At 33.0% G+C, this 106,256-nt stretch overlaps 4 protein-coding genes, 6 long non-coding RNA genes and 1 pseudogene across 14 annotated transcripts; 6 read left to right on the top strand and 5 right to left on the bottom strand.

Annotated features, from left to right (window-relative positions):
- Positions 1–3,819: 3,819 nt before the first annotated feature.
- Positions 3,820–4,462, bottom strand: LOC146900307 (uncharacterized). The gene is made up of 2 exons (XR_015023810.1): positions 4,353–4,462; positions 3,820–4,096 (listed from the first exon to the last, which is right to left on the bottom strand). It is a non-coding gene; the product is annotated as an uncharacterized LOC146900307 (long non-coding RNA).
- A 1,689-nt stretch (positions 4,463–6,151) lies between these two features.
- On the bottom strand, positions 6,152–6,762 carry LOC146900308 (uncharacterized). Its single transcript, XR_015024229.1, has 2 exons — positions 6,683–6,762; positions 6,152–6,428 (listed from the first exon to the last, which is right to left on the bottom strand). It is a non-coding gene; the product is annotated as an uncharacterized LOC146900308 (long non-coding RNA).
- Positions 6,763–8,483: 1,721 nt separating this feature from the next.
- LOC146900309 (uncharacterized) lies at positions 8,484–9,126 on the bottom strand. The gene is made up of 2 exons (XR_015023808.1): positions 9,017–9,126; positions 8,484–8,760 (listed from the first exon to the last, which is right to left on the bottom strand). It is a non-coding gene; the product is annotated as an uncharacterized LOC146900309 (long non-coding RNA).
- A 1,701-nt stretch (positions 9,127–10,827) lies between these two features.
- Positions 10,828–11,478, bottom strand: LOC146900310 (uncharacterized). The gene is made up of 2 exons (XR_015023812.1): positions 11,361–11,478; positions 10,828–11,104 (listed from the first exon to the last, which is right to left on the bottom strand). It is a non-coding gene; the product is annotated as an uncharacterized LOC146900310 (long non-coding RNA).
- Positions 11,479–14,856: 3,378 nt separating this feature from the next.
- On the top strand, positions 14,857–19,262 carry LOC146900311 (uncharacterized). Of its 5 annotated transcripts, XR_015022345.1 has the most exons (8): positions 15,585–15,720; positions 17,102–17,206; positions 17,585–17,625; positions 17,735–17,757; positions 17,961–18,074; positions 18,195–18,261; positions 18,379–18,472; positions 18,936–19,262. It is a non-coding gene; the product is annotated as an uncharacterized LOC146900311 (long non-coding RNA). The 5 variants fall into 5 exon arrangements; XR_015022343.1 differs by lacking the exon at positions 17,735–17,757 and having other exon boundaries at positions 14,857–15,720; XR_015022344.1 differs by lacking the exon at positions 17,102–17,206 and having other exon boundaries at positions 15,579–15,720.
- Positions 19,263–23,810: 4,548 nt separating this feature from the next.
- LOC146900312 (F-box/kelch-repeat protein At3g23880-like) lies at positions 23,811–25,336 on the top strand (annotated as a pseudogene).
- A 786-nt stretch (positions 25,337–26,122) lies between these two features.
- Positions 26,123–30,830, top strand: LOC146900313 (uncharacterized). The gene is made up of 2 exons (XM_085732425.1): positions 26,123–26,446; positions 30,222–30,830. The coding sequence occupies exons 1-2, from the start codon at positions 26,232–26,234 to the stop codon at positions 30,643–30,645; spliced, it is 639 nt and encodes a 212-aa protein (XP_085588551.1). The 5' UTR covers positions 26,123–26,231; the 3' UTR covers positions 30,646–30,830.
- Positions 30,831–31,088: 258 nt separating this feature from the next.
- On the bottom strand, positions 31,089–47,795 carry SEX1 (Pyruvate phosphate dikinase, PEP/pyruvate binding domain-containing protein). Its single transcript, XM_085732426.1, has 34 exons — positions 47,720–47,795; positions 47,336–47,620; positions 47,037–47,078; positions 46,822–46,931; positions 46,622–46,700; positions 46,416–46,507; positions 46,146–46,299; positions 45,180–45,434; positions 44,715–45,077; positions 44,500–44,610; positions 44,283–44,381; positions 44,053–44,190; positions 43,863–43,951; positions 41,678–41,812; positions 41,284–41,446; positions 41,096–41,185; positions 40,825–41,010; positions 40,264–40,326; positions 40,111–40,173; positions 39,958–40,017; positions 38,470–38,625; positions 38,255–38,338; positions 37,515–37,691; positions 37,333–37,439; positions 36,977–37,190; positions 36,122–36,225; positions 35,798–35,936; positions 35,516–35,641; positions 34,896–35,006; positions 34,202–34,300; positions 33,435–33,608; positions 33,222–33,314; positions 32,703–32,818; positions 31,089–31,612 (listed from the first exon to the last, which is right to left on the bottom strand). Exons 2-34 carry the CDS (start codon positions 47,585–47,587, stop codon positions 31,408–31,410), a joined length of 4,449 nt encoding a protein of 1,482 aa, XP_085588552.1. The 5' UTR covers positions 47,588–47,620; positions 47,720–47,795; the 3' UTR covers positions 31,089–31,407.
- Positions 47,796–52,614: 4,819 nt separating this feature from the next.
- Positions 52,615–53,719, top strand: LOC146900315 (uncharacterized). Its single transcript, XR_015022163.1, has 2 exons — positions 52,615–53,045; positions 53,397–53,719. It is a non-coding gene; the product is annotated as an uncharacterized LOC146900315 (long non-coding RNA).
- A 1,120-nt stretch (positions 53,720–54,839) lies between these two features.
- LOC146900316 (H/ACA ribonucleoprotein complex subunit 3-like protein) lies at positions 54,840–57,650 on the top strand. Its single transcript, XM_085733033.1, has 4 exons — positions 54,840–55,003; positions 55,096–55,162; positions 56,317–56,359; positions 57,306–57,650. Exons 2-4 carry the CDS (start codon positions 55,109–55,111, stop codon positions 57,401–57,403), a joined length of 195 nt encoding a protein of 64 aa, XP_085589159.1. The 5' UTR covers positions 54,840–55,003; positions 55,096–55,108; the 3' UTR covers positions 57,404–57,650.
- Positions 57,651–63,595: 5,945 nt separating this feature from the next.
- On the top strand, positions 63,596–66,858 carry NRT2.5 (nitrate transporter2.5). Its single transcript, XM_085733034.1, has 3 exons — positions 63,596–64,256; positions 64,666–65,308; positions 66,385–66,858. The coding sequence occupies exons 1-3, from the start codon at positions 63,740–63,742 to the stop codon at positions 66,758–66,760; spliced, it is 1,536 nt and encodes a 511-aa protein (XP_085589160.1). The 5' UTR covers positions 63,596–63,739; the 3' UTR covers positions 66,761–66,858.
- The last annotated feature ends 39,398 nt before the right edge of the window (positions 66,859–106,256 follow it).

Consider the following 106,256-nt stretch of genomic DNA (forward strand, 5'->3'; position numbering starts at 1 on the left):
GGATATCCGCGGGTGCAGATACCGTTAAATCTGCATCTGTATCCATTAATTAGCGGATAGTTAAAGTATATCCGTTTATTTTATTCATGGATATCCATTAAGGTATCCTCTCCGTGTTCGTGGTGGATTTTATCCACGGATATCCATGGATGCGGATTTTTTTTGCCATCCATAGTTATGGTGAGGTGCCACAGCTGCACCAAGAAGGCTCACTCGAGAAATGAAACTTTAGGTTACTTTTTGCAAGGACAAACCACCGCTTAGTTATAGAGAAGTACATAATCATATATGTGCATTTATTATTCCATGAACTTATAGCATTTTGTTACTAGCTTATATCATTTTTCTTATATTATTTTGAGTAGAGTTTAAGCTTATAATCATAGAATGTCTTTTTTTCTCTCGTTTTAATCCTTGCTTGACAATGTTATTTTTTTTATACTACTTTTAAAATATTTTCATATCTACAAAGTAAAAATTACACACACAATGTATGTTGGAAAATTAGGTCTAAATCAAATAACATATTTTATAGCACATGTTCAATACATGTCTGATTGGATCTACAACATGTCTATTTATCAAGATATCAAAAATAAGTATTGGAAATACTTAAACGAATTTTTGATAGCGGCTCTCTCAATAGTAATGACAGAGATAGGAGATGGTGATCTGAAATACACAACAAAGATTAGTAGCAACTTATCCGGTTCTTCCTACCTTTATGCCTCAAGTTATCTTCAGATGGGGAGAAGAGAGTGTATTGCCTTCTAAAGTGTATTGGGGATCATATCCTCTTATATAGTGTGATAACCATTAGGGTTTCCAATTATTCTGTTATGATCCAGACATTCACTCATTGAATCCATATCAATTAATTAACTATTTAATTAATTAACTAATTAAAACTCTAATAGCCTTATTGCTTAATTTGATTACTATTCAATTAAGTCTCACAATTGATAAATAACTAATATAACTATTATTATGATATTTGCCACATAATGATATTCGAATATAATTAAATAGTAAAATATTCCAACATTTTTCCACTTTGGCTGCATATCTTAATAATTATATCAGAATTTTGTAGGCGTGCGCCTGAATGTTATTTATCTTTAGATTTCAGCTTTACAATTTGGTCCACTTCATACATTAATAATGGGACCAATGTGGCTGTCGTCATTGACATATAACGTGACGAAACCCTGACGACCACCATATCAATGCACTTGATGACATAGATCGATATGGATAAGTGGCCTGGAAATTTCATGCAATCAGATCTCTAAACCATGTTTATTTCAAGTTAGTCCAATAGAAAGGTTTAGTGAGATCAAACTGAAGTTTGCAAATTCAATATTTGCACAAATGATATTTAGTGAGATCAAACTGAAGTTTGCAAATTCAATATTTGTACAAATGATATATAAATGGTTGTAACAATAATAACCTCATGAACTTTATTTCTGCAAAAAAAAAAAAAAAATCATATCATAATGTTTATATCGATACCAAAAACAAAAGTATAAAACATAAAGTAAGAGACTCCCACCAATCCAAGACATCCTTAATGAGAACAACCATATGAAAGACCTTACTTGTAAGTTCTTTGATTAATGGATCAGCTAACATAAAGTTTGTCTCTACATCTTCTGTCATTCGACAAGAATAATATATAAGGCAAAGAAATTTAAAAAAAATTTTGTTGAAAACTATACGACTGAATTATGTCACTATATAACTTGAGTGGTCTTTCAATACCTTTAACGATATGCAACCAACTGACATAACTACTTACAGTCATTTCATGAGTTAGGATGTGTATTATATACTGACATCCAAAAGTAAGAGTCTAACACATTAATGGTCTAAAAATTGTCAGATTTCTGATGTGAGCATATGCTCTCTTACTCTCTTTAATAATATTAATGGTTGCCTTTTCAACAATTTGAGCTTTGAATTTCTCAAGTATGTGCCAAAAAATCTTAGTAAACACGCTATTTCCAAATGTGTATAAATAAGATTCTACAAAGAACTTCTATAGCCAAAGTGTAGAAAAATACTTAATTTATAAATTTATAATTTTCTAATGGGTAATAATTGAGACTAAATAGTCTCTCTTGGTGATCAATTCTTTTTCAACTTTATTGATATCACTCTTTTGTGATATCTAAATGATACCTTGAGAATAATCTCTTAGTATCTAAAGTCTGATACAAAAAGATGTGTCCCCAAGATCTTTCATCGCTAAACTTTATTAAAGATTTCTTGGTTCCACATAACAAGTATATATCAGTGTTGACCATTTATGTCACTCATAAATTAAGTCAATTCATTTTCAACTTTGTTAATAATAATAATAATAATAATAATAATAATAATAATAATAATAATATAATGACAAGGAATGATAATGCAATAAATTAAAGTATAACAAACAAGTCAATTGATTAATATATTAATAATAATTATATAATGACAAGGAAATTTAATGCAATAAATTGAAGTATAACAAACAAGTCAATTGATTAATATCTTATTTGACTGGTATTTATTGAAAAAATAATAATAATATAATGGCAAAGAAAGGTAATGCAATAAATTAAAATATAACAAACAAATCAATTGATTAATATCTTATTTGACTGATATTTATTAAAATAATAATAACAAGGAAAGTTAATGCAATTGATGTGCAGATTAGGCAAGTGTACCAAATCATTACCAAGTAATAAAGTGATAAGTTGAGTATCGTATCCATAGGGATTGTAGTTTCATCCAAACAATTCGTGTTACTTATTTTTAGTTTGACGATAAAAAAAAAGAGTAAAGGGTTAGAGGTTTGCAATTTTTATCTGTTTGCAACAGAGCAAGTTTACCTGTTTTTGGTTGCTGAAAAGTAAGCAGCGTTAGGATTCTTCAAATCCCCCCTATTTATATTGTTGCATATTAAATAACAGTAATGTCGCGTTCATTTATCTTAGGTAGACTATACAATTGATGAGGCCACTGAGACGTTACTAACCTAGTCGGTCGTCAAGTTGCAACTACTGGTCACACGATGATCCTTACGTGTGGGGTCTATACTTCTCTGTTAACTAGGTTTATCCCTCCAATGTTAGGTTACACCTGCTGGTCACAAGGTAATCCTTACATGTGGGGTCATACCACCTCAAATGTAATTGAAAGCATATACTTTATTGTAATAGCTTTAACTTTTTGTAATTATTATGATTGTTCAAGCGTGTTTCCAATTAGTCAAAACATTTCAAATGGTTTTTGATAAAACTCCGTAAAAAATTTAAAACTGTTATTCACCCCGCTCTAGCGCGCACCTTATTAGCCATATAGACCAACAACAAATAATAATAATTTATCATAAATTCACCAAGATTTAGTAACGAGAAAATTGGGGTTAGAAGGTATGAGATAGTTTTACTACAAATCAAAGGAAAAAGGGCAAGAAAATTTAGGAAATTATTGTAAAAGCCCTTTTATCGGCCAAAAATCTCATTTTTGAAAGGTTTTATTATTGAAGACATGTAACTAGGAGCGTGGTTACTTATGCTTTGATTTTATTCACCACTTGATTATTTAGTTTACCTTTTTCACACACATAAAAAATGATTAAACCTCTATGCTCTCGTTATTAAAACAAAAATGTGTCAAGCAATGAGTAGGATGATATTTTCTATGAAGAGCAAAAAGAAAATATAACTTTTTGACTATATTTAGTACACTGCTGACATTTATTATCTGTCAATTTTATATTGTCATTTCTGTCATTATATCATTATTAGAAAATGACAACTACTATAATAAAATATAACTATTCATTTATGATAAAATATTATAATAATCTAGTTTTGATTGAAATTACAATCTTTATTTTGAAACTTATTTTATGAAAGCCATAATGACTATGTTTGCGGATATACTATTACAAGGATATTGAAAACTTGTAATCGTCAAACTTATCCACAACAACAGAGGTATCCGTTTGGGGCACACCTTCCAAATTTACGGCCCATTGAATTACAATATTTGGTGCAGATGTTCGAATTACAATCTCTGACAAAACCGCAAAAAGCATCTACTTTGCAGAAAATTAAAACATTGTTAGACACATCATCTAATATTCTAAACAAATATTTCATATTTCAAATATATTATAGATTTTTCTATAACATCCTACAACTTAAAGATTAAAATGTATAAGGAAGTTGGAAAATAAAGACTTAAAAATTACAATAAAAACATATTCATTTAAAACATAACTATCATATTCTACAAATGCAAATCATTTCGTTGAAAACACAAAAGGTTTCTCTGTGGAACTAGATTGTTACCTGCAATTACAACTGAAGCAATGCACATAATTGCAAAGGTAAACATGAAAAGAGTCATGCGGATTGCCATTATTTTTTTATAGTTTTTCAAGTAACACCTTACAATATGCTATTTATAATGACAAGGAAAGTTAATGCAATAAATTAAAATATAGTAATAAACAAATCAATTGATTAATATCATATTTAACTAATATTTATTGACATAATAATAACAATAATAATTATTATAAAATGACAAGGAAAGTTAATGCAATAAATGAAAATATAATAAACAAATCAATTGATTAATATCATATTTGACTGATATTTATTGAAATAATAATAACAATAATTATTATTATTATTTTATTATTATATAACGACAAGGAAAGTTAATGCAATATATTAAAATATAAAAATCAAGTCAATTGATTAACATCTTATTTGACTGATATTTATTGAAATAATAATAATAATAATATAATGACAAATAAAGTTAATGCAATAAATTAAAGTATAACACAAGTCAATTGATTAATATCTTATTTGACTGATATTTATAATAATAATAATAATAATGGCAAAGAAAGGTAATGCAATAAATTAAAATATAACAAACAAGGCAATTGATTAATATCTTATTTGACTGACATTTATTAAAATAATAATAACAAGGAAAGTTAATGCAATTGATGTGCAGGTTATGCAAGTGTACCAAATCGTTACCAAGTAATAAAGTGATAAGTTGAGTATCGTATCCATATGAATTGTAGTTTCATCCAAACAATTTGTGTTACTTATTTTTAGTTTGACGATAAAAAAAAAGAGTAAAGGGTTAGAGGTTTGCAATTTTTATCTGTTTGCAACAGAGCAAGTTTACCTGTTTTTGGTTGCTGAAAAGTAAGCAGCGTTAGGATTCTTCAAATCCCCCCTATTTATATTGTTGCATATTAAATAACAGTAATGTCGCGTTCATTTATCTTAGGTAGACTATACAATTGATGAGGCCACTGAGACGTTACTAACCTAGTCGGTCGTCAAGTTGCAACTACTGGTCACACGATGATCCTTACGTGTGGGGTCTATACTTCTCTGTTAACTAGGTTTATCCCTCCAATGTTAGGTTACACCTGCTGGTCACAAGGTAATCCTTACATGTGGGGTCTTACCACCTCAAATGTAATTGAAAGCATATACTTTATTGTAATAGCTTTAACTTTTTGTAATTATTATGATTGTTCAAGCGTGTTTCCAATTAGTCAAAACATTTCAAATGGTTTTTGATAAAACTCCGTAAAAAATTTAAAACTGTTATTCACCCCGCTCTAGCGCGCACCTTATTAGCCATATAGACCAACAACAAATAATAATAATTTATCATAAATTCACCAAGATTTAGTAACGAGAAAATTGGGGTTAGAAGGTATGAGATAGTTTTACTACAAATCAAAGGAAAAAGGGCAAGAAAATTTAGGAAATTATTGTAAAAGCCCTTTTATCGGCCAAAAATCTCATTTTTGAAAGGTTTTATTATTGAAGACATGTAACTAGGAGCGTGGTTACTTATGCTTTGATTTTATTCACCACTTGATTATTTAGTTTACCTTTTTCACACACATAAAAAATGATTAAACCTCTATGCTCTCGTTATTAAAACAAAAATGTGTCAAGCAATGAGTAGGATGATATTTTCTATGAAGAGCAAAAAGAAAATATAACTTTTTGACTATATTTAGTACACTGCTGACATTTATTATCTGTCAATTTTATATTGTCATTTCTGTCATTATATCATTATTAGAAAATGACAACTACTATAATAAAATATAACTATTCATTTATGATAAAATATTATAATAATCTAGTTTTGATTGAAATTACAATCTTTATTTTGAAACTTATTTTATGAAAGCCATAATGACTATGTTTGCGGATATACTATTACAAGGATATTGAAAACTTGTAATCGTCAAACTTATCCACAACAACAGAGGTATCCGTTTGGGGCACACCTTCCAAATTTACGGCCCATTGAATTACAATATTTGGTGCAGATGTTCGAATTACAATCTCTGACAAAACCACAAAAAGCATCTACTTTGCAGAAAATTAAAACAGTTAGACACATCATCTAATATTCTAAACAAATATTTCATATTTCAAATATATTATAGATTTTTCTATAACATCCTACAACTTAAAGATTAAAATGTATAAGGAAGTTGGAAAATAAAGACTTAAAAATTACAATAAAAACATATTCATTTAAAACATAACTATCATATTCTACAAATGCAAATCATTTCGTTGAAAACACAAAAGGTTTCGCTGTGGAACTAGATTGTTACCTGCAATTACAACTGAAGCAATGCACATAATTGCAAAGGTAAACATGAAAAGAGTCATGCGGATTGCCATTATTTTTTTATAGTTTTTCAAGTAACACCTTACAATATGCTATTTATAATGACAAGGAAAGTTAATGCAATAAATTAAAATATAGTAATAAACAAATCAATTGATTAATATCATATTTAACTAATATTTATTGACATAATAATAACAATAATAATTATTATAAAATGACAAGGAAAGTTAATGCAATAAATGAAAATATAATAAACAAATCAATTGATTAATATCATATTTGACTGATATTTATTGAAATAATAATAACAATAATTATTATTATTATTTTATTATTATATAACGACAAGGAAAGTTAATGCAATATATTAAAATATAAAAATCAAGTCAATTGATTAACATCTTATTTGACTGATATTTATTGAAATAATAATAATAATAATAATATAATGACAAATAAAGTTAATGCAATAAATTAAAGTATAACACAAGTCAATTGATTAATATCTTATTTGACTGATATTTATAATAATAATAATAATAATGGCAAAGAAAGGTAATGCAATAAATTAAAATATAACAAACAAGGCAATTGATTAATATCTTATTTGACTGACATTTATTAAAATAATAATAACAAGGAAAGTTAATGCAATTGATGTGCAGGTTATGCAAGTGTACCAAATCGTTACCAAGTAATAAAGTGATAAGTTGAGTATCGTATCCATATGAATTGTAGTTTCATCCAAACAATTTGTGTTACTTATTTTTAGTTTGACGATAAAAAAAAAGAGTAAAGGGTTAGAGGTTTGCAATTTTTATCTGTTTGCAACAGAGCAAGTTTACCTGTTTTTGGTTGCTGAAAAGTAAGCAGCGTTAGGATTCTTCAAATCCCCCTATTTATATTGTTGCATATTAAATAACAGTAATGTCGCGTTCATTTATCTTAGGTAGACTATACAATTGATGAGGCCACTGAGACGTTACTAACCTAGTCGGTCGTCAAGTTGCAACTACTGGTCACACGATGATCCTTACGTGTGGGGTCTATACTTCTCTGTTAACTAGGTTTATCCCTCCAATGTTAGGTTACACCTGCTGGTCACAAGGTAATCCTTACATGTGGGGTCTTACCACCTCAAATGTAATTGAAAGCATATACTTTATTGTAATAGCTTTAACTTTTTGTAATTATTATGATTGTTCAAGCGTGTTTCCAATTAGTCAAAACATTTCAAATGGTTTTTGATAAAACTCCGTAAAAAATTTAAAACTGTTATTCACCCCGCTCTAGCGCGCACCTTATTAGCCATATAGACCAACAACAAATAATAATAATTTATCATAAATTCACCAAGATTTAGTAACGAGAAAATTGGGGTTAGAAGGTATGAGATAGTTTTACTACAAATCAAAGGAAAAAGGGCAAGAAAATTTAGGAAATTATTGTAAAAGCCCTTTTATCGGCCAAAAATCTCATTTTTGAAAGGTTTTATTATTGAAGACATGTAACTAGGAGCGTGGTTACTTATGCTTTGATTTTATTCACCACTTGATTATTTAGTTTACCTTTTTCACACACATAAAAAATGATTAAACCTCTATGCTCTCGTTATTAAAACAAAAATGTGTCAAGCAATGAGTAGGATGATATTTTCTATGAAGAGCAAAAAGAAAATATAACTTTTTGACTATATTTAGTACACTGCTGACATTTATTATCTGTCAATTTTATATTGTCATTTCTGTCATTATATCATTATTAGAAAATGACAACTACTATAATAAAATATAACTATTCATTTATGATAAAATATTATAATAATCTAGTTTTGATTGAAATTACAATCTTTATTTTGAAACTTATTTTATGAAAGCCATAATGACTATGTTTGCGGATATACTATTACAAGGATATTGAAAACTTGTAATCGTCAAACTTATCCACAACAACAGAGGTATCCGTTTGGGGCACACCTTCCAAATTTACGGCCCATTGAATTACAATATTTGGTGCAGATGTTCGAATTACAATCTCTGACAAAACCGCAAAAAGCATCTACTTTGCAGAAAATTAAAACATTGTTAGACACATCATCTAATATTCTAAACAAATATTTCATATTTCAAATATATTATAGATTTTTCTATAACATCCTACAACTTAAAGATTAAAATGTATAAGGAAGTTGGAAAATAAAGACTTAAAAATTACAATAAAAACATATTCATTTAAAACATAACTATCATATTCTACAAATGCAAATCATTTCGTTGAAAACACAAAAGGTTTCGCTGTGGAACTAGATTGTTACCTGCAATTACAACTGAAGCAATGCACATAATTGCAAAGGTAAACATGAAAAGAGTCATGCGGATTGCCATTATTTTTTTATAGTTTTTCAAGTAACACCTTACAATATGCTATTTATAATGACAAGGAAAGTTAATGCAATAAATTAAAATATAGTAATAAACAAATCAATTGATTAATATCATATTTAACTAATATTTATTGACATAATAATAACAATAATAATTATTATAAAATGACAAGGAAAGTTAATGCAATAAATGAAAATATAATAAACAAATCAATTGATTAATATCATATTTGACTGATATTTATTGAAATAATAATAACAATAATTATTATTATTATTTTATTATTATATAACGACAAGGAAAGTTAATGCAATATATTAAAATATAAAAATCAAGTCAATTGATTAACATCTTATTTGACTGATATTTATTGAAATAATAATAATAATAATATAATGACAAATAAAGTTAATGCAATAAATTAAAGTATAACACAAGTCAATTGATTAATATCTTATTTGACTGATATTTATAATAATAATAATAAGAATAATAATAATAATGGCAAAGAAAGGTAATGCAATAAATTAAAATATAACAAACAAGGCAATTGATTAATATCTTATTTGACTGACATTTATTAAAATAATAATAACAAGGAAAGTTAATGCAATTGATGTGCAGGTTATGCAAGTGTACCAAATCGTTACCAAGTAATAAAGTGATAAGTTGAGTATCGTATCCATATGAATTGTAGTTTCATCCAAACAATTTGTGTTACTTATTTTTAGTTTGACGATAAAAAAAAAGAGTAAAGGGTTAGAGGTTTGCAATTTTTATCTGTTTGCAACAGAGCAAGTTTACCTGTTTTTGGTTGCTGAAAAGTAAGCAGCGTTAGGATTCTTCAAATCCCCCCTATTTATATTGTTGCATATTAAATAACAGTAATGTCGCGTTCATTTATCTTAGGTAGACTATACAATTGATGAGGCCACTGAGACGTTACTAACCTAGTCGGTCGTCAAGTTGCAACTACTGGTCACACGATGATCCTTACGTGTGGGGTCTATACTTCTCTGTTAACTAGGTTTATCCCTCCAATGTTAGGTTACACCTGCTGGTCACAAGGTAATCCTTACATGTGGGGTCTTACCACCTCAAATGTAATTGAAAGCATATACTTTATTGTAATAGCTTTAACTTTTTGTAATTATTATGATTGTTCAAGCGTGTTTCCAATTAGTCAAAACATTTCAAATGGTTTTTGATAAAACTCCGTAAAAAATTTAAAACTGTTATTCACCCCGCTCTAGCGCGCACCTTATTAGCCATATAGACCAACAACAAATAATAATAATTTATCATAAATTCACCAAGATTTAGTAACGAGAAAATTGGGGTTAGAAGGTATGAGATAGTTTTACTACAAATCAAAGGAAAAAGGGCAAGAAAATTTAGGAAATTATTGTAAAAGCCCTTTTATCGGCCAAAAATCTCATTTTTGAAAGGTTTTATTATTGAAGACATGTAACTAGAAGCGTGGTTACTTATGCTTTGATTTTATTCACCACTTGATTATTTAGTTTACCTTTTTCACACACATAAAAAATGATTAAAACTCTATGCTCTCGTTATTAAAACAAAAATGTGTCAAGCAATGAGTAGGATGATATTTTCTATGAAGAGCAAAAAGAAAATATAACTTTTTGACTATATTTAGTACACTGCTGACATTTATTATCTGTCAATTTTATATTGTCATTTCTGTCATTATATCATTATTAGAAAATGACAACTACTATAATAAAATATAACTATTCATTTATGATAAAATATTATAATAATCTAGTTTTGATTGAAATTACAATCTTTATTTTGAAACTTATTTTATGAAAGTCATAATGACTATGTTTGCGGATATACTATTACAAGGATATTGAAAACTTGTAATCGTCAAACTTATCCACAACAACAGAGGTATCCGTTTGGGGCACACCTTCCAAATTTACGGCCCATTGAATTACAATATTTGGTGCAGATGTTCGAATTACAATCTCTGACAAAACCGCAAAAAGCATCTACTTTGCAGAAAATTAAAACATTGTTAGACACATCATCTAATATTCTAAACAAATATTTCATATTTCAAATATATTATAGATTTTTCTATAACATCCTACAACTTAAAGATTAAAATGTATAAGGAAGTTGGAAAATAAAGACTTAAAAATTACAATAAAAACATATTCATTTAAAACATAACTATCATATTCTACAAATGCAAATCATTTCGTTGAAAACACAAAAGGTTTCTCTGTGGAACTAGATTGTTACCTGCAATTACAACTGAAGCAATGCACATAATTGCAAAGGTAAACATGAAAAGAGTCATGCGGATTGCCATTATTTTTTTATAGTTTTTCAAGTAACACCTTACAATATGCTATTTATAATGACAAGGAAAGTTAATGCAATAAATTAAAATATAGTAATAAACAAATCAATTGATTAATATCATATTTAACTAATATTTATTGACATAATAATAACAATAATAATTATTATAAAATGACAAGGAAAGTTAATGCAATAAATGAAAATATAATAAACAAATCAATTGATTAATATCATATTTGACTGATATTTATTGAAATAATAATAACAATAATTATTATTATTATTTTATTATTATATAACGACAAGGAAAGTTAATGCAATATATTAAAATATAAAAATCAAGTCAATTGATTAACATCTTATTTGACTGATATTTATTGAAATAATAATAATAATAATATAATGACAAATAAAGTTAATGCAATAAATTAAAGTATAACACAAGTCAATTGATTAATATCTTATTTGACTGATATTTATAATAATAATAATAATAATAATAATAATAATAATAATAATAATAATAATAATAATAATAATAATAATAATAATAATAATAATGGCAAAGAAAGGTAATGCAATAAATTAAAATATAACAAACAAGGCAATTGATTAATATCTTATTTGACTGACATTTATTAAAATAATAATAACAAGGAAAGTTAATGCAATTGATGTGCAGGTTATGCAAGTGTACCAAATCGTTACCAAGTAATAAAGTGATAAGTTGAGTATCGTATCCATATGAATTGTAGTTTCATCTAAACAATTTGTGTTACTTATTTTTAGTTTGATGATAAAATAAAAGAGTAAAGGGTTAGAGGTTTGCAATTTTTATCTGTTTGCAACAGAGCAAGTTTACCTGTTTTTGGTTGCTGAAAAGTAAGCAGCGGTTAGGATTCTTCAAATCCCCCTTATTTATATTGTTGGATATTAAATAACAGTAATGTCACGTTCATTTATCTTAGGTAGCCTATACAATTGATGAGGCTGCTGGGAAGTTACTAACCTAGTCGATCGTCAAGTTGCAACTACTGGTCACACGGTGATCCTTACGTGTGGGGTCTATACTTCACTGTTAACTAGGTCTCTCCCTCCAATGTTTGGTTACACCTGCTGGTCACAAGGTAATCCTTACGTGTGGGGTCTTACCACCTCAAATGTAATTGAAAACATATACTTTATATTGGCTTTCCAAGATTTTCCAAGGCAATGAAAGCCAAGGTACCTGTAGATTTACCCATATATGAATCTTAGGACACTCATAGAACTCTCTCTCTCTCTCTCTCTCTCTCTCTCTCGCACTTAGTAGTTCTACAAACGGACAACCCTATCAGCGTGTACCTTACCAAGGGTTTAAGAGAATGGTTCTACTAGGCAACTACTTATTTCCTTCAAGCAGTCACTTGTTTACTTAATTATTAACTAGTTACCTCTTAGATTCATCAAATTTTACTCAATATTAGTAACATCACCTCCTACGTACTTACTACTAGGGTCAACTCGCTTTCGGTATTTTTCGTTAGTTATAATAATCACTTCCTAGACAAATAGATATTAGTATCAAGATAATAATATTGATATTAGGCCCTGTCACAAACTAAGTATCTAATCTAGGGTTGCGCTACTACAGAAATAAACTAAATTCCTAATAAAACTTAATAGCAAACAAAAGATAAATAAAATATGTTTTGGACCACTCAAAAAATATGTGAGTCGTATCACAAAAACCTTCTGACTTGCCATGAATCATTTCAAACTATTTTGAATTGTATCAACCTTCTTTCTGGGTACGCTGAATTGATTCATACTTCACATGATACTATCAATCTTCAAACCATTCTTCTCCATTCCAGTTTTGTCTTTATTTGTCTGAATCTATTCAAACATTAAGTGAATCAATTCACTCAGTTGTTTTTGGATGAAAATTTGCACTTGCCATCCTTTTCTATATATACTGACTTCCTCACAACACTAAAATTATTGAATCATTTGCATCTATTCTCTCTAGGTCTCAAAAACTCGTTGTTCATAAATTCTTCAAGATTAAACACTTTTTCTTAGAATCACTTTGCACATTGAGTCACATTGATTTTCTAGGGAGCAAGTAGGCATTGTAAGTTGCTTCTTTCAAGGAAATTGGTTGGGCTTAATCAAGGTTCCAAAGTGAAGTGAATAATCTCATTCCACCTCCAAAGGTCTTGGGGTCTTTCTAATTGTTCTTGCAATCGAAGGGGATTCGTTTACCGAACGTAGCATCGAAGATTTGAGTGAAGAGTTCGAAGGGGTGCACGGGTAATCAAGGATTTGAAGATTCAAGGAGCACCAAATTCAAAGGTTATTTGAAGTTTGGGGGACTGATTACATAGGGGTTGAAGAACTAGGATTGTTCCAAGGAACTCTTGTAATCACATTTGTATTCAACATTGTTACTATTAGTGGATGACCTTGGTGGAGGCGTTTTTCACCAAGAAGAGTTGACGTAGTCCGAAGCAAGGACGAAAGGGTGAACAACTATAAAAATATCGGGGTCGTTCTCTTTTCCTTATCCTCTTTGATTTTCGTTAATTGAATATGTCAATTGATTAATTGATAGTGTACAAAATTGATAATTGATCATTGAGTTAGGTTTTACTATTGTGCTTGGATCAATTAGTTTCAATTCCTATACAATTCATCAATTGTATATACATTGTGTTTTTGATTGATAGCTTGTTATATTTCATTATAAGTTTGGATTCGAAATTGTCTAGTTTTGCAAATTGTCAAGATCTATTAATATTTGATTGTAATAAGATTTACATTGTGAACTTCTCAATTCTATTGTAAATCTCATTGACACATAGCTTTAACTTTTTGTAATTATTGGGATTGTTCAAGCGTGTTTCCAATTAGTCAAAACATATCAAATCGTTTTTTATAAAACTCCGTAAAAAATTTAAAACCGCTATTCACCCCCCTCTAGCGCGCACCTTATTAGCCATATAAACCAACAACAAATAATAATAATTTATCATAAATTCACCAAGATTTAGTAACAATAAAATTGGGGTTACAAGGTATGAGATAGTTTTACTACAAATCAAAGGAAAAAGGGCAAGAAAATTTAGGAAATTATTGTACAAGCCTTTTTCTCGGCCAAAAATCCCACTTTTGAAAGGTTTTATTATTGAAGACATGTAACTAGAAGCGTGGTTATTTATACTTTGATTTTATATTCACCACTTGATTATTTAGTTTACCTTTTTCACACACATAAAAAATGATTAAAACTCTATGTTCTCGTTGTTAAAACACTACAAGAAATTTGCCATATAGCAACGGACACCTTTAGTGACTGCAAAAAAAAGAGTTGGTATAGATTAAATATAGCAACCGGAATTGCACCCTGGCGTTGCTATAGGGTAGCAGAGAAAAAGGCGCACAAATTTTCATGAAATATCTCAAATTTTCAGTCTCATTCAATTTTTTTTTCTACCTTTTTCTTTCTCTCACACAATCAAAAAAGGTAAAACAAAAAATCACTCCACCTTCTTTCTCTCGCCAAAGTGTAGAATCCCAACCTTCCTCTCAGAATCCCAACCTTCAATCGTTCAATGGATCCTCTATCAATCACTCCAGTTCCTTCAATCGGCCCCATCCAGTTCCTTCAACCACTACAAGAAAATCAACAATTTGCGACACTTCATCTGCGACCCTTACCTTATAACAGCCTCAAAGTGCATCTTTGCGATAGTTGCTGCGACGGTTTTGGTCAACTGTCGCAGGCGTTTTGGTTAAATTAGAAAGCGCCTTGTAAATTGCTCATTCCCGCTTGGCCCAAATTTTTCATCTCACTCATGTTTCATATCCCGCTTTCTCCATCTCACTTTCCCAAAACTGGAAAACCCTAAAGCTCAAATTCATTCTCTAATCTTCAATTTCTAGTAATCAATCTCACCCTCAAATCTCCAATTTCTCAAAACCTAACCACCAATTTCATCCCACTTGTATTCAATCATCGTTCTCTGAACTTTTGTCAGAATCGTGTAGTTCCGAACCCCCCACTCTTTCTCAAACGTGTTGTTCCGTACCTCTTCACCTTATCTGCGAATCCTCCTCCATCTTGTCTTTCTCTCTCTCTCTCTCTCTCTCTCTCTCTCTCTCTCTCTCTCTCTCAATCGTGTTTTTCTCTACCTCTTACTCTCAATCGTTCCCTGAATCCTTCTCATTGTGACTCCCGCCCTCAATCTAACTCTCTCACTGCGACACAGCTGCAACCCAACTGCAACCCAGTTCTTTGAGCCAATCTTCGCAGGTTAATTTTTTGTTTTTTTTTTAAAGAATTCTGAGTATTTTGTTGATTCAGTGATTTTTTTTGTTAATCTCTTATATTTTTAGTTTTTTCAGTTGAGTGCAATTTGGTTTCGCCGCTGGGTTTCATTTGTTTTCCTCTAACCTTTATTCACGTCAAATTTGATTGATCTGGGCCATGAAATTAAGCTTAATTTCATTCTATGGACAATGGCAAAAACAATATATATTTAAGTGTAATGCTGCCTCCCTAGAGGATTTTAAGCTTATTTTCAGTTTATGGACAATAGCTTTGTGTATTGCTGGAAGTTATGAGTTTTTTGTTGTTGTGCTTTATGGTGTTAATGATTGTTGATTGAAATGGATACTCACTTAATATATGGTTGATGCAAGTTGTGAGGGATTTTTGTTAAGTTTTCTGAGATTTTTGTCACCGTAGAAGGAATATAAGGGGGAATTTTGTTATGTTTTCTGAGATTTGTCAACATTTTAATACAAATGTCATAATAATGTTATGGATTGAAATCCATAATCAACAGTTTAGACTATTCACAATGACTGCTAGTAAAGAATACGAAAGTATATCCAATAACCTCATGCTGGTTGGGACTCACATTAATAGAGAAAAAATAAAGGTTCTTATCATGTACTCTTTTTGACATCAGTAGTAGTATAAGTGATTAGTCTGAACTAAACATAATTTAGTACTCACAACAATCAATGGCAATGAACAAAGTTGTAGACTCCAATTATATCCTCAAGCTTTGTGGGATTGAAAAGACTGAAGATAGCCAAATTGTGATTGTCGTGTATTCTCTATTGATGTTGTTGGTATATATTATCTGTTCGGTGTGACTTCATTCTAATTTAATGATTTACACAATTCACATATTAAACATAATCCATTTGATCTTCTGGAATCCATTTGATTTTTTGTTTTTTGAGTGATTTTTCATGTTATTGTTTATGAATTTGTTGTTTTCTCTTTGACATTGCCCTTCAGATTGAGATTTGGACCTCTGATTAGTGATTTATTAGTAGATCAATGTTTGATTCATAACCTAAGATATTTTTAATTAAAAAATTGACTTTTTTTATACATAAATTGAAGATAAATGTTTGTAACTATGTAAGCCCTTTTGGAGGCAAATGTTTGTAACTAGGTAAGCTCTTTTTATGAAGATTTATGGAGTGTAACTATGTAAGCCATTTTGGAGATAAGTAACTAGGTTTGCAACTGAGTGTGTGTGTGGCTGCTATCTAATGCTCTAGTATACTTTAAAATGTGGTGTGTTGAAATATTGGCAAACTATTTGTAGGAATGCTCAGTCCTTTGATTCTTCTCTCTAATTCTTATTTTCAATTTACGTTATGAAACTCTTTAGAGACCTAAAGTTTTTGCATCAAGGATCATGTTTTTCCATCAAATATGTTCTCTATTCTGTGCACTTAGGTTCCAATTCAATTGACATCAACAAGTTTGAAAAGAGGTAAAAGTTGTGTTCTGCATTCAACACTTGTTTCTACTCTTTAGATTTGAAAAAGTTTTGTAATTGAATTGCAACAGGATATATGACTTTTTTCTTTTGTGAGAATTGTAGAGAGTATATCGTATATCACAGTATCTGTAAATATACTTAATAGCCTGTTTTTTCTACAATTTCTTGGGACAAAATATCTAGTGATATTTATAACAAAAAGTTGATGATATAAATGGTTAGTTAATGATAGTGTGTGTTGTGAGCAGAAGTAGTGCTTAGTTTGTACCTTTGTTGTTGATTATATAATCTATGAAGGTCTAATTACTCTATTAAAAGATGCTTTACTATAATATGTCAGTGGTCCTGAATCTAATCTATCTTGTGCAGGAGTTATGTGTGAATAATGGTTTTGGGGGAATTGCTTTAAGGTACTTGGTCATAAATTACGTTTCAGTTGCTAACCATCTTAATAAAGTTTTTAAGAAATAATTTTTTTAGTATGTGCGTTATTGATATGTGGTCTCTTTCTTATGATAGGTTATACTTCTAAAGCATATTAGGTATACAATTGTAATTTTTATTTTGTGGTTGTGTAAAAGTGTCAGCTAATTGGCTTAACTTTAGCTGTCATGAATATATGAGTTTAATAACTCACATTAGTTTAATAATTTTAGCTGTCATGAATATGAGTTTAATAACATTTTTATATGGTAATTGTTTTTCTGATGTTCATTGATGCGATGATAAACCATACTTTTTACAGGTTGTGGAAATCCTGAAGGATCGATTTTCGTGGTGTCGCGATAGTCGAGCTGTGCATATTTTGAATGTGCTTCACACAACAAATGGTAGAACCATAGAGCTGCTTTACATGTAGGTAAAACAACTCAAACTCAACTTGTATGAATATTGACTCTGTAACTTAACAGACTAAATCTGGTATTTGCATATACTTTCGTTTGCAAATAATATATAATTATACTTGCTTCTATGGCAGATCTTCTATGATCCACCACCATCACCGTCCAAAGAGAAGTTTTCACCTGAATATCAGTTCCAAAGAGGTATTTAAAATACAAATTGGTTTATGAATGATGTTGTTAACCGAGTCATTAGCAGGAAGGGAAATATGTGTTGAAGAAAACTTGTTTAATTCTTCTTTTTTGATTACATGACTGCAGTTTGAAAGTTCCTTTAAGAATGAAACTACTAAGTTTCAAGCACTACATGTGAATTTTTACAAAGAGAAAGCCACTTCTCTTCAGACCTTGCAAGGTACTTCCTATACCATTATCATCTGAGGCACTAATTAATTAGCATTATTTTTTGTGGAAGTTGAACTTTTAATACACTGAAGTTACTGGTAGGATGGTATTTTCCATGCCACTGAAATATCTATTTGTAATTGCTATGAAATTAGGTGCTAAGGATACAATAGACCAAGTTATTTTTCCTAATTCTCTTTTTAGCTTTTTAATAATTGTGATTTGGAGATTTTGATTTTTGTCATTCTGATTGTGATTTGTTGTGCTGAGTTAATATTGATATTAAAATATGACCGAGATGATAGTGAGAAAATTTTTAAACCTCCTTTTACATGGCATAGGCGTTTTTTTGTTAATGAGATTCCTTAGGATTGAGTGTATTTTCTCCTTGTTGTGTTTTGTTATCATAGGACGTAGGCTTTGTGTTGTGTTACCTGTTGGATTCTAATAATTCTCTCTCTCCCATGTTGCAGACGAGTGAATTTGTAATGTGAGAGGCAGTGGCACGTTTGATGTTTACTTCCTTGCAGCATCCGCTGAAGTCTGTGCCGGCTTCAAATATGATTCAACGATTATGTTTATAACCTTCTCCGTTCCAGTTTCTTAAGAGGAGATGCTTAAATCGTTAATAGAAATCCGAGCTGAAGTCATAAATATGTTGTAATAAGTTAATTCTACAAGGATAAGAGCTTGGTACCATGTAGCTTTGTTAGTTTGTAAGATGTTAGTTTCACATGTTTGTAAGACTTGTTAATTTGACAATTTAATATAATTGAAATTTTCTTTTATTTTGCTTTAAATATTGTGTGGTGCATATAAAAAAAACAGTGTAAAACTTTTGTTATTAAAAAACTATTTGGTTTAGACAAAAATATTTATTTGTAAAAAAAAAAAAAGACCTATAGCAACGAGCAGTCTAGTCCTATACCAACGGATATACAGGTTGGTTAAAGCAATTAAACAGGTGTAAAATGTCGTTGCTATAGCTCCGAAATCTTTAGCAACAAGCTAGTTATCCGTTGGTATAAGCTATTGGGACGACTTTCTGCCGTTGGTATAAGCATAGTATCCTAGACGGCAGCAGGTGGCCGTTGGTATAGGTTTTATGACCTATACCAACGGTTTTTTGAACCTTTACCAACGGTTTTTGCCGTTGCTAAATGGCAAATTTCTTGTAGTGAAACAAAAATGTTTCAAGCAAGGAGTAGGATGATATTTTCTATGAAGAGCAAAAAGAAAATACACCCTCCAATCACAATCATAAGCAAAATTTTGCATTTTAGATTCATTCAATGAATAATACATATGGTCATTATTATAGACCACATACATCATTTAATGAATGAATCTAAAATGCAAAGTTTTGCATATAATAGTGACCGGAGGGTGTATAACTTTTGTGATATCTAAATGATACCTTGATAATAATCTCTTAGTATCTAAAGTCTGATACAAAAAGATGTGTCCCCAAGATCTTTCATCGCTAAACTTTATTAGAGATTTCTTGGTTCCACATAACAAGTATATATCATTGTTGACCAAATAAAATAAAATTGACATATTAAATTAGAAATATAAATTTACTGCCATTATTGAGCTTATTAAATTCACAAATCTCCATAATATTATCTCAAAACCAAATGAGACTGTATGAGAATTTGTGTAAACACTATAGAGACAAATTTTTTAACTCATTAGTGGATTTCATGATTTTGTAAACCTTGTGTTTTCTATCTATTGATACACAAGTTTTCTTCGGTTACACCATATTGTATCATTAATGTCGCTATTAAGAAACATTGCATTGACATCCATCTTATGTAGCTCCAAAATTATAATAAACAGCTGGCATCATGACTGTCCTATTCAATTATACATTAAATAGAATTTCCCTTTTGAATCAATTCTTTATGACATCAGTTGCCCAACTTCTTGAGGGTGTTGAGTTTGATCTATACAGATTAATTTCTTAACTTGATTGAGAGAAAGAACAATAATGTCCTCATGAGGATCTAAATATCCTTCCTATAATAATATTAACTATATAAATTAGTTTAGAATCAATTATTCCTCATACAAATTTGTTCTATTACCATATGTCTCCCCCAAACTCAATATCCTCAAGAAAACTTAACCATTTATGTCTCAAACATTTCCTTAATTTGAGGGAGAAAATTTATAGTTTTCAAACGTAAGTTTTTCTTTTGTTTGTCAAAAAAAAACTTGTAAACAATTACAGTTTGCCACAAGTCATAATTGAATTTACTTTAATAATTTTTGAAGATAAAAGACACATTTAATCATCATTTAAAAATAAAACTCCTGGTTCGTTCTAAAAGAACTTAAAACAAAAACAAACCAAAAAAAATCAAGTAATGATTGATCAAATTGTCTTATAAATACAAAAATAAAAATAAAAAGATCTAGTAGCGACAAACTAAAATTAGTTCAAAAAAATAGAAGAGTTGATTTTAGTCACAAAACAACGAGCTTCAATCAAATAAAAAAAAACCATGATACGATTCAAACAGTGTAAAATGAGAGAATCTAGATAACATCAAGATTGATACGAATCACAAGAACAATGAATCGTATCGGACAATTTTTAGATGAAGTTTGAATCGATTCAATTATGTACAGGCGAGTGTTTGAATCGTATCATAAAACCCAAATGAAGTTTGATACGATTCCACGAACATTGATATGTATCAACTAAGCCAAAATGAGTCGATTCAAAAAATTTAAGAAAAACTCTAAATCGTATCAAATATCATCAAAGGACTAACGGAACCCTAGTCAAGGAATTATATGATTCAGAAATGTTTGGTAACACTCTGAATCGAATCAAACACTTACAAAAGCATAAATTGAGAAAAACTTAACTCCAAAGAAACTCCTAAACACGCTAAACTTGCAAGCATAGGACACTATTGTAGATGGCCATAGATAAAAAAAGGTGATGGATTGACTATGGTGTTTTCACAATTAAGCTAAAACATAAACATCAGCAAAACCTAAAATTAAATGGTTGAAGGAGCAACTACAATTATTCCTTATATAAAGTGACATATAAAAAAGAAGACAACATTTATTTAAGGTAAAAAAGACCAAGTTAACAAATGACAGCTTCTATAATGAATGAAATTTTTTTAAGAATTTTTTTACGCAATATTTTTTTGACACATGCCAAAAAATAGAAAGGGAGGAGTATTTTTGTTATTTACGTTTTCAAGTCTATAGTAGATAGATAGATGTGATTGTTTTTTAAATAATTTATATGATTGTTTTTAACTATATAAATTTCTATTTTATTTTACGTAATTATTTAATTTTATTTAATCATATGAATAAAAAAATATTTATACAAATGTATAAACATGACTTCAATTTAACTTTTAGTTTATTTTATATTTTTTTTATTAATTTAACCTTTATTTGCTACAAATTTTAAAATTTTACCTATGTTTCAGTCTAACCTCAAACTATCATGGCCCAAAAAAATTAAAAGCTTAACTCAAGAAAAATAAATATAAACACAATAGCTAATGCAAATAGACACATAACAACAATAGTCGATTAGCTAAGGTTCCGTCATGTCTTAAGGAGTTTAGGCTGATTTCTCTATTGGGAAGTTTGTATAAACTTCTTTCGAAGGTGTTAGCCGAGTGATTAGCTAAGGTGATGAATTCGGTAATTTCCATGTCACAATCAGCTTTCCTTAAAGGTAGGGATTTGGTGGATGGGGCGATGGTAGTAAATGAGGTGGTGGATTTGACTAAGAAGAGAAACCGGGAATGCTTAACTCTTAAAGTGGATTTTGAAAAAGTTTATGACTCGGTGGATTGGAGTTTCTTAGAGTATATGCTTAGGAGGGTGGGTTTTGTACAAAAGTGGATTTCTTGGATGAAGGCTTGGTGTGTGGAGGTAGTATGTCCATCCTTTTCAATGGTAGTCCAACCGAAGAGATTAATATTCAAAGAGGGCTAAAGCAAGGGGATCCGTTGGCACCCATTCTTTTTCTTCTAGTGGCGGAAGGTTTTAGTGGCCTAATGGAGAAGGCGGTAAACCCGAAATTTGTTTAAAGGTTTTTAGGTGACGGTGGGTGGGACGGTTGTCTCTCATCTTCAATATGCCGATGATACGCTTTGTATTGGTGAGGCAACGGTGGGTAATTTGTGGACTTTAAAGGCGATTCTTAGGGGCTTTGAAATGGTTTCGGGATTAAAGATGAATTTTCATAAGAGTTGTCTCATGGGGTGAATGTCTCTAAATGGAGGTGGAGATTATTATTGGAGGATAATTTGCAATGGAAAGTTGTCTTGGTTGATAAATATGGTGTGAAGATGGGTAGAAGGTTAGAGGAAGAGGAAGAGGGGTGGCCGAATTTTTTCTCTCGTTGGTGGTTAGATTTGATGTCCTTAGAGGAGGTGGAGGGGGTGAGGTGGTTTGATCAGAAATTGGTTAGGAAGGTGGGGAATGGTATGGGAACCCTCTTTTGGAAGGAACCTTGGCTAGCGAGCCTCTTTGTGTGCTTTATCCAAGATTATACTCAATTGCTAGTAACCAAGAGTGGAAGGTGGGGGAGATGTGGGATGGCAGTAGGGGTGGTTGGAGGTGGAATTTTGAGTGGCGTAGGGAGTTGTTTGTATGGGAAGGTGTTTTGTTTCATAATCTTATGGAAAGGTTGGAAGGAGTGGTTACAAGGGATGGTCCGGATTGTTGGGTGTGGAAATCGGAGGAGGGGGGAGGCTTCTCTGTCAAGTCAAGCTACTTAATTTTACAAAAGTTGTGTCTTGAAGAGGGAGTTTTGTCAATGGAGGAAGAGGGGATGTTTAGATCTTTGGAGGAGTAAGGCGCCGTCCAAGGTGTTGGCTTTCTCGTGGACTTTGATTCTTGGGAAGTGAAGACTCTAAACGGTGTGTTTTTTGTGGTTTGGAGGATGAAACAGTTACTCATTTGTTCCTTCATTGTAATGTTAGTGCTCGAGTTTGGATGGGGGTAATGAATTGGATGCAATTCAATTTGATAACTCCTCCCAACTTGTCCATTCACTTTTAAAATTGGTTGAGTGCTTCGAACTTGAAGAAAGTGAGAAAAGGGGAGTCGCTCATTTGGCATGCGGTTATTTGGATTATTTAGAGGATGCTGAATGATAGAATTTTTAATAATAAAGTTTGTGGGGTGGATGAGTGGGTGGAACAAGTCAAAGTGATATCTTGGTATTGGAGTTTGAATAAGCTTAAAATAGCCTCCTGTCTATTTTACGAATGGTGTTGGAACGCAAGAGAATGTTGTTGCGCTAATGTTGTGCTTAATGTTTCAGGATTGTTCTGTTTTTTATGCCAGCCACTGTACTGTTGGTGGCGTGGGGGTATTTATCCCTCCTTTGTATTTTTGAGTTCATCCCACTTTCTGTGGCTGGCTCTGTTTATATTACAATATGCTGTTAAAAAAAAACAATAGTCGAACCCTATATTATTTGCGTTTTGATTGAATTGGTTGTACGGCGTAAGGATTTCAACTCCACGGCTGTAATTCCTTCATCATAGTTAACATCACACAGCTTCGATGGGTAATTCCAACGCGCCTTTATCAAAATGTCGCACAGCTCCGATTAGTGAACCCAGCATGCCGTTGCCATTAACCCTCCCAGAAGAACTCCTTGCCGAAGTTCTATCGTTGCTTACTGTGAAATCGCTATCGTGTCTCAAGTGTGTGAGCAAGTATTGGTACTCGCTCATCTCCAATCCCTTCTTCGTCAAAAAGCACCTCCTTAAATCTTCAAAAAACCCATACTTCGCAATACTCCCGCCATATATTATGAGACTTGAATGTAGACTTCACCCCTGCGTACGCAATAATCAGTTAACCGTATGTCGTTTACTTGAGAATCGGTCTATCATTGTTGCCAACTACCCGTTGGTGGATACTAGCGAAGAATGCCACAGTGTCATTGGTTCATGCAATGGATTGATTTGCTTGCTCCAAGAGTTACACTTCAACGATGAATATCATGAGTTCTCTCTCCGTTTCTGGAACCCAACTGCGATGTCATTGTCTAAAAAACTTGGCTCTTTTCTCAATGCATTCAAGGGATCAAATCTTGATTTCCAGTTTGCATTTGGTTACGATGATTTAAGCGACAAATATAAGGTAGTGGCTTTCTGTCCCAAGGAGGCAAGAGTTTTCACTTCTGGCGATAATGTTTGGAAAAATATTCAAAGTTTTCCTATAGATCCTTATTCTACCCATGGTTATCGCGGTGTCTATTTGAGTAATAGTCTTAATTGGATTGCAGTTTGCAATAAAGTTCTTTCTGGTTATAAACCTTAGCAATCTCGTAGTCTTAATTTGGATCAATTTTTTATTATTTCACTTGATTTGGGGACGGAGACATACACGCTGCTGCACCTCCCTCAGAGTTTTGATGTAGTGTCACATGCTATGCCAATTGTTTCCATATTGATGAACTGTCTTTGTTTTACACATTTTACCGAGGGAGATGAATTTGTTATATGGCAGATGAAGGAATTTGGAGTTGAAGATTCTTGACTAAATTGTTTCAATTTAGTTATCAATGTGAACGTCGTGATGGGTATAGTAATTTGTTACCGTTACATGTTATTGAGAATGGCGATACTCTGATATTGGTCATCCGTGAAGGACAATGTGGTGAAGGACAATTAATTTGCTATAATCGGAGAGTTAATAGAGTAGAAAATATTGGAATTACCAATGACATATATTGGTTTTTTGCCATGCATTACGTTGAAAGCTTGGAGTCAATTTGTGTCAGTTTTTATGTTAATTCATTCTCTAACAGTTCTTGTTCATCAATCATTATTAGAATTTGAGATCTACTATTTCTCAGTCATTATTTGAGGTTTGTCACATATGTTCTATTTCTTGAATCTATTTTTCTTGTCATAACTACTGATGTTTAGATTAGGTTATTATTGAATCCGTTCAATATATTTGTATTTATCAGTTTTCAGTTAGAGAATTCAACTTTGATTATAACCAAATTCATTCAATATATTCCAACAATAATTTGGAGCTCGATGCGTCACGTAACATATATAATCGAGGACGCGTTACGTAGGATATATAATCAATGACTTTTTCGGGTGCGGTGACAGTGGTAGGTTTGTTTGGGTGGGGATTAGAATCCATAGAAGTAGAGACAGCTCCTCGCGTGGGCGATAATTTTGGTAAAATTCCCGAATCGGAGGATTGTTTCATAACAGTCCATGTAGTTAAAAGTTCATGTGGCAAAGCTCAAAACTTCATGTATTAGCATGAGCATTTTCTCCTTAAACATTCAAAATTTTTTATTCATTAGTAAAAGTTACTTCAATGTTGATTATGTTTACAAAGATAAGAGCCTGGTTTTATGAGTTTTATGCATGCAACTTGCATAGTCATGTTTAATTGTCAGTCACCTCATGAACATCGGAAATTTTCTTTCAAGTATTTATATATCCAACAATCCGAGAACTTTGACAATGTAAAACTCCAATACACCTTTAAAAATCTTCTTTTTTTAGACGAAAATTCTCCTTAATTTAAAGAAAATTGTTGTAATGTCTCATTTATTTTATTAATACTTTTTTTCCATGTGTTATACTTTTATTATTGAATAAATGGAAAGGAAAAAAGCATTTACTAGAAACCAGGAACCCCACTAACTATTGTCTAAATTTTTCTACATAAAGGGTTCTGTGCAGAATGCAAGTCATAAGAAAGCATTAAGGCAAATTAAGGTGAAGATGGAAACAACACTCATGTGCTTTCTTTATTATTTGTTCATAACAATTTGTTACTTCTTTGGTAATTCAGTGCATGCTATTGAAGCACCAAAGTATATAGTGATACAATCAGAATCAGATTTTCAGATCAGACTCTACAATGAATCCTCATGGATCTCTGCTCCTTCTTCTGGAACTAATTCCTTTGAGCAGTCCACCAAAACTGGATTTCACAGGTTTCATTTTATCACTATATATTTGTCATTAGTGTTGATGTGAGCATAAGACCAAATCAAATGTTATCAGATACTTCTCATTTCATAAACACCTTAGCACAACAATTACGTGGCCTTTTATCATTTAACTTTTTATAATTTTGTGACAAGGACAACATATGTAGCGTATTACAAAAAGAAGTTTTTTTTGAAAGATACAAAAAGAAGTTGAATGCAAAGTTATTTATGTTTGAATACATGTATGTAAAAGTTAGTAATAAATTTGAAATGTAAAAATCATGTTTAGGGTAAAAGTTACAAATTTTTTACTTCAATATAGAATTAATTATAGAGACAAAATCATTTCTAGGACAAAATATTTAAACATGTTAAAATCAAGGGTTAATAGTGTTTTACCCCCTGTAATATAGGACATTTCCGGTTTTTTCCCCTGTAAATTTTCTTTTTGGATTCTGTCCTTGTAATTTGAAGTTTTTTGGTTTTGGACCTTCATGAATTTTGACTGTACAAAATCGATGATATGGCAGGGGGGTTAAACCGAAATTAACAGGGGGTAAACCGAAATTTGCTCAAATTGCAGGGGGGTTAACCGAAATTTCCTCAAATTATAGCGGTAAAATTTTTCATGAAGGTCTAAAACCAAAAAATCTTCAAATTACAATGACGAAATCCAAAAAAAATATTTTACAGTCGGAAAAAACCGAAAATGATCTATATTACAGGAGGTAAAACACTATTAACCCTAAAATCAATTATAAACCTCTTAAAGATCAATTTTAACATCTTAAAAAGTGAAACCAAACATACACGTTAACCATATAAACTTCTTTTAGTAATCTAGTACAAGGCTTTATTCGGGATGGGTCAAGTCACCACATTATATTGTTTGTTTTTTATTATATTATATTTTATGCATAAAAAATAAAAGGTAACGTTAAAAATAAAAACATCCTTAAGTGAGTGCGTGTGTTCTGGTGAGGTGCTACAGCTGCACCAAGAAGAATCACATAAGAAATGAAATTTAGGTAATTTTTTTTTGCAAGGACAACCACCCACTAGCTTAATTATAGATAAGTTTATATGATTAAAATATGTAAGTTTGATAACATTTATTATTTCATGAACTTGTAGCATTCTTTTCACTAGCTTATATCATTTTTCATATATTATTTTAAATAGAGTTTAAGCTTAAAATCATAGCATGTCTCTTTTTCTCTGCTTCTAATTATATATATATATATATATATATATATATATATATATATATATAGGGGAGGGATATTTTGACTCCAACAGTAACTATTTTGAGTTACTCCAAATCACATCTTTTCATTTAGTTTTAATCTAACCATCCTAATTGATTATTAAATCATCTCTAATGATCAAGTAGTACTAAATCACTGCCTCGCCGTATACGTAGAAAAAGTCTCGTCTTCTTCCTTCCATACAGATCTTAAGAAATAATGATTTGAGTATGAATTAATTAAATTCATTGATAAGTTCAGTTTTTTTTCTGATAAATTTCACATCTTTGTTTTTATGCTGCGAAAATTATGAATTACAGTGTTTGCCACATTTATACAAAACCATCTCACCTCACCTCTCCAACCAGAATTTTGCAAAATAATTTAAATTTGAGAATTCTATCTATTTCTTCAAATTTGAGAATTCTATGTTATTCAAAGATAAGGAGGATAAAATTATTGGAATCTAAAAAATAATGTCGAAAGTCGCTAGATTTTTATGGAGTCCAAATTCTTTGTGGGAATCAAAGGGCATAAAATAGAGATCCTGTAGACATAGAATTGAAATCGAAAGCCAATTTTGTTCATGACTATTATTAATCTTTGAGAAAATTTGTGGAAGGATCGAGAAAAAAGACCCTAACTAAGTATTCATTTTTCTTAGTGACCCACGCAGCAACAAGGAAGTGATGTAGAGGATAACAGTGCGTGATCATGAAGATGATTTAATAATTAATTAAAGATCATTAGATTAAAACAAAATAGAGGGATGTGATTTGGAGTAACTCAAAAGAGTTACTCTTGGAGTCAAAATATCCCTCCTCATACAGGGGCGGTTTCACCCCCCAGCTAGGCTGGGCTAGTGCCCAGGCTCTGCTTCTGCTTTACTTGCAACAAGCCCAACCCATTAGTCGCGACTCCATGCTTCTGCTTCTGCTTTACTTGCTTTTGCCCAGGCTCTGCTTTTCTCTCTATACAAACATTCACTGTGAAATATAAGCTTAGATTCATGATCAGCGTGAAAATCCAAGCAAAATGGTATTTTAGTTTGTGAGATTTGGTGAAGAATTGAGATTTTAATTTTTGAAGCATGATGGTGTTTTCATGTTGTTGTTCAACGTGAAGAAAGGAAGAAGAAGGAGTTGACCTCCTTCCTTCCTTGTTGACCGCGGGTCCCACCTGCAGTTTTGTCCTATATGTTGTTGCTTTTGCACCCCTTTTTTCATATCTGCACCCTTGTTTTTTTAACTCTTTGATTTAGATCTTGTGGCTGTGATGAACCCTTTAGTGATTAAATTTGGACCCCTTGATACATCAATTGGTCCATATTTAATCCAGCTGAGCCAACTTTAATTTTATTTATTTCTTCACCATTTTTATTATTTTTTACACCATTTTTGGCACTTTAATGCCTCTTTTTTATTCGTAAAAATTTATGATGTGAACTAAATGTAGTTAATTGATCATGAACTTTGTTTAAAGATATGCTATGAATAGTTATTTATTAGTTAATTTCTTTTCAATCTGTCAAACATTCTATCTTTACTAAATGTAGTCTATTTTTATTATTATATTTACTTTAAACATGTTATAATTATGAAAAAAAGTATTAATCTAAGTTATTATACATTATATGATAATATAAATAGTTTTAATACATTTTGTGAAACGTTTTGATAAATTCACACCGCGAAGACCGTTTTGTTGAAGTACAAGGGCATTTACCTCCTAATTTTATTTAACACGTCATTGTCAGCTTATATTTCTTCTCTCTTATTTCAAATTGTACTTTTGTTAAAAAATAATGAACCTCTTTTATTTCTATTTATGACTATATATATATATATATATATATATATATATATATATATATATATATATATATATATATATATATATATATATTATGTCATATATGAATTCGGGATACAAATTTCGCCTAGGCTCTAGAAAAATCCTGGCTCCGCCACTGTCCTCATATATATATATATATATATATATATATATATATATATATATATATATATATATATATATATAGGGGTTTGCTAGGATACACCCACTAGTTTTTATTAAGGTGTGTTTTAGCAAAGATATAACTAAAAAGTTGTTAAATACACCTTAAGGTGAATGTTGCTAAAACACACCTTCTAAAAAATAAGTGGGTGTATGTTAGCAACTCTTATAGGCATTTGCTAGGATACACCCACTTATTTTTTAGAATGTGTGTTTTAGCAAGTTATAACTAAAAAGTAGTTAAATACACCTTAAGGTGTAGCTTGCTAAAACACTCCCACATAAAAACTAGTGGGTGTGTTCTAGCAAATCTCATATATATATATATATATATATATATATATATATATATATATATATATATATATATATATATATATATATATATGTCCAATCACACTTCAGTGTCATGTCATTTTATATACTACTTTCAAAATATTTTCATAAATATCTACAAAGTAAAAATTACACACTCACACATATATAATCATCTAAATCTTATTATGTTCTTGCAGGTTGTATCAGTATATCCATGGTGCAAATTTAAATTCTTCCAAACTTGCAATTACTGCTCCAATCTTAACAAGAATCCCTTCATCAAAATCTTCAGAGGTTGGCTATAGTGTAAGAATGTATGTATCACCTCACTTTCAAGGGAAACCTCCACAGCCAAATGCTGAGCTGAAGTTGCAACTTGAGAAATGGAAAACTCAATGCATAGCAGTTAGAAAATTCAGTGGATATGCAAAGGATGATAACATTAACAAAGAAATTGAAGCTCTTGTTAATAGCCTAAATAAACACTTGGATGAAACTTCAACAATAATACAACAAGATACAAGCTCATATACCATTGCTCAATACAATGCTTCGTTTCATAATGCTGAGCGGGTGAATGAAGTTTGGATAAAAGTGTCAGGATTCAGAACTGATTGCTGAACAGATTATCGATTGTTTCAGTGACATTGTTCTTAAAGTGTGTCTTGTTTCAATTTTCCACTGTCAGTTCAATGTAAAATAATGCTCCTACCTACTTGAAGGGGTAAACATTGTGTAGAGCTCTCTGTTTGAATTTAGTTGAGAATATGAACTGATTTTACTTTGTGAAACTTCACTTCAGTAAATGTTGGATTCGTATGAGTTTCAACTTAAAAGTGGTGATGCTAGTAAATCTAGCAGTGATCAACTTAAATCTGGATGTTTCTCACTTACAAATAAAATAGTTTAATTAGTGATAAGGAAAGAGGATATTAACAAATCTAATTACAATCAATAACAATATCTTAACAATTATTCTTAAACTATTTGAATTTTAAGAAATCGTTGCAGTAGACTAATGATTTTAAAAATGCAATTAAAAAAAGTACTCCAAATACAAATACTAAAATAATATATTTGTGTATTTTATTATCTAACCATTGACAGTAGACCTCAAGTAAAAATACAACATCACCGTGAAGAATAGAATTAAGATTTTACATATGGTAAGAGGGAAAAAAATAGAAACATTTGCATGTTTCCATATTATTCTATAGTTACACATAAATTATTCTTTATTTTCATATATATCAGTTACATTAAAAGTACAAACCAAAGCTCTCAATTTCGCAAGAAGCTACTCACATTTGATTTGAAGTTGCCATGTAATATGGTGACGAACTTAGTTGAGATGTGTGGCATAGTTGTTATGAGACTAGAGACCTACACTTGTGGTCTGGTCTGGACAACATAGATTTTTCCATCCTTGACAACACCTTCAATGTCCTGAGGAGTGCCATACAACTCTTCGATTGCATTTCCTGCACTGGCAATGCTTGACAAGATTGACTGGCGAAAACTGCCATCAGTCATCAATTTATCTGATGAGTAATCTAGCACCACTTTCTCTTCTTCATCCATTGGCACACTGTTCAGAAAGAAAACTTGGTTAACCATCCCAGATAACGTGATATAGATGATTGTTTCAAAGGGTTCACAGGATAAATCAATCTCTTGGTGTACACAATATATCGACAAACTGAAATTTCATACAGAAACTGATAACTGCTGGTGAGTCTATAAGCTCTCGGAGTGGTTTCGTATTTCCATTCTTAAAATATTTTAAAAAACTAGCCGAAGAAGGGGCAGTTCTGACTCCAACCTTCAGATAAACCAATATCCATGATCAGGATCCTTACAGAGAACAAAGATCACGAGACATGATGTATTTGTTGGAGGGTATTCAACGGAACACTAGGGTGAATCCAAAGGTTTTACTGAGGAAGATTATCACCCCTGAATTGGGAAAACATGTTTCTGGGAAAGAAAGGTAGCAACCCATCCTCATTGTTGAACATAAAGTGCTTCTGCAAAACCTTGTAACACTGTCAACCCAGATCATTGAACGTTAAGTGAATCTGTGAAACCTTGTTGCACAAAGAGTCAAATTCATCTTGTTACTGAAGCCCGCATCTCAGCACCCTGGCTTTCATCTTGGTCCCAGTACTAGCTCGGCACTAAGTTGGGGGCAACTATTCAGACATGTTCCTAAGGGCCAGTGTCATACTAAGCCCAACAAAAGGTCAACTAGTGGTGGCTATCTACAGTATCAGACAGCAAAGCAATCTGACCAAGAGGGCTAGTCCCCTCTACAACACACTGCCAAGGTAACAGTTCCCCAGGAGTGACCTCGTCCAAGCCACATCAGAAGGATTTGTTCCTACCCTATCCTTTATAAGGAGACCATCAATATGGTATGGGCATTGTGCTGGCCAACATTGTTAAGTGTTAAGCTACGGGTAAGTTCTGCTGGACCCATTCATGTTCAATTTAATTGGAATGACTAATGAGTCATCTTTGACATAATTTTTACCTCATCTTCATATTTTATTACTAGCGTAAAAAGAGCTACTGGAAGCCACTTCATTAATATAAATTAAACATGTGGTTGGATTAGTTTATCAAATTCCATTTGTTCTACAAAATATGCTCATCGAAGAATAGATATCGAAGTTTACCTGTCATATAGACCAGCACCAGCGTAACCTTCGAGATCTTCACCATTGGAATCAGATCGAAAAATTATTGACCGTCTTATAAATAGCCCAATAGGTTTGCTAGGATAACCCAAGACCTATAGAAGCCCAGAAACATTAGCAAAATAATGGCAAATTATAAAACAGACGCAGTACAGGTGAAGGTAATTTCATATGTTCACTATGGTGTTATAAAACTAGCCATAATTGTTACTATATCTAAAACTATCTCACCACATCATTATTATTTATGTAGTTCTTTATTTTCATGAGTTGTGTTCCTTATTTGATAGGGATTGAGAAACTATCTATAAGATAGATACGGATAAGTAACATCCAAAATGTCATGCTCATTACTGTCAACATAATGTTATTATTCTCGATATTGTTTTCGCCCTTCTTGTCCAAGACTGACCCTATAACTTCCAAAATAATCATTACAAGAATGATAACAAGCACCAAGCATAAACAACACTGAAAAAAATTCTATAACAAAATCACCTGAGGAGAGTTCAAATCTTGTTTTTTGCAGATAAAACTCAAAGCACGGCCGGGATAAGCTCCAACCAGTGTTTCACCCAGTCCCTTTACAACCTATATCAAAAGAGAGTCGCACAAAATGTCTACTTATTGCCACAATCTCTTCAAATGGTGAATATGTTTCTGCAAATGTGTGGAAGCATGAGCAAAGAATCATGAAATTATTAACCATACCTCAGTATATATTTCTGAAGAGTCTCCAGAGGTCGGGTTAGTTGTGTGGATGACAAAAGCATAGTCAGCATTAATCACTTCTTGTACAAGGACTGACATGGAAAGATAATCGTGGTCCAGCTTCACTTTTCTTGTGCTGAAGTACGCTCTTTCATTCCACTTTGATCCCCAGACCTTTTTTTGAGTCAAGCAAATCAATGAGCAATAAAATAAGTTTACTGGAGTACCACAAAGATTTTGATTTCACTAAAATTTGAAATAAGATGCCCCAGTGTAACAACTGAGGAAAACTTAACATCGACGAGGAATGAGAAAAATCAGTGGAGACTGGATTTTACATAAAACTGCATGGCGAAAGAAAACCACTGCCACAAACTTCAGTCTATTTACTTTAACCCATTCTGTGTGTCATATTAAGGGTCAATAATACATTATTGATCGTTGTGAAAGAGTAAATAAATTCGCAACTAAAAATCAATCCAGAGAAGTTATGTAAACATTACTTCAGGGCAATAAAGTCTGAAGAACATGTGATTTCCATAACACATTATTTGTACAAAGTATTTAATATGAACGATAACATGTAAAAATAAGCCTACAATAACACATTAATATTTTTTCTAAATCTATGTTGACCTGTGTTGAAAATGTAAGAGTAGTGAAATGTGGCCCAAATATACAAGAAAATGAACTTGTTTCATTTTGGAGCATGATATATACTTTTAATGACAAAGGCATCAAATAGAGTATATGGAGAGAAGTCTCACTTTTTTTATAGCCGTCCATGCCTGTCCCCAGCGTTTTTCACCTTCATCCCCCGGCCAAGGCATCCCAGAACCCTTCATCGTAGTTTTCAACTCCTCTATCTGAAATAATCAATTCAATGGTTTCATCTGTATGACCATAATACACCAATTTACAAGTAAATATGGAATACATGCTTGAAATGGGAACTCCATTAAAATGAAGTGACTAGAGAAAGATTCTTTAACCTTGTTAAAGTTGTTTTCTTAATTAGTTTTTAGGCTGATATGTAGCCTCTGTTCTTATTTGATTTCTTTCCTTACTATATCTCTTCTGTGCTATAAATCTGGACCAATATCTTGAACAGATTGATATACATGAAATGCACAAAGTAAGACCTTTTGTAATTTCGTTGCCGATCAGTTCCTGAATTTCTTCAAACATCTTTCTCTATGTACACCTAGGAGTGGATGCTATTTCTGGTGTTTATACGGATCTCCATATTTCTTTGTTTGTTACCATTAAGGAGGAGACTGTCTTCCTACTTTCTAGGTACGGCTTAATGTACAGATGTTTTGCTAATTCCCTAAATATTTTTCTAGTTTCAAGGAAAATAAAATAATTTTCTTCATTTTCATATGCAACTATAATAATCAAAGATAGAACTAAGAATGTCATATCATGCCAATGTTAAGATTAAGATTAAAAAGAACATACCAACTTGGGAGGTGCATTCAACTGTAAAACTGTTTCACGAATCTCCTTGAGGGCACCGAAGTCTCCTTCAGTTAACTTCTTTTTTAAAACATTAATCTTCTCAGCCACAGCCTGTTGATTAATATGCCGTTCGAGATTGTTAAACTACAGGAGAGACTTGTATAAAGTAAATGAAAAATAAAGAACTAGATGTCATTGGTGCATCTAAGTAATCTTTAAGATTGAATCCTAAGGACTAACAGGCTTTAATGTTCTCCTTTGCCAGAAGTAGGTTCTTGGCACGAACCTTATTCTAATACTCCCTGACTATAACACTCATACAGGGAAGCCCATTTTACAATAGGGTTACTCGAGACATAATACGAAAAGTTCACTTATCACAAAATTTATGATTAATGAATTATTACATTAAAGTTTATATTTAAAATTATGCTCCAATGGATGTATTTTTTAAAATTTATAATTTCCCTGGTTCAAATACAATAGATTAGCAACTCAACAGCCAGAATCAGAACCAATGTTAGTGTGACTATGTATTACTGAAATAATATCTCCCCTATGTATTACGGCCATTTATGCAGCATAATATCGTGTAGAAAATATGGGATAATAAGTAGAACCTGATTTGACTTGTCAGAGACAACATGTTCAAAAACTCCAAATGGTATGGCAACCGAGGTAGGAATTCCAACCCAAGAAGGCACCTTTCCTTTTAAGTACGAGATATTACGGGATTTTGCTCCAACCTGGGAAAACACAAGTTATATTGAAGGAACACAGAACTAGACCAGCGACAGTGTCATAACATAACAGGTGTTTGGCCAAATAATGGCTAGATAGACAGACATAAGTAGAAACAACTATAAATACTTAAATTTAACGACACATTTTTAAAATCTAACCATTTCACCAGTGAATTCTTCAGAAGAGATAGCATATCTACCACTGAACTGCTTTTTGACCAAAGATAAAGATGGAATAGAATCAACTTCTTTCAGGTCGGTTGATTTGTCATCAATATTCTCACCTTCCTTGACCTCACTGTAAGAACCCCAACAAAATAGTGTTAAGATGGTAATTAAACTGCAACTTAGGTTGTTCACCAAGGTGTAAATTGAACTTTTTAGCAAAAAGGCATTCAATCATCACGGAAAAGGATATGGTACCTAAAGTGTAAACTAATAAAACAGCAGCTTTAAGACTCGAAGCTGAAGTATAAATGTTACCTATAAACAACCTCAGCTGATGTAGGCTTTAACCGCAAGAGCTTTCCTTTATTTGCTTGGAGGTCAGCAAAGATATTGGGATCAAAACATGTCGCAAAACACACCTGGAAAACTTAAAATCTTAGTTCTTCCAATCAACACATAAGAAAATCTAATTAGAAATAAATAATATCTTGTCAATTATCACACAAAAGCTAGGCCTCTTTCCAGTCGATGGGCAGAGCAACATGAATCAGACAATGCTAGAGAGTCCTGACCATATCTTATCATTTATCATGCTAAGAAATAATTATCTTACTATTTACCATGCACATATAATTTTACATTAATAAAAGGAAAGGTGCATGCTCATACATTTTTTCTTTATGAACCTGATAAAATATGACCTATATTGTAATTAGTTGCATGCTTATTATATCCAATTTTTAAAAAATCACCATGCAATATGGATATGATAATTATTTTATAAATTGTTTTTTAGATTAATGAAAATCACAGTCAATAAAAGTTTAGCAAATGGTGCAAGTTTGTCAAGTATTACAAGTGACAACATTTTAAATTGGTCAAGTTTGAATTTGAACATCGTATCAATCCACAGAAGTTCACCGTAAGAGTGTTAAATTTAATGATAATCAAATTGCAAATCAGCCTAAATTGAAGCAATATTGTTTGTAACATAAATTTAAATAATTTCTTTGAAAACTTAGAAATTTTTGACAAAGTGCATAAATTTACATTTTAACGATAATATACTACAATGTCAATATCTCATTATATTCGAGGAGTGACAGTGACAGAGCCTTATTTGACTATACCCCACTAATCAAAAAGAACCTGTTATCGGAAGGACGATACCTTGCTATTTCTTGCCCGTACAGATACATGAGAAAGAACATCTGGCATATCAGGTGTCAGGACAGCAACTGTACCGTCTGGAATTTCCTCCTCTCCTCTCACGCTCTTGGCTATCAAAATTGTAGGTCGCTCATATGTTTTATTTTGAACAGCTAGCAACTCATCCACAACCTCAACATATCCAACGGTTTCAACTGGGCTAATAACCTGCCAACTGTTCCAGGAAACTAGAATTGTGTCATCAAGCCATCAATATCAAAGCAACCAAATAATGACTGACATGACAGTTTAAGTGTGCTATATTATACTGAAGGCGAAATCATTGACTCAAGTTGAACAAGCATGATCAATCCCACCTTCCAAGATTAGCAGTCTTTCGGAGTACTGGATCTAGTCGATTTACAAGAGTAGACAAAGAAGCAGCAGATCCAGCACGGATAATTTCTTCAGTAAATATTTCCACCTGCAAGAGGAGATATTCAGGAGAGAAACAAGAGCACAAAAACAGAAAAATTAAATAAAATTATAAAATACATACAGCCCAATTTTCCACGCCAAGTAATGATCCAAGATATTCTGCTGATGGCTGAAGAATTTTCTGGTATGACTCTGCTTTGTTTGTGAGTGCAAGACGTGTTCTGTCAAGAACTGACTTTGCATACAATGCCCAATGAGTGTCTTTACCTTTACACATGCTTAAGGCAAGATTCCATCCCTTTAAAAAGAAAAAAATAACAAATATTAAATTATGATCTTCATTTAGCTAGACAGATAGACCGTGAACATCTACAATCACTTAGACATTACTTCCATTTCTCTTCTAGTATTATCATGATCCCTTCAAAATCAGTTTTGAGGTGTTTGATTTTGCACAAATCAATTTCAAATTAATATGGAACAAGCATTAATAAAACTCCCACATCATTTGTTATTATATTATATAATCATAAACTGTGTAATTGACCAAGAAAAAAAAAAGAAAAGAATATTTGTGCATAATGAACAGCTGAAAACAAGAAGATGGAAAGGGTCATGGTTCTGTCCAGAATCAACCTCATAATGGATTTAAATGTTTAGGGTAATAACTGGAATCCTACTTTGCCACCGTCAATGAAGTTCAGCTTGCATTTAAAGCAAAACAGTATTAAAGAAATGCACCACCCAACTCTTTGCTAGTGTAGTGAATCTTTTTTCAGATGAGAGACCAGCCTAAGGGTCTTGAAATAATGATATGGCCACTGAGTATGAAATAAAAATAAACATATCACTATACTATACCTTCAAACAGTAGATAAGATCTTCATTGTCGTCTGATGAAAGTGCAAGGTTTTCAAGAACCAAACAGATAAAGTACATTATTTTCTGCATAGTCCACACATCAGCATATCAGGTGTCATATTTTTGCATATTTAAGTTCTATAAAATACTGATTTTAAAAATAAATACATATATCAACATTTAAGAACTATTACACCCCCAAAACAGGGAATCACCTCAGGTCCAGCATTGTTTAATTCCTCGTATCCCCTTTCCACTGCTGTTCTAACTGCAGAATCAAGGGCAATATCCAAAAATAAAAGATCTTTCAGGCGACCTTGGGACTTATTGAGGAGTAATGGTCGTAGATCCTGACGAGCCTCTAGCAAACCCTATTAAAAACAATCATGCATACATATCAATAGCGGAAGTGTAGGGGATATATGCAAACTGTTACGATTTATCTAGAGAACATCTTAATTCTACTTTATCAGAATGAGAAATATTGTTGAGTATATCAAATTATCCCCCAAGAGGAGGTTTTCCATATTTCAACATATTTTTTTATTTGTGTTGTGTGAAGAATTTAAGATAAAGGAGGGAACGAGATAAAAAAAAATATACAGTCTTAGAATTACGATTATGGTTTGATCCTGTGTTGAAAGTCCCACAATGGATAGTGATATAGTCTAAATAATGGTTATAAGTGGTGGACATCCCTCGCCTAACAAGTTGATTTTGTAGTTTTGAGTAAGGCCATAAGCCCAAGTTCTAAGATATTATCATTCTCTATCTTAAAATTTGTTCGGCTACTTGTTATCGAACAACTAGGGTCACATTGTAGATGTACAGTCTCAAAGTTAATCCAGGGAGAGGACTCTTGTTTTAAAGAGTAGAGCCTATGAAGATTACGAATCACATGGTCTCAACTACTTTCAGCATTCATCCTCGGATTTGGCTTATGCAGTTAGTGTGGTGAGTCAATTCATGCATGATCCAAGGGTGAGATATTTGCAAGTTTCAGATCGTGATCTACAATTTCTCAAAGTCCATCTAGGGAGAGGACTCTTGTTTAAAAGCGTGAAAGCCTAGCTATGTAGGCGTATACTAATGATGATTATGCAGGTTCAATGAATGACGAACATGAATATCAACTTCAGACTATTGTACCCTCCTATGTGGGAACTTTGTTGCTTGGAGGAGTAAGAAGCAAAGTGTAGTAGTTCGATCAAGCGTTGAGGAGAATTTAGAGAAATGGCACAAGGAATTTGTGAGCTATTATGGACGAAAATTATGCTACAAGATTTGGAAATACAGTGTGAAGGCCCTATTAAGTTGTTTTGCGACAATAAATTGACCATCAGTATTACTAGTAATCATGTTCAGCAATGACACAAGACAAAACATATTGAGATAGACCGAAATTTCATTGTAGAAAATCTAGATAATAGATTGATAACTACAATCTACGTTCCTTCGGGGCATCTTCAGGAAGATGTGTTAACAAAGAGATTACCAACAGAACATTTCAACCAACTTACTTGCAAGATGGGAATGATAGATATCCATTTACCAGCTTGAGGGGGTGCTATAAATAACGTATATTAGTAATAATTGTAATCAGACCGTTAATAGAATCGTCTCTTTAAGCATTTTTGTGTGTGTATTCTATTTACTATGAAATATATAGGAAATATTTACTACAGTATTAAAGTAGCATATACCTCAATCAGAGGTTCAACATTCTTTTCCTCAACATGTTCCATGACAAACTGAACCAATTCCTGCTTGAGATAGATCAGACAAATAATTGTTATAGTTCAGGAGGTATAACAGTATCACCAAAAAAAAAATTATAAAAAGTAAGGTGACATTACAGAAAAACCAGATGGCAAACCAGGCACTGGGTTTATCTGCACCCCAACCATGAAGCCCTGACCCTGAGGAATAGAAGAGTATAAATTCATAGCATGATCACTAAATATAAGAAAAACTATCCTGGGCAACAGATGTCTTAATAATCTTGTTACCTCAGACTTGTAGCCTAAGCAGTTGGTAATAGCAGATTCAAGATCTGCACCTGAATGAACTGCCTGCATATTATATAATCAAGCTAAAATCATCATATGGCAAAACATAATTGATAAGTTGGCCAAATATGTCAAGGGTGCTGGTAGTTAACCAAAGATTAATGTTTTCTTAGAAGAGCACCAAAAGGGGGAATGAGAGCATAAACAACTATTCAAATAATCTGTTGCAGTAGTTTGAGCTTATATAATGCAAGATAGTAATTCGATTGAACCTTGCCCCTCCCCTTGCAGCTTGTCATTAACAACAACAAACTTTATCCAGTACAAATTTAGCTCCAATTTGTTTTTTCTCTTACGGTATCAGGGGTACAGTGCAACATATCTATCGTGATCATATTCCAATGTATATGCAACCATTTTGGCAAAACAATAAGAATCATGACAAAGAGAAAGATGTTGAATAGAAACCAACAACATTTTAAACATATGCGAAATCACAAGTTGGAAAAGAAGAATAAGAAAGCAAAATCGAACTCAATTTAAGCCACATATGAATCCAACCTTCAATGTCCTCATGTAGTGTCCAAGATCTCGCAAAAGACTGTCCTTCTGATCTCTGCTAAAACTGGGTTCATTATGGATGGCACGGTCATAGCTCAGAAGACGTTCTTTTGTTATTCCATTGTCATTCAATGTTTTCCAGTAAACACCAATATCAAAGTCGCTACTTATATAATCAATTAGTGCCTGGGAAAATTTTCACCGAAATATCAAAGGTGATGATGACAAGGAAACCATAAGTATTACAAAGAGATCCACAACAGCATATTACCTGACAGATTACAACATCATCAGGACTAGTATTATTGTGTAACTTCTGGTGCCATTCCTCCATCATTCCACCTTTGCAATTATTTTTGCTCTACAAACCGATAGAAATTTTCCTTGTAATTCATGGTCAATGTAGAGCGGAGAGAAATATGCAGAAACTAAGGAAAAGAAAATAAAAATCATATCTACCTGGATGACAAGGATTTCATCTCGAATACGCTGTCCCACATCACCTTCACCTCCACGACCAACGGTAGAAAGGATCATCCTCACAACTTCCCTGTACTGTGGATAACTTGCATAAATATCCTGGAGCAACTCTGTAAGCCTGTCCTGGGCTTTACTTATCTCACTGTTCAATTCAGTAACCGATGCTTATGATCAGAAGAGATTAAGCACAGAAAAAGAGATATATTATAACAAATGAATTAGCCTGTTCACAAAAGAAAGGCAATAAACTGACCAAATCTTACGCAGAAAGCAGGATATTGTGATTCATAATTAATATTTTCCGGAAGGCTTAAAAAAATTAATGTCTGGAGTGCATAAACAAAGTGATACTAAACATTTATAGGAAGTTCACCGTGGCTTCACGTTGTAATTTTTGTTCCATATGAGCTGCCTTGTAGCCATAAATCTCATCCACACCAAAATACCCGCAAGACCCAATTGACCAGCATTTTTGGCTTGATCCATCAAATCCGCCGCAATATTAAATCTGCAAAAACAGATGTATAAGTGACTTACCCAGATTTTAATGAACAAAGTAAGATCCTATTAAGTATTTTGGTGAATGCATTGTATCAAAATGGGCTACTTCAGATCCAAGAGAATATATATATTGGTGAACTCAAAGCATGCAGTCAAGGAATACATAGATTAAGTTCAATGATAAACCATTTACCTCTAAATTGTTCTTAATAGTTGGGCTTATAGTTTTTCTTCGTCTGCCTCTTCATAACTATTGCATTATATTCCTTTTTTTTCAACCCTCCTTACACATGTTTTACGTGTCTTCTCCATACATACCCAAATTACTTAAGACAAGACTCAACCATTTTTTTACAATGGTAGCTACCACAATATTTTACCTAATGATTGTATTTCTAATCCCATATAATCATGCGTAACCACACATCCATCATAGAGCTCTCATTTCAGCAGCACTGAGTTTAATTCCTTGTTGGCATTAACATCCAACATTTAGAACCATTATCATTGTAATTTTTTTTTTAAAAGCCATTATCATTGTAATTGTGTGATAAAATTTTCCTATAAGTGATATTTTACTATTATAGATCACGCATGAACCATTTCTCATTCATATTTTGTCTACCTTTCTTCAATCTTATGGTTGGCACCATTTTGTATGATAGGAAGATGAGATTAAAATATATAATAATCAAAGGCCAGGATTTCAAATGTCTGTATGGGAACAGGTACTATTGTACTCTACTTAGACCTTACCCATTGTCATCCTTGAAAATTCAACCCCAAAAGCTAGCACATGGGGTCAGAGTTGTTCCCTTTCAATAATCATTGTTTTAAAGTTGACCATTGGTCCACAACCACAGTTATTTAGAGGAAATATTTGTATTTTGGAAACATAAAGCAACTTGATCGGAATAGTAGCATTTAATGCCTAGGTTCATGTATTTTCATACATTGCACTCGTATTTATTTTCCTCAAAAACATATAACATAATTAATTACAAAGTATGTAACAGAATATAAGGTTGGTTTAGTGGTTGGGGTGGGAGTGTTGCTTAAGGAGTTAAGTGAGAAGGAGGTTGAAGGTTCTATCCCTATCCACCACACATAACACTAACATCAGTCATTGAAAAAAATAAAAAATAAAATGTGTGTAAATAAATCCAATCTGCTGAGTGCTAATCACTCGAGCATTTCACATTTTTCCTAAGTCTACATTAAAATCCCTCTAGTCAACAAGGTATAAGAGCCGGTTCAATCCTCCTCTTAATTTTTTCACCTCTGTGTTGTCGTCATAGTAAGCCAAAACAAACTCGGTACCTGGTGTACAATGATTGAAGGCAGCTCAACTAAACCATTGACATATACAATACATGTAACATGGAGAAATAGTATTTGGCATAGGCGGCCCAATAAGACTACAATCATAAACCCAATTTGAATCCTAAAATCCTACGGTTTTGCCCTCAAAGATTATGAGTATAAGCAAAATCTTATTTTCGAGAAACTCTGTATAATCCAATTTTAGTTGCTTTTTGTATGAGACTTGTGAGTTTGATTTAACGTTTTAATTACATAAGTATTTCAAGTGTTATGCTGTTGATATATGAGTGTTAGTGTGAATTACATAAGTATTTTTAAGTTTTAATTGTGTAAGTTTTATGCAACTGTGCTATTATGTGAGTTATTCTTATGAATTTAAATTTAGACAAGTATTTAAAGTGTAATTTAAGGTTTTTTGTCTTATGCTAATTTATATGCATATATAATATGCATATATTTGAGTTTCATGAATTTTGTGTAATCCTACGACTAATGTAACAATTCTACATTTACGATTTTACCTCCCCTTACCGATTATGCGTAAAATCCCAAATTTGATTACCTTGACTACAATTATCGGTTGAAGACCATGGGCCAGTCTTCAAGCCACATGCTTCGCAATAAGGCAATAGCAGATCATGATTTTGCATGAAAACTTTATCTCTAATACTTAATGACAATGACAAATAGCAGCAATTAGAAAAAGCAGGAAAACTTTTTTAGGGATTACTTACCTATGCATAAAGGACTTTTGTGCCTCACTTTCCATATCTGCTATTTTATCCAGCAAGAACTTAGCTGTACCTTTGCCATCACCAACATCCTTCAATGGAAATAAATGCTTGTCAATCAAAATAACATTGTGATATCGACGAATATATGTCAAGTTAGGGGAACCAGTGATACAATTCCACGAAGTGTAACCTTTTGTATCTGCTTCTTCCCACCAAATTCAATAGAAAAATCTGATCCGCTGTTCTTTAACCACTTTCCGTCTGATAGAATGACAAAAGTTAATCCTCTAAATGTGTCATCACTGACCTCTATATCTAAGGACTGGACCTGAAAATTGTATTAATATTATCAGAATTTTTAAACCCGGATCTCAAAGACCTAAAAGATTTAAAACAACTTCAGATTGTTATTGTAGAAACCTCAGAAAAAGGATCAGATGAAGAACCAGCTTTAAAAGGTGTTTCTGCAGCCTTATCCATAATAACAGACCCAGGGGGCAGAGAACTTGCAGGTGGTGCCTAAGATTGACATTGCATTTCATGTAAATACAAACTCAATGAGATATACACGCAACAGATACGTCAATTAAAACATTCAACTCTCAAGTCAATTTTAGATTTAACATTATATACTTACCAACCATTCTCCAGGTGTTGTTTTAGATAAGGCCCAGTGAAGTATAGCAGGTGTTTTGTAGTCTGTAGCCAGGTGAACCTTAATCTTACCACCATCTTTGGTAATAAGGACCTTAAAGAATGATTGAATTAAAATTAGAATCATAACCAAAAGAAGACCTTCTGGCGAAAAGAGATGAAAAAAAAAAAAACAGCATGTTGATGAAAGTGTCTAACCAAAAGATTATTATCAGCAAGCTTGTAAGTTTTTTTATTCAAAACACTATCAGTATCATATTCTTCTTCCTTTGCGTTGGCATATCTTTCAATTATTGTCAAAGACTTTGGAGCATCTACAAATTGTTGGTCTGCATCTGCAAGTTGTTGGTCTATGTTTTTAGCAGCATTTCTGTTGATAAGCTGCATCAAATCTCTTTTTTTCCTTTGTATTCTATCAACGCGGAAGTATTGTTTGTTTTTCAATTGCTTGGAAACTTTTGTTTTTATCTCTCCTTTGGCAATCTTCTTTTGTATCTCATCCACAGAAGCACCCTTCTCAAGCTCAGCTTGCAATTCTTTTCTTGCTTCCTCAAATTCAATCTAAGTCAATTACGGAAAGAGAGCAAAAAAGCCTGATTAGGTGAAATGAACACTATAATGTCAGCAGAAAAGAAGATATGAGAAAGGATTTGATAAGGTTACAAGTTGTTGTTCTGGAGAATAATTAGGCTTCCCCGCTTTTTCCCAGCGTATAAAAGCTTGAATCTGTACAAGTTCATCAGGGATGGTCTTTGTTTTTGAAGCAGAAGACCCCTTTACTTCAGCAGCATTAGCTTTGTTAGGCTCCTTTACTTCAACATCGTTAGATTTGTTAGTCAACCTTGCACGAATGTCTTGTACAGAAGTACCCCTAGCTACTTCCTCCAATAACTCACGTCGAGCCGCTTCATATTCCTCCTAAAAGAAGGAAAAATCTAATAAAAACAATGCATTGGGAGACAAAATGCATTAGTTCTGACTTAAAAATTGAAATGTATTTAGCGAACACTTTGTTGAATTCAAAATCCCAAGTTCCAAGTTCCAACAACTACAAGAAAATGACAGCAATGTGATAAAATCCATTTCCCAGACTATGTCGCATTATCTACAGAACTGTATGGACTACACAGTACTAGTTGTGAACCTATTATATTAAAAAGAAGGACTGTTATCATTATTATTACTAACTAATATTTCATGGAAACTATACACTGAAACCAGTGAGTGAGCCTTAAAACCAATTACATACGGAGGATCATGAAATAATTGTAAATGAGGACCAGGACCAAGTAAAAATAAAGACATGGACCAGGAAGGTAGGGGTGATAGCAAAATTAGTTTGAGCATACATAAGTATAACATTAATAGTAGATTCAAGAGACTGGTCTTTTTCAGACGTTATGCTTGTTGGGTGTAATCAAGGATGTGTACCCTGGATAGATCAAAAAAACAGGTTCGATATATTCTCTAAAGACAAAGCATCAAAGCAACGTAGCAATGAAATTGGGAAGTAAACCAAACCAAATAGGAAACCATGAAAATCATAAAAAGAATAAGCTGAAAGGAACATTCTAGGAAGCAAAACTTTGCAGCTAAATGCAAACACATGAACATGACTTGATTACTGACCTTCTCTTGCTCCGGGCTGTATGACTGCTTACCCTTTCGCTCCCACCTAATATATGCTTGAATTTGTACAAGGTCTTCAGGAACTGAAACTTGCTGAGCTACCTTATCTTTTACTGGTAACTTGATGTGAAAGTTCCCACCATTGTTTTTATACCTTTACTTAGAAAAGGAAAAAAAAAAAAGAGCAGATAACTATATTGAATTTCACAATAACACTGTGGGTTATATATAATATAGGGTTAAAAAAAGGCTAGATTATGATAAGCGCACCACTTATTCTGAGCTTCGTCAACTATAAGGAACTCAATGGCTTGTGCAGCAGGATCATCAATTTCTATCCTAAGTAAGGATCCAGAGCTAGACTAATGAGAGAAGAATAAAAGAAAAAATAGTCAAACAACAAGAAAATCAATATTCGAACCAGTCAACTCAGTTTAAGAAACCTCTTTTCTTTCGTAGTTGTTGTTGGAACTTACTTTACCAAAATGGGTTCTGAGAGCTCTATTCTTATAAACTTGAGTTCCGTCTGGGCGACGAGAAGGAAGTACCCACTTCCTGGAAAACAGTAAACAAGGGAAAAAGATCTCCTTCAAGTAACAAGATATATTGCAATACAAAACAACTTAAACACTTGATAAATATCCAAATAAATTGAAAAATATGATACTGAACATACCCTTGACTTTCACATATAACTCCCCAATGTAAAACCATTGAGCCACTAGTATTTGAAAGCTGAATATCTACTTGCGTTGCGGCTCCTGATCCTGAAGAACCAACATTGACCTGCTCCATCGCGTAAAAGCAACCATTAGCTAATGAATTACTAATTTACTATGATTTCATTTCTTTTGGATAAAAACAATTTAATTCATCAGACCAGTTGAATACCTGCAATTCAATATTTCCTTCGAGGTTGAACTTCTCCGAAAGCTGCTCCAGCCCCAAAAAAATCAAGTCATTATACCATTCCAAGTTAACGTTAAGAAAAATAGACAAACAAAGACACTCTTTGATTCATCGATTAAACTACCATCAAACAAGTCTATTTTAGTCGTATAAGCTATAAGTTATAAGCTATTAGCTTGAAATTTGTCATTGACAAACAGAGCAATAGTAACAACTTCTGACAACACAATAATCACATACAACGAAATCAAAACGATGCAATGATGATGATCAACGCATACCTGCGAAGCTGCATTCGATGTTAACACGGCGCGCGGAACAGTTTGTTTACTTCCCATAGCTACTTTCCGTTTCCTAACAAACAAACTTGGATTCCCGCGGAAATTTGTAGAAAGGAAAAGCTTCTTTTCTTTATCAACACTCTGCTGCGATTGGAATAAAGTAGAATTACCAATTACTCCTCGCTTACTTTGATGCTCCGCAACCGTTGATGTTTGACAAAGAAGTGTTTGATGAAAGATGCTATGACTCATCTTTGATATGGATCCACTCACTCACTCTTTCTTCTGCATCAATTTGAAACTTATAATCAGAGAAATTAATGATTAAATTTAGATGATTGTGTAAAGGAATTAGTTGAAAATGTGATTATGATTATGATGAACCTTTGATGAATCGGTGAATCTTGAGAGAATGAGAGTGGAAAACGTTGGGAAAATGAAAATATCTAAGTTGATGAATGAAGAAAAGAAGAAAGTTTTGAAGTGTGTGACAGTGTATGATAGCGGTTGATTCGCTAGTCACTCGTGGAACCAAATATCAACGACGAAGGACACGTGGCGAGATGAGATTGGTTGGGGATTGTATAAATGAGGTAGTCACGTGCGGAATCGCATGGGGACACAAGAGCGTAGGGTCCGTGAATGACGATACTTTCTTTTTTCTTCTTTGATTGTCCATGGTTTTCTGTTTTATTTCAATCATACCCTGATTTGTAATGTTTTCTTTTTATACATTTACACTTTTTTTTTTAATTATTTTTGCAGCAGTTAATAAATTCTTTAAAAAATATTTAATAAATACATTTAAGGGGTCAACGAATATTGTTAGAAAAGGTTATAAGTGAGTATATAGTTTCAAGTGAAAATCGAACAATTGTTTGGGTGGACACAAAAATTTGATCACCTAATTTATGATAGGCATCGGCGTGTGTATTTGTGATGATTATGGAACCTTTGTGTTATTTAAAGTGCTGCAATTTGATCAAGTCTATCATGTAGTTGTCGTTGGGTCTATATGATGGCCTTCAATGGGATGCAAGATATGCAATTTGTTAATATAGACTTTGAGCTTGATTCAAAAATCACACGGGATGCTTTCCATTCCCGCACAGTCGATGTTACAGTCTAGACATATAATTGACGTGTGTCGAGATATATTTTCCACCTCCTTCACAAACTCCCAGGTCGAGTTTATTAGACGACAAGGTCTCATGCCCTAGCAAAAGAAGCCATATCCTTTAATGAAATGTTATAAGCATCTTTCTTTCAATAAAAACATGTGTTTTTTTTATGTGTGATCAAATAAAAAATCTAAATTATTTTTTGGGTTTTGTTAACTACAAAAAAGTAAATATTTGCATTGAAAACATCATTTTTTACACTTTTTAAACTTTGACTACACAAGTTCAAAGGTACTTATACTATATTTGGTTTCCCTAACTAGTGCCCCGGAAGCAATAGTTAACATTTTCCTTATTTTTTTTAAGAAAAAATCTAAATTATTGTGTCCCCAAAGAATTATTCCGAAAACATTAAGCTTGGAATCAAAATTGGTTAGGAGACGGTATCGCATGAGAGCTATGTCGGTAATTTGTCAATTCGTTCAAACTTCAAACCGTACCATTTTTGTAATTTCATTCATTTGGCCGTCACTTTTGGTAAACTCAACGGACCGCTTTTCTAGATTCTGAGTATATGGTGGATCTAAGATGCACTTTGAAGACATTTATTTGATGAAATACTGATAGTATATGATATTTATTTCATTAATTTCTGTTTATGATTAACACATTTACGGTTTTGAAATAATGTGTGGGACTTAAATATCTCATGTCCGTGTCCGTTGGATAAGTTTAATAATTTTTTTTTAAGATTCACTCATTCCTTATCGCCACGTTGTTTGTGTTGTATTATTTTTTGTTGCTTTCCTTTTTTTGGCTACAACAAAGACAAAAGAAAACATTAAAAATGAATGAGAAAAGCAAAAGTATAAGTGCATGCCCTTGATTAAAACCAAATTCTTAATTGATTAGTATCCGCATATTATTATGGACACAATGTGCAAGCAAATCGTGCTGATGAAGAAATGTAGCATCAATATGAAAATGCACAAGCTTTCACAAGTTACAAGTACAACACAAGATAGCAAGTTAAAGGGTAGAAATATACACAGAAATGATAAGTGAACACAAAAATACATAATACAAAGTGTGTGATGAAAATTGAGGTTAAACATCAAACCGTACGTAGAGACTTTTAAACTTGGCAAAGCCACACAAATTCAGAAAGATTTTGCAAATTTTCGCGGAGAACAAGCTCATATATGGGGCCAGTGGGGTCACCAAAGGTCCAAAAGATATCATAGGCATATTACCGACTTACTCCTTTGAATAAGGACATTGGCATTAACAACAAAGCAAGGTATCAAAAGTAGTATAGAGACAAGGAGAGTGACTGAAGATGAAACTAAGTTGTTTTTTTTTTTTGGTGGTGTAAAACTAAGTTGGTTTTAGATGAAACAAACTAGTTGGTTTTAGATCCCCTGCAGTTGAAATTTGTTGAAATTCATACAATAATACTTATCATGATTTAATTCAATGCTCAATTTTTTTTTTCCATTGATTGAATTAAATGTGTACTTTTCTTTGAGTATATTACAGTATTTTTCACGTACTTGATGTTGACTCGTATTCATCGTGGACGTGTCTGACATGATGACCTGCATTGCCTCAAACTCCATTTCCTCCTTTTTTTTTAAGATGTTTTCTTTCTCCGTAAGATATGCGGGTTTTTCTATAACTGCGACTCTTTTATCCATTGTATCATAGACGACCTTAGAAGACATTTCAGTTGCATTTGCACTTGCCTTTATCTTCCTTTTTGTCGCATTTTACCCCATGGGTCGCTTTATTGGAGATGTTGAATTAAATTCATAACTTGAGGGTGCCTCTGGATTAGGTGATTATGAGTATGCCCCACTGGTATAAGTCTTTGTTCTTTTTGAAGAAGTTGCAATCGATGCTCCCATCCATTTAGGTTCATCTTTCAACAATCGCCGTGCAGACTTAAGAGTGAATGGTACACCATCATCTTGAGAAGAAAAAAAAGCATGTGCATTATTCATGATATCATTCCCCGAGGTTCCACTTTTCATTTCATCAACATCTGAATTGTAGCACCCGAAAAAAAGTTGAATGAGACAACTTATTCGATGAAATCGAGATTTTAATTGACTAGGTTCCTTCTCTCACAACTTTGTCAACTTTTTTTTTTTATCATTTCCCACAATATGATCCTTTGAAATATTGAGCCATGTTTGAACTAGAAGTATATCATCATCCCTTGTGAATAGCTCTCGAGGCTTTTTGCTAGCAGAACATTTTTTCCCCTCCCAAACATAATATTTTCAAGACCAACTTGAGTAGAAAATTGTTGAACTTGACATTTCAACATCAACCCATTTGGTGTTTCAGGTTCATAATGAGTACACTCTACACTTTGGGGTATCCATTTGAAGTCAATAAAATATTTTAGGGTTAGTATGTGGCAACGGGAAAATGGTTGGGTTTGTCGGCAGTGACAAAAATTGAGAATTTTTAGAACTTTGGTGTTGGTAATTTTGCTTGTTGATAATTATATTGATTGGGATCCATTGACGAATATAAACAAATGAATAATGAAGAGTAAAGAGATAAAATTGTGAATGTGAAAATGATCACAATTTATAGGATCGTCAATTCTACAGGGTCTTGTATGCCTGCGTAAGGTTGTTAACATAAAGATTTGACATTCCTCGTCTGAAGGCTCTAACTTCGTCTATGAATCTTAGAAATGCATCATAACTCTTTCTTACCTTAGTAGTTCTACAAACAAGTAGTTCTATCTCGTATATCTTACCAAAGGAAAAGAATAGAATAAACGTTATAATGAAACATTCGAAAATGATGACCAGGGACAACGGCCCAATCAATATCTTTTGCACCACATGTTTTTATGTTCTATCAGATTCCCTAGGTATGTCACACCCCCTAGGGCTTCATTCGGGCACCAAGATTTTTGCATATAAAATTTAAGTAGATCTCATAAAATAACTAAATAAAAGACTCTAATTAAATTGATCTAACAAACAAATTGAGTTTCATCTTATAATCCTACCCAATTAGGGTTTAGCTACTCATAGTAATGATAAACAAATTACAAAAAAAATAAAATAAAACACACTCTAGAGAACAAGGTTGAGGAAAGATTGCTCCCTTAATGCTCCTAGTGTTTGCCTTTCAATTGAATCGCTTTGTTCTGAATGAGAATTTGTGAAATAAAGGAGTTGTATTTATAGGCTGATTTCCCAATGGGTTTGGGCTGAACAATTGAGTTTTTTTTCCTCAAACCCGCAACATAAGAAGAAAAAAAAATCCACAAACACGCGCGCGCCGCACATGGATCCATACACCTCGTGCGTGGTGCTTAAAACAATGCATTTTTAGCACTACTTTGCACACCTGGGGCGTATAACAGCATGCCTGGGGTGCACAACTCCTTCTTTCAACACATTCTTGCCTTTTTCTTCATCTTCTTTAGTATTTTTTTTCCTTGAAATTTATATTGGGACTTGAAATAGAATTTCTCCAACTTATAATATTTTTAGAGACCTCTTGAAATAACATAATAATATCATATCAAATTTGCCCAAAAACGTGACATACAACTAATAAATCGATACGTTCCTTCATAACCACATTCACTCGCAAACTTATTTCCAAGCAAGTTAATCAAATATCATAACTTATTTCCACTATGGAGAAAAGGTTATCATTGATCCCAATACAAACTTAGCCGGATCAAAAATAGAACAAAAACAAGTGTAAAAATTGTTAGTCCAATTTATTTGATTATTGTCAATTTCAGGAAGCATTTAACACATAAGTGTAAAATTTTAGAATATTTACTCATAAGTGTAAAATTTTAGTGTATTTGCTCATAGGTATGAATTTTACGTTACAAAAAATCTGATTGTTTTTCCAACAAATATCCGTATGACGTGGCATTATCTGGTAGACCACATGGCAATACCACATTGATCGTCAACGACCATCTCATGTTGACTAAGAGAGAAACTGACGGAGGAGATAAATTGATTAACCTTTAACAATTTAAGGGTTTTGTAGAGAAGTAATTTTTTTTTTTTGGTAGATGTAGAGAAGTATTTACAACAAGAATTTACATTTAGGAGTTTTTTTTTTTCTTCCTATCACTTACTCTTAAAGTTTATTAGGTCTTGCCATCACTTAACCTAATTTTTTCCCTCTAATTCTATTGCATTAATTGCTAATCACTTTAACCCTAATATTTTTCCCTCATTTTGCATTCATTGTTTGAATTTCGAATTTTCAAGAAAGAGGGTTTTGGTACATTTTCCCTCACAGCCGAAACTTATTAATAATGGTCTGCTTCTTTTATCATTTTCAATGCATTCATTTGGCTGATAATATTAGTGACCCTTGGTATACTCAATGGAGAATTAAACAGATACCAACACAGCCCACTCAATTATCTTTCCAATGCAGCCCACTAAACTGCAGTATATAAATGCCATTCATACTCTCAAAAAGTTCATATACTCATCTTGGAAATGCCATTTCGTTTTTCTTTATGGCAGAACCTTTCCAATCCTTCTTTCACACTCTTCCCTCTCATATACTAGCAACCTAAGGTTAGTTGAATTTATTTTTTTTTTGGTAATGAAAAGTTTAGGTGGGTTCGGCTCCGGTCACCACCAGGGTCAGGGCACGCCTCCGGGCCCAAAGGGCACTTATAGAGGTACTTACAGATCACCCACCAACACTGCCCTCACATCGGCAGAGGGAATCGAACACACAACCTTCTGCAAGGAAGTGGCCCGTTCCTTACCAACTGAGCCAACGTGTGTTGGTTAAGGTTAGTTGAATTGTATAAACTCTTTTTTTTTATTTTTATGCTTTTATATTTTTTATTTTGCATTAACAAATCATATTTCTTCACTTTTTTTATGTGTTTTCCACTGTGGCTATTCATATTCCTGAAGGAAGATGGCGCCATTTTTTATGTGCAGATTAAAGAGGAATAGTAGAAGAAAAAGAGATGGGATGAAGAATTAACCATCGTTGTTGTCACCATGCTTTTTCAATAGTTTTGTGTTGATATATATTATATCTCTTTGTTGAGAACATATGTAGAATTAGTGATGGCATTGGTTAAATGTACAGAAATAATGTCTTCTGTATTACTTTCCTTCATGGTAGGCACCTCAGAGATCTTGAGAATATTTTTAGGGGGAAGGCAGGGTTAAGTGTGATATAAGTTTAAAGAATTGTAAGCTAAATAAAACAATCCAAATATTGTTGTTAATTCTTCTTCTTTGCTCAGTGTGTTTAGCATTTCATTGCAGGAAAACAATTTACATAGATTTCCTTAAGGTGCCTAAAGCAAATATGAAGGTCTTCTATTTTGTTTGTGGATTGAGATAATGCAAAAGTTTCAGTTGTTTCTAAGCTTTACTGAAAGTTAAGGATATTTGAATTTTTTTCTCAACCTATAGAAAATTGGTGTTTTTGCCTGCTATTCAACCTATGGTGCTTTTGACACAAAAACAATACAACAAGAGGAATTGTGATTTTGAAGGCTAAAAATGTTTTTTTGGGTCCTTTGAGAATAATTGATTTTTGTTTTGAAGGTTTATTATTGTTATTTAGGCATGAGTGGTTTTCATGTAACATAGGTTTTTGGAATCAAGTAGTGACCAATTTGTATAATGTTGATTATATTTGCACTTGCAATTTTTTGAATAAGTTTAGATGATTACAAGGAAGAGAACCAATTGTAATTTTGATATGTGAAGGATTGGAAATAGAATGTTAGATCCCTGTCATTGTTTAATTTTTATTTTTTAATATTCGTTTGTTTCAACTAAATGATTTCATGTCATCGCCTACTTCTTTATTATTTGAACTTAAATAGTGTAATGACTGCAATAATTATGTTGAAGAATGTATATCAATTGTTGGATATGTAGGGCATATTTAGTTACATTTGATTTATTTCCTCACAGATTTAAAATTCAGGTGCAAAATTATGAAATAAAGAAACATTGAAATTATAAATGCAAGTATTTGCCATTTAAGCTAATTAAGATATAAAGAGAATTAAGACCTATACATTTTGGTTCCATTTTATTATATATAAATTATCAAAGACATTCTATGATGTTTAGGCACGAACACGTCAACACCAATAATAATTTAAGAAACATATGTGTTTCATAGAAAACACTAGACTTATGTGTCATGTCGGTGTTGGACACAATACATGTCTGACACCAGGACACACCTAATCTAAGAAGTGTTTGTGCTTCATAGAAAACACTTGAAGGATTTTTTAATTTATTTATTTTAGGATTTTTTTTACCATTACTTATTCTTATATATTATAGTCAAAATGATCCGTGCGTCGCACGGGTCGAAAGTCTAGTACTCTAAAAAAATTGTAAGCTTTCAGTTCAAACAAATGCATTCTAGGGTTTAGGGTTATATACTTGAGCTTGTCAGAAACAAACAAAAGTTTCTAGACTTCAAACTCCAAAGGAACAACCGAAGTACTATCTCCGTATTGCCGTTTTAAAGGAAGAGAGATCAGGTTCGCTGCAGCACCATTCATTTCACTTTGTTACTCACGAATTTGTTATTCGTAGCCCTGTTCTTCTAAAAAAATTATATTTTCTATTGCAGGGTTTTAGCAACAATGTATCTTCAGTGTTACATAAATGATAATGGTGACAAAGTTTACACTACCAAGGTAATAATTATCCCTATTTCTATTTTAAACACTACTCATGAAATGTGAATTTAAAGTTTGAAGCATTGAACAAATCATAGTGCTATGTTTTTCTTTATTTGAGCTTAAGGGCATGTTTGAACGGTGGGATTGGATCTATCGGATTAGTTGGTCCTTTGCAGTATACCGAGTTTTAGACAAAAAAAAAAAAAATTATGACAATTTCATAAGCTGTTTTCAGCTTATTCGTATAAGTTCTCAAGGATAGTTTATAAAAACATCTTATAGTTTATACGGAAATAGGTTGATTTTGTTTGATCTTTTATTACCAAAATAGCTTACGCAAAAGCACTTATAAGTGCTTGTGCTATAAGCTGCAAATGTGTATCCAAACAGGACCCAAGTTATTCTGGTTCATGAGAGAGGATGACAAGTTCAAAGAGCTTCTTACATATGCTAATAAGTGAATCTGTGATTAGGTCTAATTTTAAAGATGGGTTTGCACTGATAGGTTGCATTACATTTTAAATTGATAGTATATTGTGATGACCTACGTAGCACTGACACCTTAGAATGAAGGCGTATTCGCTGTCTAACACATGTTGGTATCAGGCACAAACACGTGGTTATATTAAATCACTTCTCTTTTCTAAATTTATTACCAATGTCCATGAGTCAATGTTGTGTCTGGTGTTTGTCCAATGCTACATATGTAACAACGCAAGAGAGCAAGTTGTGTTGCCACAATATGACTGTCGGAAGAAGTATATTTTTTCATGGAGATAAAGAGGGTTTTTGTGTGCATTACTGAATTCAGCTGCCCCTTTTTTGTAGTGAAATATATCACTATCCAAGAGACCATAAAATGCTATGTATATGGAAGACATTTTCATGCATATTAGTATAAGAATTTTGAGACATGGGCAGAATGTTGGACATTAGCATCAAAGATATTAATATTTTATCAACGAAACTTCCAAATTGACAAGCTTGTCTGAACTGCAATCATCTTCACATTTAGTGTGGTTTCAGAGTCTGCATTTTCGTTTGTTCTTTCCCCCTTTGTTTTAGCTTCCGCTTTATGATCACTTTCTGTCCCAAGAAAAGAAAACGCTTTATCATTATGTAAATGGTTATTTTAGGGGTCACTGATGTTAGTTGCTCTTTGTTTTCAGAAGGAATCACCACTGGGTTCGGCAACAGAGTCAGCTCACCCAGGTAAATTCAGGATAATAAAGTGGTCTTTGTAATTATCCATTTCAAAGCAAAAAAATGGGTACACTTAATTTTCTTTTGACTCACTGCATAATTGTTAGTTCTGATGTTGCTGTATGTGGTTAGCCATGATGTGTTTGCTTCATTTAGAGTTTTTGGTTTATTGAATTGTGGTGGGGGATGCCTAACTGTACACTCTGTATGTCTGAACCCACTTACCGTGTTCTTGGTAACACACTCGTTTTCTTTATGTTGCGTCCTGATATGATCCCAACCTGTATTTTTATCAAAGCTGCAAATGTGAGCTTTTGCATAGACTTTCGGTACCACTATCGCCGGTCTTTTGACTTTTCAAACATACACTTGTATATCTTAGAAATGAATTGTATTGTCCCATTAAGCTAACAGTTTGATCAATCCTGTTTAGGACTTACTTACATGTGATTATCATGTTAGAAGTTAGCACTGAACAAATGTGAGTGAAAGTGAAGATGCCCTGTTTCACTATCAGCTTACTGGTTTAGATTTATCTGCATTTGCCTTTGAAAGGAAGCAAGTACCCATACTGAGTGCAAAAGAATAAGCTCTAACTATTTTTAATTTGACTTAACCCTAAACCCTTCTACGACCGTAACTGCGGTTGCAATATAACAGATTCAGAGGTATTTGCAAGACTGCAACGACATCACAAATGCAATTGTGGCCACATTGGCCATGTTTCTCAATGGTATTGGAATTCATCAACAACTGATCTATGGTTTTGATTTCCACATGGGAGTCGATGCATATAGTTTAAATTTGAACCTTAGTTTTAAGTTTTAACTCATACTCTCAAATATCAGTCTATATATTTTACTTGGTTTCTCTTTATTCTTTCTGCTTCTAACACCATTACTTCACTGATTTTGGTTCATTAATATGCATACATTTTTTTTTTGTTTATATGCAGCACGCTTTTCACCCGATGATAAATTCTCAGACCATAGGGTGCGTCTGAAGAAGCGCTTTGGTCTTTTGCCAACTCAGCAGCCACCTCGGAAGTACTGAGATAGTGAACACTTATCATTTGGAGAATGTGCACAATCCTATCTAATAGTTGTGCTTTCTTCCTTGCTATATTTTTGTTCATTGATGGCTTGCATGACAGTTATGTAATGATGCAAGTATTGGTAATGGTTAAATGAGAGGATATAGACTCTTGGAACTGTATTTTACCACTCCTTGTTTTTGGGATGATGTTTATGCGACACAATCAGCTTTTTGGAATATCTATATGCTTATTACATTTTCAGCATTTTATGCATTTTAAGCTACATGTTAATTTTTCAGAACTATTAATTATGATGAAGATTATACTACTGCTGAAAAGGAAATCAAAGTTTTAAAGATTTGTCTAGAACTTAGGATTTCCATTTTCAATTGTTGTGGATGTATGAGGTTAAGTGGTTAGATCCAAGTTTTTTAAGAGGTTCGTGAGTATAGAAACCACCAGAGCAGTGTCCACGGATATTTCAAAACACACACCAAGTGCACCACAGGAGTAGGAAATCAAGACTCCTTTTCCCACTGAGTTTCTCGCATGACCTATGCAATTCGGGTTATAGAATCTGAATGGTATAAACACCCCATAAAAACCTCCAAAAACAAGTTAAAATATTTTGGATTTTAGAATCCGAGTAGGGTGCGCGAGAAACTCATAGGGTGGGAAAAGTAATAGTCAGAAATCAATGTATGCTGATATTTTGATCCATTGAGCTATTTTTGCAATCCTATTTGTAGTCATAGTTTAGTCAACTCAATTAACCACCTAAAATAGAAAGGAATTTTTCACACCTTTGATATCACTTTGGATGTAGATAGTATAAAAAAAAGGGTCAATTTTACATCATCTAGGAGTACACTTTCAAACAAAATATACCCTATACATATGTCAAATAAGATCCTCTCAATTTTTACCCACCTAACACCTTACAAAACATCCTTGGCCATTCAATTGCTGTTATAATGATCACAGGTCAGAATTCAAGTTAAGAAAGGAAGAAAACTAAAAGAATATATGTATATTATAATGTATTTGCACCATCATTTACATAGAAGTCAAGAAAAGTGAATATTTTCATCATGGAGTAAGCAAATTTGTTATGAATAAAACATGATTACTGGGTTACAGAGAAGATGATTTTGGCGTGCATCATTTGGATATGGTGTCTAAATACAGTTGTGATATCATTTGATTCATTCTTGAATTTTGAAAACGGTAGCAACTAACACATTTTTCATATTTAGCTTGTTTGGTGCTCTGTTTTAGCACCTTGACTTTGTAAATTACTGTAACTTTTGCAGGTGTCTTCCTTTTCACACCTTGTGCGAGGTGAGACACCGTTGTCTATAATATATCTCATTTTGATTTGTTAAAAAAAAACACATTTTTCATAATTTTATTAATCATTTAAAGGTTTATATAAATCTTATATGTAACAGTTATCAACGAGCAACTCGTTTTAAGACTAGCTAGCCACCACCTTTGATTTTTTATTTTTTCTACAAGAGTGTAACGTCAAAAATCACACACAAAAAGTTCAAGGAAGTTAGAAATTGCGAGTTCAAATCCACTTCTCAGCTTATTAAAGGTCTCTACATTTTTAAAGTCTTTACATTTTACCATATGAGTTATACATACGAGATTGTTATCAATATTGTATTATTTCTTTGATTGTTAATGAAATGAATTGATGATCTTCTTGCTTGAAAATAGAGAGAGAAAAAAACTAGCATCTTCTTCAATTTCCAAATCTGTTGTATTTTTTTGGTATTGTCTTCCTTGTTTTCTCTCTTTCAATTTTACGTTTGATTCTCAATAATACACTCCTTAATTCAGCTGCATATGATCTTCTATAATAAAACCATATTTAATTTAATAAGCCAAGGTTATCCTCATAAAAAATTAGCTAAGGTTGTGATTGTGAGAACAATCCCTAAGTAACTTTCCTCTCAGAAAAAAAAAAAATCCCTAAGTAACTTTCTATTAATGTACATCACTACCCTTAAAAAAATAAAAATAATGTACGTCACTAGCTAATTTATTATTTCATCGTTTTCTTGCTTACGTCTTATCAGCATCACGTTGAAGAGAAAAATACATTTTCTTTTTTGGCTGCTAAGGAGAATTTAGGAGGAATCTAACAAGTAACAACGGGGCAGCATCTTCCTTGATTCTAAATCGAATAAAAAATTCCCATCACAGGAATCAGAAGCAAATAAAAATTAATTAATAATAAAAAGGAAAACCTTGCTTAAAATAATACTTGAGCATTCGAATGTCAACTGTAATAGTAATACTTGAGCATCTTCCTTGATTCAAGACACTATATCATTGCGACTTTTGAACACACGTTACAAGTAATTATAGTGTGTTTAGCGTTTTTTTTTTCTTCTTAAATCTTATCATTGTCACGTTTAAAATAAAAAGGTACTAATACTTTGAATCGGTAACACTGCTACATTTTCTGTACCAAAGCTAGCATTTTTGTCTATTTGCATATGGATTTCCAAGCTTCAAATATAAGACTCACATGAAAACATAGATGAAAGACCATATATTTGAAAATTAAGAGGCAATAGGAAAAGAAAATCATGGATTTGAAAAGTTGAAAATTCAGATGCAAATGAACGAAAAGGACAAAATTGAAATAAAAAAAAAAGAACATAAATGACCAAATTGTTATCTGAAATTAATTTAAGGGACTAAAAGTGTAATTTTGGCATTTTTAATTTATACAAAACAACCTCTAGTTCTAGTTTCATCATTGATGGGTGGTTTTGGGTCAATTTTTGATTCGAAATCACCCATCTTCATCATTTTCTCTTTATTTCAATCTACATAAGTGATTTTCACATAAATTTAGGTTTTTTTTCTTTGTGATTTCGTCGACTGAGTGCGACGTTGTGTTGGTCGTCGTCTTGTGCAACATTGTTTGGTTTTCCATCTTGTTGCAATGTTCATTTGATTCACATGGAAAAATCAACTATTCAATCAATGATTTGAGCATAAACATTATATATCCAGAGACATGACTATTACAATCACATTAATTTTATCATATTATTTGTAGACATTTTGTCGTTATATGTTATTGACTTGAATGTTGTGAGTTTAATCGTATATTTATCATTTACGTTTTTAACGATATTTAGTAGTGTACTCTATCAATTTAAATAAATAAATATCTTAAAAAAATAAATAAAAAGTTAGAGCACTCCCTTTAAAGAAAAAAGAAAAGATAATTAGCTGAGGAGTACTAACTACTAATGAGAAGTTTCTTCAAAAAAAAAACTACTAATGAGAAGTATCACTCAGGACAAAATTGTCATTTCATTAATACCGTACAAAATAAGAAATGCTTAGGTCACAAGAAAGGGAATCTCATAGGAAGTCAACTTAATTAACTATGCAGTAATGGAATCATACAAAGTCAATAAATGCGATTCCAAGATTCCTGAATGACAAATGAAAAGCAATATAGTAGAATTTGTTTAGAAAAACAAAAAATTAAGAAATATTGGTAAAAGATGTTGGCAAAATTATACAATTCATCCCGTAATTTAATTTCAAATATCACTTTCGTTATTTACCTTTTTGTTTTTTGATTTCATAATTTATGTTATAATAAGGTAATACTCTCGTCCTTTATCTTTATCTTTTTTCGATTCAGTCTTTTCTGTTATAAAATGTTAACATTGCTATCTTTTTTGTGAGATTATTCAATAAAATTTGAGTTTTTATGTTTGCATGATGAAGATTTAAGTTTGTTTATGAGTCTGATGAATATTTTTATGAATTTTTTATTTTGTTTTGATAAAAAGGGATAATAATGTTGACGTTTTATAACGTAAATGACAAAATCGGGAAAAGAAAAAGATAAAGGCCGAAAGTGTTACCTAATTATAATATAAATAATTAAATTGGGAAAAATATAAGATAAAAGACCAAAATGCTATCTGAAATTAAGTTAAGAACGAATTGTGTAATTTTGCAAAAAAATTTACTACTAAAAGATACACATTTGTTTTAATAACATAAAAGGGTTTAAATTAAAAAAATTAATAAGATCTATAGTGGATTATCTATAATGTTGATCCACCTTAAACATTTAAAGTTAAAAACAGATGGAATTGACCACTATAAGTGATATAAGTGACATAAGTACATAATTTATGAGACCAAAATGAAATATAGAAATTAATTAAGTGATCTAGTTTCCAATTAAGCCTTCATAAGTGATGCGATATTGGATATAAAGTAAAGGATCTAAAATAAACTTCAATATAGTGAATGTTAAATATCACAGTAAATTTTTCAAAATCCCGTAAATCACCGTGATTTCGACAAACTCATCGTAATAATACCAAACATGCACACAAGAAGTCTTCCCAAGCTTCATTGTCAGGTAGAACTCTCCAAAGTCAATGCATGCTACTCAACTTGTTACTGTGAATCTCTCTTTAAACCAACTCCTTGTCATGAATGCATGTTGATCGATTGATAGATCCACAACTAGAAGTCAAAAATCAAAAGTTGAACATTTGCTTCATTCCAACAAGTCCCTATCTTTTTGGATTTGATATTTAACACCATTCATTCTTCCCACATCAAAAACAAAGTTAAAAGAATGAGACTCGGCGTTAGGAAGAGTGTTTTACCTTCCAAATGTGCCTTTCTTACCAATGAAAAGTCATATATTAGACACACTATTCTCCAAGTCTCATTTTCTAAACCAATAAATTTATGAACGTTTTGCATCTTGCCAACCTTGAAAATACAAATAACCATTTTTCTATCTTTTACTTAGCTATCTGCATGGTCCATCACTCTTTGTTTATTCCACAAGAGAATATTCAAGTATCTTATCACGCAATCATAGGAAAAAATAGTGTGAAATAACCTCGTAGAAAACGGCACTTAGACCTCTCCAATTGAGTTTTCTTAATAGTTAAATATTATTTTAATGTGTTAGCCATTATTTTGAACTTCATAAATTAGTTAGAATCTTATTAGAAGAATCTTAAAAGAGAGTTTTATAATATTAAAGGTTAAATATGTATTTATTCTTCATATTTTTTAAATTTTCGTTTCCTGTTTTTTTAAAACTTTTCCTCGACTTTTATTATCCACAAAATTTTTCATCAACTTTAGTCCTGTTACTAGATCAATTCATGTACATCCTAAACAATTTTGAACGATTTTTCCCGACAAATGTTTAGAACTTGTAAACATCTCTAAACAAAGTTTATAATTTTTTAGCAAGTGATTAATTAAACGAACAAAACTGAAAAAACTAAAGTAACATAAATTTAAACTTATAAAATGTATATGCAAAATAACATTAATTTAGACTTATAAATCAAATTTTAAGCTCATTTTTAAGAGACTTCCAACATATATAATACATAAAATACAATGTATATGCAAACTTCGGTAGCTTCAAAGTCTCAATTTATTTATGTATTTTATTTTGATTTTATTTGCATTAATGTTGGATCATGAGCGGAGTCTGATGGATCATCTTAATAATTTTTTTTTAAGACATTGTATTTATAGACCCTCTCACTTACTAACTCACCACATTCACCAAAACAAATAATACTACTTAAAAATTCCCACAATATTAAAATGATATTGGATCGATTCTTAAATTCAACTCGTATACTCACGTTATTGGGATATATACTTATGTATTACAATAAATGGGAGAATAATTCAAAATTTTAACTCAATTTTAAAATGAAAAAACTTAGATAAACAAAATATGACAAAAAAGATGGATAAAAAAATATTAACAAAAAAGCCTCTGTTAAAAATTCCTTGCAAAGTTATCCAAGTTTACCCGGTACACTAAAAGTTTAATAGAACAAACTTGGTTTAATTTTTTAGTTTAATAAATTTCAAATTCACGCAAATCAACTAAAAAGTGATACATAGACTCATATTCCATATATTAACTCGCGATTTTAACATCATTGTGTTGAATAAATCTTGCTTGGACACAAATCAAAATAAAATATATTAGGACACACAATAAAAATATTTAAAAGAAAAATAATTTAATTACATCATATAATTCTCTTCATTTTTTTTATTATTTTACTCGCGTTTTCAAATAAATTTGATTTGAGTTTATATCCAAACAAGTATTTCTCCATTGCCTTATATATACATCAAAGCAACGTGCTTCATTTCTCATTCACTTTTAAGCTAAAAGTCAAACAAAGTAGTTGGCTTTATGCACAAAATCTTGGATGTCAAAAACACATTAAAACTTCTTACACATTACCTCAACACAAATCAAAACTCCCATAGCCCTATCCAATCAAAGAAACACAATCATGAACATAGAACATCCAACACCATCAACCAATCAACCTCAACAACAACAACAAAAATTCTCTCTCCCCGTAGATTCAGAAAACAAATCAACCATATTCAAAATCCACTCAATAGCAAAACCTCACATGCTAGCATTTCATCTATCATGGTTCTCATTCTTTGCATGCTTTGTTTCTAGCTTTGCAGCAGCACCACTTGTTCCTATAATCCGTGACAACCTTAACCTAACAGCGACGGATATAGGAAATGCTGGTGTTGCTTCTGTTTCTGGTGCTGTTTTTGCAAGAATTGCAATGGGAACTGCTTGTGATTTGGTTGGTCCTCGTCTTGCTTCTGCTGCTTTGATTCTCTTGACTTCACCTGCTGTTTACTTCACTTCTATTATCAATTCTCCTACTGGTTTTCTTCTTGTGAGGTTCTTTACTGGCTTTTCTTTAGCTACTTTTGTTTCTACTCAGTTTTGGATGAGTTCTATGTTTTCTACTACTGTTGTTGGAAGAGCAAATGGTTTCTCAGGTATTTTTTTTAATAATTTTTTAATTTATGTAACTTTTTTAAAGTTTAAATAAGTTATTTTTACATTAAACTTTTAACTTTTTTTTCAGGTTTAAATATGGTTTTTCTTTTGGTTTTAGTCCTTGCAAATATATTAATTTTTATTTTTGATAGTTATTATTTTATTTTAATCTCTGCCAAATTTATTCATATTGAAATTTGTTCGAGTAATAAATAGAATATTTGATTTAAGTATCTCAAAATAAAGACTACTACAAATATTATAAAGACCAATTTTAATATAAACAAATTTTACTGAGGATAAAACAAAACAACAATTCTAAAAAGAAAAAAAAAAATAGAAGAATATTTTAAATGCATATTAAAAATTTATTTATTTATTTATTTTGCTTAAAATATGGTTTCTCAGGTGGGTGGGGTAACCTTGGTGGAGGAGCAACACAACTCATCATGCCACTTGTATTTTCCCTTATACAAGATTTTGGTTCAACAAAATTCACTGCATGGAGAATTGCATTTTTCATCCCAGCATTTTTGCAATCTTTGACAGCATTTTCAATTTTAATATTTGGTCAAGATTTACCAGATGGTAATTATCATAGTTTAAAGAAATCAGGTGAAAAAGAAAAAGATGAAATTTCAAAAGTAATTTACCATGGTGTGTTAAATTATAGAGGGTGGATTTTAGCTTTGACTTATGGTTATTGTTTTGGTGTGGAGTTGACCATTGACAATATCATAGCTGAATATTTTTATGACAAGTTTAACCTTAAACTTCACACTGCTGGAATCATTGCTGCAAGTTTTGGTTTGGCTAATGTTTTTTCTAGACCAGGAGGTGGTTTATTATCTGATTTAATGGCTAAGAGATTTGGAATGAGGGGTAGATTATGGTGTTTGTGGATTTGTCAAACGTTGGCTGGTGTTTTTTGTGTGATTTTGGGACTTGTTGGATCATTAAGTGTGTCTGTTGTTGTTATGCTCATATTTTCTGTTTTTGTTCAAGCTGCTTGTGGAATGACTTTTGGAATTGTTCCTTTTGTCTCAAGAAGGTATGTTTTCCTTTCATTTTTTAATTATTTTAATTGAATAAATTGTGTTTGATTCCACGATAACAAAAATTGATAAGTATGTAAAGAATGACAAAAAAATGTTTCTCGAGTCAAAATTCGAACCCAGATTCAATAAAACTCATAACACTTAAGGTGCGTTTGATCTGCAAACAGTAAGTTCTAAATAGAACAACACAACACAAGGCAGAAGAGAAGAGTACGTGACAAATTTGTATGATATTGAATAACTTTTGGCCTTATACAATTTTTTGTGGACAAAATGCTATTTTGATATTTTAAACAACTTGTATCTGTGATAAAAAGTTGTGATGTGGTTTGGTGAGAGACGAGAATTTCAATTTTTGTTCTGTCCCTTGCCTTCAGTTTGTCTTGTCTTTGAAACAGTTTTACAAATTAAACACTGTACAACTTGAGTTGTCCAATCCTATCCTTCATTTTTCAGCAAATCAAACACACCCTTAAGTTCAACAAGTTAGTTGTCGAATTATATATTTAAACATACTTATCATGTGTTTTCTCAATATCCTTTGATCATATAAGTCTTGTTAATACATGTCAAGTTTCCATTCGATCAATAGTTAGTTTAATCAATAGATGTCTAATCACTTCATAAAATATTTTTTCTAAAAGTGCAAATTCGAAGTGCTCATTACATTGTCAATGGTTCACCTTGAAAATGAGATTAACCACCTTAATAAATAAAAGAACCACAAATTTAATGGCCTAATTTGTTAGAAACTATCATAATATTAGTAGCGAAATCATTCTTATGAGACTTGATTGGAGACCTAGTTGGTCTTTGAGAAATGAAAGAAAAACTTGTAACACGGTCAAAATCGTTCAAAATTGTTTAGGATGTACTCCCTCCGGTCCTATTTATAAGAGAAATTTGGATCAACAAAAGTGAATGTATTTGGTCTAATTTTTTAACGAGATACATTAATTTTCGTTGACCAAAATTTCTCTTTTAAATAGGACCGGAGGGAGTATAACATAACATTAATTTTTTGTTCTTAGCTCTAATATATTTGCTTTAACATATGCAACAAATTCAGGTCCTTAGGAGTCATATCAGGAATGACAGGAGGAGGAGGGAACGTAGGAGCAGTTTTAACCCAACTAATTTTCTTCAAAGGATCAAGATTTTCAAAAGAAAGAGGAATAACTCTAATGGGAGCCATGATCATAATATGCACCTTACCATTATTCTTATTATATTTTCCACAATGGGGTGGCATGTTTTTTGGTCCATCATCTACAAAAGTCACAGAAGAAGATTACTATTTGGCTGAATGGAACTCAAAGGAGAGGGAGAAAGGCTCTCATCATGGAAGCTTGAAATTTGCTGATAATAGTAGAAGTGAAAGAGGTGGAAAATTCAACATTTCAACTAGGCCTTCTGAGGATGTTACACCACCACAACATGTTTGATTTTTTATTTTTCGTTTGTGTGTGTGTGTGGTGTAAATTTGTGTATCTTTATTGGAACAATAAAGTTTCAATGTCATTGTTCTTTAGTTACAAATTCACATGGTTTGATAGAGTTTGCAGTTTCTTCACTCTTAGGCTTTGTTTGCGAGTTTGGAGGGGAAGGGAGGGGAAGGCTTGGAAAAAAGGAATGAGCAAGTGGAAGAAATAAAGAAAAATGGGAGGGGAGGGCTTTGGGGGGTTAACTTTTCTTCATAATACTAAACTCTCCTCATTTGGGGGAACTAAAAAATTGTATTGGAGGAGGGTTTTGGGGGGTTTGGGAGGGTTTATATGAATTCTTCAAATTTAATCTATGTTGCTATATTAATTTTAAAATTAAAAATATAGTAATCATATGCATTGATTTATCATTCTCTAAAAAATCACTCTTTTAAATTTTTTGAAAGATTTCTCCATTTTCCCTCATATTTTCCACCCCTCAAAGTCTTCCCTTCCCCTCCCCTCCAAACTCGCAAACAAAGCCTTAAGTAACATACTTTCACCCTTTCTATATGGAGTTTGTAATATAAAGGTTACATTACTTAATCACATAGTAGAAGTAAAGTTGTTGTTGATTGCAAAACTCAAAAGTTTGCATGAACAAGAAAATGTATATTTCATTGTTTATTCACATATGTATTGCTTGAAAAGCTCAAGTAACATACTTTCACCCTTTTTAACTTTTTTTTTTTTTTTAAAAAACAATTTCCTCTTAAAAAGTGGCTTTTCAGGTGGTTGAGGTGAGAAACACTTGTGTGGACCACCAGGACCAAGAATTTTGGTTTGGTCATACACACAAATTTTTTCCTTCTCTCTCTTCTCTTCTCTCTTCTCCATTTTCTCTCTCTTCTCTCTTCTCTCTCTTCTCTTTTTTCTCTTTGTGTGACCAAAGACCACTTGTGTGGACCAGGACCACACAAGATTTTCTCGGTTGAGGTAACCTTGGTAGAGAAGCTTGGAGAATTGCATTTTTCATACCATTTTTTTTATCAATCTTTGATGGTTTGAGGAAATCAGGTTAAAAGGAAAAAAATTGAATTTTCAAAAAAGAAAGCCATTCCACGAGAAGCTTGAACAAAAACAATAACCATAAGTCAGTGATACGACACAAGTGATTGACATTGCTGCTCAAGAGATAGAAAGTCCCAAAGGAAGAGAGTGAGACTAACATGGAGGAATCAATAGATCGGACATCCCAATACTTGGCAAGAGGGTATCAAAGAAACCAGCCTGGATGAAAGATTAGATATCTGGGACAAGGAAGAATCCTAAGAAATAGCAACAATTCCTGTTATCATTTTACTTTGTCATTCTGTTATCAGTTCCTTGTTATTTTTGCAAGTTGTTATGCTATGATACTATATATGCTGGACTTGGTATCCAATTGAATCATGCTGAATGAAATAGAAAAGTCTATTTCTCTGTTAAATTCTCTTTTCTTATCTCTTAATTTTTAGGAGTTTACACTCACTCACTGGAAGAGTGACATTCCTTGTATACAACTATGGACCCTAATGAAATCTGTTGGAACAAAATGTGTTTAACAATAAACCTTAAAGAGTTTTGATGATAACAAGGTATTAAAAATTGTAAATTGGATTAGCTAATATTTGTTCAAGTGTACAGGACCATAATTATAAAGTTACATCATCATTGGTTCTGAATGAGCAAATAAAGAGCTATGGAAACAAAAAAAAAAAAATTTGAAGCTTGGACGCTCCTGAAGGCAACTTGCTCCTGAAGAAAAAGCGCTCCTGAAGTCAAGCTGCTCCTGAAGAAATAGCGCTCCTGAAGAATAGTGCTCCTGAAGACAAGAGGTCCAGAAGTCACATCATCAGAAGCTGCATCATCAGAAGCTGCAGAAGTCATCTCATCAGAAGCTGCATCATCAGAAGCTGCCTCATCAGAAGCCATTTCACCAGAAGCTGAATATCAACTGGATTTGGAAAGAATCAAGAATTGAAGAATCATCAATGCAAAAGCTGTCTATTGGATTCGAAAACACAAACAAAGGATTAGTGGAGCTTGCAACGGTCATTTCAAAGGTGTTTGAAGGTGTGTGTTTGCAATTTGGACGAAAGCGTTGACATTGTACTTTGTACGAATTGTACAACCACGTTCTCCACTACTCTGTTTTGTGTCTGCACTTCAAGACAAGAAAACAGCTCCAGAATACGGTCTCGCCTGCATAGATGTTCCTTTGGATAAGGAATGGATTTCAAATTTGTTCTTCATAGGACAACAACCAAATCAGGCAAAAGATCATTGGTGAAAGATCAAGCTTCAACAACGACTCTTTGGTGTGCTGGCAATTTCACAACGTCTCTTTCACACCTCTATATAAAGGAGTGAAGACCTAGAGAATTGGTAATGCAAGAACGCTGAACGAAAGACTCACAAGATTTTCACAAGTACCAAACCTCTGCTGAAATTGTTCTGCATTCACTTAGAATTTCTGTGTCTCAAAGTCATATCTTAGAAATTCTTAAGTCCATTGAGTCTGTATCTGATTTGTATTGTGAGCACCTCTGATTGTATATCAAGTGTTCAACCTTAAACAATTTTCTGTGTAATTTTGTTTAGTTAGGAAGTCTCTTGCAGTTGTGCTTGAGCAGGAAGTCTCTTGATTGTGTTCTTGAGCAAAGGAAGTCTCTTGCTTGTGTGCTTGAGCATTGGAAGTCTCTTGCTTGTGTGCTTGAGCATTTGTAATCAGATATTACTCATAGTGAAATCTCCTTGGAAGTGCAAGGGGGACTGGACTACTTCCGGATTGTGGAAGGAACCAGTATAATTGCTTTGTGTCGTTCTTCTTCTCTCTCTCTGTTTTATTCCGCTGCATTTAGATTCTGATCATCACTTCAGAAGCTGTCTCACTTAGCTTCTGATCTGTGTATTCAGTTATTTAGAGAAACGAAGAATTTTTCAAAACACAATTCAACCCCCCTTCTTGTGTTTTTCTCACCTTCAATTGGTATCTAGAGCCTTGGTCTGTTGTGTATCACTTAACCGTGCAACAGTCAAAGATCTGAGAAAAACATGACTACTCCTCCTCCTGATGGTGATACTAGCTATAAAAATGTCTCACATGATTATAGTGATAGTAAGAAAACCAGTGTTGGAAAAGTTCCAAAGTTCAATGGAGATGCTGAAGAGTTCTCTTGGTGGAAGACCAATTTTTACAGTTACATCATGAGCCTAGATGAAGAATTGTGGGATATTCTGGAAGACGGCGTTGGTGGTTTAGTCCTTGATGAAGAAGGAGCTGCTGTGGATAGAAAGAAACATACTCCAGAACTGAGGAAACTTTACAAGAAGCATCATATTATCAGAGGAGCTCTTGTCACTGCCATACCCAAAGCAGAATACATGAAGATGAGTGACAAATCCACTGCTAAAGCTATGTTTGCTTCTCTCTGTTCAAATTATGAAGGGAGCAAGAAGGTCAAAGAAGCAAAGGCTCTCCTGCTTGTACATCAGTATGAGTTATTCAAAATGAAGGATGATGAAACTATTGAGGAGATGTACTCAAGGTTTCAAACCTTAGTTTCTGGTCTACAGATTCTAAAGAAGAGCTATGTTGCTTCTGATCATGTAAGCAAGATACTCAGAAGCTTACCTGCCAGATGGAGACCAAAAGTGACTGCCATTGAGGAAGCTAAGGATTTAAACACTTTAAGTGTCGAAGATCTTGTTAGTTCTCTCAAAGTTCATGAGTTAAGTCTTAATGAACATGAGTCTACTAAGAAGAGTAAATCAATAGCTCTTCCATCCAAAGGCAAGTCATCAAAAGCTCTCAAAGTGGTTGAATCTGAAGAGGAAGAACAGTCAAGTTCAGACTCTGAACCAGATGCTGCTGAAATGGCCATGCTCTCAAACAGACTTCAATATCTGGCCAAGAAGAACAGAAAGTTTCTCTCCAGAAGGGGTAACTCCAGAAGCTCAAGGAAAGAAGATCAGAAGGGATGCTTCAACTGTAAGAAGCCAGGTCACTTCATTGCTGAATGCCCTGATCTTCAAAGAGAAAAGTCAAAGGACAAGTCAAAGAGGTCTACCTTCAAACCAAGCAAACTCAAGAAGCAGATTAAGCAGAGTTTAATGGCAACCTGGGATGATTTGGGTAGTGAATCTGGATCTGATAAAGAGGAAGCTGATGAAGATGCAAAGGTAGCTGTTGGGTTGGTAGCAACAGCAACTTCAGAAGCTGGATCAGATTCAGACTCAGAAGATGAAAATGAGGTATATTCCAAAATTCCCAGAGATGAACTTGTTGAGTCACTTAAAGAACTTCTTACACATTTTGAAGTAAGAACCAATGAGTTGAAGGATTTAAAAGAAAAATATGCTGATTTGGTACAACAGCAAAAATCAACTCTATTGGATCTGAAAGCTTCTGAACAGGGACTTAGGGGCTTTGACTTCATGTGTAAAACATATGAAGACCAGCTCAGGTTCTTATGTCAGAAGCTACAAGAAAAGTGTAATGAAAAACCTTTAAGTAATCATGAAATTGCTCTTGAAGACTTCATTATATCTGGCATTGACAGAAGCAGAGTGGCTTCTATGATTTATAGCATTTACAAGAACAATGGCAGAGGAATTGGCTTTCCAGAAGTGAAACTGGAGAAAACCAATCTAAAGTCTTGTTGTGAATGCATCAAGGAAGGTCTGAAAACATTCTTTGTACCAGAAGGGGCTGAGTTGGAAACTGTTGTTCAATCAGAACCTGAAGCTTCTAGTTCTAAGGCTAAGATTACTTCAAAGCCAAAGAACTCTAAGTCAAAGGCTATGATCAAATCTGATTCCAAAACTTCAAAGGTTAGGATCCTGAAAAGATCAGAACCTATTCCTCAGAGTCTGGTGAAACCAAAATCTGGGGTTCTGAAGTCTAAGTTTCAGAAGAAGACAGTTACTGCTTCTGAAGTACCAAAACCTAAGGTGATGGCTAATCAGAAGCAACCCAACTCACAGCACAAGGTACAAGAAGTGAAGAGTAAAGCCTTAAGTACTAACCTTCCAGGACCCATAGAACAATGGGTACCTAAATCTAAAAATGTCAATAATGCAGGTATGTCTAAGAGCAGTGCCAAAGCAAAGATCATGGTACCTAGACAGCGGTTGCTCAAGACACATGACAGGAGACAAGTCCATGTTCCTCAGCCTAACAATGAAAGAGGGAGGAAATGTGAAATTTGGAGGCAACCAGTCAGGCAGGATCATAGGTACAGGAACTATTGGTAATTCCTCTACCTCAATTAATAATGTATGGTTGGTAGATGGTCTTGAACATAACCTTTTGAGCATAAGTCAATTTTGTGATAATGGTTATGATGTGCTTTTTGAAAAACCCAACTGTACAGTAATCAACAAGAAAGACAAATCCATTGTGTTCAAGGGAAAGAGAGTTGACAATGTCTATAAAATCAATTTTTCTGAACTGGCTGATCAGAAGGTGATCTGCCTACTATCAGTGAATGATAAGAAATGGATGTGGCACAGAAGGTTGGGACATGCTAACTGGAGGTTAATCTCTAAGCTTAGTAAGTTACAACTTGTGAAAGGGCTACCAGACATTGACTATCATTCAGATGCACTTTGTGGTGCATGTCAGAGAGGGAAAATTGTGAAATCATCTTTTAAAACCAAAGACATTGTCTCAACCTCAAGACCTTTAGAATTACTCCATATTGATTTATTTGGACCAGTAAGTACTGCATCCTTATATGGAAGTAGATATGGATTAGTCATTGTTGATGATTACAGCAGATGGACTTGGGTGAAATTCATAAAGAGTAAAGATGTTGCGTGTGATGTATTCAGTAGCTTCTGCACTCAAATTCAATCTGAAAAAGAATCAAAAATTTTGAAAGTCAGAAGTGATCATGGTGGAGAATTTGAAAATGAGCCATTTGAAGCTTTTTGTGAAAAACATGGAATTTTCCATGAATTCTCTTCTCCTAGAACACCACAACAAAATGGAGTTGTAGAGAGAAAGAATAGAACTTTACAAGAAATGGCCAGAACCATGATTCATGAAAACAATTTACCAAAACATTTTTGGGCAGAAGCAGTGAATACAGCATGCTATGTTCAAAACAGGATCTATATTAGACCTATTTTGGAGAAAACAGCATATGAACTCTTTAAAGGAAGAAAACCCAGTATCTCTTACTTTCATCAATTTGGATGTACTTGTTACATTCTGAACAACAAGCTCTACCTAAAGAAATTTGATGCCAAGGCCCAAAGAGGAATCTTTTTAGGTTACTCTGAAAGGTCAAAGGCATACAGAGTGTATAATTCAGAAACACTCTGTGTTGAAGAATCTATGCACGTTAAATTTGATGACAAGGAGCTTGAAGATAAAACTTCAAAGCAGGGTGAAAGTTTTGCAGAGATACAGGTTCCTGAAGCTACTCCAGAACCTGATCAGATAGCTGAGTCTGAAGATAGTCCAGAAGCTGAACCCACATCAGAAGCGCAAGATGAAACTGCTTCTGATGAAGCACAAGATGGCTCACATCAAGAAGATCCTCCCAGAAACACATTCAAACACAAGTCTTCACATCCTGAGGAGCTAATCATTGGAAACAAAGATAGTCCAAGAAGAACAAGATCACATTTCAGACAAGAAGAGTCAATGATTGGACTAATCTCAATGATTGAACCTACAACAGTTGATGAAGCACTTTCAGATGATGGATGGATCCTAGCTATGCAAGAAGAGTTGAATCAATTTCAAAGAAATGATGTGTGGGATCTGGTACCCAAACCTCAGCACAAGAACATTATTGGAACAAAATGGGTATTCAGAAACAAGCTGAATGAGCAAGGTGAAGTAACAAGAAACAAAGCCAGACTTGTTGCACAAGGGTATAGTCAACAAGAAGGCATTGATTACACTGAAACGTTTGCTCCAGTTGCAAGATTGGAAGCAATCAGGTTACTTCTTTCCTATGCAGTTAATCATGGCATAATATTATATCAGATGGATGTCAAGAGTGCATTTCTCAATGGTGTCATAGAAGAAGAAGTGTATGTTAAGCAACCTCCTGGATTTGAGGATATTAAATATCCTGACCATGTTTTTAAACTGAAGAAATCACTATATGGCTTGAAACAAGCTCCCAGAGCTTGGTATGATAGACTAAGTAATTTCTTAATCAAAAATGATTTTAAGAGAGGACAGGTTGACACTACACTCTTCAGAAGGACCCTTGGGAAAGATATTCTTGTTGTGCAAATATATGTTGATGATATAATATTTGGTTCTACTAATGCATCTCTTTGCAAGGAATTTTCTGAGTTAATGCAGGATGAATTTGAAATGAGCATGATGGGAGAGCTGAAGTTCTTCCTTGGCATTCAAATCAATCAATGCAAAGATGGAGTCTATGTTCATCAATCAAAGTACACAAAGGAGCTTCTGAAGAAGTTCAAACTTGAAGATTGTAAAGTGATGAACACTCCAATGCATCCTACGTGCAACCTGAGCAAAGAAGATGAAGGAGCTAAAGTAGATCAGAAGCTGTATAGAGGTATGATTGGTTCTTTGTTATACCTCACTGCATCTAGGCCAGATATTTTATTCAGTGTATGCTTGTGTGCAAGATTCCAATCAGATCCTAGAGAATCTCATATGACTGCTGTCAAGAGAATCTTCAGGTATTTGAAGGGAACAACTAATCTTGGACTCCTTTATAGGAAATCCTTAGATTATAAGCTAATTGGATTCTGTGATGCTGATTATGCTGGTGATAGGATTGAAAGAAAATCAACCAGTGGCAATTGTCAATTTCTGGGTGATAATCTTATATCCTGGGCTAGCAAAAGACAAACAACTATTGCTATGTCTACAGCAGAAGCAGAATACATTTCAGCTGCAAGTTGTTGTACACAACTACTTTGGATGAAACATCAGTTGGAAGATTATCAGATAACTGCTAACAGTATTCCCATTTATTGTGATAATACTGCTGCTATTTGTTTGTCTAAAAATCCAATTTTGCATTCAAGAGCTAAGCACATTGAAATCAAACACCATTTTATCAGAGATTATGTTCAAAAAGGAATTTTAGATATACAATTCATTGATACTGAAAATCAATGGGCTGATATATTTACTAAGCCTTTAACTGTTGAAAGATTTGATTTTATAAAGAAAAATTTGAACATGCACTTCGTGTCTGATTAAATGTTTGCTTGCTCCTGAATAGGATTTTAGGTTCTGAAGTTAGTTCAGAAGCAGTAGTCCATCAGAAGCTCTTTATTGAGGTTCTGAGGAAAACACGCTTCTGATGATGACATCAGCATCTGAAGTCCAGAAGCTGGGTTTGTTGCTTCTGAATAGTTGAATAAGTGGAAACGTTGGGAGTTACTTTTTAAAGTAACTTCTGGCCCACTAACCTGGTAGTTACTCTGTGAACTTCTTACGTGGCCTGTATGTGTTGGTGTATAACTAAAAAGGGCAATGATGATTTAAAAGCTTTGAAAGTACTTTTCACGCGCCCCCAATTTTGTCATTAATGTTATGTTTGTTTGTCTCTTTTGAATTGCAATCGTTTTACTTTTAACACTTTGTCAATTCACACACTACTCACTCACAACAAACACATTTGCTCTCAAACCGTTTGCGAAGTAAGCGCATTCTCTCAACCTTAGAACCCTAAAAATCTTCATCTTCTTCAAATCTTCGTCAATCATCAAATGGCATCATCAAGCTCAAAAGTTTCAGAATCTACTTCAAACAAGCAAAGCGTATCAGAATCTGGGTCCATCTACAGAAAAAAGACTATGGATATTCCATGGGAATCCTTGATAGTCCAAATAGAGTCACCAGTGGATTTTACTTCACTCAAGAAGTACGAAGTAAACATGGAAGGCTTAATAGAAACACAGGAGCTGTCTGAGTATTTCAGAATGCTAAATGGGCCAACATATGTGAATTTGGTCAAAGACTTTTGGTTAAAAGCTGAAGTGTACAATGAAAAGCCTGCAAAAGTTGTAAGCAAACAAGCTGGGTCAAAGAAAGGGAAAATGGTCATGGATATGAATCCTACATCATTTGACAGCTTAGAAATAAGGTCTGAAGTGATGGGCATTCCTATAACCATCACTGAGGAAGTTATAGCTAAAGCTTGTAGAAGGCATGCAGAGGGAAGATTCCAAGAAATAGTCAGGAAGGAAGATGTCCTGCTACAAGGTTACTACAACACTCTTTTGGGTGGGAAGAAGGATGCAAAGCCTTCTGAAATGGAGATTCACAACAGGATGTTGGTGAAGTTCAGTAATGATTGCTTCTTTCAAAGAGCAGGAGGATCTGACCAACCCAACAATCAACAGAAGCTAGCAATTTACTTCATGGCTATTTTGGAAAAGATAAACTTCCCAAGATATGTAATGGATCATCTCTGCTGGGCCATAAACGAAAGCATTACAAGAGAAAGAAAACAAGTACCCTATGGAAGATTGCTGTCTGAAATCTTTCATCAAGGAAGGGTGCTGGAGTTCTTAAAAAGGACAAGGAGTGCTTCTGATAAATGTTTCAAAGTCTCTACTGCTGAAAGGACTATCAGTAGCAGGAGCTTACACTCTATGAAGTTCTTCAAAGAAGCTCCTAAAGATGAGAAATGGTTGGAGTTGACCACAGAAGAATCTGAGATTATCAGAGACTTTCCTTCCATAGTTAAGGAAAGCAATCCTGAACACTTAGCTAGATTAGTAGCTGAGTACGTCTTGGAGGAAGATGCGAGGTCTCAGGAGGAAGCTGCTCTTGCTAAAGGAAAAGGCAAGAAGGCCAAAGCAGTTGCTGTGTCAGAAGCTGCTGTTTCTGATGCACCTAAAGGGAAAAGGGCCAGAACTAGTTCTGAATCTGATGCTGCTCCTACTAAAGGAAAGAAGGCCAGAACCAGTACTGAGTCAGAAGCTGCTATTGCTAAAGCTGCTAAGTCTGAAGCTAAACCTGTTTCTATCAAGGATAAAGGAAAGATGCAGAAGATTGGTGCTGCTTCTATTCCTCAGAAGAGAAGAAAAGGTAAGGCAGACTTGGTAATCACTCAAGAGCAGCTGGAGGAAGCTCTTGAAGAAATGGAAAAAGAAGAGGCTGATCCCAAGCTGAAGAAGAAGAAGGCTCCCCTTCAACTTGTGAGTCCTATGGTTGAGATGACTCCAATAAGGAAAAGGATGGCAGATGAACGTGCTTCTGAACTTATTGCAGACAAAAAGGATCTAAAAGCACAATACACTCATCAAAGAGATGAAAAGCTCAAGGCCTTGGGATTGGAAGATTGTGATAGGTTCTACAAAGATAAATTGGCTGAAGTAAGAGCCATTGCTGGTAAGCCCACTGAAGACAATGAGGAAGACGATATGATGCTCATGTTTGAAAATGCTCCAGAAGAGGGAACTTCAGAAGTAGTTCCTCAAGCTGCCGATCCACAAGAGATCACTTCTGAAGCTGGCCCTGCAGATCAGGTAATTCAGATTCCAGTCACCTCTATCCCCATTTCACCTTCTTCAACATCTGTACCTGAACCAATAGAAGACACTTCTGTCTTAGACAATCTTGCTCTCCATTACTCAGGTGAGTTACCCATAGACAAATCCACCTCAGAAAAAGCCTCTGAAGCAACTCCAGAAGCAGCTGCTTCTGAAAACGTTGTTTCAGAAAACCCCCATCAACAAACACCTGAACCACAAAAACCCACAACACCCCCACAATCACCAACAGCTACCATTGACCCCCAACTCAACACTCAAACATCAACTTCACCACAACAACCACCATCTGAAACTGAATTTCAACCTTTACCTGAACACTCTCCTGAACCAACTCCCATGGATGTTGACATCTCTCTAGTCAATGTTCAAGCCTCAACCTCCACCACACACATTGATTCTGACCAGCCCTCATCTTCTAACACACAAACACACCTTACCATTCCAGTTCCTAACCCTATTCAAGACTTAGAAATCAGTGATTCTGATCTTGAAATCCTTGAACATCCACCCACAAACATCCTGGAATCTGGATATATCAATTCTGAGCTTCTGACAATCCTTAGTCAATTGCTTAATCTTGTGGATCAACGAAGGACAATTGATCTCACAAGTGCATATGAAGACTCCTGGGCATCACTTCAGAACCGGGCAACTGAGCTAATTGAAAGCTTAAGGGCTAAGTGCATCAGAAGCAAGGAAGCTTCTGTCAGGAAGTTAATGGAGCATCTGAATCAGAGTCTCAGAGTAAGAAGTTCTACACTGCTCCTGGCAAACCAGCCTTTCTTCTTAGAAACGGATTACTTGACCAGAGAAGCAAGGTTGTGTAAGCTTCTGAAGAAACAGATGGCACAGCAGCAGCAAGAAGCTAAGGAAAGGGAACAGGCTCTTCTCCAGAGGCAACAACAGCTTGAAGAACTGTTGCAGAAGAAGATTGAAGAAATGGAGGAGATGAAGAAACAACATCAAACCAACACTTAGTTGCACACCCTTGTGTTTTTCTTTTTGTTTGTTGTTTGTTTTGAATTCCTAGTCCTTGCTTCTGAAACCATTCTGTCTTAATTCTCTTTGCTTCTGAATGCTTACTGATTCTGACTGTTTAGCTGCTTCTGACAATTGAATATACATGATTTTTGCTCTGATTTATTTAGTTCATTGCTTAGTATACTCTCTCACGTTTGAGTTTTTCTCATATCTTTTTGTCTTTTGTGCTTAGATTTATTTTAATTTTTTTTGATAATGACAAAAGGGGGAGTATATGTGACAAGTATTTAAAGGCTCTGAGCCCCATTAATGGCATTTGAAATTTTTGAAAAACTTCTATCTTTTTACCTTATTGGTATAAGCTATGAATGAACGAAGGAGTATCAAAATTCAAGTAAAGTTAATTGAACCATTCTTCTTATCTATAAGTAAATTCTTTCAATGATTCAATTTTGCTTTTAAGCTCTGATAATAATTATTGCGCGCAAAATGAATTTAATTAACCTGGATAGAACTTAGGGGGAGCTTACAAACCTCACCTTAAAGACTATCAGACTCAGGGGGAGTTTGAGCTTACAAACCTCAGATTCTGAGCTTACAAACCTCAGAACCCCAAAGTCAACTTGTTAATTAGATTAACAACAATTGATCAATTTTAAATACTTTTGTTTGTCATCATCAAAAAGGGGGAGATTGTTGGAACAAAATGTGTTTAACAATAAACCTTAAAGAGTTTTGATGATAACAAGGTATTAAAAATTGTAAATTGGATTAGCTAATATTTGTTCAAGTGTACAGGACCATAATTATAAAGTTACATCATCATTGGTTCTGAATGAGCAAATAAAGAGCTATGGAAACAAAAAAAAAAAAATTTGAAGCTTGGACGCTCCTGAAGGCAACTTGCTCCTGAAGAAAAAGTGCTCCTGAAGTCAAGCTGCTCCTGAAGAAATAGCGCTCCTGAAGAATAGTGCTCCTGAAGACAAGAGGTCCAGAAGTCACATCATCAGAAGCTGCATCATCAGAAGCTGCAGAAGTCATCTCATCAGAAGCTGCATCATCAGAAGCTGCCTCATCAGAAGCCATTTCACCAGAAGCTGAATATCAACTGGATTTGGAAAGAATCAAGAATTGAAGAATCATCAATGCAAAAGCTGTCTATTGGATTCGAAAACACAAACAAAGGATTAGTGGAGCTTGCAACGGTCATTTCAAAGGTGTTTGAAGGTGTGTGTTTGCAATTTGGACGAAAGCGTTGACATTGTACTTTGTACGAATTGTACAACCACGTTCTCCACTACTCTGTTTTGTGTCTGCACTTCAAGACAAGAAAACAGCTCCAGAATACGGTCTCGCCTGCATAGATGTTCCTTTGGATAAGGAATGGATTTCAAATTTGTTCTTCATAGGACAACAACCAAATCAGGCAAAAGATCATTGGTGAAAGATCAAGCTTCAACAACGACTCTTTGGTGTGCTGGCAATTTCACAACGTCTCTTTCACACCTCTATATAAAGGAGTGAAGACCTAGAGAATTGGTAATGCAAGAACGCTGAACGAAAGACTCACAAGATTTTCACAAGTACCAAACCTCTGCTGAAATTGTTCTGCATTCACTTAGAATTTCTGTGTCTCAAAGTCATATCTTAGAAATTCTTAAGTCCATTGAGTCTGTATCTGATTTGTATTGTGAGCACCTCTGATTGTATATCAAGTGTTCAACCTTAAACAATTTTCTGTGTAATTTTGTTTAGTTAGGAAGTCTCTTGCAGTTGTGCTTGAGCAGGAAGTCTCTTGATTGTGTTCTTGAGCAAAGGAAGTCTCTTGCTTGTGTGCTTGAGCATTGGAAGTCTCTTGCTTGTGTGCTTGAGCATTTGTAATCAGATATTACTCATAGTGAAATCTCCTTGGAAGTGCAAGGGGGACTGGACTACTTCCGGATTGTGGAAGGAACCAGTATAATTGCTTTGTGTCGTTCTTCTTCTCTCTCTCTGTTTTATTCCGCTGCATTTAGATTCTGATCATCACTTCAGAAGCTGTCTCACTTAGCTTCTGATCTGTGTATTCAGTTATTTAGAGAAACGAAGAATTTTTCAAAACACAATTCAACCCCCCTTCTTGTGTTTTTCTCACCTTCAAAATCATCAACGCCTTTTAATCCAAACTTGACGCCCAAGCTACTGCTTTTCAATCTTGATTCAGTCGTCCCTAGAATCACACTGAATCCATCCATTCAACTCTTCACAACCATCTATTGAAGTTGATCCAAAGATGGCATCATTCCGCATGGAAAACCACAGCCACCTCTTGGATTTATTGGTCCAGCGTCCTCATCTCTCAAGCTCAGTGTTCCTCGTTTTGATGGGTCAAACCTCACTGATTGGTTAGTGTGGTGAACCGTTACTCATTACTTTTTTCATTATCGGACTCAAGTGTAGTTTGCGACGAGAATTATAGTTCCACCGTCCACCGATACCGATGGAAGCATTTGCTATGGCTCAAGCATATGAAACACGGTTAGATGATAACTCCAACCACAATAAGTCTCGTGGCCCATCTAATACTTCTCATAACACCCAAAACACTATCAGCCAAAACACTTTTAGCGTAAACACATCCCTAGCTAACTAATTCCACCAATCCTAAACCAAATACTCTTCCTCCCCTCCTACCAACACCATCGTCCCTTCCTGTCTATAATGTTTCACCAGCTGAAATCCGAGATCGTATGGCCAAGGGCATGTGTTTTAAATGCAACGAGAAATGGGGACCATCTCACTGTTGTCGTAGCAAAGTACTTCTACTCATGGGAGTTGACGACAAGAAGTTCCAACGAAACTAGAGGATCATACCACGTATGACATCTCCGTGGTATTTCGAGCTTACATGCTCTTTCGAGTCAATTGCAAGGCCTCTCATTACGAGTTTCAGGTATCTATGGAAAATTTCAGATTCTTATTGATAGCGGGAGCACCCATAACTTCATCAAGCCAACATTGGTGGAACACTTGGGTTTAGTGATTACACCATGTTCTCGCTTTTAAGTCGCCACCGGCTGCGGTACGTTTTTGGTTTCTGAACATTGTTGCAAAGCTACACTGTTACTCCTTTAAAACATTCCATTTTCTGTTGATTTGTTTGTACTATCAATCGAAGAACCTGATGTAGTCTTGGGTTTTCATTGGCTTCAATCCTTGGGGAAGGTTTCTCATGATTATTCCCTTCCCATGTACCCTCCTCTGTCACAGAAATCCTCCACAAATTTGAAGCCTTCTTTCCACCCCAACCGGCCTCCCACCGCACTAAATAGTGGATCACCGGATTCACTTAGTTGAGGGTACTAAACCTATCAATGCCCAACCTTACCGATACCCTCAGTTTCAAAAATATGAAATGGAGAAGTTGATTCGTGAAATGCTTGATCAAGGAATTATCATTCCTATCCATATCCCTTTCTCCTTACCGATATTATTGGTTCGAAAGAAAGACGGTACATGGAGCTTTTGCGTTGATTACCGTGCATTGAATGCGATGATAGTAAATTATAAGTTTCCTATTCCCATCATTGATGAATTGTTGGATGAACTTGGTGGGGCAACTGTGTTTACCAAATTACACCTATACGTGGGATACCATCAGATTAGAGCACACTCTTGAGCAAGACGGTGTTTCAAACACATGAGGACCACTTTGAGTTCTTAGTCATTCGTTCGTTCTAACGAAGGCTCCATCTACATTCCAAGCAACAATGAACCAGTTATCCTCTCAATATCTCCGGCGGTTTGTAATCGTTTTTGTTGACGACATCCTCATATATAGCTTTTCTATCGGGGATCATTGGAGGCATCTGGCATTGGTTTTACAATGCTTGCTAACCAATTGTTTCTATGTGAAGCTCTCAAAATGTTAGTTTTATCAGGAATCAATTGAATATTTGGGGCATATTGTCTCTTCACAGGGAGTTCGTGTTGATCCCACCAAGCTAAACGCTATGGATCGGTGGCCCGTTCTAACTAATGTCAAACAACTTCGACGATTTCTCAGACTCACATGGCATTGTCTTCTTTTTATTTCCAATTACGCGAGCATCACTGCCATGTTAACTGATTTATTGCGCCATGATTATTTTTTTTGGTCTCTTGTTGCTTCGTCGGTTTTCGCTGCCTTGAAACAAGTTATGATTGTTGCACCAATCTTACGTTTTCCTGATTTTTCTCAAGAATTTATTATTGAGACATACGCTTCTAATATGGGCATTGCGGTTGTGCTTATGCAAGAAGGTCACCCGCTTTCATATTTTAGCAAGAAGCTTGGTCCTCGGATGCAATCCGCTTTGTTTACATTAAGAAGTTACATGTTATTACTGAAGCTGTGCTCAAATGGAGACAATACCTTTTGGGTCATTTTTTTGTTATTCGAACTAACCAACAAAGCATTAAAGAGTTGTTACAATAGGTCATTCAGACACCAGAGGTCATTCAGACACCAGATCAGTAGAAGTATGTCCGTAAACTCTTGGGATTTCAGTTCGGATTGAATATATGCCTGGTGCTTCTAATTGTGTAGCAGATGCATTATCAAGAGTTCCCGCAAAATGGTCTGAGATTGATTCTCATCCTGACTCAACATTTATGGCATTGGTCACTATCCCTACATTTGGGATTGCTCAACAACTTCAAAAGGAAAATGATTCATATCCATTTCTTTTAGCATTTTATCAACAACATGCAGAAGGAATCCTTTCAATTCCTTACTCTATTGTTAATGGATTGGTTCTTCATAAGATACAAACGACTTAGCTTCATTGGTCATCATTTACACACATACTCATAATATTTCACCATTGTTTTATGACATCAGCACGTTCATCATTTCATAGCATCATTAAAATATATCACATAAGACATAAACATCATGACATAAACATATACTTCAGTTACCCCTATATGAACCATATGCATTTACACTGATGTGTTACTGATCGTACATTCATCATTCGTCATTATGCAATATGATATGATGCATGTAGACTTACCAAACATCATATGAAAAACACATAGACAACATAACATCTTTACAACACAGTCATTTTCGTCATTTTACATGTTATTATAAAACAAGCACGTCATTCGTCATTATTCGTCATTCGTCTTAAAATAATCATGACATCACCATACTTTATAATCTTACATTATTAGAAACTCATCGTTATTTAACATCATATGTTCGTCTATTAATATATAGCTCATGTCATCAATAAACCTACGTCTTGTTTAGAGTCTACACCCTTCATTTGGTTTTCTATCCATTCTCTACCTCTTTCACTCTAGTGACATTCTTTATCCTTCTCTCTTAGTTTGCGGGTTCCTACCCCTCCATCGTCATTCCTCATATTGGCTTCCATCTATATGCAACCAAGCTTATTAAGTTTTTAGACTCTACCTTTCTATATTAACACATTGTTATTATTGTCTTTAACCTTAGACACTAACATCACACGCACATTTTACTCAGGTTTGTATTCTTTATTTTAACTTGCAATGTTAAGCTTATTCTCTTACTATGGTTTTTCTATTATCTCTTTGGTTGGTTTAAGGACTACCCCTAACAATTCTCTTTTCTTCATTTATCCACCCTTCTTCAGTTCTAGCTTGAATGTCACTATTAATTTGTGTTAATCGCTTTCAATTATGCCTAAATACACTTCCTATTCTTTGTATAATACTTTAGGGTCATTACCTTTACTTTAGGAACTCATTTGGAGAATAAAAGTTTGGTTTCCTACACTTTGGAAGGGAGCACGACGTCGTGCTCCGCAAAACTCACAAAACAGTACACTTGGGCAAAACTGCACACACGGGTCGTGCCACTAGGGCACACGACTGTGTGTGCCTAACAGGTACATGAAATTGCAGTGTTTCTATGATTTTTCTTTAGGGGACCTAAAACTCACCAATTTTGTCCTAATTCATCACCATATGTTTACCCTTTCATTCAAACACCAATTCTCCATTAACCTATTATCTGCTCTTTTTAAGGCTAATGACTCAATTCATAACCCTAAACTAGTTTCTTTAGATTTTAATCTTTCAACATCGTCATCATACACATTAATCATTATTTTTTCATCGAATTCCACATCATAACAACAATAACATCTTAAGAGTTAAAACAACCCTCAATCATAGAATTAGATACCCTAAAGTGAAAGCATTCTCCCCCTTACCTCGAATCTCTAAAGTCACAACTTTTTGCCTCTCTTATCCGGAATTAGGGTTTTCTCATTCTCTTCTCTCCTCTTCTCTTGTTTCTACCTTCAACAAAAGTGATCATTCAAATTCTCAATTTTTCTATTTATATTTGGGATGACCTCTCATTATTATTTCTTTCTCTTCCTTTCTCTATTATTTTACTTTAACCTCCCCCACTTATTTATTTCTTCTATTCTACACCTCCCCCCTTCCATATTATTTTACTTAATCTTCTTTTTGATCATATTAATCATCATAGTACATCCTTAGTCATCAAAACTTTATTTCTTTATAATTTAACATAATATTCAAGCAGCATGCATCATTTAAATCATAAAAATCTATAATCCTTTATTTAACCTCCTTAAATCATTAATTGTAAAATTTGGGGTGTTACACCCAAAGGTGGTGTGAGTGGACTTTATTGGGGGAGTTGTCCTCGTGTTTATTACGATGATAATAGGAAGGAGATTTTTTTTTAGGTCAAACCACAGGGAGATGGTGTGTGGCTACTGCCACCACCACCTGAGTCATGCGGAAGAGAGCCTTTATGATGGCAACGAGAAGGAGCTATGGTACAGGATCCTCATTTTCCTCTTTCCCTGTTGTTGCACTCCCAGCTGTGTTTAGAAGAGTGGTAGTTTTCTAGATGCACTGGGCATCCTCAATCCTAGTTGCAATTTTGGTAGGATTTTACCTTGATTTTCCAATACTTGTGTAAGTAGTGTGTTTTACTATTGGAGCTGGTTGAAGATATTCACAAGCATATCATTCGTATTAGGAGCGCCGATGACGCCACCGAATGTTGGAAAAATTGTGTCGGATGATTTTGATTTTGCATATGAGGGATTTAGAGGAGGATGAATTGTTGACGTATGAGGGATTTCTTGAGTACCTAGAGAGGGAAAATTACCCCCTTGGTGAACTACATAGAGTACACTGAATTCACGTTCTCCGTGAGCCTAAGAAAGAATGTTGTTCATGTGGCCTTCAAATACAAGAGAGAGCATTTGAAATTGGAGGGATCTTATAGGATTTTCATTGTGGAATGAATCTTGTTGCAGTTCTAGAATTGCATGTGGCTGTGTAATCTAAAATGGACTAGAACGATGAGCGGTTTGCAAAAATACCTTTTCAAGACAATTGGAACGATGAGTAGTGCGATGGAGATGATTTTTCGGTGAGTAGGAAAGGATTATGTAAAAAAGGTTAGCACTCCAACGCTCAAGTTAGTGAGACAATGAGGAAGGAAATGTGTAAAAAAATTGCTGAAAATATGATCGTACCTTAAGTGTGGCTCATGAGTGCTGCATGGTTGTAACCACCTCCGTGAAACCATGTACAAGATGTAGGGTGGCATTAGTGATTACCACAACGGCCTAGATTAGAGGTGTGTTCCCACGCAGTGAGGCGCACATGAGATATTATGTACCACCCTGAGCGTTGAGGATTATGCGTTAATGTTCATTTACACATTGGGCTAGCGATATGGATAAAGGCCCACTCCGAAACACATAGGATCGACTTGGGAAAAATTGGGGAGGTGAAATTGGTGGTGTCGGTGGGGAAATTTAAAGATAGGAAGCAAAAAATTTAAAATAATTTTCTTGTCTGTTTGTGTATCTATGTAAAACAAAACTAGAATGAAGATTGGGATAAGATTCTAAGGATTATTCTACCGGCATTGGTGGTGGTCAGTGAGTGTGTCAGTGAAACTTGGAAGAGAAAATAATGGTGGAATATGTTATGGGATAAAATCTAATGTTGAAACACTATGGTAAGAGTGAGTTTCTCACTTGATTTAATGAGCAAAAATCAACTTGTTCATATTGGGAAAGTGAAGACGAGAAAAACATAGTTCAATTTCAATTGAACTATGTTACCTTAGGCTCAATAATTAAGCATTCTCCAACAATACAATCTTCCTAGTTCAATTTCTACATGCAAGAACTTCATCAACATAACCCTAAAACACACCTAAAGAGAGATTTAAAGTTGATGATTCTATGTTACCTTAGGCTCTCTCAAGAGGATTTTAGAAATACTATATACCATGAACACCTTTTTGCCATACAATCAAATTTCAAAACCTTTCAATTTGAAATGTAATTCTCTTGGTAGAACACTCGATGACGATATTCCAATTATTTATCCATCTACTGATACTATATCACATAACACAAAATAACCAAATTTCACTCCATTATCAACTACACCAGACCATAGCCATACAAATGCAACCAAACTAGAACCAAAAACATTCACCACAGTTCAAACATCACAAGTTCAAAATCTACAGCCCTCGCCTCCTCATCCTATTAGGCAAAGGTATCCATCATCTTATCTTGCAAATTATTTGTGAAATGCTTCAGATGGTTCAATAAAATCAAAGTCTTCAAGTACTCTTTATCTTATCAACTCTTATCGTTATTTTTTACATTTATTACCTTCACATCAAGACAGTATGGTTATTGACAAATGTCTATGGAATCTGAATAAGATGAATTAGGTCAAAATGACACTCAAATTATAGTAGATTTTCCACCTCATGTGCAACCTATTGGTAGTTAGTGGGAATACAAACTTAAACATATGGGAGATGGTCTCCATGTGATAATTTAAGGGCTTGAGGTTGCAACATGGTCTCCATGTGTAGCTTGTGATGTAAGCATGGATAATATAACAATCAGTTGTTTTCTAAATTTGACTTTGAAAGTTAGCTTTGGTATTGTATAGCTTCCATTTCTAATATGCAAGTGAACACTAGTAACATGCATACTGTAATTGAGATTTGTATTAAATCTTTGTCACCGCAATGTAAAATGGTTGTCTTTGCAGCCATTATCAATGTAATTAACATAATTTGATATCACACAAATAGGAAAATATTTGATGGTACCAAGCCAATATTAATTTAGTTTTATAATACTTATGTGGATGAGAATCATACAAAGGTGCAATCTTATATTCTAACATGCATAAATTATAAATTTTAAAATCATTCTCTGTCCATGTTCGTGCACCTAATATTTGCTACATTAACAAGGTGTTGTGGCAGCCCACAATCCTTAACATAGTCAAATGTAATATATATATATATATATATAGATATGGTACATAGGGTCACGATTTTGAATAACACTAATCGTGACCCATATGCTTTACAACTTGTGGAGAGACGTTCTGTTATGGGTATTGACGTGGAAAATGATAGTGAAGGCACGCGTAGAGTGAGTAATTGTGTGAATAGACCTCACCCTAGATGGGACCAATTTGTTAGCAAGTGAGCATAAAAGGAATGAGAGACATTTGTGATGGGTGTGAAATTATGTGAAGTCACCTTTCTCTTCTATTCTCTCTTTTATTACCTTTACCCTTAATTTTTTTGAACAAGCACCTTTACCCTTAATTACTGCACTGTTGCTCTCTTTTGAAGTTTTCCTAACCCGTGTTTTTAATTCTTAATTATTATTTAAAGCAGTGACAGAGGCAGCAGCGGCGATAGAAAAATTTGTTACATTCCATTGAAATTAAAATTAAAATCTTAAACAAAAAATTTGGAAGATAATGGCAGGTTCATCAAAAGAGGGACAAGTAATTCGCGTTCACAACGTTGATGCATGAAACAATATCCTCCATGGGGGAAATGAATCCAAGAAACTGGTATATTTTTAGTATCTTTTAATTATATATCAGACTAATTTTTGTTTATTTTTGCCTTCGAAATATGGATCCCTATTTATGGTTGTTATTTGTGAACGTGACATGATTATATTTTTCTTTTTGTTTTGTTACATAATGCATCTGCCATTAAAATATTGATGTGAAAAAGATTTTCTATATGGATTTGATCATCATTTGTTATTAAAATATTGATGTGAAAAAGATTTTCTATATGGATTTGATCATCATTAGGTTTATAAATTATTATGTGTATAATTCTTGGACGTACTGTTGTGTGTTGTGTTTTAGCATAAAGTGGTCGTTATGTTCGGTTGTCTCATGGATTCAAGGCCTTCTTTTGAACCATTGGTGCCTTTGATTCACGACATTGTCTAAGAAAAATGTTAATTTTGGGGAATATTAATTTGAAAAGATTGATGTTAAGGCTTAATTAGGCTGCTATTAAACCTCATAATTGTATCATAAGTGTGTTTATGCTTGATTGTCGCATTTTAACTGTCCAAGTTCATGTAGCAACCTGCAGTGGTGCAAATCATGTTGAGTCACACAATTGTAGCTTGTTTGTTGACTATATGTAGCACCAAAATTTCTAATTGAAGACATGTTTGGTATCTGAGACATGTTAGTATTGGTCACTACACAACTCCTGTGCATGTAGTCACATTCAACCGTTTATTTCCCTCTTAAATTACTAGTTAAAAACCTGTGCTTCGGATGGATTGAATACTGTATTTTTTATAATCCTTGTTATATGTTTGAATATGTTTATTAAATTGATTTGTTTGAGACGAAATATGGTATATCTTACAAATGCGTAATTGCTAGAATTATATGCTTCCCATGACATATAAGCTACTAATATGTTTTTTCTTTTCTGAAAGCATGCAATGAAATGTTTAGAACATTCATATTTCTAAATGTATTTTTAGAAGTCTGTTTATGACTAAAACTGATTAGTTTCTACTGTTTCCAACAATGGTTAGATGTTTTGCAGAACATATATCAATTTTTATTTTGAAGGATAAAAATATTTTGGTGATAAGATATAGCAGATGTCACATATTTTTACTAAATCAATGTCAAAGTTACAGATTCTTAACTCTAGAATGATAACATAAACTAAAAAGGATAGTTGCATTGATAAAAGATGAGCAAGACAAGGGATAATAGTTAGCAAAATACATCCCTTAATTAGGCCTGAGCATGATAAACTGCCTAGTTCATTGATGAGAACAGAGATACAAAATAGAAGCATGCCTTAGTTAGGCTTGAGCATAACATATTGCAGAGTTCTTAGTGATAATAAAAGGGATACAAAACATAAGCATTCCTAACAGCACGACCTAATCATCGATTTTGAAAACATGAACAGTTAGGAATCCACCTTTGTTGTTATTCATCCAAATTCTTGTCATTGTTGAATTGAGTCAGATCTTTTGCCTGAAAAAACAAAATAAGACCACGTAAGTATAGAAATGCATAGTATCTAGTACTTATATATGTAAAGATTAGTAATTAAAATTAGGAAGAGAGTTTATAAGTTGTAATGAATGTGACCTAGTAATGATGCAATTTGTATGTTTTGGGAAGAAGCTTGCATATATTGTCTTATCTTGCAATGAAATGGTAGGTGATACAGCTATATAAATTCTCAATATGTAGACATTTGAGATGATGAATATGAGCAGTTAGAACTGAGGGAATATATAATACATGAGTGTTGGGAATGTAAATAAGTAATCTCTGATGGTAGCCATCTGCATGTCTTTGATAGTAGGCATCTGTTGGTTGATATAAGCCAAAATTAGAACTGAGGGAATCATAAAATGTAATAATTTATAGTTATTTTATATAACTTAAAAAAGGATAATTCCCAATAGATGTTGAACTTCCCATGTGATTAGTTGCATCCAAATATTGAACATTATATAATATAAATGAATTGAATAAGGACATATAATAAATAAAACATCATAAAAATAAATGATTATTAGAACATAACTTGATTTAGAGAGTTTAAAGATAGTTAGAAATAACTTACTCAATATACAATATCAAAAGCCTCCTCGTACACAACATTCATTGTAGTTTTAAGTGATGTGTTATCTGAATCATGTATCAATATCTTTAACCCTTCTTTTGATTTGACTCTTAAGAATGCAACATATAAACTATCCATGGCTAAATACATGTCTTGGCAAGTAGAGTCCAACTTTGTCTAGAGTTTGGCCTTGTGATTTATTGATAGTCATTGCATATGAAATAATGATAGAAAACTGCCTTCTGATTAGTTTAAAAGACCATTATGATTATGATGGAGACATAGACATCCTTCGAATGTAAGTGATATTTTTAATATTTATCAAATAGTTTAATAAAGAATGAGTATAGCTCTTACTTAGATTTGAACTCAGCAACCTCAGGGATATTAGGATTGAATAGAATTTGGGTGTCATCCCAAGTATTAGTAAAACAAAGAGGATAATTTCCTAAAAGATATAATTCAACTATTAAGATCATATATGTATAACAATCATAAATAAGTTACCAAAATAAAGAATACATGTGTGAAATAAATACGTTGTGGTGATTTGACCCTAACATGTTTGAGAACAATGTAAAATTATTGAGCATCATCTGAGGCAGCTATCCCATCACATAATTGTTTTGCATAGTCATCCCAAAGGCTAACATGAAGCATGTTTGCACTAAAAACCAAAACAGGTGAGAGCATCAGAAGTGTAACACAAATATGCATTATAATGAACATATATATGAACTATTAAAGGAAATAGATTGTTATATTTGGTATCTTTGAGAAAAAAGTGATTGATCTTATCTTTAATCCACTTCTATTTGTAGAAGTTACATCATGAAAAGCTCCAATGGCTTCTAATATAAAGGGTAAAAAAATGAGCAAAGTAAATAATTAAGGTCAAGTTTAAAGAAGGGTTCAGTTTCACCAATAAACCACCAACAATCAAGCCAGTTCTATATTTCCCTGCAAGTATTTCTTCAAAACTTTTGAAATGGTGAGATGTCAAAGAAATGTTCGAAAAATCTTCAGAAGTGATGACAGTAGCACATGTGGCAGTAAGTTGGTATGGATGATTTGTTGCTTTTACTACAATGTCATTATTGCTGACCTTGAAGTTTTCAATTTCATAAGTTTTGCTATACATCAGAATAGGCTTAAACTCTGCAACGACTTACTTAGGAAACGTAAGGTGAATTGTATCACTCTGCATAATTCACAAATAGTTTAACATAGACATATAAGATGAATAAAGTCAAAACCAAAAAGTGATATTTAGATTTAAACTTCCATAATCACCATTTCAACATGCTCTGACTTTAACTTGTTGATAACAGACCACATATCAACAATTCTGATTTGGTTCGGTGTTCTTTACTGAACATGTGTTTATCACATTCATTTCCTAAAACATTGAAACAGGAAGCGGAAACCAAAATGTCGCAGTTTTATAATGTTGTTATTACAGACATATGAAATGAATGTAACATTTTTGTAATCAGAAGTGAAAATAAGAAATAAAAATAGAGAAGATTTTCTCAAACCCTTAGGTTGTGAATTCTTCAAGTAGAAACCAAAATGCCGCAATTTAAAATGTTGTTATTACAGGCATGTGAAATCAGTGTGACATTTTTGTAATCAAAAGTGAAAATAAGAAATATAAATAGACAAGATGTTAGTATATCCCTTAGGTTGTGAATTCTTCAAGTAGATGTTCGTATTCATAAACAAAGTAACTTAATTTTAACTGCTTAAATTTTGTTCAGAAACCAAAGAATCATTTTTTGAACTGGTTAAATCAGTATCATAAAACCAAGCAGTTTTTTTAAATTGTTTAAGAATCAGTTTAGAAGCAATTCAGCTTGTAAATTAAAACCTCCAAATCAATTTCTTAATATCATTTGGTTCAAAATTCAGATCGAAATTCAATGAATATATTTTCAACTGCTAAAACATTGTAACAGGAAGAGAAAACCAAAATGTCGCACCTTAAAAATGTTGTTATTACAGGCATGTAACATCAAGTTTAGCAATAAGACATTTAACCAAATATTAAGCCGCAAAGGTTCATTGATACTGGTATAAAAGAAACATGTCATTTGACAAAATTTTACTGCAACAAAGGTTCTAGGATAAATTATTGCATGCATTTGGTAAAACATATGTTTATCAAAGAGGAAAAAATGTGTTTATTACAAGTTTTTGTAAAACATATATCCATATATCCATGAAAGAGGAAAAAATGCAGCAGGCTAAAAATGTGTTTATCACATTCATTTTCTAAAACATAAGTCCATCAACTCTTTCTAATCAAAGACATTAAATAATTTTTCATTCAAATGTCAATTATACTATAGGAATACAACCATCCACAACTGTCATTTATTCAACCCAAACAAAAAATCAAAGTGTCATTTATACAACCATCTACAGAAAAACAAAGTCCAAAGTGCAAAATCAGAATTGCAACACCAAACATGCAAAGATTATACCTTCAAGTAAAAAAAAACATCTTTCTGCAAAGAAAACATCTTTTTACAAACATACAACAAGACAATCTTTTCTTTGAAATTCAATCACAATCAAAAAAGAAAAATGCAAAAATTAAACCTTTAACATGAAATAAAAAGGAAAAACAGAAAATACACCCCCAAAATGCAAAAAACTCATTCAATATAAACCATACATGCTCTCAGATCCATGAAAAAAAAAATACAAATGGTACCTATGATGAAGAAGAAACTGAAACATTGTTTTTGGATGAAATAGCTCTCCAAGTAAGATGGATGGTGAAGTAGGTGTATCATGGGAGAGAAATATTGGGAATGCTACATAAAAATAGACCAAATGCTGATGAAGTGGCACTCTCCCAAAGTTTAAAGACTTATTGGATTACCCTCTTGAGGGAAAAATTGGAAATTCATAAAGCATCTATTTTGATATATAGTTAATAGATTATCGGTGTATATACATATATGTCAATGTCGTGTCTCATGTACGTGTTAATGTGTCCTACGTATCACTGTATATTGAAGATGTGTTTGGCGTCCAACACTCGCTTACCAATATATCATACATCTAATATAAGGTTTATATATATATATATATATATATATATATATATATATATATATATATATATGAGTCAGGATCAGTTGACACCAGGTGTCAACGGATTCGTTGACACCAAATCTCAACCATTTATTCTATTTAATCAAAGGCTAATTTTAGTGCCATATTTCTCTTTATTGTGTATCCTTTCTTGCAATCACACACTATTATTGTATTCAATGATTAAAAAACTCAAATTGGAAATATGATCATATCATGATCCTCCTTATTCTCTTGTCTGCAAAATTAAAATACTCTTCTTTTCTCTTCTTTTTTATAGCAAAACAACTTTTTGGATCTCTGCAAATTTGACTTATCGACTAAAATCATTTTATGAATTGTTTCTACCTATTCAAATCCAATATTTGATCCCAATTTTGTATATCCCATGTTTCTTGCCATCCCAATAAAACTTGAATTTAACTATTTAATTGAATCGAATGGTGGAATCTCAGGACAATAATAATAGTAATAATACAAATTATCATTTTTTACAATCGAATATTAATAACTGATTGCGGCTAATGCACCACACCATTGGTATAGAAGAATCTGAATTGTTACTACGTTAAATTGTTAATCATTATAAAGTAGATTAAGCAATTCATTTGAAAGAGATTCTGTAGAAAATTGAACATTTAACATAAACATAATCTGGGCATGATAGAGAGAAAGAGAAACATAAGAGAGAAACTTTTAACGAGTGTCGATTGAAATTTCCAGAAATTTAATACAAATGATAATTTGCAAAAAAATAAAATTTCCAGAAATTCAATTAGAAAAAGGATGAAAAGGATTGATGTATATTTTACTAAGCGTAGAATTTATCTATCAAGAATCAAAAGGCAATCCAACATCATTGTGATCCCCTTTTCAACAAATTTTTGTCAATTTTTCATAAAATAATAACTACTTTGAATATGAATTTTACAATAATATGTTATTGGCATCCATACAATTAAATTGCACTTAATGATATTATAAAGAACGAGATTTTTTTATTGTCAAAAAAAAAGAACGAGATTTTTTAACCAAAAATAAAATAAAATTAAAGAGCAAAATTAAAGCACACCAAAAGAGTTCACCGTTACTTAATGTGAGTAATTATGAGCCTTTGATTAAAATGAAACGGAGGGCTAAGATTTGGTGTCAACGAATCCGTTGACACCTGGTGTCAACGGATCCTATCTCTATATATATATATGTGTGTGTGTGTGTGTATATATATGTATGCATGCATGTGTAGTAGTATAATCAACTGATACAACTTAATGACAAGAGATTAAACTACTTTATCTATGCAAATACACACATATGCATGTCATAACGTTTCAAGAATATTGCATTGATAGATTATAATTTGGCCTAATACATCATTTTGTCCTTTAACTTATTTTTGGTTTTCATTTTGGTCCTCTAACTATAAAGTGTCTCAATTTGGTTCCGTAAGTCTTCTGCTGTTTACTATTTTGGTCCTCTCCGTTAGTTTTTAACTTTAAATGTCTAAGGTGAACTAACTTTATAGGTGGTCCACCATAGACCTTATTAAATATTTTATTTTCAACCGTTTGATAATTTTTTAAAATGAAGACCGTTGAATCATTGAGGGATCTATTAAGCTTATAATGAACCATAAACACCTAATTTTTTTCCTCCATCTTCTTTCCCATCGTTCATCTTCATCCCAAATAAAACTCACATTCATCTTTATTCATAATATTGAGAAATAAAACAGAAAATAAAAAATATAACAACTTTTTCAACAACCACAAACACTTCAAACTCAATCCCAACAATAACAGCAATTTTATCAACAATAAGAAAAATTCGAAATTCAATATTAAGCAAAATCGAACAACAACCACACTCAAATTTCCTCCTGAGATAGAGATTCAATTCAAAAACTTGTGGAATACCCAATAAATTTAGTTCCATGGAAACACAAAGGGACAATAGCCAGAATAGAACCCATAATTTGAAGCCCTAATTCCCAAAATTCTAACCCTAACTCAATTTCAGAACCTTCAAATTATAAGAATGGTGGTGTAATTTAAGAAGACCCTAATTCCAGAACCTTCAAATTATATTCTTTCTTCTTCAAATTCGGGTTCTAAAGTAGTCGATTGGGTATAAAGAGCCTTAATATCAATCTTATCTGGTTCGTTCCAAAGCAGCCACGAGAATAATCTTGATGTGTCGAATATGTGGAACTCATGAATTTATGAGGTTGAGGGGATGAATTGATGTTAAATCTGGTTTTTATTTGTTGGTTAAATGTTGAATTTTTTTTGGAAATTTAATATGAATATGAAGAAGTGGTGGAAGGAAGAAGATGAAGAAAGGGAAAAAAAATTAGGTGTTGATGGTTAAGTGTGGTATACAATGGACCTGCAATCGAATGGTCAAAACAATATCAAAAAATATTAGACATTAAAAAACAAATGGACGAGACCAAAATGGTAAACGGCAGAAGATTTATGGGACCAAATTGAGACACTTTGTAGTTAAGAGACCAAATTGAAAACCAAAAATGAGTTAATGGACCAAATGATGTATTAAGCCTTATAATTTCTATAATTTGTACATTCACATAGTAGACTTTCTTTAACAGAACAACAATCAGCAATAATCATGAATAAAAGGTCAATTCATTTCAGAAAATTACGACACTTTTAATATAGACAAGTAATTCATACGTGAACACAATCTAATTGGTCCCATATCAAAATTGAAAACCAAAAATTCAGAATCTTCATCACTTACACATTCACATAACAAAATTTCTTTGACAAAACAACAGTCAATAATAATCATGAATACAAAGCCATACGATTTCAGAAAATTATGAAACATATATTACAGATGCATAACTCATATATGAATACATTCCATTTGACCCCACATCAAAATTCAAAACCAATAATTATGGAAAAATCGCGTACTAGGAATGATACAAAAACATGACAACAATTTTTTCACAAACTTGCAACACACTTTAAAGTACCAATAATGAGTCAAATCCAAAAAAAAAAACCATGTCCAAAATGAGGGAAAACGAGTATAGATTCCAGAAAATTAACATTTGTTCTAAAAGGAGGTGTTGGAAGAAAGTTATGAACCGAATACCGAGGATATGTCAATACGGGTTCAGAACTAGCAACTCGATTCTTTCATCATATACCTTATATGCATGTCAAGTTTACAAAATTACTCACACATATGAGAACATATTAAAATATCTAAAGATAGAAATAATTAAGCATTTTTCTACAATACATACTTTCTAGTTCAATTTCTACATGCAGGACCTTGATCAACATAACCCCAAAACATACCTAAAGAGAGATTTAAAGTTGAAAATTCTATGTTACCTTAGACTCTCAAAGAGGATTTTAGAAATACTATATACCATGAATACCTTTTTGCCTTACAATCAAATTTCAAAACCTTTCAATTGGAAATGTCTTTCTCTTGGTCAAACACTTAATGTTGATATTTCAATTATTTATCCATCTATTGATACTATATCACATAACAAAAAATAACCAGATTCCAATCCATTATCAGCTACACCAGACCATAGCCATACAAATACAACCAAACTAGAACCAAAAACTTTCACCTCAGTCCCAACAACACCAGATCAAAATCCACAGCCCTCGCCTCCTCATCCTATTACGCAAAGGCATCCACCATCTTATCTTTCAGATTATTTGTGAAATGCTTCAGATGGTTCAATAAAATCAAAGTCTTCAAGTACTCTTTATCTTATCACATCTTATCGTTATTTTTTTACATTTATTACCTTCACATCAAGTCAGTATGATTATTGACAAATGACTATGAAATCCGAATAAGATGCATTAGGTCAAAATGATACTCGAATTATTGTAGATTTTCCACATCATGCGCAACCTATTGGTAGTTAGTGCGCATACAAACTTAAACATATGGGAGATGGTCTCCATGTGATAATTTAAGGGCTTGAGGTTGCAACATGGTCTCCATGTGTAGCTTGTGTTGTAAGCATGAACAATATAACAATCATTTGTTTTCTAAATTTGATTTTGAAAGTTATCTATGGTATTGTATAGCTTTCATTTCTAATATGCAAGTGAACACTAGTAACATGCATACTGTAATTGAGATTTGTATTAAATCTTTGTCACCGCAATGTAAAGTGGTTGTTTTTGCAGCCATTATCAATGTAATTAACATAATTTGATATCACACAAAAAGGAAAATATTTGATGGTACCAAGCCAATATTAATTTAATGTGCTATAATACTTATGTGGATGAGAATCATACAAAGGTGCAATCTTATATTCTAACATACATAAATTTTTAATTTAAAAATCTTCATTTGTCCATGTTCATGCGCCTAATGCTCGCTACTTTAAGAAGGTGTTGTGGCAGCCCATCATCCTTAACTGAGTCAAATGTAATATATATGGTGGCTCTACAACTTGTGGTGGGACTTTCAGGAAAAAATGCTACTTTTATAGGTGGACTTGCTATCAAACTACATTTAAGTACTAATTTTAAAGTTAAGTTCCATGAGCCGATGAACGCTATTAAGATAGCTTGTAAGAAGGATTGAGGTATGCTTTGATTAGAGACTAACTCCCAACTAGTTAATATATGCTTTCAAAAAATTTAGTATTGTTTATTGACATCTAAGGAATAGATGACTGAGTTGTATGGAGTTAACCATGTTTTTTCGTTTCTCATATTTTTAGAGAGCACAACTAGTGTGCTGACAAAAGTGCTTACATTGGCCTTCAACATAATTAGTTTATTTGGTTGGATTTTACTCTGCTTCACTCTTTGGATTCTTTAAATCGGAACAAATGAAGATTTATTTAATTTATATTTTGTTGATGTTGATATTTGTCACGGGTTCTTTTCCTTGTAAATTTTGTTGTTGTTTGCTCTGTACTTCTTGTTGTTGTCGGGTATTATTACTGGATTTTCTTGACAATGTTTTTAATGAGACATATCTTGAGTTCTCTTAATTATCTTGTGTTTTGGTATAGTCCCTTTAAATATTTGTGTATCTTTCTTTTTATTTTAATAATATTTCTAGATTGTTGCAAATTATAGGTGGTGATCATAGGGTTTCAAATAGTTGAAATGTCTTAGTTTATCATGGGATATCTATGCACTTATCTTCTTAAATAAAAAGAGGATAGATGAATGTTATTGAGTAATTTCTTATACTTATGTTAATTGAATGATGTTTTAATTTTTCTTTCAATATAAAAAAATTGAGTAACAAGTTGTGATATCTTTCTGTGCGATAGGCTTAGCTGTTAGCATCAAATACATTATGAGTGGTAATTACAATACTTCATATATATAATTAATAAATAGCAAAGTGAGATTATGAAAGGAAACAAATATAAAAAGTTGTTACTATTTTGTATGCTTGCTTAAAAAAGAGGCAAGACAAAAAAAAGAAGCTTAAGTGGATAGTCTAGCTGCTATGATTGTGTGCATATCTGTGAAGGGGATCACTTGTCTTTTTATTAAAACTTATTAAGGATCTTGAAGGGAGGTTTTGGTTATCCTTAAAGCCAAGTAGAGGAAAAAAGTGACTCTTCGGTGTGTTTTAATTGTTAACGAGTGTCTCAAATTGATTCTCAAGTGCAATTCTATTAAATTTTCTTAATTGTTACGTCTAGATAAAACATAAGATAGACAAAGAGATATAAAATTATAAAGGAAAAATGATATTAAATGTGTGATTGTGATATAACAATTGAGAAAAATTGAAAGAATTATACTTGTGAGAATTTATTCCCGTCGTCGGGAGATTTTTTTAAAACTTTAAATAGTAAATTTTTATGAAATTTTGTATATCAAATGCATTGGAAATAGACACTTAACGATTATATAAGATTTCATTTAAATTTTAAGATAAAATTATATTTGATTCAAATTTGAAATTAGCATGAAATTTGTATCCAACTTTTTATTTTTATTTTTAGCATAAAATTCAATTGCTTAATTAGGTGAACGATAAATTTGTCAAAAGATAAACTTTTAAATAAAAACCCACATGGATTGATACAGTGGTCTGTGTTTGAAATCTTAAAGTGTGTTTATCTTAAAATCTCATTAGCATTTCCCTTAAATAGTACTACTATGTCAACCATAAACCACCATGTCAACCCATGTGAGTCACTATGGAGAATATGTGTTTGAAATCCTGTTTTCAATTTCCAATATATTTTCATAAAAACATATTATATAGTGTCCTTAAACAGTGTCCGAGGCACTCGTTAATATTTCATTATTATATTTGTGTGTGTGTGTCTATATATATATATATATATATATATATATATATATATATATATATATATATATATATATATATATATATATATATGAGTTTTGCTAGAAGCTACCGGTGAAGATGTCTTTTAGCAAGCCACACCTCAAGGTGTGATTTCCACTTTTTAGTTATAACTTTGCTAAAAGACACCTTCATAAAATGTGTCTTCTAGCAAAACCCTGCGTGTGTGTGTGTATATATATATATATATATATATATATATATATATATATTGATTTATATCATCGTAATCTCCAGTTCTCAATCTCAACCATGATTTTTTTAATTGATATTAAAACTTCTCACTCTTCCTTTTAAAATAAACTTTCCCATCAACCAAGTTAAACTAGTAGTTGTACATTGTTCATGGCTAATGTGGATTCTCAAACTCAAAAGCAAAGGTTTATCGACACGTTGCAAAGTAGAAAAGAGAAAAAAACAAAAATGGGCTATTATAGAATTGCATTGCTGGCATGGCTGATGAGAAGAGAGAATGAAAGAAGTGGGTGACTAAGATGATATATATCATTGAAAGCAAAGTGGGGATGAATGATAATAATCAACCAGCTAGTGGATTCACTTATGAAACACAAGAAGCATCCAATAATGAAAAGTCAAGCAAAAATGAAAAAGTAGAAGGTTTGGTAACCACGTTTTAAAGTTCATTGTATTTTTTGGTTACTAAAGTTCATTATATTGACATCCATATCCTTATATAACGCAACAATTTCAGGTGGATATATATTATGTGGAATCTCCTCTAAAAAAAATATATATATTATAAGGGATCTTGAAAACATATTTTGGATTCAAATTCCATGTGTGACACAGTTATTGATTTGTGTTGTCTATTTTCAAATCAGTAATGAAGATATATTCAGTCGTCTTTTTTATCTCTCCGATAACAAATTAGCGACTGTGGCATACATGTTTTCGTTAGGTTGGGGGAGGGCGGTGAGACATGGAAATGGCGTCGGAGGTTATTTGATTGGGAGGAAGAATTGGAGAGTGATTGTTGTGCGCTTTTACTACCAATTGTTTTGCAGGCTGATGTGAGTAACAGTTGGACTTGACAACTTCATCCCTCTCTAAGATACAATGTTGCTAGTGTTTACAATTATCTTACATCAAGAGACCAATCTCTACATAATAATCATACTTCCATCTTTTGGCACAAAGAGGTTACTTTAAAAGTCAACATTTTTGCTTGGCGCTTATTACGTAACCGCCTTCCAACAACCGACAACTTACTCATGAGAAGGGTACTCCAACAAAATGCATTCCTTTGCTCAGACGGTTGTGGTTATGAAGAGGATAGTGACCATCAATTCTTGCACTGCGAATATTTGGTCAAATTTGGTTTGATTTTATACTTGGCTCGGGTTTGTCTTAGTCAAACCAGCTAATGTTCATGACCACATCCTTCAGTTCAGATCGTGGGGTTGCTTCTCTAAAACCATTTCTTCTGCTCTTTACATGATATGGCTCTCTTGTGTTTGAATTGTTTGGCGTGACAAGAATTCTAGAGTCTTCCAACAAACGGAGAATTCTATTAATCAGCTTCTAGATAAAATTAAGCTCCAATCTTTTTGGTGGTTGAAGGCACATCATCCTAATTTTGCTTTTAATTACCACACATGGTGGCTTAATCCTCTTTTATGTTTGGGAGTTGTTATTTAGTTTGAATTTGTTTCAGTAGCTCTGTGTTTCTAAGCGTGTTTGCTATTTGGCTATAACGCTTGGTTTTTTTAGTAAACTTGACGTAAGAGATACTTTGTTTCCTTAGTTCTCCTCAGACACTCCTTAATTATGCTTGAGAGACTAAATGTTTGGTTATTTAATCCATTTTAGCTTCTTAAGAAAAAGATTATTTAAAGATAATTTGATTAAGGTATAATATAAGTTGATCGATTGCTTTCAGTTTCATTTTTATTTTTTATTTTTGTTTTTGAATATGACTGATTTCATTTAATACATGTAACTACAAGTTTTCTAATTTTTTTTCTACAAGAATAGAAATAGCATGTAGTGTGCTGTCGATTGCACATGAAGAATTTTTTTTTTTTGGATAAGGACTAGATAAAGGCTTGAATACGAGTGAATCATTATTTTGCTCTTAAAAATTATAAGGACGTAACAATTTATTCATGAAATTAGCAAAATTACAAAATGATTCAAGAAATAAAAAAATTAACGACTACATTAGTTCTTTTGAGTCAGTCAATTTAATCTTTGAAATTATTCAGAAGAGACTAATGTGATGGAGAATTTATAGTTTAAAATAACATTAGTAGAGTCACATAAATTATATACAACATAAATACTAAATAGGGAAGCTGTGACTATCAAATTAGGGTAGGGATCTTGATTTTCTTTTTTCCAATTTACAGCAGTAAAGAAAAATATATAAAAGGGGAAAAAATTTCAAAAAAAAAAAAATGCTTAGGTACTTAGGTTAAGGTTAAGATTGTCAAATAAAATCCAACAATGCTTTTTATATATTAATATATTCTAATGGACACTTGTACAATAATATTGTCTCATTACTTTGCAACTTTTAATAATGTTTGAAAGGAAAATAATATTATCACAAAAAAGAAAGGAAAATTATAATATATTTGGATAATGAAAAGGTGAAACCACTTCTCAATCATCAACTATTTAAAGCAATGATCAGAAACTAACTTCACTATCTTTTTCCATAGAACCATTTTGGAAAAATCCTACAAAATCAATCTATATATAGAACCTGATTTTTTTTAGCTTAAGGATGGATCTTTGTTGGCAAAAATCTATTTATGATTCCTAAAAGAAGAATGGAGAATTTGTGTGAAAGGGTCCTCATAATGACCCTTCACACTCTCCCACCTTCAACAGTTTGCTTAAGCTTAGCCATTGGTTTCTATGATCAGTGATCACAAGAAGAATATGGAGAATCAGAAGAAGCTAGTTAGTAAAGAATAATTAATTAGCGCATGTTTGAATTCACGTTGAGTTTGACATATCAGAGTGTGCGATTGTGTTTTTGACAAAAATTACACTTAGGAGCTCAACGAAATCACGGTGCTACCATGATTTCGTCAAACTCACTGTGATTCTTACCATGGACTTAGTTCTCCATAGGAAGAGAAGCTTTGGCTATAGGTTGGTAAACCGGCAAGTCACAAAATGGCGATGGACCGCATTAGAGGTCCTTATGGCTATATATATATATGTATGTGTGTATGATTCTGTTGTGATTCTTCTTTGAGTAGAATATATATTGTAATAGACAAAAATGTTGTTCTTTTGAGAAGCTACCAACTTGTGATGTTTCATGTTACTCAAGTTGCAGCTGAGTAGAATCCAGGTTTCATGTTATTGTGATCATTTGTTTCTTTGATTGTTGTTATATATCTAAGTGTTTTCTTCCTATGTGTTTATATTTGCTATGTTGTGTAGGATTGAAATTTCATGCATTGTGTACATGACATAGTAATTGATCTTGGTCATTCAATCTCAAATCAATGATGTAGATTATTAAAAGTTGATTTTAATCATCGTTTTACTCAAATCTTGCATCTTCATTTTCTGCAAATGATGTGTCAGTGTCACATAGACTCAAATCATATTTTAGTACCATCAAAGTATAATGATATAAGTCTCCATGAAAATTGAACCTGTTATACTATTTTGTAACCTCATCTTTTCCTTTTAGTAACATGAAGAGACTAATCTCAAACCAAATCAACTCTCACACCATGCACATGCATATATACAATTTTACAGTACAATCCTATGAATCATTGGAAAAAATTGCCATTCTAATCAAAATATAATCGGAAACACTAACGGAAAATGCATGAAGAATCAGAATTTGGTTTGCAGAATGATTATAAGAAACTCATCTCAGATTTTCCAAGTCCCTTTTCCATATTTTAAGAGAGAAACATATAACATATAGAGTAGCATTGCTGGCATGGCTGATGAAAAAAAAGAATGAAAGAAGTGGGTGATTAAGATGATATATATCATTGAAAGCAAAGTGGGGATGACTGATAATAATCAACTAGTGGATTCACTATATGAAACACAAGAAACATCCAATAATGAAAAGTGGAGGGTTTGGTAACAATGTTTTAAAGTTCATTATTATATTGACATTTATATCCTTCAATAGTACAACAATTTCAGGTAGCTATATATTATGCGAACCTTGATAACATATTTTTTATTTAGATTCAATGTGTGACACAGTGATTAATTTATGTGTCTATTCTCAAATCAATAGGGAAGATTATTTAAAGATAATTTGATGAAGGTATACTATAACCCAGTCACTCTCAAATTGATGATTGATTTTTTTTTTTTTTTTTGTGTGTGTGTGTGTGAATATGACTGATTTCATTTAAATACATGTAACTGCAAGTTTTCTAATTTTTTTCTACTAAGAAAATAAATAACATGTAGTGTGCTGTCGATTGCGCATGAAGATTTTTTTTTTGGATAAGGACTATATAAAGGCTTGAATACGAGTGAATCAATATTTTGCTCTTTAAAATTATAGGGAAGTAACAATTTATTCATGAAATTAGCAAAATTACAAAATGATTCAAGAAATTAAAAATTAACAATTACATCAGTTCTTTTGAGTCAGTCAATTTAATCTTTGAAATTATTCAGAAGAGACTAATGTGATGGAGAATTTATAGTTTAAAAACATATTTTTAATTTGTTTAATTTCAAAAACTGGATTTTCCAACTGCTATATTTTGATGAACTAAATAAAATTGATGACTCAGTATAGTAGAGTCATACAAACTATATACAATACAACATAAATACTAAATAGGGAAAAAAAATCAATGAAGTGGCTCTAGTGATGGTTAGTGTCAAATGAAATTAAAAAAAAAAAGGTTAGGTACTTAGGTTAAGGTTAAAATTGTAAATAAAATCCAACAATGCTTTTTATATATTAATATATTCTAATGGACACTTGTGCAATAATATTATCTCATTACTTTGCAACTTTTAATAATGTTTGAAAGGAAAATAATATTATCACAAAAAAGAAAGGAAAATAATAATATATTTGGATAATGAATAGGTGAAACCACTTCTCAATCATCAACTATTTAAAGCAATGATCAGAAACTAACTTCACCACTATCTTTTTCCATAGAACCATTTTGGAAAAATCCTACAAAATCAATCTATATATAGAACCTGAAATATTTTTAGCTTAAGGATGAATCTTTGTTGGCAAAAATCTATTTATGATCCCTAAAAGAAGAATGGAGAATTTGTGTGAAAGGGTCCTTACAATGACCCTTCACACTCTCCACCTTCAATAGTTTGCTTAAGCTTAGCCATTGGTTTCTATGATCAATGATCACAAGGAGAATATGGAGAATTAGAAGAAGGTAGTTAGTAAAGAATAATTAATTAGCGCGTGTTTGAATTCACGTTGAGTTTGACATGTCATATCAAAGTGTGCTTACAAAATCATGGTGCCACCGTGATTTCGTCAAACTCAGTGTGATTCTTACCATGTACTTAGTTCTCCATAGGAAGAGAAGCTTTGGCTATAGGTTGGTAAACCGGCAAGTCACAAAAAGGCGATGGACCGCATTAGAGGTCCTTATGGCTATTTATATGTATGTGTGTATGATTCAGTTGTGATTCTTCTTTGAGTAGAATATATATTGTAATAGACAAAGATGCTGTTCCTTTGAGAAGCTACCAACTTGTGATGTTTCATGTTACTCAATTTGCAGCTGAGTAGAATCCAGTTTTCTCTTCAGTTTATGCAAGATGAGTAAGTAGGTAGTTATTGTGATCATTCATGTTTCTTTAATTGTTATGTATCTAAGTGTTTTCTTTCCATGTGTTTATGGTTGCTATGTGGTGTAGGATTTAGATTTCATGCATTGTGTGCATGACATAGTAATTGATCCATTTACTCAAATCTTGCATCTTCATTTTCAGCAAATGATCTGTCACATAGACTCAAATCAATATTTTAGTACCACCCAAATAATGATATAGGTCTCTAAGTGTTAGCGGCCAACACTCGGTGGGATTTAGTCCCACATCGGATAGATAGGATTCTTGAGAATAGTTTATAAAGAGAAGGCACTCCTCATTGTATAAGCCAGTTTTGTAAGGATGAGTTAGACCCGGATTTTTGTTACATGGTATCAAAGCCTATCTGGTCTATTGGTTCTGGTCTATCTATCTGGTCTATTGGTTCTGGTCTATCGTTGGTTGGGCATTTAACCCAACCAACATAGTATTCTTGAGAAGAGTTTATACCTCATCGTACAAGCCGGTTTTGTAAGGATGAGTTAGGCCCCGATGATTTTTGTTACATGGTATCAGAGCCGTTGGGTTTCCTGCGTACAAGCCGGTTTTGTAAGGATGAGTTAGGCCCCGATTGAGAAGAGTTTATACCTCATCGTACAAGCCGGTTTTGTAAGGATGAGTTAGGCCCCGATGATTTTTGTTACATGGTATCAGAGCCGTTGGGTTTCCTGCGTACAAGCCGGTTTTGTAAGGATGAGTTAGGCCCCGATG

The sequence above is a fragment of the Medicago sativa genome, chromosome 8 (genome assembly GCF_051527215.1).
Source record: "Medicago sativa cultivar Bolivia chromosome 8, Bolivia_mono, whole genome shotgun sequence".
Lineage (NCBI taxonomy): Eukaryota > Viridiplantae > Streptophyta > Magnoliopsida > Fabales > Fabaceae > Medicago > Medicago sativa.

Bases quoted from the DNA above. Each gene is read 5' to 3' on its own strand.
- LOC146900316 (XM_085733033.1), top strand. From the start codon at position 55,109: ATGTATCTTCAGTGTTACATAAATGATAATGGTGACAAAGTTTACACT. The intron at 55,163-56,316 runs GTAATAATTATC...CTTTGTTTTCAG, and splicing joins ACAAAGTTTACACTACCAAG to AAGGAATCACCACTGGGTTC. The intron at 56,360-57,305 runs GTAAATTCAGGA...GTTTATATGCAG, and splicing joins AACAGAGTCAGCTCACCCAG to CACGCTTTTCACCCGATGAT.
- LOC146900313 (XM_085732425.1), top strand. From the start codon at position 26,232: ATGGAAACAACACTCATGTGCTTTCTTTATTATTTGTTCATAACAATT. The intron at 26,447-30,221 runs GTTTCATTTTAT...ATGTTCTTGCAG, and splicing joins ACCAAAACTGGATTTCACAG to GTTGTATCAGTATATCCATG.
- SEX1 (XM_085732426.1), bottom strand. From the start codon at position 47,587: ATGAGTCATAGCATCTTTCATCAAACACTTCTTTGTCAAACATCAACG. The intron at 45,078-45,179 runs GTAACCTTATCA...TAATTGACTTAG, and splicing joins ATTCTCCAGAACAACAACTT to ATTGAATTTGAGGAAGCAAG. The intron at 40,327-40,824 runs GTTGGATTCATA...TATAATATGCAG, and splicing joins ACTACATGAGGACATTGAAG to GCAGTTCATTCAGGTGCAGA.
- NRT2.5 (XM_085733034.1), top strand. From the start codon at position 63,740: ATGAACATAGAACATCCAACACCATCAACCAATCAACCTCAACAACAA. The intron at 64,257-64,665 runs GTATTTTTTTTA...ATGGTTTCTCAG, and splicing joins AAGAGCAAATGGTTTCTCAG to GTGGGTGGGGTAACCTTGGT. The intron at 65,309-66,384 runs GTATGTTTTCCT...CAACAAATTCAG, and splicing joins GTTCCTTTTGTCTCAAGAAG to GTCCTTAGGAGTCATATCAG.